Source organism: Alnus glutinosa, chromosome 9 (genome assembly GCF_958979055.1).
Source record: "Alnus glutinosa chromosome 9, dhAlnGlut1.1, whole genome shotgun sequence".
NCBI lineage: Eukaryota > Viridiplantae > Streptophyta > Magnoliopsida > Fagales > Betulaceae > Alnus > Alnus glutinosa.
Genome location: NC_084894.1, coordinates 7,473,378 through 7,616,547, shown reverse-complemented (window position 1 = coordinate 7,616,547; position 143,170 = coordinate 7,473,378). Strand labels below are relative to the sequence as shown.

Below are 143,170 nucleotides of genomic sequence, written 5' to 3'. Positions count from 1 at the left end.
GATTTAAGGTTCATTAGACTTCTTTAATTGATTTAGAATTATAAACATGCCTCAAATATTAATGAATATTTAATCCTATAAATATTCATATTAAATATTAACGAATATTTATTCTTGTAAATATTCATATATTCTTTTGTATGATCATTAGAACTTAAATTCTAATTTAAGACATTATATTTTATATCTTAAAATCTAGGGCGCTACAACTCTTGTACAACTTTAACAATTTTTTTTTTTTTTTTTTTAAAAAAAAAATCAATCATTGGATATGTAGGACCCAAATGTAGAAAATAGATCCAATAGTTAGTTTAAAAAAATATATTAAAATTGTACTAGAATTATACAGGAGTCATAAACGTATCATTTCTCTATCTTCTTATTCCCTACTGTCCACCGTTAGCTTAGAGTTATAGTTGATGTTGGCATGTTGCTTGCTTATTTGGAATGCTTCTCATCCTCATCCACATTGAATTCTTCTACTTAGGGTTCGTTTGAGTTTGCGATTTAAAAAAGTGCAATTTAAAATAACGATTTTAAAATGTGCGATTTGAAAAAATAATTTTTAAAAACACAGTTAAGCGATTGGCAAAATCGCAGTCTTTAAAATCGCAAATTAGTTTTTAAAATTTCCGTTTTAAAAAAAACACAATCTTACCTTCTATTTGAAAATATAGATTTTTTGCGTTTTTAAATCGCAATTTTTAAAAACACAGTTTCCAAACGATTTAATCATACGATTTGATTTAAAATCGTACTTATTGTCTATGAAATCACAAACGCACCCTTAGTACTACTCTGTTGCAAAGAGTTGTTAAGTAAACTTCCACCGCCCTTCGTTTCCCATGTCCTCAAAGGAAAAGAAGCACGTTTAAGAAAAGACCAAATCTTAAATATCATGGATTTTTATTTTTAATTTTTATTTGAGAGAAAAGTTGTAATTCTATTAGGACTCTTTTCAGAAAAATGAATGGAATTTATTCAGAGGAGATCGTTTTGTTATGGGGCATATTATAGAGATTTGTAAATTCATTTTAAAAGCACATGGATTTATTTGTTGAGTAATGATTGAATACCACCCAAAGATACAATTTTTCACCATCTTGTCTATGTGGCAAGGTGGTCCCCTACCTTAATTTATTTTTAAAAAATAAAAAAACTCAAAAAATAGTGGGAGTGGTGAAAAGTTGTATCTTTAGGTGGTATTCAATCATTACTCTTATTTGTTACAAGGTCAAACCATATGAACCAATTTAGTAATTTTCCCTAAAATAATATTACAATTCTGGAATCATTTATACGTTCACATGATAATAAATCTAATATAATCTGTCCAAGCAACTAAGGCTAAAATGTTTCCTAAAGAGGCCAAATAAGCAAATAATAGGAGATGAATGCAAGGTTACCTTTCGAAGATTGCACCGGAAATTTAACTTAACCTAATCTTCTTTTGAAGATTAACAAATTTTCTTTTGAAGCGGACTATCAATTAGCCCTTGAACTAGAAGAGATGTTAGTCTCTTTACCCATTAAGAAGAATATTCGGGATTAGGAAATCCGATATGACAATTTTTTACACGATTTAAGAATTCAATACAAAATTAGTGAGTTAAGATTAAGGGGTCTGATTCGTTTGATTAAATTGATCGAATGACCTATATAGCCTAATATTTATAGCTCGACACGATCCGAAATTAACTCGCGAACTCGAATTGCAATCTTAATTACACAAGTTTAGGTTGATAGTTGTCCAAAAGGGTCTAGCTTGAAGTTTCCAACCTCATTCATGTATGGCTTGTCTTATTCATCGTCATAAGTAAAGTTAGAACTTTCAAAATTTGGATCGAAATTTGCATAAAACTACAGTCAGGGATTGCAATTTCCTTTTTTCCTTCTTAAGAGCATCTTCAATAATAATAGTCAAAGTAGTTATTGAAAAAGTGTAATTCTCTACTTCAACTAATAGTTTTTCTATATTCTCTCTAACAGATTCTCTATTCTACTATTTACTTGCATTTATATATTATTTCTCATTTTTTTGTATTATATTTTTGCCAACACTTAATGAAAGATAAAATATTGATTTTTCACACATTCTTTGAGCTACACCGTATGAATATTGCACCGGTTCAATATTTTAGCAAAATTACACAATTTATGAAAGCAAAGCAACAAAAAACAAAGCAATTGATCATTTTTTTGAAAAAAACAAAAAACAAAAAACAACAATGCAAAAAGGAAAACAAAGCAAATAGAAACATACAATAAGACTAATAATTCTTAAGATTGACCATGCAATTGCAACACGTGCTTGATAAGGTTGGATTGCAACTGAGAATGAATTTGATTGTCTCTAATGTTCACATGCCTTTCAATGAACTCCAGAAATTCAAAGGTATGCTCGTGAAAAATTTGTACATTGAAAGCTTCAAGGATTTGTCCATATTGAATGTCACTAGCATCGTCAGTATTTCGTTCGTCTTCAATAATCATGTTATGCATTATTATACACGCTTTTATAATTAAAAGTGGATGGAAGAGAGTGAGATACATGAATATTATATTATTTTAGTTTTAGTTTTTCTCAATATTTTATTAATTATAGAATGAATAGTAAATATTATTCATTCTTTAAGAAAATAACCAATTTGCTTCATTTGCTGAATTGGAAAAAAATCTTAATAATAATCAAATTCAACTATTTTGAGGCATTTGATTAGCTTGCTGGAGATGCTTTTGCTGGCAGGCAGATTGTGGAATTTGGAACAGCAAAAACGACGACGGTTTCATTATCTTCCGATCAATTTGAAGCTTGGACGAGGTGGCAATCGGGTAATTTGCTTTATCAGTACTGCGCAAGGTTCAAGTAAAACTGTAGACTTCAAATTTCAGGCGCCGACTAACCAAGCCAGCGAGCTTCAGCCTTGAAATCAAAATCTTCAAGTTTCACTTCCAAAGCGCCAATTACTCTTCAAACCCAGCGACGAGAATGGAGGAACCTCAAAACGACGCTGTAGCCTCGGGGGCCGCAGAGACCGAGAACGAGCCCATTGTCGGACCGGGTCCCGCCCCGCGAGCCCGCCCCAAGCGCCCGCTCCAGTTCGAGCAGGCCTACCTCGACGCGCTTCCCTCCGCTAACATGTATGCTTCTTCTACATTTCCGTGGTTTTTAGGGTTTAGGGTTTAGGGTTTGTTGTTTTCGATTTATCTACTTCGGGTTTAGGGTTTATGCTATAGAATTAGGGACAGGTTTTATTTTCTGTCGTTTCTTTTCTGGTTTGGTTTGTTTTGTTTCGCTGCATTTTCGGTGGTCTGGATCCATTTCTGAGCATTGGCTATAATTCTCTGCTTTTTTTTTTTTGTTGGGTCATTGCTATGAATGAAGTTTTAGAATTTGTACAATTAATTGTTACTTTTTCATTACTTTGAGAATCTTGGGTTCATTGCAAGTGCTTGAGAATGCTTACTTATCCTTCAAACCTTGGTTTTTCAGGTACGAGAAAAGTTATATGCACCGCGATGTGGTTACGCATGTAGCTGTCTCTCCAGCAGATTTTTTCATAACTGGAAGCACTGATGGTAAAACCAAAATATCAGATAACTTATACATTTACATGCTATAACTTCCTAACATTCAACCGGACTGATTCCTCATCTAAAACTGTGTTCTTAAGTATCTATATTTTGAGGACCACATATTGTGTTCTATAACTTCTTTCAAAAATTTGTTTGCTTCATAGCTGTAAGTGTTCTTATGGTATTTTGGAAATACATTAATGGATATTTCTTCATGTTTCAATTCTAGTAGGAGATATATTTGTATATAGTTAATGCACAGCCAACTGGTGGCGGTTATCATGAAACCAACTTGTTGAAAATGAGGAGTTGGGGCATAATTAGTAATCCAGTGACATCAGAGTTTTTAGATGTTTCATATTTCACATCCCCTAACTTATTATACCTATGAATTTTGACATTGTACAGTTTCTAAGAATAACTGGTTGAAAGTCATGAACCTGCAAAAAAAGAAGCGAGAAGAGTTTTCTAAGTGGCTGTCATTTGGCATTGTCATCATCACTCATTATCATCCTTTTCTTCTTTACCAAGTCAATTAACTTCATGGAGTTCAAAACGAGCAATTTGATTTGTTAATGTTAGGGTTAAGACAGGGAGAGAGCTTTAGAGAAAGTGTAGGAGAAGCGGATTATTCGTTAACCCTACTTCCTATTCATAAATTTTTGAATATGTAGAGGTATATATATGGAGAGAGAGAGAGAGAGAGGATATGAGTATTGACTGAGACAAGTTGTTACAGCCTATAATCATTCTCTCTCTTCCTCCTCGTCGGGACGTGTAGATGTGTCATGACGGTTCTTTTTTGTTTGTTAGTTCCCTCGTCATCGTCTTCTTCCTAACTTATCATTTTGGCACTTTTCCATGGGGTATTCGAGTTGGTTTTGCATTGAAGCTAAGTCCTTTGAGTTTACGTTTGAGGTTGATGTTTGGGTTCTATTGGTTTTTGAGAGAAATAGGGGCTTTGTTCATTTAGTCCTTCTTGGCAAAGTTACAGTGAGCTGGCTGTTGGACACTATAGAGTCTCTGTCTCAAGCAGAGGGCGCAAAATAGTCCGTGAAGTCCTCTAGGGTGGGGAGCAAAAGCTTTCATCATTCAATGTTGTGTGACCAAATTTGGTCGTTTCTTTGCAGTCATGGAGTATAGAGGAGGGGGACAGAGAGGCTTGGTGGTAATCTTGGAAGGTAGAGGCGGTAGGGGATGGTCGGGCTTTGCTAAAGAATTGCGGAAGTTTCTAGATTTTTTCTAGTCGCCCCACGACGGTGGGAACAAAGCAGTGCAAGCCAAGGAAGCTCTTTAGATCATACTGAGATCAAAGAACACAATGTACAGTTCTATGATAGCTTGTTTATCGAACAATTTAATTGGCAACCTAAGTTGGAAGACCTTTCTTTTGATTCCATTGGCGAGGATGACACCATTTGGTTTGAGAGAACCTTTGAGGAAGGTGAGGTCTTTGAAGTGGTGGAAGATCTAAATAGTGATAAGGCTCCGGGCCTCGACGGTTTATTGTGGCATTCTTCAAAGCTTGTTGGGATGTTCTTAAAGAAGATATTATGAATGTTTTCCATGATTTTTATGCTGGAGGCAGGATTGTAAGAGGTTTTAATGCTACGTCATTGCTTTCATTCTGAAGAAATCATGGGTTGTTGATATTAAGGACTTTTGTCCTATTAGCTTACTGGGCGGAGTCTACAAAATTGTGGCGAAATTTTTAGCTAACAGGATGAAGATGGTTGTGGAAAAGATTATCTCCAAGCCACAAAATGCCTTCATAAGAGGTGGGCAGATTCTAAACTCTGTTCTCATACCTAATGAATGTCGTGATTGCATGATCAGTTTGGAGAGCCAAGTATGCTTTGCAAATTGGATATTGAAAAGGCACTCACGTCAATTGGGATTTTTTGTTGTATTTGCTAAGGAGATGCAGTTTTGGGGAGAAATGGCGTAATTGTTAGCGCATTGTATTTTTTCGGTGTGTTTTTCTATTTTCATGAATGGCACTATGGCATGATTTTTTAGTAGTTCACATGGCTTGAGACATGGAGACCCTTTGCCTCCTTTGCTGTTTGTTATCCTTATGGAGGTTTAAGTAAAATGATCTCAACTATAGTGAACGGGGTTTTTTGTCCTGTGTTTCTATGGGATCTTGGCTTAACATCTCCCACCTTTTGTTTGTGGACGACACCTTGATTTTCTACGATGCAAACCCAAATCACCTTTGTTACTTGTATTGTATGTTCTTATGTTTCGAAGTTGTTTCAGGTTTGATGATTAATTTGTCTAAATTAGAATTGGTCCCTGTTGGCAATGTTAATAATGTTGTTGAGCTGGCTAGTATTATGGGATGCAAGGTCTCTTATTTTCCTATTAAGAATGTAGGTCTTTCATTGGGAGCATCTTTTAAGAACAAATCTATTTGGGATGGTATTGTAGAGAAGATAGAGCCTTGTTTGACTTGTTGGAAAATGATGTACTTGTCAAAGGGTGAAAGGATCACCTTGATTAAGAGTAATCTATCTAATATGCCTACTTACTTTTGTCTCTCTTTTTTCCTCTCCTTGGTGACGTGGTCAATCGCATAGAGAATTTACAACAAGACTTCATATGGGGTGGGGTTGGTGAGGAGTTCAAATTTCACCTGGTAAGCTGGTCTAAGGTCTGTTCGGCGATCTCAGGGCTTGGGGATCCGAAATTTACTTTTGTTCAACTGAGCTCTGTTGGGGAAGTGATTATGGCGCTATGTGCATGAGAGAGAGGCTTTGTGAAGGGTAGTTGTGGATCTTAAATATGGTAGCTCGTGGGGTGGATGTTGATGTCCATGGGTTGTATAGGGTGGGTCTATGGAAAAACATTAAGAGGGGCTGGGGGGAGTTTTCTAGTCATACTAGATTTGAGGTGGACGACGGCTCCAAGATTAGATTTTGGCATGTGTGGTGTGAGGATCAAACCCTTTAGGTAGCTTTTCTGGAATTATTTAGGATTGCTCATTTTAAAGATGTTTACATAGCTGATCATTTGGAATATTTGCAGAGCAGCGCGTGATTGGGAGGTGGATGTCATTACCTCGTTCTTTAATTTGTTGTACTCCTCTAGATTGAGATGGGGTGAAGACAAGCTTTGTTGGGTCCTTTTCAAGAGAGGTTTGTTTGATGTCATATCGTTCTACAATGTTCACGATCTACACTGTTCTAATTCCCCACGATAGTACTCATTTCCATTGGAGGAGTATTTGGTGGAATAAGATTCATTTGAGAGTGCCTTTCTTTGCTTGGACAACAATGTTGTTGTAATTTCCCCAAGTTTTCTTTTCTTTTATATCATATGATTATAGCAGTTTAGTGGAATATCAATGCATGTCAATGATGTAACTTTGCCATCCAGTATAGCCATGCTATCTAGGTTCCTTATCATTATAATTGTATCTAATGGAATAGGAGTACGGAATTACTACAACTTGTCAGTGTGATTGCCTTTTTGCTTACCTTTTCTTTGTTCCTCCCCCCTCCCTCTCTTACCAGGGCATTTGAAGTTCTGGAAGAAAAAGGCTATTGGTATCGAGTTTGCAAAGCATTTTAGGTCCCACCTTGGTCCAATTGAAGGTTTAGCTGTGAGTTATTCCTCCTTATATGACTGCAGGTCTATGCATTCGGAATGTTATTTGTGAATTGATCATTGCTTTGATTCTCAATTTATTTCATATTAGCTATGGATATGCATGAATCGTGTGCTTCTGTTTTTCAGTAGTTTCTTTCTATGCATATATGTGATTATGTGTTTTGTGGAGTTAGCTGCTAGAAGGGCCAGCACATTGATCATTCTTGTTGGATTAACTATTAATTCAAAGCTATGAAACAAGTATTAAGTAGTTTACTTTGGAGTCTGTGCGACATCACAGATTGGCTACCATTGTTAAATGTTGGACAAATTTCATGTGCAACTTTTACCTTCCTGATAAAAGGTGCAAGGTTTATGGATGTGTGAAAACAACCACAATAAGTGCCAGTTGCAATTTGAAAATCCAAGTCATTTATGTACAGCCACATTCCTGACACACACGCCTTTACAACGTGACTGTCAGTACCTTAAACATTGTTCGTCTTGATTAGGAATGTGGATTATGAGCTGTATTTGTTTTTCAACATGAAAAATGCTTGCATAGTGGTTTGCTAGTGATTTTTATTTTTTATTTTTTATTTTTATTTATGAGATTCTTTGGTGGTGTTTTGGAAAACTACAAAACTAGTTCAATCTAGTTGTTAAACAATCTTAAAAGAAAGACTGATTGAACCTTGAACTAGTTTAATTGCGTTTGGCTTTTTATGCTAATATATGCACCAGTTTTGCTTGCAAATGTAGCATATTTAAGTACTATTGATGTTTTAGAAAATTGATGATACTATCACAGTTGGCCCAGATCTATAATTCGCTAAACACCCTCCAAGCTCCTTGCACTGGTTCAGGTCATAATATGCAATGGAGGCATTCACTTAAAGCATTTTTGTTGGATTATGCAGATGTATGCTTTTCATTTAGTGTAATATGTTGTTCACTCCAGTAGAGCATCATACCATTTTGCTTCTTTGTTTGTTCATGATTTTCTGTTTAAATTAACTACTTGTGGAATTCTTGTTTGTTAGTGCTGTCATCAACCATAACTCGTTTCAGCTATGCAGGTTAGCATTGATGGGCTGCTCTGTTCTACAATTTCAAATGATCGATCTGCGAAGATATATGATGTGGTCAACTATGATATGATGGTCATGATTGGCCTAACGTTTGTTCCTGGTGCCGTTGAATGGGTCTACAAACAAGGGGATGTCAAAGCTAGGCTTGCCGTTAGTGATCGAAACTCCACATTTGTGCACATATATGACGCACGAGCTGGTTCAAATGAATCTATCATTTCCAAAGAGGTTCTTAGCAAACCTTGAAAGTAGCACACTTTTCAAAACCTTTTAGTTTATCTTCTTTTAAAGAACATGTTCGTTATTTTTGCCAGGCCCCTTATTTCTTTTGTTTCTATTTCCTCTTCAGATGCATGTGGCACCAGTAAAAGTTATAAAGTACAACCCCGTATTTGATGCTGTGATATCCGCAGATGTAAAGGGAATCATCGAGTATTGGAGCCCTGCTACATTTGAGTTCCCAGAGAACGAGTAAATGCTCTTTCTTTTTTTAAAAAAATTATTTTTACTAATATGAAACAATGTTACGTTTTTCTTTCAAATTATATTCATTTACTTAGATCCATATCATTCAACAGATATAAGGAAGTCCAATAATATATGGAAACCATATCTTAAGTTATAATGATGTGCAGCACTCAACTCTGTTGCTTAGCTTGGTTTGGATCACAAAACGGCATTGTGGTGTTGCTATTGCTTCATGCAAAACAGCAGCAAACCTAACAACTGAGGAAATTAAATAACCAAATATGAGACTAATGATTAAGTACTCAATTCTCCCAAACTGATTCTATGAAATAATTTTTGGACTTACAAGGAACATTGAATAAAAATGGACATGCATTAGTAGTTGGCATACATTAGAGGTTAATGCAATTAAGTACAAAAAGTACTCTAGCCTAAACTAGAGAATAACTATAAAAAAACAGCTAATTACGCACTTGACTCATGAAAACCAACAATTAAAACATTGTAGCACCCAAAAAGTAAAAATAAATAAAAGAAAAAGACTTGCCAATAGTGCCATTGGGCCTTGGCTCTTGGTTAACCGTTGGGGTGGGTTGGAGGTGAAGGTGGTTGTTAGATTTAAATCTTACTAATCTGCACGAATAAAGTCACTGTCAGTGGCATAGAAGCACAATACTCATGTTCAGAACTTAATGAGTAGTAGACAATCACCGTGTATCCAAACAGGTAAAACAGTCACATGTGAGGACAAACATCTGTTTTTAGTGGCTATTGGCTAGATAGTGTGAGAATATAGAAGTTAGTTATGTGTTAAATATGAATACATGAAATACCTCTAAGAGCATTCACAGTATAAAAAAACAGCTAATTACGCACTTTGACTCATGAAAACCAACAATTAAAACATTGTTGCACCCAAAAAGTAAAAATAAATAAAAGAAAAAGATTAGGGAAAAAGACTTGCCAATAGTGCCACTGGGCCTTGGCTCTTGGTTAACTGTTGGGGTGGGTTGGAGGTGAAGGTGGTTGTTAGATTTAAATCTTACTAATCTGCAAGAATGAAGTAACTGTCAGTGGCATAGAAGCACAATACTCATGTTCAGAACTTAATGAGTAGTAAACAATCAACACCAAGTATCCAAACAGGTAAAACAGCCACATGTGAGGACAAACATCTGTTTTTAGTGGCTATTGGGAGGGCGGGGGGAGGGAGAGAAACCTTAGATGTTTCGAAGACATGGAGAATTCCTTGGAGAATATTGTTGCCTCTTTCTTTCGTATGCTGTATTTTTGGACCGTGGCCTTTTTGTCACCCTTGTCGATTAGCTTTTCTGATTTTCTTGTTCGTTTTTCTCTGCCTTCTTAGGCGTTTCCTTGTGTATACTTCCAGTATACTTAGGGGCGCCTTACGCTTTCAATAAAACTTTATTTACTTATAAAAAAAAGTAATGAATAAAAAAACAAAAGAAAAAAATTAAAAAAAATATTTTAATCTTATCGGGAAAGATAAAGGGAACCTATTGTGGAGTGCATTTATTTAGGGAAGCAAAAAGTAATTTTGTTTCTTAAATATAGGGAAAACAATTGGGTGGCTTCTGGGAGTGCTCTAATTCAACATTTCGGTCATGCCTGAACATCTAGCTTTTCTCATTTTAAAATGGGGAGTGGGAAGAGGCAGCATTTTTTGTCATGAAAGTTAGGAAGAACATTTATAACCTCGGATCTTTTATCACTTTTGAAATAAGGTACCAAAACTTTAAAACGTGTTTATTTAGAGTATCCATTTTTCAATTTTTTTTAATCTCAACTCTCAGTTAAATCCTGTAAAAATTTCAAAAATACTAATATTTTTTATGAAATTTTTTTTTGCAAGGATTTAGGTGTTGGTCAGAATTTAATGGAATTAGCAAAAATACTCATGCTTGAATCTTTAATTTTTTTTTAAAAAAAAAACACAAAATTCGAGTATTTTGAGAATTTTGATAGAATTTAACGGAAATTTCTAACAGAGGGTTAAGATTGAAAAAAATTGAAAGATGGATACCCTAAATTGACACGTTTTAAAGTTTGGGTATCTTATTTCAAAAGTGATGAAAGATCAGGGGTTAAAAGTGAAGTTTTCCCTAAATGTTAATAAACATGTATTGTATATCAGTTATATCTTTATAGGCATCATGTTTAAATTCAAAGAGAAATCACACTTGTCTTTTTTTTTTTTTTTGGTATTTTCATTTCTCTCTCTCTCTCTCTTCCCCTGCGGCCCTTTCTCCCTTTTCTTTTCTAGATGTTCTTAGCAGGAGAGCATATCAAGTATTTTTGAGTCATATTTCCATATGAATTTTGTTTGGGGCTCATTCCCTCATGGGTCCTATGGTGTGCAATTATTTATGTAATCAAATAGAGTTGGAAGATATTCTAGATTTATAAGCCCTTAGGATAAATATTGGATTTAGTAGGATTTTAATTAATTTAGACATTTTTTATTTTGTAAATTTTCAGTGGAAGTTTCTGCAAAAGATTCATAAAGAAAATTGGGTCTTGTTTAGAAGATTTTTTTTTCTTCTTGCATATTTCTCACTTGAAAATAACTGTAGGGTCTTCAACTTTTATCAGCGTTCCTTATTAAATTGGGTTTTTTAAATAACAAGTAAACTGGGGTTTGCTTAGATTCTGTGCATGTTTCTTTGGCGTTAAAGGGGATGTCATCTTTCCTGGTATGGTTTTGAATGGGCTGAATCACGACAAAATGAGAGGCTAGGCCAAACATGAGCCACGTCTTTTCACATGTTACAATGCATACATTGTATGTTACAATAATGGCATTAAAGCAAGAAAAACGGATAAATAATTCTTTAGCTTCTAATGAAAGTCATGAAAACTAGCTAGGTCCCGGGAAGTAGGGGTATATATTGATTCGGTTCTCTGCAATGTTTGGCAGATCTGTGCTCAAATCAGATTACATATGCCAGAACATCGATGAATTCTTAAAATATGCATCTGATTGTGCCCAAATAAAAAGTTCAAAAATCTGAATTTGATTCAAATCCAAATGCAGAAAAATTCGTACTTAGTGGAGTAGTGGATTTGACTTATATTTTTGTTATTAATGTTAAGTCATGTTATGGGGGGACTGGGAAGGGTTTTCTGGATTTTTTGACTTTAGTTGAAGAGGGGCAACGTCAAGAGGTCTATGTCTTTGCTCTTGAGCAAAAAGGGAAAAGAGAGCTCAAGAGTCTAGAATGCTCTATCAATTTTGATGCTAGGGGTGTTGGTTCTAGCTGGATTAAAGGCAAGAGGGCCCTTGCCCGTTGTGTAATGTAGCCCTAGTTTATGTGCGGGCTCTGGGTTTCTGTGGTAGGATTGGGGGTTCTTCTGTCTTTTGGGTTTTTGTTGGTGTTTTTCCTTTGTTTTTCTTTTTGTTTTGGTATCCTTCTTGTATACTCCCTGTATACTTAGAGGCGCTTGACGCATTTTAATGCTATTTCTTTGATTACCTATCAAAAAAATAAAACTGGGTTTTATTTAGATTATGCACATGTTTCTTTGGTGTTAATAGAGGATTTCATCCTTCCTGTTATGGCTATCAATTGATTGGATCATGATCACCAACCCGTTTAAGATTTTTTTCAATTATCATACTGGTAAGATCCAACAATTAAAATTTGAAGTCAGTTATTAAAGTTAGATATTTTTTTTTTGAAGTCAGCTATTAAGGTCAGATATTTGTTTTTGTTAAAGTTCTATCAAAGTTGAACTCTGGTAGATTCATTCTGACTAAAATTGTATCAAAAAAAAAAACCAGTTATGACTGATATTTTTTTGTTATATAATCTTTTATGAATGATTTATAGTTTCTACCATAAATATAAGTCATCTCTTATAAAATTTCTCTTATATATAAAAAAAATATATGTCAAATCCATTACTCCACTTTGTTTGTATTATTATACATTTGAATTTGAATCAAATTCAGATTTTTGAACTTTTATTTGGACATAATCAGATGCATTTTTTAAGGATCCATTGATATTCTAGTATATTTTGAACATAAATCTGCCAAATCGACAGTGAACCCAACCCATTTACAGCCGTACTTCCTAGGACCTTGCTAGTGTTCATGATTTTTATTAGAAGCTAAAGAGTTATCTCTCGTTTTTCTTGCTTTGCTGTATCCATGATAACGTGCAATTTATGCATCATGCTATGTGATACGATGTGGCTCATGTTTGGGCCCTAGCCTCATTTTTTATAGTTCCCACTTGGATATTTTGCCCTTAAAAATCAGAAATAATTCTGAAATGTGGATCAAAGTGCTCTCTGTTGGAGGTTTGGGGCAGTTTGATAATGACAATGATGATAAATCTCTTAGACATCGGGGTAGTCTTAGTTTATCAGACAATTTCAATTTAGTTGTTACTAGACGTTCTAGTTATTGTTTGTTTATTATGAACTAGTCACAGCTAGAGGTGCTTTAGGATCGAAAGCTTGTTTAACAATTTCACTTTATGCACTTCTATGTTTCTTGAACAACTTTCTTCCTTATATTGCTCAAATGGACTACTGCAATCTAATTTTGGAATGATTGTATAGAATGCTACATTGGTACATACTTAATTTTGTCCAGTGCCTTGGATGTTTGACTGAGCTTCCACTTTATGGTGCTTGCAGGGTGAACTTTAGATTGAAAAGTGATACTGATCTCTTTGAAATTGCGAAATGCAAAACATCTGTTTCTGCTATTGAGGTACTATATATGTGTCTCTATCTTATTGGATCTTTGGTCTACCAATGAATTTTAATCCAATTTGTGAATGCTTAATCTTCTTATTTCTTCTCTTCAATTGCTTTTATTTATAAAATTCACTGGTAGACTTTTTGTATCAACCTTTAGGTGAGCCCAGATGGTAAGCAATTTTCGATTACATCACCCGATCGTAGGATACGTGTGTTTTGGTTCAGAACAGGTAAACTCAGACGAGTTTATGATGAATCTCTTGAGGTAAGATCAATTTTCATTGGAGTTTTGTTTAGGTTATAGTTGTTTTGAATGTTTTTTTATGAACATATCTCTTTTCTTGTTTAGGTGGCCCAAGATCTTCAGAGAAGTGATGCTCCCTTATACCGGCTGGAAGCTATTGACTTTGGGCGAAGAATGGCTGTTGAGAAGGAAATAGAGAAAACAGAAAGCGCACCACAACCAAATGCAGTTTTTGATGAAAGCTCTAATTTTCTTATATATGCCACCCTCCTTGGGATTAAAGTAAGATATTGTCATGTAATTGGATTGTATAGTAAATTGGCAATATAACTGCTATTTTCATGCATTTTCCCTTAGCAAGAAAAAGTGTATTTTTGTCATATTATCATATTTTAATGCATCACTCTCTCTCTCCCTCCCCCCCACCCCTCCTCTTTCTTTTTCTGTTATACTGATAGGTAGTAAATTTGCACACCAACAAAGTTACTCGAATTCTTGGAAAGGTGGAGAACAATGATAGGTTCTTGAGAATTGCGTTATATCAAGGTGATCGAAGCAGTAAAAAAGTTAGAAAAATTCCTGCAGCTGCCGCAAATGTCAATGAGAGCAAAGAGCCTTTGACGGATCCAACTCTTCTATGTTGCGCTTTCAAGAAGCACAGAATATATCTATTCAGGTACAAGAGTTTGCACTTCTTCGCTGCTTATGTAAAACTTGACTGAATTTAGTCTTTTCTTGAATGTATGCATTGGTAAATTCCAATTATTAGTGGTGTACAATTGTTTACAGTTTCTTACGGATGATCATGAAATTGTGTAGTAATTTTAGCCCCTTTGACTAACGTTAAGTGAAAAGGTTGTAGGAATCATGAATTTATTAAGTTTAGAATCGTCTAGAAGGGGTGTAGTTAGATCACTTTGAGAAGGAGATTGGAGGATGCTTTCACCTTGAGAAGCATGCTTGAGTAGGATAGATTTCTTGAATGCATTGAGAATGCCATTTCATTTAGTTGTATTTCATTATGAAATTTGGGGCAACTATGTTTCCTTTCAGTCTAAATTCTGACTTCTGTTATGATCCTGATAGTCGAAGAGAACCAGAGGAGCCTGAAGATGCAACCAAGGGAAGGGACGTGTTTAATGAAAAGCCTCCCCCTGATGAACTTCTAGCTGCGTCAGATATTGGCAAAGCTGTCACAACTTCCCTTCCTGACAATGTGGTGAGTTTTCTTTCTTTATTTTCCTTCAAACTAGATTAAAACTGTTACTTGTAAATTTTTAAATAAGCCTTGTAGTTCAATTTTGTATATGGGCATATGGAAAATTCTTTTCTTTTCCAATACGTTGTCCTGTTACTAAAAGTGAGAAGCAAAGGGAAACTAAAAAGACGAAAGATAGAGGGAGGGGAAGGGTTAACATATTCGGGACTCGTTTCTTTTATTCTCATAAACAACTTTCTCACTTCAGAGTATGAAGCACTTTTTTATGATTTATATTTTTGAAAAAAATAAATAAATTTGGGGAAACATATAGATATTTAATTTTTTTTTTTTAAAAAGATTATTATTATTATTATTTTTACTCGCCTAAAGCCCTCTTCCTCAACAATATCAAAAAAACAAGTGCTTCTCAAAGGATCTTTTTCTTCCTCCCTACATTCCCAAACACCTCCTCATTCCATCTCAAAACAACTTTCAAAGCCTTGAGCTCACTGGCCACAATAAAGCTCGAAGTGCCTTGGAAGTGGTAAGAATCTCAAAATTGTTTAACCCTTAGACTTAAGCCACACGTTCTCAAATTTGAAGTACCTACTCCCCTTATGAAAGTCACCACAGTCGAGGAGGATCGGAAAATGATCCGAGCAAGTCTAGGAAGCCTTCTTTGGGACACACTCGGAAACTGTGCTTCCCAAGTCGAAGAAACAAGAAATTTGTTAATCCTTGACCAAGAGGGAGCCTCCTAGTTGTTCGACCAAGTATATATTCCACCAACAAGAGGGAGGTTCGTCAGGCCCAGATAAAAAATGAAGTCAGAGAACTCCATCATAGTTGGGCATAAACGGGCATCTTCCCATCTCTCACTGGGGAATCGGGTCGTTCAAATCATTCCCAATGCACCAAGGCAAGTTCCACCAACTGAGCAACAAGCCAACTCCTTCCAAAGCAACCTTATATCCCTATCGAAGTTAGGGCCATAGACACCTGCAAAAGCCCAAGTGATCTTTAACATTTCTGAAGGTAACAGCCTGGATGAACTCCCCCACACATACGTCGATCTTTTCCACCACCCTCTTGTCCCACAATTAAAATGCCACTTGAAGCTCCTTTGGAATCCAAACAACACCAATCCTCATGATGGCAACCCCACAAACTATGTACTACACAACGGACAAAGCCTCTAGCTTAGTTTCTTGAAAACAAACAATATCAACTTTCCACTCTAAGCAAGTTTCTCACCCTTGGGCGTTTATCCCTTTTATTCAATCCCCTAACGAATAAAATTTTAGGCTTCACTAAAAACTGAGAAACCCCTCTCGTTAATAATACCATGACTTGAATTCGCATATTTAGAGTCATAATTTTTTTTTTTGATAAGTAAGAATTCAATAAAAAGCGCAGAGGGACGCAACCCTAATACACAGGAAGTATACAAAAGTGCCCCTAAATAGAAGAAAGGAAAGAACAAGAAAGTAAAAAGTCAGCGAACAATAAACTACCCGGGCTATGCGCCGACACCCAAAGATATAACAAATTAAGCATCTTTCTACAAATAGCCCCAACCGAAACCTCCACATCCTCAAAAAGCCTAGAATTTCTCTCACGCCACAAGCCCCACAAAACACATAAAGGAACCTGCTTCCAAATACGAAAAACAGGACCACGACCTAGCAAAGTGCCCCAACCACTCAATAAATTCACGACACTACTAGGCATAACCCACTCCACCCCGAACAAGCTATAAAAGAAACTCCAAACAACCCGTGCCACATCACAATGAAGAAGTAGGTGATCAACGAACTCCCCATGCTTTTTACACATAATACACCACTCAACCACCACAATACCACGCCTACATAAATTATCATGAGTTAAGATCTTTCCTAAAGCCGCTGTCCAAACAAAGAACGCCACCCGCTTTGGAGCTTTAACACGCCATATACCCTTCCAAGGAAAAGAGGCCGCCTCGTGACAAACTAAAGCTTTGTAGAAAGTCTTCAGTTCAAAATTCCTCCTCTTGGAAAGATTCCACACCACCCTATCAACCTCCCCATGCCGAACCCGAGTAGAGTATAACTGATCAAAGGAGGACATCACTATCTCCACCTCCCAATCCTGAGCATAGCGCGTAAAGAGATTATTCCAATGAACCACGCCTCCTACCACAGACAAATTATCCACTACCCAAGCATCAGGAGAACGCGCAATAGAGTACAAAGCTGGAAAACAGAGCTTGAGAGGCTTGTCCCCACACCAAAGATCATGCCAAAAGCGAATATGAGACCCATCTCCCACCTCAAAACGCAAAAACTTGGCAACACTATCCCACCCCCTTCGAATAAACTTCCAAACACCGACACCATAAGGCCCCGTAACTGGAAAAGAACACCAACCTCCCCTCACACTCCCGTACTTCACCTCAATCACCGATCTCCACAAAGCATCACGCTCCTGAGAAAACCTCCAAATCCACTTCCCCAATAAGGCTTGATTAAAATTAATAACATTACGAACACCCAGTCTACCAGCCTTAATTGGAGTACAGACTCGATGCCAATTGACTAAATGAAATTTAGTCTCATCACCCAAACCACTCCACAAAAACTCCCTTTAAAGCCGCTCCAGTTTCTTAGCTACACTCACAGGAATAGGGAACAGAGATAAATAATAAGTAGGAATGCTAGAAAGAGTACTGTGAATCAAAGTTACCCTACCACCCTTGGACAAATATAGTTTCTTCCAACTAGCCAACCTTCGTTCCACCTTCTCAATAACCCCATTCCAAATAGAAATAGATTTGAACGACGCTGCCAACGGCATACCCAAATAAGCCATCGGCAGAGACTCAATTCTACAACCCAGAATATGAGCCAAAGACTCCCTATTGCCTTTGCTGCCAAATTTAGAAATGGAAATCGGGGCATTTTGAAGATTGGGAACAACCCAAATCGACTGAAGAAAACATTCCACAAGGCACTGACGACCGCACAATGGAGTAGAAGATGGTCTGCGGACTCTCCATTCCTTTTACACATACAACACTTATCAACTACAATGATACGATGTTTCCTAAGATTGTCCATGGTAAGGATCTTTCGTACGGGCTACCGACCAAGCAAAAAAAGCAGCCCTCAATGAAACCTTAGTCCACCAAACACTTTCAAAGGTAAACGGAAGCCAACATTACAACCCAAGACACTATAGAAAGATCTTACATTGAACATTCCTCTATATAAGGGGACCCACCAAAGCTTGTCTTCACTTACCCATGTTAGTGCGTGTAGGTGAAGATGCCACCTTTAGGGTTTTATTGGGAAGGACTTGTGCTGAAATGCGCATAGAATAACCATTCGCTTGTCTTCACAACGACTAGTATTATCCACTTTGAATTTCACGTTTCTTACTCTTTACTCCTTGACTGAACTGAATAACAGAATTATGAAGTTATGGGGCTTTTTTCTTCGACTGCATTTGATAGAAAGGGATACACTTTTCCCTTAAGATTGTTTGTGTAGTTGGAAACCATGAAGTTTTCTAGAAGTCATTTGTTTATGGGATCATTTGAGTTGTCAAATGGCATGCATATTTGACAATGCAAAATTGAGTTTTGTGATTCCTGAAATGGCCTATATCCACAACTTTTTTATGAAGCAGGGTCAAAAAATGTCCTGTTTTTAGAGCCGAAACAGTTATCTTTTAAGCTAATGTGGAAGGCTCTAACACCCTCCCGTCTTTTTCACTTTTCCCTATCAAATTCGCTGTTAGTTTAGACATTGTTTTTAGGTTTTATAGACAAGTTGTATAAAATCTTTTTGGTAATACTAGATGATGGGACAGTTGGGTGTCGAGTTCTCTTCACCAGATCTTGTATTACATCCATCCTAGTCTCTTATTATTTCAATTATGGTGTTGACATCTTGCAAACTGAAATCAGATGAATGAATTTGTGGTTAGGTTTATTATTTGATCCTACTATCTGCCTCTGAAGTAAGCTTTTTCAAGATGGATGAAACTAGTATTTCTTCTTTTCATGCCATGGTGGAAAGGCTTTGTGCACCATTTTAACTCATTTGCATGATTGGTCTCCTTTGTGTGATGTGTTCTCTCACGTTCCTTTCTGTTCCATTTCCTGCGTCCCCAGATTATGCATACCACAATGGGTGATATTCACATGAAATTGTACCCAGAGGAATGTCCAAAAACTGTGGAGAACTTTACGACACACTGTCGGCATGGCTACTATGATAATCTCATTTTTCACCGGGTCATCAAAGGCTTCATGATACAGACAGGAGATCCTTTGGGAGATGGCACTGGCGGGCAATCTATTTGGGGAAGGGAGTTTGAGGATGAGTTTCACAAAAGGTTTGTCATTTTTGTTTTTGACTAGAATTTAGCATGATCCTAGATTGTGATATGCATTGCATTTCTGGTTCAATAGTCTTTTGTGCTCTACTTGAATTCGATATTTTGGATAAGCTTTTAACCATGACCATTGTGTCAATATTTCAAAATAATAGGGGAACAAACGAGAGAATTTACTGTAAAAAGAGCCCATCTTCTGTAACACTGTTAGGGTCTGAACTTTAGGTGCCATTTCTATGATTTTTTCCGCTCTTGTTGAAATATCTTTCTTGCCTTTGCCAACAGAGATAGACTTTGAGCTAAACCACTTGTATGCACTTGTTCTTAGTGTTACTCTGTGTTGATAATCCTATTATTATTATTATTAGTATTTGTTTTTTTGCCATTGAAAACTGTGAGTCTTGGATCAGTGGTTATGCACTCCAGAAAGTTAGTTACACATCGGGAAGATGAATTGCCCACATCAAATGGGTGGATTATAAAGGTGCTCACGGGTGTTAAGTCTCACATTGGTTCCTTACTAGATGAGATTGGGCATTATAAGCGATTTTAAGGAGGTCTAATTGTAACTTAAATAGTCATTTTGGAGTGTTAGCGCAGATGTGGGTAGCATTTTTCCTGGTCGTTACAAATGTTGCACTGAGGCACTGCATGACATGGATCTTGACGAGGATGTTAGGGATTTGAGTGGTAGAGATTGTGACACCCCATAAAGTCAGTTCCACAATGAAAAGATGAATTGCCCACATTGAGTGCGTGGGTTATAAAGATGCTCATGGGTGCTAAATTCCACATTGATTCTTTACAATGTAAGACGGGTTTATAAGCAATTATAGGGAGTTTCAATTGCAATTTGGCTAGTCAATTTGGAGTGATAACACATATGTAGCTAACACTTTTTTTGGGTTGTTACAGTGACAACTTTTACGAGTAAACTGGATGAGTGGCAATAGTTAAGGATGCAACCGGAACCTTAACATGCAATGCTTGGTTTATTTGATCAGAACTGCACTACAAGCTGCACCTCCTTTTGCTTCTGCAAATGAACACTGTTATTTAGTTAATTCTTTGTGTGTGTTAAGTAGAAGTTACCTAAGATGAATCATTTGCATTTCTGCAGTTTACGACATGACAGGCCTTTCACGGTGTCAATGGCAAATGCGGGGCCAAACAGTAATGGATCTCAGTTCTTTATCACCACAGTAGCTACTCCTTGGCTGGACAACAAGCATACAGTTTTTGGTAGAGTTATAAAGGGAATGGATGTTGTACAGGTATAATTGAGTTCGTGTGTTTGTGGCCATTGTTACAGTGTAGTGTATCTTCTAACTCATGCATATACAGACACACGAAGGCACAAAATAAATTTTCCATGATGCACAACTTTTTGTTTTTTGCACAAAACATGATTGTTATGTGTTATACATGGCATGCTATTGGTACCTCTTGCTGCATAGATTTCTTAACTTTGGGCCATTTATTGGATAACCTTCCATACCAAAACAAAACTGTAGAGGGATTCTGTGTTGGATTTGGGAATTTTCCAATAATTCTCTGGGTCAATAAGCTTTTGTTTGAATGATACCACATGAAAGACACAAGGACACCTTACGTGTGTGCATGTATATGATCTATTGTTATGTATGATGTGTGCATTTGTCTGTTTCTGTCTAAGAATCTATTGGTCACGAGTAATGCTATATAACACATTTTCATCCCATAATGCTGATGTGGTAGTCCAAACAAACTATTGGATTTATTTTTTAACAATGAATACAAGGGTTGTTTAGGACACCACGTCAGCATTGTAAGGTAATTGTAGGATAAAAATGTAGTGTCTAGCATCGCTCATGTATCATATATTGACCAACATCTGAAACTGTTTTGTATTATTGACAGGCTTTAGAGAAAGTGAAGACAGATAAGGGTGACACGCCATATCAAGATGTGAAAATTCTAAATGTGACTGTTCCCAAGTCTTAAAGATTTCCCTTCCAATGGTTGATCTATCAAGATATGGTCTGTGGCGTTACTGAGTTACTGGTGAACCTTGGCTCCAAAAGATTAATGTCAGGTAAATGCTTTGTCTATCTTATTAAGGCAGTGACCTAGAATTCATTTGGGACTATATTTGAGGTTCTATGTTCATCGGGGAACAACATTAATTGGAATAAAGAAGATAAGATAAAAGATAGGAAGATAGGAGCTAAAACTGGAGAAGGATTGAATGAAGAATGAGAAAATTGTCCATTGATGATGTCAATGTCCTCAAGGATTAAAGATAAAGTCCCCATTGTATTTTTTAAGGAAAAAATTCGCTGCTATTATGGGATGAGCAATTAAATCTGCTACCAGTAGGACTGCATAAATACTTTATTCCACCGTTTTAGAAATATTTCTGAAAATAAAAAGGGTTCGTACTGCCCAGAATTTTTTGTCTATAGGACACTGGATAACATGTTAGCAATCACCTGCAATTGAAATTATGGGTAACCGTAGATTTTGTTGCTTTGCCAGGTATGTGTGGTTGCATATGAAAGGAGTATAAGAAGATTAACATTGTTGAATTTGTAGTCAGCTGAAAACGTCATCATCAACCTAGTTCCCATGAGATGTGGGGTACCAATAGTTTTTCTAGCTGCAATGTTCGTCTTAATTCTTTCTGAAATCGTGAGGGAAGTTCTGCATGCGATAAAGACTTCATTTTAGTTATCTTTACATCTTTTTAGTCATTTGATTATTGTACGTGTTATTAGTTGTGTGTTTCTTCTTCTTCTTCCTTTTTTTTTGGGCAAAATTGAAGAGGTAGTCGAAATTCATGCATAGATTTCTGTAATGCATCCGAATGATAGTTTCTTTATTTCCCCCTGATTGTCTTGGTGATAATTGACCTATGCTACATAACTGCATTCTCATTTTGTTCATGACTAGTAAAATCAGGTTTCACAACACGTGTTTGGCACGTCACAAAACTGGTTTTTTTTTTTTTTTTTTTTTTTTAATATATATATATATATATATATATATATATATATATATGTAGAAACACTGGTTTCTAGCTTGATACATATTCGTTGTATTCAAAACTTGCATTACATTTGATTCTTTCCAGTTTATATTTCTATCAAAAACAAGTTTTAAAATTTGTTTTTTTTTTTTTCCATACATGTCCACCAAAAACTAAATTCAAGTTTGGAATTTTCACATATATATATTCCCACCAAAAATTACTTGTACAAGTTATTTCTTCTTTTCATCAAAATATTTTGAGTAATTTTTCCCGCCCAAGTATCTTTGGACGTTCATTCCTTATCTTCCATCCCTCTCTTCGACTCTTCCCTAAGGGCTAAGGTTATGCTTGATACTGATTGGTGCGCGGGATAGCTATTTTGTTAAGAAAAATAGTAATTTGTATTGAAAAATAAAAGAATATGGAATAAAATAGTTTTGGAATAGTCGTTCGTTAATGGGCAATGGAAATGACTATTTCAAATGTTTGATGCTTATTATATATTCTTAGGAAAATGCTAGGTGCACAACCAATCACATTAGTGGGACTCATTTGAGTTGGCGAGTCCCACTCATATGAGTAGGTTGTGCAAAAATCAAATCCCATATTCTTAACACCAAGGTTATTTTATTGTCTTTTTCAATTTCTAATAATTTTTTTTCTTCTAATAACATAGTCATTCTACATATCAAACTTGACCTAAGCCTCTTTCAGAAAAGCAACAATTTCTTTTTTTTTTTTTTTTTTTTTTTAATTATTAAAAAATATTAAAATTACGCAAAGGATTCATCAACTTTTTTCTTATCTCGCCTCTCTCACCCGCCTTGCAATAAAATGGTTTCTAAATTAATGTTGAATTGGAGTCGGTCCAAAATATACAGCCTCGCAAACTTCCAGAGTAGTACAATGATGTCACATGAGCGTTATAACTTTCCAGGAGTTTAAGGAAGAAAAGAGAGATGGTAATACTGAATAGACAAGAAAATTTAGAGAGTTTTAAATTTTATTATCAAAGAGATAACGATTGATATTAGTCATTGAGTTTTCCATCTATGTTTGGAGAAAGGAAATAGGAGGCTCTCAATTAGAGCGGAGCTGACCTCTGACAATTTAATTAAGTGTTTCATTTCTTTAAACATAATTAAATAACTTATATCATTTTCTCTTTTACCTGTCTTGACGAAGTCCATTTAGAGCTATTATATAATTATCCCAAGTTATACTGTACATCTACAGTATATCTATAAGCTCGTTTGCTAATGTTTTTTGACCCTTTTTTACTTTTTAGCAAAAACTTAATAAATAAAAACATATAAATAATCAAAATTATTTTTACTTTCATGTCGCATCACAACCAAAAACTAACTAAAAAGCATTATCACTGTTTTTATTTTTTTTTAAAATGAATCTGTAGTAAATATTTGAATATTCTGTTGTATCTATTTGATCGTAAAACAAGTATAGACAATGTGTTAACTTGCTTTGACCAAGTCAAAGACATTTAATGTAGTAACATTTTTAGAACGCTTATCAGCATATAGCTTCCAATTTAAGAGATGAGTTACGTATCATTTGTTAGAAATATAAACGTAGCTGAATAAAATTTACCGTACTTTATGATAACGGTTGGGTGGTTGTGCCCACTGAAAGGTGCTGCCAGTCATGATTACATCATTTTTTAGCTATTTATTTTTTTAATTTTTTTTATACGTGGCATGCTTCCATTTAAAAATGAAAGGAAATAAGAGCTCTCAATTAGAGTGAAGCCGATCCCGGACAATCTCCCTATTGTATTAAGTGTATGTTTCATTTCATTAAACATAATTGAATAACTTATATCATTTTCTCTTTACGCTTTTGACGGAATCCATTTTGAGCTATTATATAATTATCCCGAGTTCCAACGTTCTACATATATAGAATACACCAGCTTATATTGCACATCTGCAGGATCTATAGGCTCGTTTGCTAATGTTTTTTAAGACCTTTTTTGTTTTGTTTTTGTTCTTTTTTGTTCTTTTTTTTGTTCTTTTTTTTTTTTTTTTTTTTAAGATTCTTAACAAAAAACTCAAAATTAAAGTACTTTCACCTTTATATCATATTATAAAAAAAAAAAAAAAAAAAAAAACACTTTCGAAAAAGCATTATCAAACGAGTGTATATCTGTTTTGTTTTGTTTTTTTTTTTGTTTTTTTGTTTTTTTTTTTTTTAAATGAGTCTAGTAAATATTTGAATATTCTGTTGTTTCTATTTCATTCTAAAACAAGTATAGACAATATATATGTTAGCTTGTTTTCACTATGTCAAAGACATTTAAGGTAGTAACATTTTTAAAATGCTTATGGCATCCAATTTAATAGATGAGTTACGTATCTTTTTTATTAGAAATATAAACGTAGCCAAATAAAATTTACGGTACTTTATGATAATGGTTGGGTGGTTGTGCTCACTGAAGGGCGCCACCAACCATAATTACATCATTTTTTTAGTTATTGGATTTTTTTTTTTTAATTTTTAATTTTTTTTATTTTATACCTAGTGTGCTTCCATTTAAAAATGAAAGAAAATAGGAGGCTCCCACTTAGAGTGACACCGATCCCTGACAACTTCCTTACTGTATTAAGTGTTTCCTTTCTTTAAACATAATTCAATAACTCATATCATTTTCTCTCTATTCTCTTGACATAGTCCATTTAAAGCTATTATATAATTATACCAAGTCCCTCGGTTCTACATATATGGAATACATCAACTTATATTGCACATCTGCGGTATCTATAAGGCTTGTTTGCTAATGCTTTTTAGAACTTTTTATTTTATTTTATTTTTTATTTTTTACTTTTTAACAAAAAATAAAATAAAAATAGAAGTATTAACAAAAAAACTCAAAATTAAACTAGTTTCACCCTTATGTCAAACTACAACAAAAAAACAAAACACTTTCTAAAAAGCGCGCGCAAACACACACATATTTAATGAGCTTATAGTAATTATTTGAATATTTTGTTGCATCTATTTGATTGTAAAACAAGTATAGACAATATTTATCTCTCACGAGTCTCACGCGTGCCTCTCTCTTTTTTCTCTCTCTGCGAGTCCCTTTCTTCCTAGAGAGACCCCCTTTCTTCCTAGAGAGACCCTTGTGAGTATAGTTTTCGCTAGAAAGGGGTGGGCCTCACGCCTCCCCCCTCCCAACGCTAATTTTCCCTCTAGCTCCTTATGAGCCAGGGTGGTTTTTTGTTCCCCCTGACTTGTTCTAGTGGGGATAGATATCTCCCAACCAATAGGGTTGTGGAACTTTTGTTCCTCTCGGTTAGATTCGGTGGTGGCTATATTTCTTCTAGCTTTTATAGCTATGGAGTTGGTTTATTTTGTTTTGTCCTCTTGTTTTGGTAGGTCGATAGGCTGGAGTTGTTTTGAGGAGTGACCTTAGCTTGTGTTTCTGACTCTTTCGAGCTAGATCTACAACGTTTTGCCGGAGACCTTGCGACATGACCCGCTCAGCCGTGTTCGCCGTCCGCTTCTGAAGCCGCCACCTTAACCACCGGCGATGTCGGGCCTCCACGTGCTGTGTGTGGCTCTCACTTGCCGAGGGTGGCTCGCGCGTGGAGAGCCACGCTCCTCTCTTCTGGCCGGGTTTTGGGGGTGTTTCAGGATAAAAGGGTGTTCGACGACAGTAGGGGAGGTCCGGGGGTGGCACGTGTTTTACACGCGCTGGCATCTGGGTGCTTTTCTTCCTCCGGCAGCTTCAAGGCTTCTGTTATCTGTATTTTTCTTTTTGTACATCCTTGTCTCTGTTCATAGTTTACCTTTGTACTAGGCTGTAAATTACTTGGGCATATTAGGTGGCTTGTAAGCTAGATCAGGCCCTCTCATTTTAGTTGGGTTGTGCTTCAGTGTAAAGAGATGACCCAATTGTTTGTTCATGTAATTTTAGTTTGTTGTTTTGGTACGTAGCTGTTTTAAGCTAGGTTTGTTCATAGCTTAGTGATTATGGATTCTGTATTTCTATTCACTACCGTAGCTGTTTTAAGCTAGGTTTGTTCCTAGCTATCGGATTGGCTGTTTGCCTTCGAGCTATTGTATTTGCCTTCAAGCTTATTATCAATAGAAGTTCCGAATCCGTTCAAAAAAAAAAAAAAAAAAAAAGTATAGACAATATGTTATCTTGCTTTGACTAAGTCAAAGACATGTAATGTAGTAACATTTTTAGAATGCTTATGGCTTCCAATTTAAGAGATGAGTTACGTATCATTTGGTAGAATTATAAACGTAGCCGAATAAAATTTACTGTACTTTATGATAACGGTTGGGTGGTTATGCCCACTGAAGGGCGCCACCAGCCATAATTACATCGTTTTTTAGCTATTGGATTTTTTCTTTTCTTTTCTTTATATGTTGTATGGTTCCATTAAAAAATGAAAGGAAATAGGAGAATCCCAATTAAAGCATAGTCGACCCTGATAGCTTATTCATTGTATTTAGTGTACGTTTCCTTTCTTTAAACATAATTGAATAACTTATATAATTTTCTCTTTACTCTCTTGATAGAGTCTATTTAGAGCTATTATATAATTATCCCAACGTCCTACATATATAGAACACACCATCTTAGACTTCACATCTGCAGTATATCTATAGGCTCGTTTGCTAATTTTTTTTAGGATTGTATTTTACTTTTTAGCAAAAAAATTAATAATAATTAAAAAACAACTCAACACACAAATACTGTATTTTACTTTTTATCTTTATGTCACATTACAACCAAAAGGCAAAAAATACATTTTAAAAAGCATAGATAATATGTTAGCTTGCTTTGACAAAGTCAAAGACATTTAATGTAGTAACATTTTTAGAATGCTTATGGCTTCCAATTTAAGAGATGTGTTACGTATCATTTATTTGAAATATAAATGTAGTCGAATAAAATTTACGGTACTTTAAGATAACGGTTGGCTGGTTATGCCCACTGAAGGGTGCCACCAACCATAATTATATATTTTTTAGCTATTGGAATTTTTTTTTTCTTTATACGTGGCATGCTTCTATTTAAAAATGAAAGAAAAAATAGGAGGCTTCCAATTAGAGCGGAGCCGATCTCCTACAGCTTAATCATTGTATTTAAGTGTTTGCTTTTTTAAAAATGTAATTGAACAACTTATATCATTTTCTCTTTACATTATTGGCAGAGTCTATTTAGAGTTATTATATAATTATTCTAAGTCCCTACGTTCTACATATATATATAGAATACATCAACTTATATTGCACATCTTAAAAAAAAAAGTTAGAGTTGCGTAAGAGTTGTACAGGAGTTGTGAAAGAAATATTACTCAGCCGAATAAAATTTACGATATTTTAAGATAATGGTTGAGTGGTTGTGCCGACTAAAGGGCGCTACCAGCCATAATTTCATACTTTTTGAACTATTGGATTTTTTTTTTATTTTTTTATTTTTCCTTACACGCGGCGTGCTTCCATTTAAAAATGAAAGGAAATAGAAGGCTTCCAACTAAAGCGGAGCCGATCCCCGACAGCGTAATCATTGTATTAAGTGTATGTTCCATTTCTTTAAACATAACTGAATAACTTATATCATTTTCTCTTTACTCTCTCGATAGAGTCTATTTAGAGTTATTAAATAATTATCTCGGCGTTCTACATATATAGAATACACCAACTTATAATGTGCAACCATATCTAACGCTCGTTAGCTAATACTTAGTAAAAAAAAAGAAAAAAAAAAGTATTAACAAATAACTCAACGCGTACACAAAACACTCAAAATTAAACTATTTTCATCACCTTTATATGTGTTAAGTTACAACCAAAAAGCCAGTAAAAAACTCATTCTAAAAAGCATTATTAATCGAGTCTATAATTATTATTTTTTTCTAATGAATATGTAGGCTAGCTAGTAATTAATTATATGAATATTCTGTGGTATCTTTTCCATTATAAATACATGCAGGAGCCTCCAAAAAAAAAGTACTAGCGCATGCATCATATTTAATTTGAATAGCCACATGAATTCTCCCTCAGAGTTGCCTTCGTAAATGCAGGGAGTAAAAGTATTTCCACGTATGGGAAGCGCAGCTTTAACTGCCAAAGCAGGACGAAACTGCCAGTTTGGAAACATGATGATATAACGACGAGGACGACATGCAACGTTAACACTGCCAACTTAGAACTGATTCAACATTATCTTCTTAGTTCCCCTTTCGCTTAATTACTGTAACACTGACAAGTGGTATAATAAGAGAGTGAAGGGTGGTATATATATATATACATGGAGAGTACTGAAGGCATCTCAACTTACAAGAGATAAGAGTTCTTTCTTTTTCCTTTCGCTTTCCAGTTTTTGTCTCAGAGCAAGAAAATGGAGGGGGCTAATCTCAGACAACAGCTCAAGAACCACATCCAGTCCATGAAAGACCAGGTGATGATCAGCTTAAACCCAGATTTTTTTCTTTTTTTCTTTTTTTAATGACTTGAAACCCCTCAAGGCATCCGGCCACCCTAAGAGGTAAACCCGGGCTCATACTTCGCATGCCCGGAGGCTTGGCCCTAAGAGAGATCGGTTTCAACTCAATAAGAGCTCGAACTTGGAAATGGATAACCTCAAGTGACCCTTTAACCATTGAGTCAACCCCTTAGGGTTATATATGCCTAGCTCCCTCCACTTTGATGTTTTCTTTTTTCTTTGAAGCTTCTTAGTACGATTTTTTGTGAGTTAAGGATATTAGATTGTGGGATTTGTTTTTGTTTTGATCCTTTTCAGTTTTTTGTAAATCCCTAACTCGGCAACCAAATTTCCTTAATTTAATTTGTTAATCCTTGATCTCTTTGGTAGCTTAATTATAACCTTAAAGAACACAAGACAAAAGAAGAAGCTATATATTAATTAAGCTAAATTCGCTAATCTTGTTAATTATAGAGCATTTGATCACCTTGCATGCATATATATCACTTGCAGGGTATATTGGACGACCATTTTGATCATGTCCAGAAGTTGCAAACCGAAGTCAATCCTTGCTTTCTTTTGGATATCGTCACCGTTTTCTGCCAAGACGCAGAAAATAGCATAGCAGAACTGACAAAATATCTGTAAATTTTTCTATTCCCAATCTTCTACTGGTGCATCATTAATTTCATGGGTTTCTTCTTCTTCTTCTTCTTCTTCTTCTCTTTTTTTTTTTTGGCTAATATATAAAGAAATTCGGTTTATTTGATCTAAAATCAGGGATGAGCCCGCTGTAGACTATGCCAAGGTGACTGCTTTTGTTCACCAGCTGAAGGGAAGTAGCTCGAGGTAATCTCTAGCTTCTTGATTATTTTCCTGAATAGTTTTATAATATATTCAGAGTCTCTTTTGTTTGGAAGCAATTATTTAATTAGCAGATCAACTCCATATAGAAATAAATAGAAATGTAAACTCGTTACAAAATGTTCAAATTTAAACGTCTAATTAATTTATTAATTAATAAGTGCATCGATCTCATCTGGTAAAACATGTACAAGCATGGAATATTCAAGAGTTTTTGTGCAGGGCTTGACTTATTATGTGTTGAAATTAAAACTGAATGAATCAATTGCATTATTAGTTTAGATTTTCCACAAACCAGGAGAGATAATTAATTAAGCAAAAATTGGACAAAGTTTTTCGAACTGCGTCAGAAAAATTTATTTCAATTTAGTTTATTAAACTGACATCTGTCCAAAATGCACGTGATCAATCGATCTCTAACCGTTAAGTAATCTTTTTCTAATCTAGCCTATTACATCTTCAAAACATTGGGATCCAATCGTGGGTTAAGCTTTTTCCAATTTGGCATACCTGATCTCCAAAATATCCAAAAGACTTGGAAGTAAATGTAAGTCAAAAATTAAATTGAAATGATCAAACATAACGGTGATCCAACGCGCACATACCCTCGCGTGAAATGTACATAAATAAAATTGAACAGATGTGTCTCTTAACATGTGAGAATCACATGTTTTTTTAATAAAATTTCTTTCAACTCTGTCTATATTATTAGAAAAACATGTGTTTTTTACATGCGCAAGGAACACATGAAAATTTATGATAAAATACCCTAAAAAGCTTTAGTGAATCTTGGTCTTTCTCTAACACTAATTAGGCAGTATTAACATGCTGTGTTTTTTTGTATCTTCAATTTGTGAAGTAGATGTAAAGATTATACTGTAGAAAGAAAGAAAAAAACCATAGGGAAATGTATACTTTAGCTCATTGAAAGCTTGAACCACTGCCATATTTTCATTTACGTATTCAAATTATTAAAAGTGACATCAAGGCCCTTAGTACTACCATCGTGTGTTAAATTAGACATTTTTACATTTTTCTCCCCAAAATGACCTTGAGAGTTACAACTTATAGTCCCATGGAATAATTAATGTAGATGATCATCATTAATATATATATATATATATCATCATGCAATATTACATATTAATTACAAATATTTAATCCCCTTTTTATCCCATTTCTATTACTGGGCAAGTAGATATATGTAGATGCTTATTGTTCCTAAACTATTTATTTTATATTTGATTGAATTAATTAATCTCCTTTTTTTCTTTTTCTTTTTTTTTTTTGATTAAAGCGTCGGTGGTAATCGAATGGCCCTTGCCTGTCGTGAGCTTCGACGTGCTAGCGAGGACAACAAGAAGGAGGAGTAAGAATTCACCTTCTTTCATAATTGCCATACGGTCAAAATCGTTATTTTTTTTTTTGGAAAATAATATTAATTAGTTTTCTATATCATAAGCCCCAATATATATATATAACATGCATTATTTCTCTCTAATCACGATCTGTACATTTTCAGGCAATTAAATTTTAATTCCTGGAGTTCTTTTTCTAGCATATATATATATATATATATATATATATATATATATATATATATATATATATATATATATATATATATATATATATATCCATTAATTACTGCATGAGTAGTACTATATATACAAAGTGCTTTCATTCATCTTAATTAATCTAGCTAGAAATTTCCTTGGTTTGAAATCCTCATTTAAAGGCAAATTTTATGCTTCTAGGTGCCTCCAAGCCTTGGACAAGATCAATCGTGAATACAACACTCTGCGCGACGGTCTCAATGCCATTTCTCAGGTAATCTTAATTTGAACTTTGATCTACTGTGAGAGAGATTTCACATATATACCTCCGTTCATTGAGTATATATATATAAGCTTTCTATCTCTTGCGATATCTCTCCGACCGATGCCTGGCCTGTGTGTGGAGGAAACTAGCTAGTACCTCAACCCTAAAATTTTACCTATAACAGAATGGAGTTTAATATTAATGGGCTAACTTCACTTGAATATAAGATGAAAACCTATAGCAGCCCATACAAAAGGAAATAAATACAAAATAAAAATCTTGTGGAATTAATACAAGGAAAGCTCTGAAAGCTAGATGTCAAAGCACAGATTTGATACTTGAATCCTCCTGTATATATCGACACCACGAGCTAGTTTCCTTTGGGTGATTTGGTCTTTCTCAATTAATGGTTTTTGAATTAAATGGCTTCTCTTTCTTGTAAGAGATGGAAAGTGAAGTCTCAAATTTTATCTCATATATATATATATATCTCGATCCTAAAACAACTTAAATAGGACTTTGTTAAATCCACAATCTTGGACATTTGATTCCTTTTTCAAGGAACCATAAAACGTACCTTATGCCAAAGTAATTAATATTGAGGAAGAGGTACTTGTGAGCTTGAGTTTACTTAAAGTATACTTAAAATTTTACCTATAATATTCATCTATTCTCAAAATTAGAAAAGAAAAAAAATCTATTCTCAAAATTGGATTAGATCTATATTGAGTCCATTTGAGTTTGCGGATTCAAAAAATGCGAATTTAAAATATGCAATTTAAAACTGTAATTTTTTAAAACACAGTTAAACGTTTGGTAAAATTTCATGTTAGTTTTTAAAATAGTGTGTTTTTAAAAACACATATCTTTACGGTAAAGACTTTACCTACGATTTGGAATACACGGTTTTTCATACGTTGTCAAACTGCAATTTTTTTATTTATTTATTTTTTTTAAAACACACTCCCAAATGATATATTTTTTTTGTGATTTGATTTAAAATTACACTTGTAAGCTTCCAGAATCACACTTCCAAAAGCACAGCCCTAGCTACTTGAACAAATCTATTTCTTTTTAATTTTTTTTGTTTATTTATTTTTTTGTCAATAACTGTATTTTTACTATCCATGTATGCATGGTATATTCCTACTTGGGTACAGAAAGTGAGGACAATTCTCACAAATGAGGGGGGGAGAAGGGGGCGACAGTAGAGAGCTGGTCTGCGCGCACTCATTCAGTCGCATCTACCGAAGATGAAGGGTGTCCGTGTAAGGAAATAAAGTTCACGATGATCAGTGAACAACTTGCTTTGTAATCTTTGCTTTTGAACATCAGTACTGCTCGTATCATCTCTTGTATTTTGAATATCCAACTGCTTAATATGTTGTCAATCGTTTGGCAATTACAGAGGGTCTTCATTATTTGACTCACCCTGGTGACCATAATGCATTTGTTATCTAACTGCTTAATATGTTGTTTTTCATATATAATAATGATCGGGCCGTTTTTTAAAGAGTTTTGTTGTAGGATTTTTGTTTCAATAGTAATAAGTAGATGTGATTAGAAGGTGAAAGAATATATATATATATATATATATATATATATATATATATATATATATATATATATATATATATATATTTTGTTTTTTTTTGGAGGAGTGTGTTGCCAAACACACCGGATATACTTTTCTTTTAGTTGTTTCAAAATAGATGAAAATTTATAAGAATAAAAATATTTATTTATTTAGTTTCTCATACAATCCTTCATGCGAATCTATCTTTTACAAATTTGAAAATTTTCACTAAGGGGTCCGTAGGACATTTGACTGCAAATAGAGGTCACTGATTCGAACTTGATGGTTAGACCTAGAATAAAATATTGTTATAATCTGGACTAAAAAAAAAATAGTGTTTTAAAATGAGTAAAATAAGCAATTGAAAAACCCTTGACTAATCAAGATCCCTTATTATTAATTGATGCAGGAATTCCAAATATTTGTAAATCATTGGTTGTCCAGTTCTACTAACTGGGAAGGCTTTCAAATTATAGGCATAAGTACTCTAGAGACGCATAGAGAGCATCTTTGTGCATTCAAATGAAATCCTTCAAATGTGATGAGTAGAACTTACAACCGTCCTACTAAAGATGATGATTACTTAGATTACAAAAAAGACCGGGTAATGTTAGAATCCTTTTTGTGTCACTTCAAAAATGATATTGTTTTTAAAATTATACGTTGATTTACGATAAATCATTATTAAATTTTAATTTAATAGTGATCGTAAAAGTCACATATTTTTCAAGTGACAAAAGAAACCTATAAAATTACTGCCGAGACAAAAAGAAAAGACATCGAACATGTCAACCTCAAATGAACACACAAAGGAGCGCAAATCTTATTTGAAAGGCATTATTATGACTCCAAGATTTGGCTCAAGTAATGTAAAGAAAGATTACATGAGATCTCAGGTAGTTTCTTCAACAGTCCATACTTTGTTTTCTTTCTCTCTCTCTCTCTCCCCCCATGAAAAACTAAAACTTACATCTAAACCGTTAAAAAAACTACTTAAAATCGATCTCTTGTAGGCTTTTTTACGGTACCTAAGCCTACAAAAAATCCCTCGCTGAATTCATGTTAGGCGTCAAAACGCCTGGACTCACTCATCGTACACCAACACAAACTTCAACCAGCATAATAAATTTAGCATAATCGAGAATAAGTCGAAATTAGTTTAGGAAATAAGGAATGGGCCTTGATGAGCAGATATGATATTTGTAATGATAAAATACACACCCAAATATAAAGTAAAAAACCATGCAGCCCACTCCTAACAAAAACATGTTGACAAAAACCTCTTTCCATGTTTTGTTGCAGACTATGCAGAGACATCCCTAATCGGAAAGCATGGGAGAACTTTTATATCCATAGTCATTAACTCAAAAATCCACACCTAAAGTCACATGAACTCGAGTTCTGATTTCTCTACAACCAACAAACTAGCATACATATGCACAGAGCACTTCTAATTAAAAGTTAGCATATTAGAGATTGAAACCATACACATGCGACAACTGACTCAATGAGATGAGTAAAAACTCTCAATTAAAATTTTTCACAAGTGCAGGGGCAGAATGTATGCCTGTAATAACTTCTATGGATGTTATAGCCGTGGTAAGATATTGAAATCAATATAACTATAAATAACTGATCCAAAATTTACCAATCATAATTGAAAATGTCTGATAGAAATCAAAACTTCAAGAATTATAACTAAAATGTCTGACATCTCTCTTATCCAAACAAAAGATTCATAACCCATCAACATCTAAAACCACATTCAACTACAGACTCAAAATCTTGTAACATCTTACTAAAAGTACTAGCTGAAAATAAGAGAGCCTATACAAACAAACGAGCAGGCAACATCTCTTAGTCAAAGAGGCTGAAACCCATATCCTGCAACAAAACAAATTCGTAAGTTAGCAACATAAACAAACCTGTGACTAAATTACAAAAACTAAAAAGAAAGAAAAGGGAGAATAGCAAGGACATAACAATGTGATTTGACACTAGCAAGAGAAAAAGAATCAATATAGGTTTTTATAAGCAAAACATTACATCATCCGACTCCTCTTTCTCTTCCACTTTCTCCTCTTTCTTCGGCTCTGCAGCAGCTGCAGGTGCACCAGCACCGGCAGAAGGTGCACCAACAGCAACAGCGCCACCACCAGCAGGTACTGATGCCAACTTCTCCCTCCCAGCTGCAATCAACTCTGTGATATCTTTTCCCTTGACTTCAGACAAGAGCAACTCAATTCTTTCGTCATCAGCTTCAGCTCCAACTGCAACAATAAATCCATTTCTTTTAGCATGACTTTAAGATTATTATCATCCAAATAGTATTTCCAGTAAGTATCAGTCCAAAATCATGTAGCTTTTATTCACGTAACCCTTATTGTGCTAGTAGGGTTTTTTTTTTTAATCTTTCAATATACAGGATAAAACAGATAGCATACACTAAAATTTGCTTACAAGCACAATCAATGTAATAGCAATCAAATGCATATAAGATTATCTCGAACTCTGATAAAAAAAAAAAATACATAACAGCCAGAGTCTAATAAGTTAACACATCCAACCCTCATGGGCCGAGGGTGCTACACATAGAGCCATTTTATTGCGTGTGATGTAGTCTTATGCTTACGTGTCATAATTTCCGTTAAAAACCTCAATGTCAGGAGTGTGAAGGGAGCGATTAAACCTCAGGGGCTTCTACTGTACTTTTCCAAAAATGTTATTACCAAAGATTTATTCCTATGACATGAGCAAGAAACCCCCAAATAAAGAAATCTTCCAAGAAAACTCACTAATAATTAGAAACTTGAGAGGTAGGCCCGGTTCGTTTTCATTGGTTTTCTTGTTGCAGATCTAGCAACAAGCCAGCCTCAGAAAACCAGGCTGAATATGTTTTGGCTAGGCTCGTCAACCAAACATGAGGATTGAACTCGACTCCCTCTAAAAACCTAGCCGAGTCAACATCAACAGTGTGACTTTCCTTTTTGGATTTTTCAGCCAGGGAGCCCATGCTATACAATTGAACTACATGAACCCCAACAGAACGGCCACAGACTTGCAACAGACTCGGAGCATAAGAACACGTAATAGTACTGACCATACACCCAAACCCCGTAATATGCATTAGACAAACTCAGTGTAACCAGAAACATTAACTCAAACAACCATCACATAATCGAAATACATAGAAGTACATATATGAACCTCTTGTGCCATTTTTATCAGAATTACGTCTATTTTTTTGATAAGTAAAAATGAAGGTACAGAATTACGTCTATACAACTATAAGAACCAAAAGGTTTGTAAGCAAAACAATAACAGTCCTCAATTCAACAGAAATCAAACAACAACAACCCAATTTTTTCATAATCTACATAACCGAAAAATCCCTCGTAAAATGGGTACCTGATCCGAGGATCTCCTTCAAATCTTCGGCGGAAGGGCAGGTGTTGCCTCCCAACACGGCCAACAAGTACGCAGCGACAACCTTCATTTCTGGTCAATCACACGAGAGATATCCCAGTCAATCGGTATTACACCTGCGCCTACGGCTTGTATGAAAGGAGGGGGGAGGGTTGGCAGGGGGTGAGGACTATATATAACTAGGGTTTTGAGCTGGTTGTGATGTGGGTGGGTTTGATAGGATCGTGTCCGTTCAAATTTTTACTTTACAATATTGGTCCTCCTTTAGCTTTTCAAGGAGGATATAAATCATTTTATTTTATTTTATTTTTATTATTATTGTTATTTATTTTTTTATTTTTTATTTTTACCCTAAATCAAGTGAGACCGGAATTTCCCAATGAAGAGAGGGACATTTGTGTCATTAGAGCCCAATCATGGCCTAAAACAAGCGCGGGAAAATGCTGTTAGCCCTCCTCAGTCCCTTGGCCTCTGCCTTCCAGATCACAACTTCAGAAGGGCTTCGAAACCCTCCCTCTCTCTCTCTCTCTCTCTCTTTGCCCTCGGGGAGATCTTCGGTGACTTAGCGAGCAATGAATGGCGAAGGTCGATGGCGCGACCGCCGAGACCTGCGGAGCTCGAAGAAGCAGAAGCTAATACGCAACGCCGAGGAGGAGCTAGAGTCGAAGTTAGGTTTCGATCTTTTCACCGAAGGCGACAAACGGCTCGGATGGTTGCTCAGCTTCGCGCCCGTAAGTCAAGTTTACAAGTTTTTCTTTTTTGCATAATTATGTATATCTGTTTTAATTCGGTTCATATCCTTAGCTGTTTTCATCTTTCTGGTCGGTTTGTTCATGGGAAGCGGACAGGAAAAGAGCTGAAATGGAAAATTTGATTTTTTTGGAATGTTTTTTGAATTTTACAATTTTATACAGTTACCTCCTCTAGCACCTGCAGCGACCTTTATATTAAAGTCAACTAATGGTTCCAAATATTTTCTCACTATTGTTGATACATAGTCGTTTCACTTGGGCTTTTTGGATGCAAACCAAGTCTCAAGCACGTAATCTTCTTCGAAGTTTTTTTTTCTTATGTTGAAACTCAATTTCAATGTAAAATCAAATTTTTACGAACTGACAATGGTGTTGAGTTTTCAATGGATGAATTTTATGAATCTAAAGGAACAATTCACCAATGTAGCTGTGTTGAGACACCTCCGTAGAATGCCATTATGGAACGTAAGCACCAGCATTTGTTAATTGTAGCTCGTTCTCTACGTTTTCAGGCACATCTTCCACTTTTGTTTTGGGGAGAATGTGTTCTTATTGCCACCCATTTAATCAATAGAATTCCTACACCTCATATGTCAAACAAATCTCCTTTTGAAATTTTATTTACAAAACCCCCAACATACTCTCATTTACGTGTGTTTGGTACTCTTTGTTATGCATCAACACTCACTCATTCTCGGACAAAATTTGATCCTTGAGCTAAATCCTGTTTATTCTTAGGATATCCTTTGGGTGTTAAAGGATATATTATTTTTGATTTACATACTAAATCTCTTTTCATTTCTGGAGATGTAATTTTCCACGAAAGTATATTTCCATATGCTTTCAATTTATTACATCCTACTTCTGATGGTTGTTTTGTTCTTCCTAACCCATCTTCGGATTCTGAATTTTTTTCAAATTCCTTTCCTGTTGATTCACCTCCTGATATAGAAACAGACAATTCAAATTCTCCTAATGGTTCAATACCTAACTCTGCATCTATTGCTCCTTCTCTTCCTGTTCGAAAGTCATCAAGAGTAAAACGTCCACCTGGTTACTTGCAAGATTTTCATTGTAACATTGCTATTTCTTCTCATTCCCATCCATCAATCCATTTGGCCAGTACTACTATATCTTCAGGTAATCAGTATCCTCTTTCCTCTGTACTTACTTATGATAAGCTCTCCAATTCTCATGAACATTTCAGTTTATTTGTGTCTACAAATTTTGAACCACAATTTTACCACCAAGCTGTCAAATACCCTCATTGAAGAGCAGTTATGCAGACTGAGATTGAGGCTCTTGAACAAAACCAAACTTGGATTCTTGTTGATTTACCGCATAACAAGAAAGCCATAGGTTGTAAGTGGGTTTACAAAGTTAAATACAAATCTGATGGACATATTGAAAGATATAAAGCTTGTCTCGTAGCAAAGGGCTTTACACAGTGTGAAGGTTTAGATTACCATGAGACATTTTCTCCAGTGGCCAAATTGACCACTATTTGGCTTTTTCTTTCAATTGCTGTTGCTAAAGGCTGTCACCTACAACAACTAGACGTCAATAATGCATTTCTACATGGTTCCTTAGATGAAGAGGTGTACATGTCTGTTCCACCTGGTTTTGACACTAGAGGGGAGAAGATAGTATGCAAGTTAGTTAAGTCCCTTTATGGCTTAAAATAGGCATCACATCAACGATTCTCAAAATTCTCCAATACCCTTTTGGATCACGGTTTTGAACAGTCCAAGTCAGATTATTCTCTTTTCACTCGTCTCCAAGGGAGTTCTTATATATTGCATTACTAGTTTACATAGATGATATTATCATTTCTGGTAATGATGCTAATGCCATTGCTCATCTTTCTGCTTATTTGAACTCTCAATTTCGTCTTAAGGACTTAGGGACAACAAAGTATTTTTTGGGTCTTGAGATTGCTCGCACAGCTGCTGGTTTTTCTATTTGTCAACAGAAATTTACACTTGAGATTCTTGAGGATAGTGGGCTACTTGCTGCTAAACCTGTCCTGTTTCCAATGGAGTCCAATTTGAAGCTATGCAAGGATGAAGGTGTTTTGCTTGATGATGCTACTCAGTATAGAAGACTTATTGGCAGATTGATCTATTTAACAATCACTAGACTTGACATCAAGGAGCACTACAACATGGAAGATGGTGCCTATCTGCATTTTTTGGTGTATTTGGAGAGAAAGAAACCTTAGGTGTTTTGAGAACCTAGAGAGCTTCCTAGAGGAGGTGTTAGAGTTGTTTCTCCATACACTGTATCTCTAGTCGATGGCTTTTTTGTACCCTCATTCCGCCAGCTTTGCTGATTTTCTTGTTTCTTTTTCCTATTCTTGTTAGGTGTTTCCTGTTGTATACTTCCAGTGTACATAGGGACGCCTTACGTTTTCAATAAAACTAAATTTACTTATAAAAAAAAAACAATCACTAGACCAGACATTGCTTATTCTGTTCAGATTCTTGGTCAGTTTATGGCTTGCCCATGTCAACCACATTTGGATGCAGCTCATTGTGTCCTTCGCTATCTTAAAAATGGTCCTGGTCAAGGTCTTTTCTTCTCTTCAAAATCTGATCTTAAAGTAAAAGTATTATGTGATAGTGACTGGGCTGGATGCCCTGATTTGTTACTGGTTTTTGCATCTTCCTTGGCGATTCATTAATTTCTTGGAAGTCTAAAAAGCAGCACATGGTTTCTTGTTCATCTGTCAAAGCAGAGTACAGATCAATGGCTTCTACAACATGTGGATTAATTTGGTTGTTTTCCTTATTGAAAGATTGTTATTTAGTTAGCGTCATTTCCGTGTAAATCAGTTAGCTTAGTTAAGTTTGTTATCAGTGCTTGTAAGCATTTTTTAAAATCAGTGTAACAGTGTAGATACTATATATACTTTTTTTTTTTTGGATGAATTAAAACTTTATAACCAACACCAAAACAGTACAACTCTCCAGTAAAAACTGGAACTCTTCCAAAAGGAAACACTGACTCAACTACTGATAACAGCAGCAAAATCAAAACAACAAAACACTTACAATCTGCAACAAGAAGCTACTGCAAACTGCAGCTAAACCTCAACAACTAACTACATACAAGCTGCAACAAGCAGCAACCAAAAACTGGAACCAGAAACAACAAATAGCGAAATCCTACTCACTATAAAACCCACCAGAATATACACTTGTTTCAAAGAGAAAGTGAATATACACGAATCATTTTTTTCATTCCAAGATTAATTTTCTCAAACTCTCTCTGAGTTCTCTGAGTTTCTTCATTGATTTCCGCTTCATATTCAGTTGTTAGCTCACGTGATCGCATAATAATCTCTTGCAATGTGAGATTCACATAGTTCAATTTTGTTTCATATGCCTAAGTTTTCTTAGTGAGACAATTATAGATGCCTTTTTGTATTTTTGCAGTCATCTTGGGAGGATCCAGACACCCGGCAAGTCTATAGCTGTGTTGATCTTTATTTTGTTTCACAGGTAAAATTTTCAAATGAAGATATATATCTTTTTGGGAGGGGATTGTGGTTGCTTACTGCACTTAGTTGATACGTGTTTTCTTGCATTGATATTTAATTGACTTGGTTGATTATATAACTGTTTTTATTTTGATTCTAGGATGGTTCTGCTTTCAAGTCAAAATACAAATTTCGACCTTATTTCTATGCAGCCACAAAGGTATGCGTGTTATAGTTGAAGATTTAATATCAGTCAATAGTTGCTATGATGGCGTTTGCATTGATGATTGTAACATTATAGGGAAAAATGGAAGTAGAGGTTGAAGCATATTTGAGACGACGCTATGAAAGGCAAATTGCTGATATTGAAATCATGGAGAAAGAAGACCTTGACCTCGTAAGCAATTATGCATCAATAAGCCTAATAATTTCTCGTTTTCTTAAAAATCTAGAGCACTCCTACAGTTCTACTGTATTGTTTCTATTCTTACTGTATAACTTATCTAGTTTCTACCCATTTTTAAATGCTTATCCAACAACTTTGGACATCTGCCAAAGAAGTCAAGTTGTTTGAATTTGGGGGTGAGAGTGATCCAGTGATTCCATTAGGTGCTCAAGTTGTCTTTGGACAAAGCTAGAGCTAGTTTCATTCTTAAACATAACCATCATGCAAGTAAATGAATTAAATTAGTTTTGGAATTACATATGTTATGCTCAGCCTTTCAGAATTAGTTGCTTGGGGAGGAAAATACACCTACAAAAGTTTGACGTTAGGGAAGGATGGTGGATTAGACATCAGAATGGGACCAAAAACATGCAATATTCCCTAATTCTTTTGATTACCTGTCAACCTACTCCATGAAATTGAACACAATGCTTGATTGATGTCATGGCATGGATTGCATAAAATTTTCTAAAGAAGTATTGCTTAGAAAATTCATGAATTTTAATATGTAATTTTATGTTGTGTTTAAGCTGTCCTCAACAAATACTATGATGTTTTAGTTCTTTTTGGAAAAGTCCACATACCCCCCCCCCCTCCCCCTCCTCAAACTACCACCCAATTGACAATATCCCCCCCTAAACTTTCAATTGGGACCATGTCTGTCCCAAACTATCAAAAAATTGTCAATGTCCTCTCAATGACAAAAATGCCCTTAATAAAATAAAAATAAAAATTCTAAAAAACCGAAAATTAAAAAAAAGAAGCGCAAAAACCGAGGGGTGGCCGAACCAACGCCATGGCCTTGCTTATCTTTTGCTTGCTCTACTGTTACCCATGAAGATCTATAATATTTTCTCTCCTTAACCAAAATCCCACCGTCCACGAGGATCTATCAACGAGAAGAATAAGCCTTCAAAGCAATGGTAAAGATGTCAGCAGCTTGTATGCCTTCTCTTTCTTTTACTGATGTTGGGGTCATAAAGATCTCCATAAAAGCTGCAGGAATAGTTTTTTTTTTTTTTTTTTAATAAAAAATAAAAAATAATTTTTTTTTGGCTTTGTATGTGGGTGAAGCGGCTGTAGGCTTGTACCACTGGATGTAGTATTGGAAAATAGTGGGTTTATTATACATGGAGGATATGGATGTAGCATTCCTGTTATTTTAAAATTGTTATTTGTATCTGTGGAGGCCATGCGAATTGTGACATCGCTTGGTTTTTTTGTTCATAGGAAGAATCTTTTGAATCAAAGGAATTTTTTTGTACCCTCAATGAAATGGTTAAGTTCATTTTAATTGACTTGTAGTTCGTGGTTCACCCCCTGTTTTTTCGTTTTTTATTTTTTTTTTCCTTCGAATTTATAAGGGTATTTTTGTCGTATTTAAAAAAATTAGGTTTTTTTTTTTTTTAAAAAAAAAATGTTTTTCTCTCTTTTTGCTAGCCTTAAGGGGGACATTGACAATTTTTTAGTAGTTTGAAAGGGACATTGTCCCAATTAAAAGTTTTTTTTGCGGTGGGGTGGGGGGGGGGGGGGAGTGTTAAATTTGTAATGGTATATGGTTTTCTCGATATAGTTTCCATAGCCATCAAACCTTTTTACTTGAATTCTCCAAGAGGAAAAGTTTATTATTTGGTTTCCTTTAGTTTATCAGAGGTACATATGTTGTGGAACAAAAGTGTATATAAGGAGCATGTGTAGTCATGGCGCCAAAAAATAGAGCTTCAATTAAAATTATACCTTTTGAATTGGGAGTAACTTGAGGAAATGGGTATATCTTTGTTAGTCTGCCAGGTAAATGCAAATAGCTAACAATATGGGGAAATTGGGGAGGGCACCAACGGGAAGGATATTGGCTGTGTTTGAGACTAAGGGAGGAGAAAATTGGTCTTGTTCTTATTGGATTGACCATTGTTAGAGAAAGTCTTGCAATAATGAAATATGCCTGGTTATGTATTAGCATAAATTATATTTTTTTTTGATAAGTAAGAAGATTTTATTAAAAAAGCGTAAAGCGCCCTAAGTACATAGGAAGTATACAAAGGAACAACTCAGCTAGCCCACAAAAACAAAGGAAAACCCAAAAACAAAGAAAAGCCCCAAAAACCCAAAGGTAAGCCCCCAACAAACACCCATGAATCAAAAGAAGCAACCCAAACACCCAACAAACACCCAACAAACAAAAGAAGCTCCCCAAATACAAAAACAACCCCTACCAAGCACCCAAACCTACCTCGAAAGCCCCCAAACTAAGAATCCCTACATCATGAGAGCTTTTCCTTTCCCACGCTTGGAGGAAGTGTTAGCATCGCCATAATTGATAGAGCTCTTCAAATTCAGGAGCTCCCTCTTGCCTTTTGTCTTTTGGCGAGCAATCATTTTGTCCCAATGGATATCTTCTTCCAAGGCATCCAAAATAGCCAAAGACTCCTCATCTTGAACACCATCCATCTCCCAGTCCAATGGCAACCCCTCCCAAAAATCATCGTCCTTCTCCCAAACAACAAGCTCCCCATTTAGATCAAAGCCAACAGGCCAATTCCGAGAAAGAGAAAATCCATTGCCCTCTACGGGTGGAGGACAACTTGGGGGGGAGGGAAGACTTCCCACTCCAACATCCTTGACCACCCGAGGCGGAGGGTTGAGGAACCCCTTCCGAAGGAAGCTTTTCTTCTCTGAACCCACAGACTTCTTCACTGGAGGCTCTGTAACTGAACCCTTCCATACAGACGTCTTCGAAGCTTCCAGTGAGTCAGCTAGCAACACCTCGTTCCATTTCACAGAATGGCCTACCCTGAGTTCTCTAGCCTTTCTGTAGTATCTCTGGAAGGGCTTAGAAGGTTGCAAAACAGGAAGAGAACGGATCTTCTCTCCCAACACAACCGCGCCTGATGGAGAAGGAAAATCGGCCATCCCAGTACTTGCCCCGACTGAAGAGTATGGTAGAGAGGCGTGAACAAAATTCATTTTAGACCTAACCGGAATCGGTGCGACGTCCATGGACGCCGGAGGTAGCAAATCCAGAGCCGGCGAAGGGGGGAAAACGAAAGGGGAGGGAGACATGACGGGAACGACCGCCGAAAACGACCCACATCCAGAGCTTGACACCTCTTGACCCACCCCATATTCTGCCGCCGTCGATATCTTTGGCTGAAGAAAACTCCCACAAACGGCCGTTGAAGTCGCACCCAACAGACCTTTCGGCTGCTGCAAAACTTTAGGTTTAGGTCTTGGTCTCGGAGTGAACTGACCCAAACGAAGGCCTTTACGAAAAAGGCCCTTCCTAGACCCAGAGGACCGCCCCAACCTTCTCCCAAAAACTCGGCCCAAAGCCAAATATAAACTAACGAGCAAGTTTCTCCACGTGTGCAAGTTCAAATTCAAAAAAAACCCCCTATCTGGAAATGCCCCACCTCGTGCAGAGAAACTAGGATGACGAAGCTGCTTACCCATCGGACAAAGAGGTTTGTCCAAATCCAACGGACCATCCGGAGGGATCACCTTCACAGGGAGAGTGTCACCTTTGCTGCCGGCACCGGAGCCGAACTCACCACTGTCGCATATGAAGGCCCCGACCTATCGACAGAAAAGCCCAGCGTTTCCCCTACCTTCTTCCCACCCAGACTGTCCGTCGCAACCGAGGACCAACTCCCACAACCCACCGCAGCAGAGAGAAAGGCAGAAATCTTACTCAACTCCCCGGAAAACTTGCGCCAGCCCCAACCTCCGCGACCCTCCGGGATCAGAACGAACCCTCTCCGACCGCCCAACCCAAACACCGCCGCCTCTAAGAACTGGCCGTCTTTGTTGCCACCTCTCCGAGCAATCAACAACTTCGGACCTTCCCTGTAAGACTTGATAAACTCTTGTTCTCCAGGAAAGCCCAAAAGTGTTTCCATCGTCGAAGCAAGCCATGCAGAACAATGGGAGCTTAGAACGACCGCTCCATGGAAGCCCTGACGCTTCTCCTCCACCCGCACCACCGACGCCCCCTCCAAGACCGAAAGGACAAAGGATTTTGACTCCACAAGGAATCTCCTCTCCATTACGAGGCACACCCAAGCTCAGAAAACCAACCCAGAACGGAAACGCATACTCGCCAGAGAAAACAGAATCCCACCAGCTAAGCACCCTTGATGATAAGCTTTTTATTAGCATAAATTATATGCAACGTTAACATCGCATATGCAGTGTGAAAACTTGAAAACTATTGAATGTCTATGTGGCAATATCATGTTTACAATTACTTATAAAAAAAAAATCGGGTTTACAATGAAAATTAAGATAATATGGTGATGGTTGTTAAAAGGCACAGAGTAACTATTTTGATCAGATGCCTACAAATGGCACAAGAAAAATTACAAATTTGTTGCTATCTTGCAATTCTCATGATTCTTGTTCTTCAATGAATATGCATCACAGAAATTTGGGATGCATCGTTGAATCCCTAGTATTTACTACTGAAATATTCCTTAACAGCTCTATGTAATTTTAGACCTTAAACATGGCTACAGAAATTTTTAATGTAACAACCAAGATGCCCAGAAGGTCAGACTGTTCCAGCATTTAACCGGACCATACCATCTTTTAGAATCATGTAAAATTACCTGAATATAGTGAACAAGGGCAGAATTCTCTTCTGCGCTTTTTAATGAATTTTTACTTATAAAAAAAAAAATGAATATGCATCAAGTTAATTTGGAAAAGCTTGAGTGTTGGCGAAAAATCGAAACTTTGACTAGGAAAGTTGATCACCTCGTATGTTATCCTACTTTATGAAGAAAAACTCCTAGCTCCCACCAAACTACTTTGATCACCTTTTGTGTTATCCTACTTTATGAAGACTTTCACTGTGGCTTTCTTGGCAATGCTATTGAGATGCTTTAAATGTTGAGTGGAGTACTGTCACATGATGACTGGTAGTCAGGTTCTTCTTATTGTAGAATAGGTTGAAATTACGTTTCAAAAAAAAAAAAGAGAGATGTCTTCCTAAAGGGTCTCTTACCATGCTAAATGTCCCTTTACATTAGCTTAAAGTGGATCTAGTAGTGTTCTGACATAATGGGCTTGTTTGGCAAAGACTTGTACAGAACAGAACATAACAGAATAGTGGGTTGTTAATTTTGGAATTAGTAAAAAGTGATGATGAGATATAAAAATTTAAAAAAATGTATAGAAAAGTGAAAAAGTTTTGGATTGTAGTGAATAAAAAATTATTGATGTGATATAAAAAGTGAAATGGTGGGAATGTTTTGATGTTGATTGGTGGTGAAAAATATAAAAAAATGAAAAAAAAAAACGCATGAACAGTATTGTATTGTTTTGTATTCTATCAAACAAGGCCAATAAGCCGGTTGTCATACCCTGGTGCATTGCTACCCTTTGTTTTAGTTAGACTGCAAAACTGTGCAATTTACATTAATCCAGCCACTTTTGGAGTCAAGAAACCACAATGTGGATGTTCCTGCCTTCACCTTTGTCCTATTCATAAATTTATGCTGTGCAACTGAGGCAATTGCATAGGGCATAGGTTCTATTTTGGTATCTTTCTTTGTATGGGATTCTCACCATAGGGTCTTTGGTTGTCTATTCTACTATTCCTTGCTAATCATATATTCTGAAGTATTTAGATTTTACCATGCTTAAATATATTGTTCGAGATATTTTTATACTCTATATCTTTGACCTGCTTTGTTTAACATGGTGGCTTGTTATGATTGGTGATTAAAAAATTATATCCCTAGCATATTGATGTCATTATTTGTTCTTGTGGAATTTTTTTGTATATATTTCTCCTACAAAATGCATTCTGATATCTTTGTATGCTCCTGTACAGAAAAACCATTTGTCTGGCTTGCGCAAATCTTATTTAAAGCTATCTTTTGAAACTGTTCAACAATTAATGAATGTGAAGAGCGATCTATTGCATGTTGTTGAAAGAAACCAGGCAAAATTTGATGCTGCAGAAGCATATGAGTCCATAATAACAGGAAAAAGGTAAGGCTTTATTCTCTAGATTCAGGTTCCATTTGCATTGGACCGGCCATTATACCATGCAATCTTATTAGTTTCTCTTTTAGTGGAAAAGGTTACTGTTTTTCTTTCTGCAGTTCTAGTTTATAGCTGACCTTTTGCCTCTCATCACAAGTATTATCTCTTTACGTTATACGTTATATATTTGGATAGCGTCCCATCATAGCTTGAATCTTTTTACTTATGTAGTCTTTTTAGAATTATTCTTTGTTTGTCCCTTTTAGGGGTTCTCTTGTATACTTTCCGTGTATAAGGATTGCGCCCTCTGCGCTTATTTTTATAAATTGCAATTACTTATCAAAAGAAAGAAAGAAAGTATTATCTCTTTCCTAATCTAAAACTATTTTGGTGCTTGATTTGCAGAGAGCAAAGACCTCAAGATTTTCTAGATTGTATTGTTGATCTCCGCGAGTATGATGTTCCCTACCATGTTCGCTTTGCCATTGACAATGGTGATTCTTGTTTCTTTCTATTTGTTTTGAATTCACTAAAGCTTGATATTAATTAAGAAACTATGTTTTATTTTCCTTCTCTTTTTGAGATAATTAGAATTTCATGTGACTCAGATGTACGAAGTGGGCAGTGGTATGACGTTAGTGTATCCAGCACTGGTCTTATGCTTGAGAAGAGGACAGATCTTTTGCAACGAGCTGAAGTGCATGTTTGTGCATTTGATATTGAGACCACAAAGCTTCCTTTGAAATTTCCTGATGCTGAATATGATTTAATAATGATGATCTCATACATGGTTGATGGACAAGGGTACTTGATTATTAACAGAGAGGTACACATGACAGGCTTAAGCTTAATGCTTCTTCAGTAATTTCTTCACTTGTTCTAGAACAAGATTTTGTGATTCCTCGTCTGTGGCATATGTTCAGACATAAGAGTTGCACAACTTTTTAACTAGTTAGTTGCATTTGATGGATTTTTTGGTTTATATGCTTCAACTTAATCTTGCTCTTTGTTCTCAGATAACTGTGAATTATCAGCTTAAAATGTATTAAATGAATATAATCTGGGTTTTGATTCTGAATTCTGGAAAATATTGGTAAAAGTTAAAGTCTCTCAGAAATGCATGTTTAAGATCTGTTGGGGGTGGGTGGGTGATGCATTCAGAAGAGTTATTATAAATTTTTTTGATAGGTAAAATGAAAGGATACATGGAGGTGCGGGGAATCGAACCCCGTGCCTAGAAGAGTTATTATAAATACATAGACTTCAATTCTTAGAAAGTTATTTTCTGGTTTTACTACTGATTTTTGGTCAGGTGATGTTATACAAAGCATTCTCTGTAAAGCTCTTGTATGGCCGTTTCTAGTCAATGATAGCCAGAGCTCTTTTGTGTCTTTTGAAAAATTAAGCACCCTTAAGAATATTGGTTCGGTGGTGGGGCTTTCGTGTGAAGGGTATGAGGATCAGGCTGTGGCTCTCCTGACAGCCATTGAAGAGGACCATTCTTGGGAGGTTAAGGGTGCTTGTTCCAGAGGTAGAATGGAGCTTTTGAACTTAGAATGCTCCATTAACTATGAAGGCGCGTCCTCAAGGCGGGGGAGAGGCAAGGCTCACGTTTGTTTGTGTTGAGCCCTACGTGTGGGTCTCGAGATTGAGGGTTTTTGGTATTTTGTGGGTTTTTGTTGCTTTGCGGGTTTTTCTTTTCTCGCTCTAGTTATGTGCTTTTCTTTGTATACTGCCGGTGTAGCCAGGGGCGCCTTATGCTTTTTGTAAAAGTGTTCCTTTATAAAAAAAAAAAAAGTAACATTTCAGTTTGTTATCAAGTATCGTAGATTGTCTCCTGAGAGCATCTAAGATTTACTATCTTAGTTATGACATTAAATATTTTAGATATTTCTAATACTATGGAACCTTTGTATTTGCATAGCCAAATCGATAACAGATAAAATTATGGCCAGTATGTGGTTGTTGCAAGTTCTTTTTGGGAATGAATTACTCCTTTTTATTATTTGTGCGATAATTGATTAGGCTTAATTATTATTCATTTTTTTTGCATCTTGGTAAGTCTCATTATTTCGATTGCCTGCTATCCATTGATCCTCTAGTTGTGATGTCATTGTAATTGTTGATAAGCTCAATTTCTTCATCGGCGATTGTTAATGAATATTCACCATTTTTGTGTTTATCTTCAGTGTGTTGGAGATGATATAGAGGACTTGGAGTACACTCCAAAACCAGAATTTGAAGGGTTTTTTAAAGTGACAAATGTGCAAAATGAGGTAATGATATGCATGCACACCCAACCACACCTACTTGTATTTGTATACACACGTATGTGTATCTATAAATGTATGTATCTGTGTATCTTTGCATATATTTATGTATGTAGGCATGCCTATATATGGTTGCACGAGTGTTTTTGTGTGTGCATGTCTGTGTGCATGCTTTGTCCATATACACGTGCATATTTACAAAGATAATTTTTGGTAAGTTATCTGGTCATTCTTGCAGGTAGAGCTTCTTAGACATTGGTTTGCCCATATGCGAGAGGTGAAGCCTGGTATTTATGTCACATACAATGGTGATTTTTTTGACTGGCCATTCTTGGAAAGCAGAGCAGCCTATCATGGGTTAAAAATGAGTGAAGTACGTTTTTTTTATTTATTTATTATTATTTCTGTTGGTTGAATTACGACATTCTCATAATAGAATTCTAGCTTTTAGACACTGAGAAGGAAAAGATGTAAATATCATTAGCTACATGCATAAGTTTTCCTTTCTCTACGGTACTCTATAAAATTCGTTTATTCGTAGCTAATTAACTTGATCAATGGTTGTAAATACTATTATTATAGTTAATCATTGATCTACCATTTGCTAATGCTTGCGGCTTCTGGCAAAAGACTTAAGAAATTACACCACTACAGGCTTCAACTGGACTCCAAATTCCTGAGTCTATGTTTTTGCTTGTAACATGTTGTGTCACATTAATTGTGTCTAGATTCACTCAAGCTTTACGAATGAGGTGCTTTACACACTTTGAGTTTTCTATGTCTAGGTTCAACTGTGGCTTTACACAACATTTAGTTTTCTGATCTTTAGCTTTATCAGCATTCAACGGCACCTATTACACATTCATGTATTTTTTTGGCCTTTCTGTTGGTATCTCAGATGGCATGCACTTTACTTGGAACTTCCATGTTTTGTCCTTTTGTATTCATCATATGAAAAATTACACTATCAATAATTGAGGAAAGTTACACATTTCAATTTCTTTTAAATGTTTCTTTGGACCTTGATACTATCGTTGGCTTGATGTGTGTTTGACATTATTATTCTAGTAAGTCTGTTAATCGTGTTCTGATATATTCGTGATCTTGGAGATATTCTCATTTCAGTTCTCATTGGGAGTTCTTGGTTTAAGCATATGCTACATATGAAAAATAATTACTTTTTTCCCCTTCTCTGTATGGACTTTTGTTTTTCTTTTTTTGGGCTTGTAGGAGGTAGGATTTCAATGTGACAAGAATCAGGGGGAATGTCGTGCTAAATTTGCTTGCCATCTAGATTGTTTTGCTTGGGTCAAACGTGATAGTTATCTCCCTCAAGGAAGCCAAGGCCTAAAGGTACCACTCCCAACTTGGTTTCAACTTCTTTGTACTTATTTTAACTTATGTCTGTTAAAAGTTCTCTTATCTTTCGTTTTCCCTGAAAAATTCTCTTATAGTATATATATCTTGAGGGTTAATCATGGTTTCTCATGGTTAATGAGCTTTTAGTTGTTTGAGATATTAACCTTTTCATTTTTTTTATTACTTTTTACCTATAAATGAAGCAATAAATGAAGCAATAAATTTTCATAATATTTCTGTATTATTTCTCTTCAAGGTCTTTTTCATATTGTTTCCAGCCTTTATCATTTCATTTCAAAAATCTATTTGAAAATTATTAAATTATTTTTTTTTAGTAAATTTTGCTAATTCTACTTGTAATTTTAAGTAATATGAGATAAGTTGTCTTAATTCTCTTGTTCTTTTCCCCTACTAGTTAAGTGGCTTCTCTTATATATTTCCTGTGTACATGGGGACGTTCTACGCTTTTTATAATATCTCAATTACTTAAAAAAAAAAATACCTTGACCCTCTCACTTTTTCGGTTTTCTCAAGAGTCTTGTTTTAAAACCATCGACTCCTTGTTGATTAATGGCACAATTTCTACCAACCGTTCGGAGATCAGTGAGCATATTGTCTAGTTTTATAGGGAGTTATTCACCAAGCAGTGCACTTGGAGGCCTAGGGTGGACGGTCTTTGTTACAACCCAACCCAACGACACAATATTGTTTGCTTTTGGCTACTCCAAACAAGACTTCGCAAGAGGTCATCTATCCTGGTACTACTCTCTCAGAAGCATGCTTAACTACAACGTTCTGATAGGTTCATGACCGTTGCAGCTTTAAAACTCGTGTCAAGAATGGTGCTAATATACACATAAGCACATACCCATTCCCATTCCCATACCCAGGCGATATGAGACTCACAATCACCCCCTCTTGAGACCCATCGTTCCCGCTAGTGACTCTCATGGGATCACCCCATTCTTGGCATCCCAGTGAATGCCCGCTAGTGATCCTCATAGATTTGTGCACGCTCTCTCCATCTCAGGCTGAGCAATGGCTCTGATACCATTTGTAACGACCCACTCCAACGACAATATTGCTCGCTTTTGGCTTCCTCGAACCAGACTTTCCAGAAGATCACTCATCTTGGTACTACTCTCCCAAAAGCACGCTTAACTGCGGAGTTCTGATAGGTTCATTGCCATCACAGCTTTAAAATGCGTTGTGTCAAGAATGGTGCGAATATGCATATAAGCACATACCCATTCTCATACCCAGGCGATGTGAGACGTCACAGTCTTCCCTTTGATTTTATTGATGAGGTTGAGGCTAGTTGGTTGGAGAGAGTTTGAGGAAAGGGAGGTGTGGAAGGTTGTGAAAGCTATGAATGGTGACAATGCACTGGGCCTTGATAGTTACTCTATGGCGTTCTTTCAAGCTTGTTGGGTTATGCTAAAAGAGGACATCATGAAGGTCTTTTATGATTTCCATGCTAGTGGGAAGCTTGAGAGAAGCCTTAATGCTACTTTTATCGCCCTCATTCCATAGATCCATGGGGCTGATGATCTCAAGTATTTTCGCCCAATCAGTTTGTTGGCTAACATTTATAAGATTATTGCTAAGGTTCTAGCTAACATGATTAAGAGGGTGTTGGAAAAGATCATCTCTAAGTCACAAAGTGCATTCATCTGAGGTAGGCAAATTTTAGATCCTATTCTTATTGCCAATGAATGCCTTGATAGCAGATTGAGATCTGGAGAGCCAAGAGTTATTTGTAGAATGGACTTAGAAAAAGCTTATTATCATGTTAATTGGGATTTTCTGTTGTACTTGTTGAGAAGATGTGGGTTTGGTGAGAAGTGGTGCTCTTGGATATCTCATTGTATTTCTTCGATGCGTTTTTCGGTTTTTTGGTGAATGGCTCCTCTACAGGCTTCTTTAGCAGCTCTTGTGGCTTAAGGCAAGGGGACTCTCTGTCCCCTTTGCTGTTTGTTCTAGTGATGGAGGCGTTGGGTAGGATGATTTCAGTTGCGGTAAGTGGAGGTTTGTTGTCTGGTTTCTTTGTTGGAACAAAGGTTGATATTTCTCATCTTCTGTTTGCTGACGATGCTTTGATCTTCTGTGGGGTTGACCTAAATCAGCTTGGCAATTTACGTAGCTTCTTCTTATTATTTGAAGCTGTGTTGGGTTTAAAGACAAACTTAGCCAAGTCGGAATTGGTTCCGGTGGGAAGTGTTGACAATGTGGCCGGGTTGGCTTGGATTTTGGGATGTGGGGTTGGATCCTTGCCTTTGAAGTATCTTGGTCTTCGTTTGGGGGCTTCCTTTAAGGCCAAGCATATATGGGACGACGTGATCGAGAAGATAGAACGTGGGTTGGCTAGTTGGAAACGGTTGTAGTTGTCCAAGGGTGGTAGGTTTACCCTAATCAAGAGCACCATTTCCAATCTTCTTACGTACTTCATGTCCCTCTTTCCTCTCCTTTCGAGTGTTGCAAATCGTATTTAGAAGCTCCATCGTGATCTCTTATGGGGCGAACTTGGGGACGAATTCAAATATCACTTAGTGAGTTGGCAGAAGGTGTGTACACCGATCTTTGAGGGAGGGTTAGGGATTAGGAATCTTTTGAGGTTCCATCTTGCTCTCTTGGGTAAATGGCTTTGGCGTTATGGGATAAAGAGGGAGGCTTGGTGGAGAGTAGTGGTGGATTCTAAATATGGAAGTTCATGGGGAGGGTGTTGTTCTAGTGAGCCCGTTGGGACGTATGGTGTGGGTTTATGGAAGAATATTAGGAAATGTTGGGGGAAGATCCGTAGTCACATCAGATTTGAAGTGGGTGATGGCTCCAAGGTTTGTTTTTGGCATGACTTGTGTTGCGGGGATATGACCTTGAATGATGCCTTCCCAGTTTTATTTGGCATTGCTTGTGCAAAGGATGCCCTTGTTGAGGCTCATTTGGAATTTTCAGGAGGTATCATTTAGTGGAATGTGAGCTTTGCTAGATCGGCTCAGAATTGGGAGGTGGATACCTTTGTCTCGTTTGATAGGTTGTTGTATTCAGGAAGATTGAGATGTGAAGTGATTGACAGGCTATGGTGGATTCCTTCCAAAAGAGGGTTGTTTGGCGTCAAATCTTTCTACAATGTCTTGGGTTGTCTTGATGGTATTCAGTTTCCTTGGAAGAGTGTTTGGAGGACTAAGGTCTTGTTGAGGGTGGCTTTTTTTGGGTGGTTGGCGGCCCTAGGGAAGATCCTTACCTTTGACAATCTCCTTAAGCGGAACGCCATTGTGATGGATTGGTGTGTTAGGTGCAAAAAGAATGGAGAGTCTGCGGATCACCTTTTTCTTTTTCTTCATTGTGAGGTTGCTTGTGCCATGTGGAATGCTTTCTTCAAACGTTTCGGGTTGTTTTGGGTTATGCCAAGACGAGTTGTTGCCTTGTTTGGTTGTTGGTGGACTGCTGGTAGCACTCGTAGGGCCATTGTTTAGAAGATGATGCCCTTGTGCCTTTTGTGGTGTCTATGTCCAAAGAGGAATGATAGGTGTTTTGAGGATTGTGAGAGATCTTTGGAGGAGTTGAAAGCTCTTTTCTTAAACACCTTATACCTTTGGACAACTGCTTATGTTTCTCCTTTAATGATTAGTTTTTATAATTTCCTTGTTCTTTTTGCCCCTTCTACCTAGGTGGCTTTTCTTGTATACTTCCTGTGTACATGGGGCCACCTTACGCTTTTAATGATATTTCAATTACTTATAAAATAGAAAAGAAAAGCCATGCTCTACATGCCACCACATTTATATAGATTCTTTAAGTGGCAAGTGATGCTTTTACTGTTAATTGGTATGGTCATTTTTAGTCCTGTTTCTCATACTTTTATCATGTCCATAGCTAAGTGGAAGGCCAATTGTAAGCTTTCACTACAATGCACAATATCGAAATTCCTATTCATTATCTATAGCTTTTCCGCATTTCTCAAGAAATGCATGCCATAGTCAAAGAGTGAATCCTTTGCATATTGATGACCACTGCATGTGGTTATCTTATAATTTATATTTTTAGCGAACAGTGGTTAGTGCATGGTTCATTTCTCAAGAGTGGCCATTTCAAGCACAGGCTGTCTCAGTTTAGATCTCCCCTCCCAGACCTGTTTTGGTTGGACCAGCATGAATTTACAAGTGTTGCCATCTTTGAAAGATAGATACTTCTATTTGCAGAATCCAGCTTGGAAATATTTATTTTCTGAACCAGACCTAATAATTAATAGCCACCAGATGCTCTGCCTTGCCTTTGCTTGAGTTACTTTAAATCAATATGTTGGCTTTGTTAAAAGATTAAATTTCAGTTTTCATGAATTGATGATGGACAAATTTTTTGAATGGATGCTTTTACGTTTAGATACACGGCAGGGTAACCTCAGTAAAATTGCCAAAGCTGTCACAAGACATTAGGGAATTTGATTTTTCGCCTGTTTGGTGTAGAATGGGTTATGCCTAGAAAGGTAATAGAATTGTTAGATTGTTGGCGAGGTCAGTTGGGAAGTCGTTTGGTTTTAGCTGTTTGGAGAATGTCCCCTTTGTGCTTAATGTGGAGCATATGTAAAGAGCGGAATGCAAGATGTTTGAAGATCGTGAGATGGCGGTGGAAGAGCTCAAGTACATCTTAGTCAAAACACTTTGTTTATGGACAATGGCATAAAATTTCTTTTCTATTTTTTCTGAATTTGTGGATTTCTGTTTTTTTCACAATTAGTGGGGTTATCTCTTGTATATATCTTTTGTGTTAGGGTTGCGCCCCTCTACGCTTATTAATAGATTACATTACTTTATCAAAAGAAAATATTTCTCTCAGAGAAAAAAAGATGAACTTCATGCTCCTTAAATATTGTTGTCATTATGGCAGAATATCAATTCCTTGTTTCAATACTTTTAGTGTCAATGTTCTTTCCTTTCCTAATATGTATTGTTCTATGATAAGAAAGCTCATTTGTATGCATTTTCTTGATCTTATGTCAGGCTGTTACTAAAGCAAAGTTGGGTTATGATCCCCTGGAGGTGAATCCTGAGGACATGGTTTGCTTTGCGAAAGAAAAGCCTCAGGTATGGAGTGACAGGAAATAGTGTTTCTGATGTAGCACAGTTTATTTGGCATGGTGTATGATAATTATTGCATTAGACAATGCTATATGATAATGATGACGTGATGTAAGGATAAAAGGATCACTATACAAAGTCCTGGAGAAGTGTTTATCAATTGCCTTTTTTTTTTTTTTTTTTTTTTTTTTTTTTTTTTTGGGAGGTTTTCTTGAGTGAAATGCAAGTAGGGAACTAGTCATATGCTGAGTTTTATTACAAACCCTTATATGGCATTCAGGGAATGAGGGAGAGAGTAGTTCAGCAATAAACTACCCTTCTTGCACTTTGTGTTGAGGCACCAGACAGGTCTGTCTATATGGTGATTTATAAGCCAGCAAATGCAAGAAAGCTCACCGCCTGCTCTGTCTTTCTTAACTACACACACATATATAGAAAGACATTAAATATATGGAACCAGCACACGCGCGCGCGCGCACACACACACACCCACACCTATATATATTGTATCTGTGTATGGAAGTTGCTGGTTCCCAACACCTCAGACACCCGTAACCCAAGTGCTAATGTCATTGTCTCAGGTTTGATGTGCCTAGGAATGGTATATGCCTTACTTCTTTTTCTTGGCAGTCAGCACTGTCAAAATATTTTTCCCTTGTTATGCCATTGCCTGTTATTACCTGTTAGTAGATTGTTTAGTTGAAACTTCTGTTTGATTTTTGCCTCTTTTTCTTTATTTACCTTTTTTGTTTGTACATTACCTTCTTGAGAACTTTACTAATACTTTTACTTTCTGTTGTTGAAAATGTTGTCACAGATGATGGCCTCCTATTCTGTTTCTGATGCTGTTGCAACTTACTACTTGTATATGACCTATGTTCATCCCTTCATTTTCTCTCTTGCTACTATTATACCCATGTCGCCAGATGAGGTTTTACGTAAAGGTAGTGGGACCCTTTGTGAAATGCTTCTTATGGTTCAGGTGGGTTCTTGTGCACATGCATTCTGAAGCTTTTAAACTTCTTTGTAAAGTAAGTTCTTCCACCATTAAGCTATTAAGTTTCTCCCAGTTTCACGTGTACTTTTTCTACCTTTACAGGCATACAAGGCTAATGTTATCTGCCCTAACAAACACCAATCTGACCCAGAGAAGTTTTACAATAGTCACCTTCTTGAGAGTGAGACGTATATAGGTGGCCATGTGGAATGCCTTGAAAGTGGGGTTTTTAGATCTGATATTCCTACTAGTTTCAACCTTGATCCATCTGCCTATGAGGTATAGCATTTTTTCTTCTGTTTCATGTACTGCTGTTATTGAGCAGACATTCAGTTTAAGTAGTTTTAAAATGACTTACACTTCTGGTTTGATTTAGTGCTCATCCTATACCTCTACATCATCTGCCATTATGGTTTCATTGAAGCTAGTCTTTACTAGAACTTGATAAACTCTGGTAAACTATCTCTGTTTATACAAGCATCGCATCTGACCAGACACTCATGCTTTTTTGTTTGTTTTGCTCTGTATAAAATTCATTGGTCACTATCTAGCGAGTTATTCTATTTTGCGTGACTCTTTTGTCCAAAAAAATGTGTAAACCTCTCCGCTCATTTGAAGTAAATGTATCATATACAGTTTTTTGGACAGGAGTCACAGAAAATTGTATCATGGAATGTCTAGCGAAACTTAAGATTGTATCATGGAATGTGAGAGGGCTGAATGAGAGGGATAAAAGGTTGAGGATTAGAGGTCTTATTAGAGAACGGAAGACAGATATTGTTTGTTTACAAGAGATTAAATTGGAGTCTATTTCTAAGGATGTAGTGCGTAGTTTATGGGGTTGTCAACATGTGGATTGGTCATACTTGGGGTCGAGAGGGGCTTCTGGAGGGATATTGTTAATATGGGATAGGTGGGTGGTGGAGAAGATTGCGGATTGTGTGGGGAATTTTATGGTTGCGTGTTCTTTTAGAAGTGTTGGTGATAGTTTTGAATGGCCTTTTGTGGGTGTGTATGGTCCAAATGATGATGTTGAAAGGAAATTACTTTGGGACGAGTTGGTTGACCTTATGAGTTGGTGGGAGGTGCCATGGTATTGGAGGTGATTTTATTGTTGTTCGTTATCCGTGTAAGAGATCAAATGACTCCAGACTACCTCCAACTAAGATGGATTTTTCAGAAATCATTTTTGATCAAGGTCTCATGGACATCCCTCTTGTAGATGAGAGTTTTACGTGGTCTAATAATCGTGATTCTCAAGTTTGGTCTAGAATTGATAGGTTTCTTCTCTCTCCAAAATGGGAAGAACAATTTCCTGATGTCTCTTAGAGAAGACTCCTTAGAATCAGGTCGGATCATTTTCCTTTGATGTTGGATTGTGGTGTGTCGGGTAGAGGTAGTCGGTATTTCAAGTTTGGGAATATGTGGCTGAAGTAGAGGGCTTTGTAGAGCAGGTGAAAACATGGTGGATGTCCTATAGTTTCTCAGGGATCTCCTAGTTATGTGCTAGCGCGCAGGTTGAAAGCCTTGAAGACGAATTTGAAGTGGAATGATGAGGTTTTTGGTAATGTAGGGAAGCAAAAAAAGGTTCTTTTGGATGGACTCCGTGAGCTAGATTTTATTATAGAGGGAAGATCTTTAATTGAGGATGAAAGGTTGATGTAGGAAAAAATGTCTAGGGAGTTGGAGAGGCTTATTCCTTGAAGAGGTGAGTTGGAGGCAAAAGTCAAGGGCTCTTTGGTTGAGAGAGGGGGACAAAAACACTAATTTTTCTATCGTGTGGCAAATTCGCATAGAAGAAATAATATCGTGGATTCTTTAGTTGTTAACATATCTATGTGGTCTGACTCTACAAAAATAAGGGAGCATATTGAGCAATTTTTTTTTTGATAAGTAAAATATATTGAAAAGGCGCAAAGCATATTGAGCAATTTTATAATAGGTTGTATTACAAACAGTTTAGTTGGTGGCCAAAGTTAGATGGCCTTTCTTTCCATGTCATTGATGCGGTTGAGAGGCTTGGTTGGAAAGAAATTTTGAGAGTGAAGTGTTGGAGGTGGTGAGAAAATGAATGGTGACAAGGCCCCAAGTCCTGATGGATTCGCTATGGCTTTTTTCCATAAGTGTTGGGAGATATTGAAAGATGACATTATAAATATTTTTCTTAAATCACCAGTTATCCCAAAAGTTTAAGTTAATAGAAAATAATGAATTTAGTCATTTAATTAATATTCTAACAGTCCCTCTCACGTGTGGGCTCAAACTTTCTATCAATAAGTGAGGCCCAACATGTGAAATGTTTAACTGAAATTGTAGTGAATTGTGGAGTCGGGGATCAAACTCATGACCTTTACTCTGATACCAAGTTAGAAGAGAAGAAAAAATGGAGGAAGAACGGCAAAATACTCTTATTTCCCTTGATGATCACTTGACATTGTTATATCGTTTATATAGAAAATTGAGAGAATCTAATATGGAAATGTAATCAATGAGAAATAAATTCAGATCAACCGTTTTGGGAAATTTCCTTCTTCAATAGTTTTCAAGGAGTTTGATGGCCGAGGAAAATTTGAGAAGAGCATTCATGCAGCTTTTATTTTCCTTATCCCTACAAAAGCCGGTGCTGTGGACACGAACAGGCTGAAAATGGTATTGGATAAGATTATTTATAGTTCACAGAATGCATTCATCTAAGGTAGACAAATTATGGATTTAGTTTTGGTAGCTAATGAATGTCTAGATAGTCAGATTTTACCTGGGGAACCTTGCGTGTTGTGTAAATTGGATTTGGAGAAGGCTTATGATCATGTTAATTGGAAGTTTTTGATACACTTGTTGAAGAGGTATGGCTTTGGGGAGAAATGGAGAGCTGGGATAGCACATCGTGTTTTTATGGTGCATTTCTCCATTCTTATAAAGGTTCTCCTTCTGGACTTTTTAGTAGTTCTTGTGGATTGAAACAGGGGATCCTTTGTTGCCTTTATTGTTTGTGGTTGTTATGGAGGCTTTGAATATGATGTTTTCTACAGTAGATAGGGGACTCTTATTAGGTATTTCGGTGGGGTCAAGGAATAACGAAGAGCTTATAATGTTTTACTATTGCTTGTGGATGATACTTTAATTTTTTGTGAGGCAAATTGTGAACAACTACATCATTGTTGTTGTTTTTTTTTTTTTTTAAATAATGGCAAATTTTATTAAAAAAGGTGATGCCAAATTTTGAATCTTAGTAATGTCATTTTTTTGTGAACAACTCCATCATTAGCGATGTCTATTCTTATGTTTTGAAACAATTTCAGGGTTGAAGATTAATCTAGCTAAATCAGAGTTGGTTCCCCCTTTGGAGATGTGAGTGATGTCAAAGGTTTGGCTCGTATTCTTGGTTGTAGAGTGGCATCTTTGTCGATGAAGTATTTGGGGAGGGGCCCCATATCATGATTGCCAATAGCTAGATAGTCATATAATGAGATAACATCCTCAGTCTCTTCCCTTGAGAGCTTCCTATAAGGCTACAAATATTTGGGATGGTATTGTTGAAAAAATGGAAAGTTGTTTGGCTGGTTGGAAGAGGTTGTATTTATCTAAGGGAGGTAGGTTGACTTGATAAAAAGCACTCTTTCCAACTTGCCTACTTATTACTTGTCTCTCTTCCCTATTCTTGTAGGCGTGACTAAGTGGCTTGAAAAGCTTTTGAAGGGTTTTTTATGGGGTGGAATTGGTGATGAGTTTAAGTTCCATTTAGTTAAATGGTCGAGAATTTGTACTCCAATAAATTCCAGTGGTTTGGGTGTAAGAAACTTGAGTTTGTTTAATTGAGCTCTTATGGGAAAATGGTTATGGCATTATGCTACGAAGAGGGAGGCTTTGTGGCGATTTGTGGTGGAAACTAAATATGATAGTTTGAGAGGAGGTTGGGGTTCCAAGAAGGTAGTGGGGCCCCTCGGAATTGGAGTGTGGACAAATATGAGGGGTGGGGAGTTTTCCCGAGTTTTGTTAGATACGAGGTGGGACATAGGTCCAAGATCAGGTTTTGGCGTAATTTGTGGTGTGGGGACCAACCCTAAAGACATCTTTTCCAGACTTGTTTAATAATGCATGTTGTAAGGATGTGTGAGTGGGGGATCATATACTGTTCTGAAATGGAACTCTTCAATGGAATTTATTTTCACTAGACTAGTGTAGGATTGGGAGGTGAATTCAGTCTCTTCTTTCTTTCACCTGTTGTATTCTATCATATTAAGGAAAGGAGGTGAGGATAAAATATGTTGGAAACCTTGCAAAAGGCGGAAGTTTGAAGTGAGGTCCTTTAATCATGTGTTATTCATTCCTACTAGTTCCTCTTTTCCTTAGAATATTGTTTGGAGAGTTAAGGCTTCTTCGAGAATGTCGTTCTTTGTGTGGACGACGGCATTAAGGAAAATATTGACTTTGGATAACCTAAGGAAGAGGAACGCCATAGTTGTGGATTGATGTTCTATGTACAAGAAGAGTGGGAAGTCCATGATCACCTTTTTTTTTCATTGTGAAGTGGCAAGAGAATTATGAAGTTCTCTTTCCATCCTTTTGGTGTTGATTGGGTTATGCCTAGAAGGGAAAGATAGTTGTTGGCTTGTTGGTGAGCTCAAGTAAGTAGTCGTAACATTTTGGAAGTTTGGAGGTTGGCTCCTTTGTGCTTAATGGGGTGTATTTGGAGGGAGTGGAATCCAAGGAGAATTGAAAATCGAGAGATTTCGCTAGTTGAGCTAAAAAATATTATGTTCAAATCCCATTATATATGGATAGTGGCATATAGTACTCTGCAACTTTCTAGTTTTTTCTAATTTTTTGGACTTTTGTTCATTTTCTCTCTAATAGGGGGTTTCTCTTGTATACTTCATGTGTACTAGGATTGCACCCTGTGCGTTTTCTAATGAGATTGAATTACTTATAAAAAAATATATTCTAAGTAGAAATATTTGGATATACACCAAAAGCAATTTGTATGTGCTTGTATGGGTACAAACATACTATATGTTCTGTAACCTTCTTTGTGTGGTATTACTGTGGCGCACACCAGTTGAATTTGTTAACTTGTCATATCACTTGTCTCGTAATGCTTTACTTTTTCTTCCTAGATATTTCAATGTAACAACTTCATTCATAGTTGATTCATTCCTTTTGTAAGATTTCCTGGAAGTTGCTTTACTGAATTAGTTATTTTTTTTAAAAAGAAAAAGCTCTTTACGTGCCTAATCAAATGCTACTCAATTAAGATTTCCTAATACTTATTTAGTTTTTTATTTATGCTTTGCGAATGTGCTTGATTCACACTGTGAGTATTTTGAATTACAGCAACTGATCAACAACCTTGACCGGGATTTGCAATATGCTGTAATAGTAGAGGGTAAGATGGACTTGGAATCGGTGTCCAATTATGATGAAGTGAAGAATGCTATAATGGAAAAGGTGCTGAGTCTTGTTTTTTTTTTTTTTGATGAATAGTTCTGAGTCTTGCTATTTCAGGCATATGATTTATGTTCTGATTATAGGGCTTACCCCCATGTCCAAAGTACGTTCAGCAGATTTCTTTTAAATAATATATTATTGTCCAATTTAAAAATCCTATTGCTTCTACAAAGCCTGCAATATTTTCTTAATATTATTCTTTACCATATAGTTTTTCGCCTAAGTGATGTTAATATCTAAATCTTTAAAGAGATATGCTTGAAGAATTGTTTTTGGATAATTCCCTCCCTCTGCAGCTTGTCAGATTGCGAGATGAACCTATACGCGAAGAATGCCCCCTTATTTATCATCTTGACGTAGCTGCAATGTATCCAAACATTATTTTAACAAACAGGCTTCAGGTATGCTGGTATAAATGCTTTAAGCTTTTGTGGATAACAATCAATTTTTTTTTTCTTTGTATTTTTTTGTATTTTTGGTTTGCTTTTGCCATTTGCTTATAAAATATATTGCAAGGGTGCAATGCGTTTCACTTTAATTTGAGGTGTATGACATCATGACATAAGAATTTCCACAAGCCAATTTTTTTGATAAAGTAAAGAATAAATTCATAAATCAACGGAGAAAGCTCAAATAAACAGGAAATGTACAAGAAAATCTTCTAAAATATTGTATTTTAAGTTCAAAAGCTCAAGGAATTCTAAAAAAGAAATTGAAACGGATGCTGTCTGTAATATTCATCTAATGTGTACAAAAATTTCAAGAATAATGATTTAATCATATTAAGAGTGAGCTCAAAACCATCAAATGCCAGACTATGTTTCTCTACCTCTCCAGATTGTCCATATAAGGTGTAGTGGAATAGTCTTCCATATTTCTCGTCTACTCCTATGTCAACCATACTACAAGCAACTGGATCACATTCCTTGGCGTCACTTGTATAACTCTAGAAAGAGAAAAAGGCAAGTGGCTGGAACTCTCTTGCCCAAACAATGAAGTAATAGGTGATCAACTGACTCTATTGATTTGACACATGGAACACCAATCAACTATGATACTTTCCCTCTTATGAAGCTTGTCCACCATCAAGATCTTCCCCGATGCAGCTATCCAAATGGAAAATGCAACATTCTGAGTAACCTCTGTACTTGATTTGCAATTCCCAGGGAACAAAAAACCAGCCTTCTTTGGGCATCGTAAAAAGAACGAACATCAAACTTTATGGACCCCTTTAACCTCCAACACATTCTTTCTTCCTCTCCCCCGCAAGGAAAAATTAGAGTATAAAGATCAGAAATACAGCAAATAATTCTTATTCCTAATCTTGGAATGTGCACACAAAGCAAGGATTGATCATTGGCATAATCCCCTTCTGAAATTCCCAAATATGAGGCAGCAGAAGTATTCTTGCCCACAAAGTCAGGAAACAAGATCTTTCAGAGTAGAATTACCACACCACAGATCATCCCAAAACCAAACCCGCTTCTCATACCTAACCACAAATTTAATGAACACGAAACATATCCCAACCACCTCTAATGCTTTTCACCAGATGTCCTTGCCAACAATTATGGTAATGGAAACTGCAGGCTGTGGGTGGTGTCCAGCCTGGCAGATTGCGGTGATTTTGAGTCATCTCACTTCTCTACTTCATTGCTTGATATTCCTTCGGTGCTGGATGGTTGTTTCAGGGAAAGATTGGTCAAGTTTGTGGGTGGTGTCCAGCCTTTCTATCCTTTGGAGTGGTCTCTGCCATGTTCCATGGTGGGGTTCGGGTCCAAGGGGCAACAGGATAAGACTTTGGCTTTCCTTTCTGCCCTTGATGAAGAGCATATTCGAAAGGATAAGCTTGTGGGTTGAGAGCTTTAGGGGCTTAGGGGTTTGGTTTGTTTTGTGGGATGTTGTTTGGGGTGGTCGGTGTTGAGGTGTTTGTTTCTTGTATACTTCTTGTGTACTAGGGGCGCCTTACGCTGTTATTTATAAAACTTGCATTTACTTATCAAAAAAAAAATTATGGACACTGCAGGCTCACTTTACTTCACATTTTAAAATGACTTTCCTATCCTTAGAAAGGAAACGGTTCTGTTTCTTTTCCCAAATTTCAGTCAATCTCTTTGCGTTGCAATAGGAAGGTTGTGTTCATTAACAAGGTTTGTTGGCTGCTTATAACTAACTTGTTTCTTTGAGAGTTATCTCCCAATTAGTGTATTACAGTTTCTTCCTGTCCAATCTTTGCTGATATATTTGTAGTTTCAAAAAAAATTATTTGTTTTTGCCCATTAGCATTTTCAAATTGTTGTTATTGTCTTCCCCTCTCCCTGAAGACATACCGTTGCTATCAATATATACTCAGGTTTCTTTTTACTTTATGTCAGCCACCATCAATAGTTACAGATGAGGTCTGCACTGCATGTGATTTCAACCGTCCAGGCAAAACTTGTCTACGAAAGCTTGAATGGGTTTGGCGTGGAGAGACATTCATGGCAAAGAAAAGGTGTTTATTTCTGTTTTTAGCCTTCCTATATTTCCATGGATGTATCGATAAAAGACTAACTAATGATTGTGTCTGGATATCACCTTGAATAATTTCAGTGACTATTATCATTTGAAGAAGCAAATTGAGTCAGAGTTTGTTGATCGTACCGATGGTCAGTTGTCAAAATCTTTTCTTGACCTACCAAAGACAGAGCAACAGTCAAGGCTAAAGGAGCGTCTAAAGAAATACTGTCAGAAGGTATATTTCTCAACGTCTTAGTAGACATGTTTGCTTAAGTAATGCCTAAGAGACTAAAGTTTGCTGTCTGTTGCAGGCTTATAAACGGGTACTTGACAAGCCAGTCACCGAACTCCGAGAAGCAGGGATCTGCATGCGAGAAAACCCGTTTTATGTTGACACTGTTCGTAGGTGAGCAGTTAAAATTTTCTATGTTATAGGTTTTGCATGCTAAATATTCAAGAACGATAGTCCTTTCCTTTGCAAGCGTGGAAAATAATAACAAAGTCCTTGGAAATGAATTGTTTTTTTTTTTTTTTTGATTAGTAATTTTCAAATTCATCAATAAAGCGCAGAGGGGCGCAACCTTAATACACGTGAAGTATATAAGAGCGCCCCTAAAAGGGAGGAACAGGTAATAAATTTGGAAAGTCTACAAAAGTAAAAACACCTAGGTGGCAAAGACTGGACGCTAACCAAAGAAATAGCATGTTAAGCGCACGCTTCCTTAACACTACCATTACAGTCTCTACATCTTCAAAAAGCCTCGCATTCCGCTCCCGCCAAATGCTCCACAAAACACAGTGAGGAACTAACCGCCAAGCTTTTTTAGCTAGGCCATGCCCAAAAGACGCACCCCAAGTAGTCAACAAATCCAGCACCGTTTGTGGCATGACCCACTCAACTCCAAATAAAGAAAACATAAAGCTCCAAAGCTCACGGGCGGTGTCGCAGTGAAGTAACAGATAATCAATAGCCTCCCCCTTCTTTTTACACATACAACACCACTCAATAACCACAATATTCCTCTTTCGCAGATTGTCATGGGTCAGTATTTTTCCTAAAGCTGCAGACCATACAAAGAACGCCACCCTTGTCGGAGCCTTAGCACACCATATATTCTTCCACGGAAATGAAGGGCCTTCTTTCCTACTAAGCACTTCATAATAGGACCTTACTTCAAATAAGCCTCTTGTAGAGGGATTCCAAACTAACCTGTCACCCTCTCCTTGTCGAATCGAAGTGGAGTACAACCGCTCGAAGAAGGAAAGCACCATCTCCATCTCCCAGTCTTGGAGTTGCCGCGTAAAGAGAACATTCCAATGAATATTTCCATTATGAACTGCCAAGTTATCCACCACCATTGCAGCTTTGTTCCTCACAATACTATACAGAACTGGATAACAGTGCTTCAAAGATCTCTCTCCACACCACCAATCATGCCAAAAACTGATATGTGACCCATCCCCTACTGCAAACTGAACAGAATTGCAAAACTTCTCCCATCCTTTCCTGATATATTTCCAAACCCCCACTCCATAGGAACCTGAGACCTCAATAGAACACCACCCACCCTTTAGGCTCCCAAATTTGGCGTCAATCACCAAACGCCATAAAGCCTCTCTCTCCCTACCATATCTCCACAACCATTTATCCAGAAGTGCTTGATTAAACTGGATGAGATTGTTACTAGGCCATGCATTCTAGAAATGTGAGATTGATAGATAAGATGAATCTTTTGTATGCATCTCTATTCCTGATTTTTTTTTCTTCACTTAGTCTTATTTTCTTTTGATCCTGTTCAGCTTCCGGGACAGAAGGTACGAGTACAAAGGACTTAACAAGGTTTGGAAAGGGAAGTTGTCAGAAGCCAAGGCTAGTGGAAATTCTATAAAAATCCAGGAAGCACAAGTACAGCTATTATGCTTAATCTTATTGGATGATTGGAACATAGTCAATATGTGATGATGAGTGACAAGTCTCGTATTATTGTTGCAGGATTTGGTAGTGCTTTATGATTCATTACAACTTGCTCATAAGTGTATTCTTAATTCCTTCTATGGATATGTCATGCGCAAGTGAGTTTGTGACTTCCATTTGGTTTTAAATTCTTATTATGTGCAGTCTGCTTTTACAGTGGCATCCATGTTTGTGTTATCTTTCAAGTGATGCTATTACATGTTTTTCTTCCAGGGGTGCAAGATGGTACTCCATGGAAATGGCTGGAGTAGTGACATATACAGGAGCAAAAATAATTCAGAATGCTCGCTTATTGGTTGAAAAAATCGGAAAGCCACTTGAATTAGACACAGATGGTATCTGGTGTGTGCTCCCTGGATCTTTTCCGGAGAACTTTACTTTCAAAACCAAGTATGGTCTGGCTCTTCATGGTTTACATATTTATTGTACTTATTAAATACAGCAGGCGTCAACATCGTCATCAATTACACGGCATTCATTTTATTTGTGCCACTTGCTTGCTGCCAAATTTAACGGCATTATCCAAGTTTTCATTCTGATTTTTGAGAATATGGTTGTTGAGTATCAAAAGACGTTGACTGCCATATGTGAAATGTATATTTCAGAGACTTGAAGAAGAAGCTGACAATCTCATATCCGTGTGTTATGCTTAACGTTGATGTGGCTAGAAACAATACAAATGATCAATACCAGGTCAGCTTGGAACCTTTTTCTTGATTGTTTACTTCCTGGTGTATTTTGTGCCATTCTGTTTATGCTTAGTATATTGTGTATAACTATGGTTGCCTGTGTTAACTATAGCATTTCTTGAAGTTCTAACGACTATGTTTTACAGACGCTATCAGATCCTATCAATAAAATATATAAAACTCATAGTGAATGCTCAATTGAATTTGAAGTGGATGGACCATACAAGGTATGTTGAATATGGATTTTAACTATGAATTTGTTCTTCATTATATTTGCGTTAATCATCTGCTAAATCTTCCACGTAGGCAATGATTCTTCCTGCGTCTAAGGAAGAAGGAATCCTAATTAAGAAGCGATATGCTGTTTTTAATGATGATGGAACCCTTGCTGAGCTTAAAGGTTTTGAGATCAAGCGTAGAGGTGAGCTGAAGCTCATCAAAGTTTTCCAGGTAATCTCTTGTTTTAATATGCCCCCACTTGTTACCTGCTATAGAGTGGGGCTTGTTTCTTCTTCACTGTGGTATATCATGAGAGACCTTTGTTGATGCTATATGGAGCCACCTTTTTCTACTGACAGAAAAGAAAAAAGAACCAACTTTATGTTCATTTTAGTAGTCACTTTAGATCCATCTGACATAACTTTTTCCAGATTGTCTTCTTCTATATGTAAAATACTTTCTTAATTGCAGGCTGAGCTCTTCGATAAGTTTCTCCATGGATCCACCTTAGAGGAATGCTATTCAGCTGTAGCTTCTGTCGCAAACCGCTGGCTTGATCTTCTTGATGTACGCAAACAGTTTGATGTATTGCATTTTAGTATCACATGCTGCTGTGTTTAAAGTATAGCTCTGGGGTTACTTGTAGAACCCTTTTTTCTCTCTTTTTATTTTATTGGTAATTGAGGATGTTCATAGTTGTATGATTATTTCAGGTTTCAGTCGGGGATTGCTCAGTTTTTATTTTTTATTTTTATCTTTTCCTTTATTTCCTTTTGTTTCTTCTCTCAGAATCAAGGAAAGGATATTGTGGACAGTGAGCTGCTTGATTACATATCAGAATCAAGCACTATGAGCAAGTCGTTAGTTGACTATGGTGGACAAAAGTCATGTGCAGTGACCACCGCAAGACGCCTTGCTGATTTTCTTGGTGATGCAATGGTTAAAGATAAGGGACTCCGCTGCCAGTATATAGTTGCATGTGAACCTAAAGTATGTTCTTGATTTTAGCATTGGGAATGGATGCATTATGGATCCTTTCATGTGTGTACTTAGCCTATGAACTTTCTTGTCTTCTGATATCATAGGGACATTCTCTATGCAAAGGCAAGTGAACAATCAGCAATAGGTTTCAGTATGGGTAATATGGATCCAGACATAATAACCTTTTCTCAAGTTAGTATACTTGAGAAAAGGTTATAGTAGCCAACATTATCTGGTTGGATTTAGGGTTTTGTTGAGATGAGTATCATTGCAAATAAAGCCTCTCAGAATTTATTGCTGTAGTAAAGTCAATATAATAGCAGTACAGAGTCTATATTGTCCCCAAAATTGATTATGTTGCTTGACAGTGCATAACTAAACAGTCCTCACTAGAAGTAAAACAATGAGGGAAGGTTACTTGTCGCTTCCATCTTTCTGTAGTGTTTAGGTAAAATACCACGGGCTATGTTATGGCAGCTCTAGAAGGGTATCATGATACACCTGGCATATTTATCAAAAAATAAAATTATTTTTAATTTTTCAAGTTTCTGTTTTTTTTTTTTTTTTTTAATCTTTTTTTTTTTTTTTTTGGTGGAGGTTATTTTAATTGGAAGATTGTTTTTATGTTATTTGAGTAGGGAACACCTGTAAGTGAGCGTGCTGTTCCTGTTGCAATATTTGAAACTGATGCCGGTAAAGATCTGCCATTGTTTTCTTGAATTTCATTCCTTCTTGTTTATTTACTAAAGAAAGCAGGTATATCTTCAAACTTGCAGAAATAATGAAGTTTTATGTACGGAAATGGTGCAAGATGTCATCAGATGTTGGCATTCGATCCATTATTGACTGGTCTTATTACAAGCAGAGGCTTAGTTCATCAATTCAGAAAATTATTACCATTCCTGCAGCAATGCAAAAGGTTTTGTTGGTTGTTCTTTGTTATTCATCAAAGTTATCTACCTTCCTTTCTCTTTTGTGTGCCTTCTGTTAGATGATTTCAATTCTTCAGGTTACGAATCCTGTTCCCAGGGTAGTCCATCCTGATTGGCTGCATAAAAAGGTTCGTGAGAAGGAGGACAAGTTTCGACAACGCAAATTAGTTGATATCTTCAACTCATTGAACAGGAATGGTTTGTTAAAAAAGAATGTTGATGCTGTTGACACCAATAGTTTGATGAATGAAAAAATTGTCGAAGATTTGGAAGACTTCCGAAACAAAAGCAGCAGTTCTGTAAATGGACCTAGACCGATTGTTCGTAGCTATGAAGTTAATAATGGACAACATTTGGCCAAGACAAATGGCCAAGTAGGCTCCCTTCATCAACAAACTGATCATATTGAAAATGTGCTTCAAGAGTCTCTACCGTTGCAAGAAAATGCTTGCTCTACTGAAAATATTGACAGAAATGTAGATTATCAAGGGTGGCTTGAACTGAAGAAAAGAAAGTGGAAAGATACTTTGGAGAGGAGGAAGAGGCAAAGGTATGTTGTTCTTTGTTACCATTTTGAATTTTCTTCCTTACAATAGATCAAATAAACAACATTCAAGTAACCAGAGTTTTAGATAGAATTATTTATGTAATGTTATTGAATTTTCATTTGCGTTTGGCATATAATAATTTAACTAAAAGGTCAAACTTATTTATTCTCCATCTGGAGGTTCTTAGCGGGATCGATCCTGATCAGTTTTTTGGAGGTTGTCAGAGGGAGCACAAGCCCTGGAGATGACCTAAAGATTAGGCTGACCAAAACAATGCAAAATTAGGGCCTTTTTTCATTTTTTTCGTAGGGTGGCCAGCTCACATCGAAGAAATAATCATGTGGAATCTTTGAGTATCAATGGTTCTATGTCCAATAATCCTATGGAGATAAACAAGCATATAATACATTTTTTCAACAAATTGTATTATGAGCAGTGTACTTGGCGGCCAAGGATGGATGGTCTCTCGTTCCAATCCATTGTGTTAAGGATATAATAGTCAACTCACATCACATACCAGCAGCCGCATCTACCATCTCAAGCTCACTCATGGACAGCACACAAACCCTAGCAGCCGCCACACAAACCCTAGATCAATTAGCCGTAAATCAATGCAACCTTCCCCAACAATCACACTCGGATACTCTCTCCATATAAAACCTACAGCTAGCATTATTCTCTCGCAACTTTCCTCTTGTACCTCAACGGCAATATTGCCATATTTACCTTCCTAGAATAGAATAATTCTTACCTTATGTAATCTATGACAGTGTACACGGTATAATATACTCCTGCAAATCCTTATAAATATACATCAATACAAAACCCTAAGCATCAAGTGCTTAAGGTCTTTTACACTAGCTTTGTATTTAGTTTACATGGTATCAGAGCCTACCAACAGCCAACGCTCATCTATGGCCACTGTCACTCCTCCTACCGCCGCCTCTAAAACTTCAGATCTTATACCCAATGTCACCCAACTTGGAAGCATCAAATTGGAAGGTCCTGACTATCTCGGATGGGTTGCTCAATTTCAACCTATCTTGTGTGGTTATGAACTCCAAGGCCTACTGGATGGATCAGACCCATGCCCTCCTAAACTCATTGCCAATGCAGCTAGTAATGGTGAAATTCCGAATCCAGCCTATGTTTCATGGCTGCGAAGAGATCAGCAATTGCTGAATCTTATTATCTTGCTTGGAGCAGTTTGGCAACACGGTTTGCAGCACAATCAAAGTCTAGAATTTCCCATCTCAAGCATCAGTTACAATGCTTGCAGCAAGGGAACAAAACCTGCACTGAATACCTCAGCCAAGCCAAATCTTGGGCTGATGAACTCTCAGCCGTGGGGAAACCCGTTGAAGATAATGATCTCATCTCCTATGTTATCAATGGTATTAATCCTACCTACAACTCTTTTGTTATTGCTTTTACTTTGCGTGACCGTGAAACCACTTTTCATGACTTCCAATCTGAATTATTGAGCCATGAAATTCTCCTTCAAAATCAGCAGCAAACCCTTAACCCTGAAGCAGGATCCTTTGCCCTTCATGTCAACCGTTTTAGACCACCTCATCAACCCAACAACAACAATTTCCATAGTCCTACCAACTTTCGTCCCAGCCCCAATAACTTCAGGAAACCAAAACCCTTCCCTCGTCCCCCTGGTCAATTCCGCTAGTCAGCCCCTCATAATTCTTACTCCCCAAGACATCCAACTCCACCCTCACCAAATACTTCCTTTGGCAATCACCCCACCAATGGTGCTACTCAGCCCCCGCGCCAGTACTCTCCTTGCCAAATCTATGGCAAAACCAGTCACCGTGCCCTAGACTGTTATCATTGCATGGACTACGCCTACCAACGCTGTCACCCACCAATGCAACTTGCTGCCATGACTGCTTAGACTAATGAAGAATTCACTCATCAGGAATGGGTTGCTGACTCCGGTGCCAACACACATGTCACAACCGACTCATCTCTCCTTACCGAATCTCAACCGTTTGATGGCTCAGAAACTGTTGGTGTCGGTAATGGCACAGGTTTGCTTATTCACAACACCGGTTCTTCCATTGTTCAATCCCCTAATTCTGCATCCTCTAAACTTCTCTCACAAATTTTACATTGCCCGGCTGCTTCTGCAAACTTACTTTCTATTAATAAATTCTATAAAGACAACAAATACTGGTTTGCTCTAACTGACATTGATTTCACTGTGAAGGACAATTTGACAGGGAAAATTTTGCTCCACAGACCCAGTGAAAATGGGTTGCACCCCATCAGGTTGCACCCTCACTCCTTGAATAAGACACCCGGGTTCACTGCTCTCCTTGGTGTCAAAACCACTGACATGGTTTGGCATCAGTGACTGGGACACCCGTCTACCTCTATTTTACAGCATTTGTTTCGTCATCAGCACCTTCCCCTTCTCGGTTCAGTCAGTTAGTCCACTGTGTGTGAATGTTGTCAACTTGGCAAGTCCAAACAACTTCCTTTTTCAAAGTCCATTAGAAGTTCCTCGAGTCCTTTAGAAGTGATCCACTCAAATGTATGGACCTCTCCGGTTCCATCACTGAGTAGGTACAAATTTTATGTTTTGTTTATTGATGAATACAACCAGTTTACTTGGTTGTACCCTATTATGAATAAAAGTGAAGTTTTTCAGTGCTTTATTAAGTTTAAATTACTTGTTGAAAATCTATTCTCCACTACTATTAAATACTTTCAAACTAATAATGGTGGAGAATACACCTCCACCACCTTCAAACAATTTTTGAATCAAAATGGCATTTTTCACCGACTTACATGCCCACACACCTCTCAGCAAAATGGTATTGCTGAGAGAAAACATAGACACATAGTTGAAACCGGCTTGACCCTCCTTGCTCAATCCGGTTTACCCCCTAAATACTGGGTAGACTCCTTCCTTACCTCCATTTTTCTTATCAATCGCCTACCCTCACTAGTCACACACAATACTTCCCCTTTCTTCAAACTTTTCAAGAAAGAACCTGACTACACATTGCTCCGTGCTTTTGGTTGCCTTTGTTACCCCCTTCTTCGTCCCTATGCTGCTCATAAGCTATCCTTCCGTAGTAAGCCTTGCATATTTATCGGCTATGGTGCCAACCAACGTGGCTACCGGTGTCTTGATCCTCACTCTCACAAAATCTACCTTTCCCGCAATGTTGTCTTCGATGAAACCAAATTTCCAGCCAAAACACCATCTCTCTCCCAAGGGTCCTGTAAAATCACTATAGCCCCCCATACTCCCATCTTCTTCCAACCTGCCACTCTTTTCCCCTACCCTCTCCCCAACTTTCGTCCCCTGTCTCCTCCTCTCCACTTTCCTCCTCATCCCCACTCATTTCCACCTCTCTCCCTCCTCCTACATCCTCACCTCCTGACCCTACCAACTCCACTGGCTCCCTCTGCATCTCCATCCCAAGTACCCACTGTATTTCCTACGTCTCTGCCTCTTCCTTCTTCCCCCACCCCCCCTGCCCCTCTCCCCTCCCTACCCACCTAGTAGCCCCTAGCAATCGTCCTATCACCAAATCCCAAACCGGGTCCTCCAAACCTAGAACTTATCCTAACTTCACCACCTTTCATGCTACCAAACATCCCGTAGTCACCTATAACTCTGTCGTCCTTCCACTCGAACCTTCCACATACCGTCAGGTTGCATCCCAACCCGAATGGGTTGCTGCTATGACTTCTGAATTCCAAGCACTACTCTCCAACAACACTTGGTCTCTTTGTCCCCGTCCTTCCCACCAACATGTTGTCCAAGGGGTCTACATGCTCAAACAGAAACCAGATGGCAGCATTGACTGTTACAAAGCCCGTCTCTTCGCCAAAGGCTTTGATCAACTCTCTGGAATTGACTACCATGACACCTTTAGCCGAGTCATCCCCCCACCATTCGGTTACTCATTGCCTTTGCCGTTCAGTTTGATTGGAACATCAAACAACTGGATGTTTTCAATGCTTTCCTTCACGGTTTCCTTGATGAAGATGTTTATATGGAACAGCCTCAAGGGTTTTTAGACCCTTAGTTCCCCACTTATGTATGCAAATTGTATAAAGCTCTCTATGGGCTCAAACAAGCTCCCCGGGCTTGGTTCACCCAGCTCTCTACTTCTCTATTAGAAATTGGATTTTCTAGTTCTCAAGTTGATCCTTCTCTTTTTACTTTTCACACTAACGGATCTCACATCTTTCTCTTAGTGTATGTCGTTGAAATTATTGTCACAAGTAACAATGACGCCTCCATGCAATCGGTTATTGGCAAACTCCAACTTGGCTTTGCCATGAAGGACCTTGGCCCCCTTTCCTACTTCCTTGGCATTCAAACCACCTAGGACTCTACTGGCATACACCTCCGACAATCCAAATACAGTCAGGATCTTCTCCACCGTGCTGGCATGATTGACTCCAAGCCATACTGCAGCCCCTGCATTTCTGGTTCCAAGATGTCCAAGCATGATGGTGACCTCCTTCCCAGCCCTTCTGATTATCAACAACTCGTTGGGGCCCTCTAATATGCTACTCTCACGCGCCCGGACATTGCCTATTCAGTGAATCAACTCTGCTAGCACATGCAAGCTCCCACCTCAGTGCACTGGACAGCAGCTAAAAGGGTTCTTCGTTACCTCAAAGGCACCCTCGATTTTGGCCTTCATTATACCAAAGGCTCCTTCACCCTCCACGGCTTCTGTGACTCCGATTGGGCCGGCAACCCAGACGATCGCCGCTCCACCACTGGATATGGTATCTTTTTCGGTTCCAACCTCATCTCCTGGTCAGCTAAGAAACAAACTTTCGTCTCCAAATCCAGCACCGAAGTCGAGTATCGTGCCATGGCTATCACTACTGCTGACCTCTACTGGCTCCGCATGCTCTTCAAAGAATTACAGCTTCCCTTGTCCTCTCCTCCAACAATTTGGTGTGATAACTCCGGCGCTCTTGCCGTTACCTCCAATCCGGTCTCTCATTCCCGCACCAAGCACATCGAAGTTGACGTCCACTTTATCCGGGAAAAGGTTCTCAACAAAGATATTTAGCTCCGCTACCTCTCCACCATCGACCAATTTGCTGCCATCTTCACCAAAGGCCTCCCCGCCGATTGCTTCTGCTTCTTGCGTGACAAACTTCCGGTCGTCTCTCCCCTCAGTTTGCGGGGGGGTGTTAAGGATATAATAGTCAACTCACATCACATACCAGCAGCCGCATCTACCATCTTAAGCTCACTCATGGACAGCACACAAACCCTAGCAGCCGCCACACAAACCCTAGATCAATCGGCCGTAAATCAAGGCAACCTTCCCCAACAATCACACACTCGGATACTCTCTCCATATAAAACCTACAGCTAGCATTATTCTCTCGCAACTTTCCTCTTGTACCTCAACGGCTATATTGCCATATTTACCTTCCTAGAATAGAATAATTCTTACCTTATGTAATCTATGACAGTGTAAATGGTATAATATACTCCTGTAAATCCTTATAAATATACATCATCAAGTGCTTAAGGTCTTTTACCCTAATTTTGTATTTAGTTTACACATTGATTCGGATGAGAGTACTTGGTTAGAAAGGGAGTTTGAGGAGTAGGAGATGTGGGAGGTGGTGAGGGGATTGAATAGTGGTAAGGCGCTGGGATCGGATGGCTTCACCATTGCACTTTTTCAAAAGTTTTGGGAAGTACTAAAAGAGAATATTATGGCCATGTTTTCAGAATTTCATAGTCGACGACAGTTTTAGAAGAGTTTTAATGCAACATTTGTTTCTCTGATTCCAGAGAAGACAGTTGTTGTGGATGTGAAGGATTTCCAGCCTATTAGTCTAGTGGGCAAGGTGTATAAAATTATCTCCAAGGTTCTCGCTAACGAGCTAAAGTTAGTGTTGGGCAAGATTATTTCCAACTCATAGAATGCCTTCATTAGAGATCAACAAATTTTGGATTCAGTGCTTATTGCTAATGAATACTTGGATAGTCAACTTAGATCGGGGAAATCTGAGGTGCTGTGCAAATTGGATTTGGAGAAGGCGTATGATCATGTAAACTCAGAAGTTTTGCTTTATTTGCTTAATAGATGTTTTGGGGAGATATGGAGGGTAGGGGTGGGCAAGGGTCAGGGTGGGGTGGGGCGGTTTATTTTCTTATGCTTTGAGGCCGCATTAGGGTTGAGGATCAATTTAGGAAAATCAGAACTTGTTCCCATAGGTGAGGTGGAAAATGTTGATAAGTTGGTTCACATCCTTGGGTGTTGAGTTGCATCTTTGCCGATGACTTATTTGGGTTTGCTGTTGGGAGCCTCTTTTAAAGCTACTTCTATTTGGAATGGAGTCATTGAGAAAGTGGAACGTCGGTTAGCTAGTTGGAAGAAATTATATTTGTCTAAGGGTGGTCGGTTGACTCTAATTAAAAGTATTCTCTCCAACATTCCTACGTGTTTTTTGTTGTTCCCCATTCCTGTGAGCATGGCTCAAAGACTTGAGAGACTACAACGAGATTTCTTATGGAGTGGCATTGGGGATGAGGTAAAATTTCATTTATTAGTAAATTGGCACACAATTTGTACTCCAACTAAGGAAGGTGGTTTGGGAGTTCGAAATTTGATTCAATTTAATCGAGCTTTATTAGGGAAGTGGTTGTGGAAATTTGCTAAGGAGTGGGAGGCTTTATGGAGATTGGTGATTGAAGTTAAATATGGGAGTTTTGAGGGGTGGGTGGTGTTCATCAAAGGTTGTGGGGTCTTATGGTGTGAGTGTTGAGAAATATATTCGAAGGGGGTGGGATAATTTTTATAAGTTTGTGCGCTTGGAATTGCACATTGGAATGTTGTCTTTACACGCCTTGCACAAGATTGGGAGGTGGAGATGGTCCTTTCCTTATATGAGCAGTTGTATTCTTATTGGATTCGGCATGGAGCAGTTGACAGGTTAGTTTGGAGTCTCTCTAAGAGGGGACATTTTGAAGTGAAGTCTTTTTATAAAGCTTTAGCTAGTTAAGAGGTTTTCTCTTTTCCTTGGAAGAGTATTGGCGTGTTAAGGCTCCGTCGCGGGTGTCGTTTCTTGTGTGGACAGCAGCCTTAGAAAAGATCTTGATGCATGACAATCTCCGTAGGCGTCATATAGTGATGGTTGAATGGTGCTGTATGTGCAAGAAGAGTGGAGAATCCATTGACCACCTGTTACTTCACTGTGATGTTGCACGGGATATATGGAGCTTTTTTTATAATTTGTTTGGGGTGGAGTGGGTCATGCCGCAACGGGTGTTGAATTTGTGAAGTAGTTGGGGCAATTCGTTGGGTCGTGGTCAAGTTAAGCAAATTTGGAAGCAAGTTCCCTTACGTGTCATGTGGGGTCTTTGGCGTGAGAGGAATGTTTGGCATTTTGAAGATGTAGAAATTCAGGTGTTGGAGTTGCGTCAAAACGTGCTTAATACTTTATTTGTATGTGCCTTGGCTCATCATAGGCTCATCAAATGTCAAATCGTGTTACGTTTGTAGAGTTTTTAATTTCTTGCTCTTAAGTTTCCTCTTTTTAGGGGCACTTTTTGTATACTTCTTGTGTACGAGGGTTGCGCCCCTCTGCGCTTTTTATTGATATGACATTATTTATCAAAAAAAAAAAAGATCTCCTAGTGGACCACTATGATATGTATGTGGGTGTCTCCTTATATAAGCTTAGATATATTTTACCTGATGGCGTTAATATCTACTATTTAGTTAAATGGCTGCGACCTTGACAGATTGAGCAATTCAAGGACTCCACTCCGGGGTAACGGTGTTTCTGAACTGCTGGGTGGTGTGATAAATCAGAAAGATACTCAGGGCAGATCTGGTGTCAGTTCATACTTTAGGAGGCCTGAAGTAGCCCTGACACGCTGCCACTGGCAGGTAATGTGGTTTAAGTTCATTTTGAACACTTGGATGGAATGATTGGTGTTTGAAAGCTTAAGCTCATCTTTCTCTTGTTCAGATTATACAGCTAGTTCCGAGTTCAGAGAATGGCCAATTTTTTGCTTGGGTTGCTGTAGAAGGAATCATGCTTAAGATTCCTATAACTGTTTCTAGAGTATTTTACCTCAACTCAAAAGTACCTGTAACAGAAGAATTTCTGGGAAGGCGTGTAAACAAGATTCTTCCTCATGGAAGGCATAGCTATAACTTGTACGAGGTATGTCTAGTGTTATGGGTTTTTAAGTTATAATGATGGTCCTTTTACCTGATTTTTTCATTTGCAGGGTATTTGAGGTTTAATTTTCTTCCTCTTTGATGAATTTTAATAGGTTATCATCAAAGAAGATCAATTTAGAAAATATAGCAAAAAGCTTGCAGCCCTCCTTGCAGACCCTGAAGTTGAGGTCAGCATACGCTAACCCATGTATACTTATCATTTCAGAAATAAAAAAGAAAATAATCATATATGGTTCTTGTTTGTGTACCCTGTGCATGATTTGTTATATTACTAGTCGTCATCTATGGTAAATGTCAAGAGTTTCTCAAACTTCTGTTTCATGGTAATTATGCTTGCATTATCATGTTGGCTACAAATCAATAGACATTTATTAGGAAATCTCCCATATGGTTTGCAGTTTAATGTTTTCTGATTGTGCATTAACAGCAATGTGGGGTGTTTTGTTTGTAGATGGCAAACTAACGTTACTAGATTTCTATATATAATGTACTCCAGAAACTTTAAATTTATTAGCACTTAACACTGTCCTTGAGCTGGCAAAAGAAAAAACAAGGTACAACTTATGAGTACAACTTATGACTTTATTATCCATTATGCAAGTTGCAATCCGTAATGAGGCACCAAGAAGTCCTGCAAGTTCCACCTACTTTTGTTTAAGATGACCTTAAGAACTATTTAAGGCGTGATAGAGGCATCATATGCAAAAAAAAATATAAAATAAAAAAACAAAAAAATTGGTTTCTTTGTTTAAGATATTTTATAGTTTTAGAAATCTCAGGGACATAATAGGATAAACTTATACAAAAGATCTTCTAACTGTGCTAAACTTGTAAGTTTTTGTTATTGTATGTTGTGTAATTTTATATAACTTATTACTCTTGTCCCCCACAATGCTAGTTTCTAAGGATTCCATGAATATCCATCTTTGTTATGAAATGTGAATACGGAAATTAGAACCTCTAGTGAACTTATTGGTCGAAACTAGGGCTGTAAATGAACGGAGTCGCTCATGAATGTATGTCTCTCTGTGTGTGTGTAATGAATGTATATATATACTATAACACAAACATATAGATTCAAGATTAGATTGTCTAAGATTCGAGTTAATTTGTCTAATTACTCAAATAATAAAATCTTAACACTAATTAATCAACTAATAATTAGTATGGATTTACGAGAAATAAAAATTAAACAAACATGACATTTACTTTATATATGGAATAATAAGGTAATTGAATAGCACGCGAACAAGCTCGAGTATGTTTAAAAAATAAATAAATTGAACTTGACCAGATTATCTGGCTTGATGATAAGCTCAAGTTTGGCTCGTGTTTGAAAATTAAACGAACTGAGGTTGAACATTCGATCCTCGGCTCGATTACAGCCTTAGTTGAAACGTTTTTCCAAGCATCCTAAGTTACCCTAAACTATGTGGATTTCCATGTTGTGGTATTCTTTACTGTAACAAATTCGAGATGGGATGAACCCTTAGATGAATGATCCTACTAACACATTTGGAAATGTGAGGACACGTGTGCTCGTAAGACGACACTGCTATAGTTCTTTGTTTATTTATGTGTATTTAAAAATAGTTACTTTATTGCTTAAAATTGTTTAACTTTTATACCTGCAATAGTTTTATGAAACTTTCACATATGCTTGTAAAAAAAATTGTATTTCTGCCCTTAAAGCTTCCCCATATCCTTGTTTTTTGTCCTTTTTTTTTAACGTTTGAATGGATGCTTACATGTTCATTTCATAATTTTCAATCTTTTTTTTTAAAATGCAAATTTTTATGACAAAGGAAATAAAGTTCTTAAGAAGTTCCAACACTAAGGGTTAAAATAGAAAAGTTCAGAACTCATTTGAAAGTGGGGCTGGAGTTGCTCATATGCTACCGATTTCAGTTTTCATTTGAAATATCTACTTAAGTGGGTTGATTAAAATGCAATCCTTTGATCAGGGGATATATGAAACAAAGGTGCCAATGGAGTTTAATGCTATCCTCCAGATTGGTTGTGTCTGTAAGGTGGACAAAACAGCTAAGAAACGAAATGTTCAGGATGGCTGGAGTCTGAGTGAACTTCACATGAAAACTACAACAGAATGTTCTTATCTGGAACAATCTGTCTCTTTCTTTTACTTGTATCACAGCATCTCTGAAGGACGAGCTATCTATATTGGGTATTTTCCTGCATCAAGAATAATATCTGTTGTGGTGGTTAATCCATATCAAAATAAAGATTTATCACCGTCATTTCTTGAGAAACAATTTCGTGAAGCTTGCCAAGCTGTTTCTGTTGAACCACCTCCTCCCAGTAATGGTGTCATTGTCAAGGTGGACTATGTTGGCTATGTTAAGGATGCTGAAAAGATTTTGCAAAGAGCAATAAATGAGCACAAACATGAACATCATGGGCCTACAATTGCTGTTATTGAATGCCCAAATGCTCAATCAATGAAGTTAGGTGTACGAGCTCTAGATGATTTCCCATGTGTGAACATTCCTTCCAATGCTCGTGATAGTCACTATCAGGTTCTTGGGTGGCAACAAGTGGCTGCAAAAATTGGAATGCAACGGTGTGCTGCATCCTCCCTGTGGTTGAATGAGAGAATCTCTCTCTCAAGATATGCTCATGTACCAGTAGGGAATTTCGAACTTGACTGGCTCATTTTTACAGCAGATAGCTTCTTTTCAAGAGCATTACGTGAGCAGCAACAGTTACTTTGGATATCTGATGATGGTGTTCCAGATCTGGGAGGCATAAATGAAGAAGATACCTGTTTTGCTGATGAAGTCCATCAACCTGTACTTACATACCCTGGTGCATATAGAAAAATAACTGTGGAGCTAAAGATTCATCACCTAGCTGTAAATGGTCTTTTGAAAAGCAACCAAGTGAATGAAATGGAAGGTGGTGCTTTGTTAGGATATGACCAGGAGATGAATTCTGGAGCACATGTTCTGAATGAACAGGGTGGCATTGATGAGGATACCTCATGTGCACCTGCATTCCGTGTTCTGAAAAAATTGATCCAAAGGTGCCTTGCTGATGCAGTCACATTTGGAAATGTATACGCTGATGCAATATTGCAACATCTATATCGATGGCTTTGCAGGTTGCACAATCTTAATCTTGATTTGCATGCCTCTTATTTTTGGCACAAATAATTACTGATTTTCCTTTTATATTTCAGCCCACAATCAAAACTTCATGACCCAGCTCTTCACCGCATACTTCACAAGGTAAATACTTGTTGGATCACATCTAGGATGCAAATAGAGCTAGAGGTTGCTCTAATACATTCTTGTGTCTTAATTTTCTTCCTTCTCTTATCAAGCTGTCTTATATTCCTCTTACAGAAAGTAATGAGAAATTTTTTGATAATGATTTAGATTCTTTTCTACTTATAATTAAAGAGGGAAAAAAATGATTTCACAGTTAAGTGACCTCATAATTGTTGTACCTTTTAGGTTGCGGTGATTCATTTAATATGTGAATTTATATCTGAAAGCAGGCATGATCAACTGATTTATGACTTCTTTTGATTGTTCTTAAATTCTGCAGGTGATGGTAAAGGTGTTTGCACTATTATTGGCAGAGTTTCGGAAATTGGGTGCCACAATTATTTTTGCAAACTTCTCAAAGGTTATTATAGACACAGGCAAATCTGATCTCTCTGCTGCCAAAGCTTACTGTGATAGCTTGCTTAAAACTCTACAAACCAGGTTGGTTTCAACCAAGAATTTTCAATTAGATTTATTGCTTGTCTTCCATCCTGTAATTCTGTCTTTGCTGATTTGTAGAGACCTTTTCGAGTGGATTGAGCTTGAGCCACTGAACTTCTGGCATTCCCTGCTTTTCATGGATCAGGTTTGGTCACTTGCCTCTTTCTTGTAACATAATTTGCACTACTTATGATCTTTATGGCTTTTTCTTTGGTAAGTTCAAAGTATTAGACCTTACAATGCATATTAACCCCCCCCCCCAAAGTGGTGGCCCTTCCCTTTCTCAAAATAGGTAGAAGAGTATTTCTAATATCTTATGTAAGTGTCCATGTCACTGGCGAGTTCACATTATATTTTGCTATTCATAATTTTGGAACACCATCAATAATTTGCATAAAGTAGTCATATTAGGAGCCATTTAAGGCACAGATACAGAAATTGGTAAAGCTACAACTGAGTTAAATTGGTAGGCTTGGCTAGGCGGTTGGGTGAGCCTGAGTTAAATACAAGCATTTACAGTCTTCCGTTGATGTTCGTATCTGTTTGGGGATGGCTGAGTCCTGTTTCTAGACTTAAATTTGAAGATCCTTATGCTGGAGTAAACATTTTAATAATAAATAGTTACATGTTTCTTCTTTCAGTAGAAAATAAAAAATCACAAAATTATAAGAATATGAAAGAGAAAAAAAAAAGTCTCTGTCATCTCATTGAATCTCTCATAATTCAGTGGATACAATCTTGAACTTTTTGAGAATTTGAGGTTCTGCCGTATCTACTATGTTACTAAAGTTTACAAACCGATGACAGAACCTGATAAGAAGACGAAGCCGTCTAGGGTACTATAAGCGTCAAGCCACTTCTAATCTTGAAATTTTTTATGGTGGCATTGAACATATTGCTATCCCTCTGTTGACATGCCTTGACGCCTTGCATTATAAAAAATCTTCCAAGTTAATGCGAACATTGAGTTGAGAACTGATTAATGAAAAAGCATAAGGATATTTGGGACTTGGAGATGTTATGGTGCTTTGGCATTTAAGATCATTTGTTTACATAAATGTTGTTCATTAGGAAACTCTATTCCTATTAACCCATGTTGCTTTAATCTTTAATAGTATAATTATGGAGGAATTCCTGCCAAAGCTGATGATATCATACGCGAGGAATCTGAAGTGGATATTGTGTCGAGCTGGAATATTGCTGAATACTTACCCAAGAAAATTCAGGCAAGTTTCTCAGTAATGTTTTTGCTGTCCAAAGGCAAGCTAGAGGAACATCAGTACTAGTAGCTTAATAAACTAATGCTTTAGTTCCATTAGTTCAATGTGTCACTATCATACAAATTTATACTTCTAGGGGATTCATCTTCCAAATGCTGAGTAGTTCAGTCATCTTCTGTGCTCCCTGCAGGACCATTTTGTTTTTATTGCCTCTCAGTTTATGTATATTCCCTGGATCTATGCACGAAAGCAAGCTGCAACAAGAACCTCTTTGCCGGATGGCAACTTGTGCACCCCATCAGTAACCGTTGCAGCTGCTGAGAGTTTCGAATCACATATGACGGAATATCTTAAAGGGCAGGTATGAATGACAATGCTAATAGCCTAAGGTTGTATGACTTTTTGATTCCTCATTGTAGGTAAATACTAATTTGGTTTTTGTATTTTTATTGACATTCTACAGATCAGCTCTTACTTCACAGACAAACTCCTGGGTATTGTTCACGATACCATTCTTCATATGAAGGAGGTGAACAGAACTGAAAATTACCAGCATATATCTTCCGAGCTCCCACAATTCACTGATAAAATCAACAAAGGGGATGCTGCGCTCGAGTTCATTAAGCATGTCTGTGCTGTTCTGGCCCTAGACCAAAATGTTCAACATGATGTTCTGGTAATACTTGTTCATTAGGCATCATATTTTGTAAATCATTTTCTGACTCAAAGTATCATACTAAATATGATGCATCTGAACATTTCTGCAGTATGCTTGACATCTTCGTATTTTCAAAGAAACCTAGTAATTAGATGGTTCATCTAGTGGTTTGTGGGTTTACCTGTTCTCTATTTCTTTTACCCTTTTAAATCTTGGTAGTTTTCCTGTTGGAGTGCTCTCCAATTTCTAGGAGTAATTGGTATTAAGTCGCACCTTTTTTTTTTCTTTTTTCTTTTTTTTTTTTCTTTTTTATCAAAGCTGTTTTAGTTGTCTCATATAATAATTTGACCCCAATATCTTGTCTTGAAGTCTTGACAACTATTGCATCACTTAAAAGCTCTAATGGTAAAATTTGATATATTTTCATCAGTTTTGTCATGACAGCCTATTTCATAATGGGATTGCTGTGAAGTATCTAAGTTATATAAATTAAAACGTCAGACAGATGAACTAATGGTCACAGCCACGTGTCATGAAAGTAAATAATTCTAACTTAGGCATTTGTCATGTAGTCGATGCAATTCCTCATACTGCCTCATATTATAATTATTTTAATAACAATTTGCATGCTCGCTTTTGCTGGCTGACTGGTTGACAATTGAATGAAGGACAGCTCTAGATGTTAAAATTTGAGGAATCTGATTCCAATAATCTCTTCTGATTAGTTGGTATATACAAACAAGAAAACAGTAATCATATATCAATATGCATGCATATGATGTTGAAACTATTAGAATTTGCTTTTCTCATTCAAGTTTCAGATTTTGCCTGTTTATCTTCTAAACTTTATATCATTTGCAACTGAACTCTTCTGCACTTCCTTATCTTCAGAAGATCAACTCTTTCTGAAAAGTGAAAGGTGGAACAGGTAGAAATGTCCTATATGGGTTTGCTTGGTCAGTGAAGTAATATTTTGTTCATGTGCTCCTATTCTACAGGTGATGAGAAAGAATCTGTTAAAATATGTGCATGTGAGGGAGTTTGCTCCAGAAGCTGAGTTTCATGATCCTTGCCCATCCTTCATCTTACCAAATGTCATTTGCAGGTAAGAGGTTTTCTTATAAGGTTCCAAAAAATAATTTTAAATACTGGAATAATATCAATGTTAATATGTTAAATACAGTAGGAGCTGTAGATGGCTGGATTATGTGAATTGTGTTAAATATATTTGGTGGCTTGTTGAATTTAAGCTCATGCATGCTTGACCCTTGTTTGATACACTCAAAAAGTAATCAGTTGAACCCTTTTTTTTTTTTTTCCACTCTTTTAATTCCTTGGATCCAATTATCACATTTAACCTTTTTCTCGGTTCAAACAATTCACCGACTATTTATCATTTTTCTGGACAGCTACTGCAACGACTGCAGAGACCTGGACTTATGCCGCGACTCAGCTTTGCTGGCTCAGGAGTGGCGCTGTGCTGTGCCACAATGTGGCCAACCTTATGATCGCGAGGTCATGCAGAATGCTCTTCTTCAAATCGTACGTCAGAGAGAACGTCTCTACCACTTGCAGGATCTGGTGTGTCTTCGGTGCCAACAGGTGAAAGCTGCACATCTAGCTGAGCAATGTGCATGCGCTGGCTCATTTAGGTGCAAAGAAGATTTGACTGAGTTCCGGAGTAAGATGCAGGTTTTTTTGAACATTGCTATTCATCAGAAATTTCAACTTCTCCAAGAGTGTACCTCATGGATTTTAGAACTTCGATAACTGTTCTCCTTTGCTTTTCTATAAACTCGTTTAGATGAGTGACCAATGATCATGCCAAGGAGCTAGAGGCTCTTAATTAAGTTCTTAACCCCACTCTTTCCTTCTGGGTTTCCAGAGAAAGAGGGAGAGGGGTGGGTAGAGGAGATCCTGGTTAAAGGATGTATTATTATTTTTTATTTGTTTATCTGTATAGTGTTTTGGTTTAAGATATCAGAAAGCTGTATATAACTTTGAAATGATTCATTCAATCAATGAAATAATCAGTTCCTAGCGTTGAGGCAAATAATTAGTTTTAAATTAAGACATACATTTGCCTGTTATTAGTGCATATTGAGGTGGACGTTATGACCAGTTAAGTAGAAAAAGTATATGAAAATGACCAAATAAGAGCTTTTTCGGTGATTAGGCGTGACGAAAATGGTTGCAGGAGACAAAGCTGCTAGAAAAAACTAATGAAAAAAAAAAAATAAATAAAGCTGAGGGATGTGGTGCAGTATAGCATTGAAATTTAGGTACGTACAGTACTTAGCTCTTATGATTATTGAATTTTGGCTCTAATAGGGGGAAAAAAAAAAAAAAAAAAGAAGAAAAAAGAAAGAAAGTCTTAACAATTATTCTTTCTAGTAGAGACATGGGTCCTATAGTACAAAAAGGTTCATGGAAAGGTTAATGTAGTAAACTATAATTACAAATCACTTTTTAAACCTGTTTTTTGTCTATCAAATTAACAGAATCTTTTAGTTTGTCATGTCATACTCAATAGGAAATCGACACGTGTCCTTACAATAAAAAATATAAATATATTTAAAATATAATAAATAAAGCTTAAAAATTATTTTAAAAAAAAATAGAAAATAGTGAAATGGTGCCACTCCACTATTCTTTTTTTTTTCTAAAAAAAAAAAAAATTACTTTTAAATTTTATTTATTTATATTTTTAATATATTAATATTTTTTATTATAATGAACACGTGTCGATTTCTTATTAAGTATGACTTGGCAAACCAACGGAATCTGTTAACTTGGTAGACGAAAAATGCGTTCAGGAAGTGATTCGTAATTATAATTTACCATAAGGACTTTTCATTAACTTTTTGTACCATAGGGTAGGAGTGTAATTCCAGGCCGGTTATAACTGACCAAGAAAACTTAACCGGCCACCAACCGGCTTCGGGTAACCGAAAAATTGGGAAACCGGTTTGATACCCAGTTATTTCTAATCGGGTAACCGAGCACCCGGAGCTGAAGCTGGTTATTCATTTCTTAGAAACCCGGTTATAACCGGGTAACCGACTCCGGGTATATATATATTCACTGCAACACCTTGCTCTCCATCTTGTTGTTCCTTCTTAAGCTCAGCTGGAGGCAGAAAGCATTCCATGGACAAGCCACAAATATTGAAATCAACCTCCTCAATCTTCCGCTTGTGATTGTACGCCTCTCCATACAGCGTTGTGGCAGTCCAACCGCGATGCGCAATGTTAATCAATAATCCCATCAATGTATTTAACTATTTATGGTCCTGGATCACCGTTTCCATGCTTGTTTCCCAAAACACGTTGTCACTCCCTTTCATGGGCTTCATCCGCACTAGCTTTGTGTCCTCAAATTGGACCAAGCCCTGTGCGTTGGCTGAAATAGCCCCACACTGTGTGATGGACGATTTCTGTGTTGGGTGTGCTTTGTCCATTGAGGACTTGGGGGGACTGTCTCAAGCTTGAGTATGAAACAATCTTCATTGTTGATGGTTTTCTAATTTCTCTCCAATGCAGACCGCATCTAGGAACAGGTTAGCGGGCACCTTGGATCCAATCCCTATTGAGATCACACAGCAAAAAGAACACCTGTTAAATGCAAGGATCGACAACATTTTGTGTAACCAGGTACTAATCAGGCAGTTAACCAAGGTCCCAACTCCGGAGCCGGTTAGAATTTTTTAATAACCGGGGACCTCGAAGCCGGTTCCCAGTTTCGGCCAATAACCGGAAACCGGCTCCGGGTTTACCACTGGGAGTGATATGTAATTTAGGCCAACCCCATAGACCAATAGTGTAATTATCCAAAAAAAAAAATTAAGACGAGATTATATATTATTTTGAGGATGTCTCAAACAAAGTTGACAAAGTGAACTTGCCAAAACAAAAATAAAGACAGAATACACCAATATACTCCAACAAAATTGAACAAACAAATAAAAATTTACAATCTTTTCCTATCTTATCGTCACCTACAGCAAAACAGAGTTTTGGTTCCCTGTTTTGATCAAAATATTTTGCTTGAACTCATTGTAATCTCTTTAACGTGGTCCTCAACACATGTATGTTGAACAGAAAATCATAGAAGGCATCAAATAGGTTTTCCCGAACTAGGTAAATAAAGTACCAAAGTCAGCATCACATGGGTACCATGTGGTAGATGTCCATCCTCTTGGGAAGGCAGTAGTGATAGATAACCATATGAAGTATAAAACTCATACATAGAATCATCATTACTGTCTGGTAGACGTACAGCTCATGAAGGTATTCAAAGCAAACTCAGAATCAAAGTTATCAGTCGCTGGTAGACAGCCTATATGGATATGGGTTTCCAAATCAGTAGTTTGTGTATTATACTTGATGTGGTCGTTTTCAAATTTCAATAATAATACCACTCGTAATAGCACGAATCACTATAGGAAAGTGTCTATATTGAGGGTGTCGATTCACATGGATTGTATTGGTTGTATTTATTAAGCTTCAATAAAATCAATTCTAATTTTTCCCTAGAAAAAAATGTTTTTGTGATTTTTGACAGTTTTGAATATCGATTAAGATTAAGTTGTTAGATTTTGTGTCATTTTTCTATTATTTGATTCTTTTCCATCATTTTGGTGTTACTAAATTTGAATGGATCCTGTAATGATGCAAGGAACTAGTACTATCTTTTGTACTTGTTCTTTTTTAGTTAAGTAACTACGATGTTTTTGTTTATAATTGGAACTACTAACTCACTTTGATTTTTATGTAAGCCTTGTTCTGCCCCTTGAATTACTGTGAGTAACTGGGTTTGGTTCAAAATTGGTTTGATTTTTTTGCTGATGTATTTAGTCTTTAAACAATATAAGATTTCCAAGAAAGAAGCAGAGATCAATTAATAGCTGTCTATGAATTTCATGGAATTCAGTTAAGTAGCTCACATTCTATAACACACTTTAGTGAAACCCCACCGGCAGCATCGCTTGTATCGACTCCATCAAACCCTAGTTTCTTTTCTCTTGTACAATAACGATAATGAGTGTATAATTTGGAAATCATGTCCAAACCCTATATATAATTGTAAGCCCTGCACCGACATAGCTAAAAATAAATAAATAAAAGTAACCGCCTTTTCCATACGGGAGTAAGGTGGTGCAGGCCTAAGCCTACCATTGTATGGTCGCTATTAAAATTGAATTTATATTTTACCCCTAGGTTTGGATAGAGGATGTGTTGTATTCCACAGTCCTTTGAATGAATCATGAACAACAGGTTGTAGTTAGCCACCATTTCATTGATGCTGCTTGAATCCAGTGACAGACTCAACAACTAGGTCATTGGCAGAAACTTTGCTGGAGGGGTCACCGGCAAAGAAACAATAGAGTTTTAGCGCAGGAGGCCTCAAATACCGTCGTATGACTCGGCCGAGTGCTTCATGTCTTTGTTGTTGTTGTTATTCGCTGCCTTGTTTCATAGATGCCCTGTGTGTTTATGGTGATTTGGGTATTTTGTAGAAGATGGTTTCGCAGAAGAAAAAGAAGAAGGAGAAGACTGGAGGTGGTTTAGGTGCATTGGGAAGGGAGAAAGACTTTAAAGAGGGATATCTATAGTTTTAGTATACGTTGGGAAGGGTGTTGGAAAGTGGGAAATATCAGAGATAATTGAATGTAGTTCACATGAATCCCCATTCAAAGACTTTCTCCCTTCCCAACGCACAGATGCCTGTAGTATTACTCACGTCGAGAAGGGATTAGGATAATGGGAAACTAGAGCTTGTGTTGGAAAGTGAGAAATGTTAGCAAAACAGAGTTTTGGTTCCCTGTTTTGATCATAACATTTTGCTTGAACTCATTGTAGTCTCTTTAACGTGGTCCTCAACACATGTATGTTGAACAAAAAATCATAGAAGGCATCAGATAGGTTGTCCCGAACTAGGTAAATAAAGTACCAAAGTTAGCATCACAAAAATCCACCCATGTACCAAGCAGCGGATGTCCATCCTCTTGGCAAGGTAGCAGCAATAGATAACCATATGAAGCATAAAATTCAGACACGGATTCATTATTGTCTAGTAGACAACTCTTAAAGATATCCAAATCAAACTTAGAATCAGAGTTATCAGTAGCTAGTAGACAACCCATACGGATATGGTTTTCCAAATTAGTAGTCTGCGTATAATACTCTTCCAAATTCTGTGATGGTGTAAATTCAGACTCAGGCTTCCAAATTCAAATGGACATTTAGACGAAGTCTTAGTGGCTTGAGGCCCATCACATTCAACAATATCACAGCGCATCCTCTTTCTCTGCTGGGATCCATCCTCAAGTAACAGCACGTTTGTAATAATCCAAGGTTGCAGAGCTTCAATTTCAATAGGGGCGACGGTGGCAAGAACCTGATCACAAATACAAGACTGATCTTCAAAGCATCTTTTGAGCCCACTTTTTGATTTTGATTCTTTCTTTTGAACAGTGCACAAAACCTAGTTGCTCTCCCCAATGAGTAAGAACTCGTCCATAATCCAATTGGATTTCTTCGTGAACAAGCCCTCTTTCACCTTGAAACATAACAGGTTGCTTGCCCCAGTAACATCACCCTGATTATCATATATATTGTCAGAAGAATTCTCATGCCAAACCCCACAACTGGCTATTTGTGCCACTCGATTTCTGTATATTTTCTTCAGCCTTGTGAAAAAGTAAAGCATCTCCTCCTGATTACAAAGATCGCTGGATGCCATCCTAGGGAAGCTCCTCACCCTTAACCTTCTTCAACAAGTAGTTGCTTATGAGCTCTTCATCGTTGGGCCTAAAGCAAAACCCCACCAGTAGCTTCGCTTGTATCGACTCCATCAAACCTTAGTTTCTTTTATCCTTGTACAATAACAATAAGGACTGCGCAATTTGGAAATCATGTCCAAACCCCATATGTAATTATGAGCCCTGCACCGACATAGCTAAAAATAAATAAATAAAAGTAGCCGCCTTTTCCATACGGGAGTAAGGCAGTGCAAGCCTAAGCCTACTGTTTTATGCTTTCTATTAAAATTAAATTTAAATTTTACTGTTGGGCCTGGATAGATGACGTACCATATTCCACTATCTATTAAATGAATCATGAACGACAGGTCGTAGCTAGCCACCTTTTCATTGATGCCGCTTGAATCCAGTGACCGATTCAATGATTGGTTCATCTGCAGAGACTCTGCCGTAGGTGTTACCGGCCAAGAAACAGTAGAGTTTTAGTCTAGGAGGCCTCGAATACCGTCGTACGATTCGGCCAAGTTCTTCATGTCTTTGTCGTTGTTGTTTGCTGCCCTGTTTCATAGTTGCCTTGTGTTATAGGTCAACCGGGGTATGGAAGAATAAAAGTGTTTATGGTGATTTGGGTATTTTGCAGCAAATGGTTTCGCAGAAGAAAAAGAAAAAGGAGAAGTCTAGAGTCGCAGTGCATCCTCTTTCTCTGTTGGGATTCATTCTCAAGTAACAACACGTTTGTATTAATCCAGGGTTTGGGAGATTCAATTTCAACAAGGATGACGGTGGCAGGAACCTGATCATCAGTACAAGACTAATCTTCAAAGCGTCTATTGAGCCAACTTTTTAATTTTGATCCTTTCTTTTGAATAGTGCACAGAACCCAATTGGTCTACCCAACGAGTGAGAACTTGTGCATAATCCAGTTTGATTTCTTTGTGGACAAGCCCTCTTTCTCATTGTAATAGAACAGTTTCCTGACCCAAAAAACATCACCCTAATTATCATATATTGTCAGAAGAATTCTCATGTCAAACCCCACAACCAGCTGTTCGTGCCACTCGATTTCTGGATAGTTTCTTCAGCCTAGTGAAATTGTAAAGCTTCTCCTCTTGATCACAAAAATCGCCACAGATTTGCCAGGGGGTTTTCACCATACATATCATACACACGGATGCCATCCCAAGGAATCTTCTCAGTCTTAACCTTCTTCAACAAGTAGTTGCTTATGAGCTCTTCATCGCTGGGCGTAAAGCGAAACCCCACTAGCATCATCGCTTATATCGACTCCATCAAACCCTAGTTTCTTTTCTACTTGTACAATAATAATAAGGAGTGCGTAATTTGAAAATTACGTCCAAACCCGATATGTATTTGTAAGCCCTGCACTGACGTAGCAAAAAATAAATAAATAAAAGTAACTACCTTTTCCATACGGAAGTAATGCAATGAAAGCCTAAGCCTACCGTTGTATGCTCGCTATTAAAATTGAATTTAAAATTTACCGTTGGGTTTGGATAGATGACTTGCCGTATTCCATTGTTTGTTAAATGAATCATGAACGACAGGTCGTTACTAGCCACCATTTCGAGGTAATTACCTTTTTACCCAATCAACTACCAGCCATTTTCAACATGCCCCCATGAACTGACACCTCGACCAAAAGAGAGTATCCAACTACCAACTTTACATACTTTGCCCCCTTCCGTCAGGGAATCCCATTAACTTGGACGGAATATTTCATTTTTGGGCGTTAATTTTGGTTTAAAGACCAAAATGCCCTCCAATAATAATTAATAAAAAAATATTAAAATTAATATATTAAAAAAATTTGAGGGCATTTATGTCATTTTTGAATTTGAGTTAGGGTATTTAAGTCTTTTCACGAATTAGATTGACGGAAGGGGGCAAAAGATGTAAAGTTGGTAGTTGGATACTCTCTTTTGGTCAATGTATCAGTTCATAGGGACATGTTGACAATGGCTGGTAGTTGATTGGGGGAAAAGGTAATTACCCCCACCATTTCTTTGATGCTGCTTGAATCCAGTGACCGACTTAGAGACTAAGTCATCGGCAGAGACTCTGCCGGAGGGGTCACTGGCCGAGAAACGGTAGAGTTTTAGCGTAGGAGGCCTCGAATACCCTCGTACGACTCGGCCGAGTTCTTCGTGTCTTTATCCTTCTTGTTGTTTGCTGCCCTGTTTCATAGCTACCTTATGTCATCGGTCAACCAGGGTATGGAGAATAAGAGTGTTTATGGTGATTTGGTTATTTTGCAGAAGATGGTTTCACAGAAGAAAAAGAAGATGGAGAAGTCTGGAGTTGTAACGCATCCTCTTTCTTTGCTGGGATCCATCCTCAAGTAACATCACATTTGTACTAATTCAGGGTTGGGGGGCTTCAATTTCAACAGGGACGACAGTGGCAGGAACCTGATCACCAATGCAAGACTGATCTTTAAAGCATATTTTTAGCCCACTTTTTTTATTCTGATCCTTTCTTCTGAACAGTGCACAGAACTCAGTTGGTCTCCCCAACGAGTGAGAACTCGTGCATAATCCAGTTGGATTTCTTCGTGGACAAGCCCTCTTTCACATTGAAACATAACAGTTTCCTAGCCCCAGCAACATCACAATGAATATCATATATATTGTAAGAAGAATTCTCATGCCAAACCCCACAACTAGGTGTTCGTGCCATTCGATTTCTGGATAGTTTCTTCAGCCTTGTGAAATAGTAAAGCTTTACCTCCTGATCACAAAGATTATCACCAATTTGCCAGGGGGGCTTTTCACCATACATATCATACTCACGGATGCCATCTCAGGAAAGCTCCTCACTATTAACCGTCTTCAACAAGTAGTTTCTTATGAGCTCTTCATCGCCAGGCCTAAAACGAAACCCTACCGGCAGCTTTGCTTGTATTGACTTCATCAAACTGTAGTCTTTTTTCTTCTTATACAATAACAATAAGGAGTGAGTAATTTGGAAATTATGTTCAAACCCTATATATTGTAAGCCTTACACTGACGTAGCTAAAACTAAATAAATAAAAGCAACCATTTTTTCGATACGAGAGTAAGGCAGTGCAAGCCTAAGCCTACTGTTATACGTTCGCTATTAAAATTGAATTTAAATTTTACCGGTGGGTATGGATAGACGACATGCCGTATTCCACTATCTGTTGAATGAATCATGAACGATAGGTCGTTACTAGGCACCATTATATTGATGCCACTTGAATCCAATGACCGACTCAACGACTGGGTCATCAGCAAAGACTCTGTCGGAGGGGTCACCGTCCGAGAAACAGTAGAGTTTTAGAGCAGGAGGCCTCGAATACCACCGTATGACTCGGCCGCGTTCCTCCTATCTTTGTCATTGTTGTTGTTCTTTACCCTGTTTCATTGCTGCTATGTGTTATGGGTCAACCGGGGTATGGAAGAATAAGAATGTTTTATGGTGATTTGGGTATTTTGCAGAAGATGGTTTCGCAGAAGAAAAAGAAGGAGAAGTCTGGGGGTAGCTTAGGTGAGTTGGGTAGGGAGAAAGTCTTTAAAGGGGGATATCTGTGGTTTTAGTATACATTGCGAAGGGTAATGGGAAACTTTAGCTAGTGTTGGAAAGTTGGAAATGTCAACAAAAATTGGAGGTAGTTCACGTATATCCCCATTCAAAGACTTTCTCCCTTCCGAACGCACAAATGTCCTTAGCATTAGTCACGTTGCGAAGGGATTAGGGTAATGGGGATGTGTAGCTCGTGTTGGAAATGTCAGCAAAAAGAGTTTTGGTTCTCTGTTTTGATCATAACATTTTGCTTGAACTCATTGTAGTCTTTTTAACGTGGTCCTCAACACATGTATGTTGAACAAAAAATCATAGAAGGCATGAGATAGGCTGTCCCGAACTAGGTAAATAAAGTATCAAGGTCAACATCACAAAAATCCACACATGTAACAAGTGTCAGATGTCCATCCTATTGGCAAGGCAGCGGCGGTAGATAACCATATGAAGCATAAAACTCAGATACAGAGTCATCATTACTGTCTGGTAGATAGTTCATGAAGGTATCCAAATCAAACTCAGAACCAAAGTTATCTGTAGCTGGTAGACAGCTCATACGGATATGGGTTTCTAAATCAGTAGTCTGCGTATTATACTCTTTTGAATTCTATGATGGTGTATATTCAGACTCGGGCATTCCAAATTTAGTTGGACATTCAGATGGCATTTCAATGGCTTTAGGCCCATCACATTCAACAATATCGTAGAGTATCCTCTTTCTTTGCTGGGATCCATCCTCAAGTAATAGCATGTTTGTATTGATCCAGGGTTGGGGGGCTTCAATTTCAACAAGGATGACAGTGGCAGGAACCTAATTACTAATACTAGACTGATCTTCAAAGAGTCTTTTGAGCCCACTTTTTGATTCTGATCATTTCTTTTGAATGGTGCACAGAACCTTGTTGGTCTCCCCAGCGAGTGAGAACTCGTACATAATCCAGTTGGATTTCTTCGTGAATGAGCCCTCTTTCACATTGAAATAGAACAGTTTCCTGGCCGAAATAACATCACCCTGATTATAATATATATTGTCAGAAGAATTCTCATGCCAAACCCCACAACCAGCTGTTCGTGCCATTCGATTTTTGGATAGTTTCTTCAGCCTTTTGAAAAAAGTAAAGCTTCTCCTCCTGATCACAAAGATCGTTGCAGATTTGCCAGTGGAGCTTTTCACCATACATATCATACTCACGGATGCCATCCCAGGGAAGTTCCTCACCCTTAACCTTCTTCAATAAATAATTGTTTATGAGCTCTTCATCACCGTGCCTAAAGCAAAACTCCACCGGCAACTTCGCTTGTATCGACTCCATCAAACCCTAATTTCTTTACTCCTTGTACAATAACAATAAGGAGTGCGTAATTTGGAAATCATGTCCAAACCCTATATGCAATTGTAAGCCCTACACCGATGTAGCTAAAAATAAATGAATAAAAGTAACCGCCTTTTCGATACGGGGGTAAGGCGGTGCAAGTCTAAGCCTATCGTTGTATGCTCGCTATTAAAATTAAATTTAAATTTTACAGCTAGATCTGGATAGACGACATGCTGTATTCCACTATCCGTTTAATGAATCATGAACGACAGGTCGTTGCTAGGCACCATTTCATTGATGCCACTTGAATCCAATGACTAACTCAACGACTGGGTCATCGGTAGAGACTCTGTCGAAGGCGTCACCGTCCGAGAAACAGTAGAATTTTAGTGCAGGAGGCCTCGAATATTGTTGTACAACTCGGCCACATTCTTTTTATCTTTGTCAGTATTGTTGTTTGCTGTCCTGTTTTATAGCTGCCTTGTGTTGTGGGTCAACAAGGGTATGGAAGAATAAGAGTGTTTTTTGTAATTTAAGCATTTTGCAGAAGATGGTTTCGTAGAAGAAATAGAAGGAGAAGTCTGGAGGTGGTTTAGGTACATTGGGAAGGGAGAAAGAATTTGAAATGGGATATATGTAGTTTTAGAATACGTTGGGAAGGGTAATGGGAAATTGTAGCTAGTGTTGGAAAGTGGGAAATGTCCGAGATAATTGAAGGTAGTTCACATATATCCCCATTTAAATACTTTCTCCCTTCCCAACGCACTAATGTCGGTGGCATTAGTCACGTCGGAAAGGGATTAGGGTAATGGGAAAGTGTAGCTAGTGTTGGAAAGTTGGAAATGTCAGAGATATAATTGATAGTAGTTCAAATAGCCGAATTAGGTGGGGAAAATGGATGATGAATCTTTGATTAAAATGGGCTCTGTTATTTCATGTTTTTGGGCTCTGTTATTTCAGCATAAAGACAGGTAGTAGTAAAAGATTTAGTATGATCCACCTAAATTCTCCCTGAATCGAACCAAACCCAGACGAGTAATCCAGTAGACATTGAAATAACTTCAATCAAACTAGTGTGTGTATCTCTACTCTTTTTTAAGTGTCAATTTTGTGCAACTTCTTTGAAAATCACAGGAGAAGAGGGAGGAGTCCGCACAAATGTTGAAATTATGTAAAACTATCATAATAGACTCTTTAAATTTTATTTCTATCTTTAAACGTAAAAAAAAAAAAAAAAAAAAAAAAAAAAAAAAAAAAAAAACTCTTAAAAAATATGAAATTTAAAAATAGTTACTGCTGGTGCTATGAAAGAGATGTTTGAAAGATTAACGGTTAAACTTTACCATTATAAACTAATGGCTCATAACCTGCGCGATGCGCAGAATTATTCATTATAATTTAATTTTAAAACTTAAAAATATCTCCATTGCACAAAGAACATTGCATGAATATATAAATCATATAAAATTTTACTATCAAAAGAACCATAATTTTAGTTTCAATCCATATAAGTTAAAATATTTAAAATATTCCCATATGTGTAGTTTAAAATGGAAAAAAATGTAAAGAAAAAAAATAGCAAGAGAAAAACCTGAATTTTAATTATCAAAGCATTAATAATAGTATGATTAATAATGGAATTGTCAGTGTGATAACTATTATGTTTCAATAAAAATAAAATCTATATAAATCTAAACATTAAAAAAAAGAAGCATTAATAATAGTATGATTAATAGTAGGATTAGTGTGATATCTATTATATTTCAATAGAAATAAAATTTATATAATTCTGAACATTAAAAATAAAAAAAGCATTAATAATAGTATGATTAATATTAGGATAGTTAGTGTGATACCTATTATGTTTCAATAAAAAAAAAAATCTAAATAATTCTGAACTTTATTATTATTTTTTTTTAAAAAGCCATCTCTAAGTTGGAACTCGGCTTATACATATATTTTATGATTGTTATTATGATTGGACTTGGATCCTTGTGAAATTACCAAAATACCCCTCAACATAAAGGACCGGCTCCTCTCCTGATGAAGTACAACTGGAGAGGATCCTAATTCGTTATGATTAAGTCCTGTCCTTCAACGGAACACGATTGATGTTCATCCACACGTTGCTAATGAGAGGCAAAGTGCTACTCAGGCTTCTCGTTACCCCAGTGAAGAAATTTTGAAGTTCACACTGACAATTCCACATGGAGAAACAAAGGAAAGAACAACTGAAACAACGGAAAATCTCCATTTTCTTCAAAAAGATATACACTGTCTATTCACATATCCATCTTACTAACCCTTTTCATAGACTCAGTAATAAAACGGAACTTTATTCATATTTCATGCGCTATTTAGCACCAAAACACGTCCGACTCAAATGTTCTAAATGGGGGTCGTTCAAAGGCTTTGAAAATGATGGCTAATTATGACATAATAAACTCCGACTCTAACCACTCAGCTTACCAAGAGCTTGGTGTATGTTTCTGTTCCATGCTGCTGAGCATGTCCATCAATAATCATGCCGAAGATAAGCCTCTTGAACACTTCACCAAAAAGACCATCTTTTGGCAGTCGAACCTCCAACAGGCTCATCCTTTTTTCTATTCTCCATTCCCTGTTTTAAGGACTCCAACCTTCTCCTGCACAGAATCCAATAAGCTAAAGGATTGCAGGCAATTACTACAATATGAAAACACAAGTTCAGGAGTACAAAAATTAAAGTAAACAGCTGATACATCAAGAATAGGGAAAATCGTCAGGATAATTCCTTTTTCGCAACTCAGGAAGAAATGCAAGAGAAATAAATAATCCTTGACCCATTCATTGCTATGCATGTATAGCAGCATTGAATGTGGGGTTGAGACCATTTAATTATCTGGTACACTACAGTAATCTATAAAAATTGCTTCAACAAAATGTTAGAATATTAATTAAATGGTTAAAGTAATTATTTCCTATCAGGTTAAACTTTTAGGATAGTCGATAATTTAATATGGTATCAGAGCACAGGTATTGAGTTCAAACCTTAACTTTATAGTTTACCCCCAATTTCAGTTAAGTATTCCATGTGTTGGGTCTCGTTCATTGAGGGAGAGTGTTAAAATATTAATTAAATAATTAAAAATTCACAATTTTCTATCAACTTAAACTTTTGGTATAACTGATGATTTAATACAAATATAAAGCTACTGCCGCGGATTTTCATTGTACTTCACCACTTCTCACCTCTAAGCGAAATTCATCAACTCCTTGCCTATACTAGTAAACTAAAAACAAACAGGCCTTAACCTAACTAATTGGGCTTGGATTTCCTGCAAATCATTTATCCACTAATTGAGGCAAACTACATGTGTCCTTTCCATCCCATCTGTAGCCGTATATTCGTCAACTTGCCATTTATCACATCCTTCTTCACGAAGTCCACTATGTTATTTTAAGTCTCCTTTTATCTCTTCACTCTTACTCATCGGAGCTACCATTGGTTTCCATTGCACCATGGCTAACCCATCTCAGGCAATTCCCCTTTGTCTTTACCCCCACCTTTGAACAGAAGTCTTCATACCTTATTTCTCAAACGCCCCTTAATTTGTGGGAAATCAAACAAGTGGCCTATCACTAAAATCGTTGATAGCAAATCACCTAGAAGAATTAAGAGCTAAAAGATGCCTTTCATGCATGCTCCATGAAAATATAAGGATGTGTATGATAAAAATTACTTGGTATCTGTGAAGCGACCATGCAAGCTCCATCTCTGGCGAAATCCTTCCATGCCTTCGACTCCAGTAGCAAGAATCAAACGCCTACAAATGTAGGAGCAATGGCGTCTTAGAATTACTTTCAAAGATAGCTGCACGATTCAACATCAGAAAGCCATATATCTAGCAAGAAGCATATGACCAGAAATGAAAAGCAAAGTGTATAGGAATATGATTTCAATAGACTGCATGGAATAGTATACTATAGGCTCACCAAAAGGCTTTTCTGGGTGGGTAATGTAATTAGAAGAACAGAACTTAGGTAGGTAAATAAGATTGGCAAGGCACTCCACTTGTTGCTTTTAGGGCATTATCATTCCACCAAGCCAGTCAAAAGTTTGGAGAAAGGTAAATACTTTGGGTTGACAGCCAGTGTACAACTTCTGGTCACAATCATATTAATCCTCAGAAGTTCTTATCGTGCTTATATCAAAGTAAATATAATGGTGAAAAGGATTTGGGTGCTCGAACCCAGATGCAAGTGATTGGAAATAAATTTTGTTTTTGCTTTTGGATAAGTGTACTTTGGAGAAGACTTTCGCAAAGTAAAATTTATTGCCACGTGTACGAGTTCAGGTTTCCTGTAAAATGTGATCATAAGAGTAGCAGTAACAGCAGTAAGTGATAAAACTACTCCATATCACTGGCTATAACCCTATTAATATGCGCACAAAAGCCGATCCTGGTGAACTCTTATAGTTTGAGGCATATAGAGACTACACTGTAGTAAAATAGATATCAACGGTATGCCTAAGGATTGAAAGATGCCCTTTGCAATTTATTCTACTTTATTATGACAAGTTAAAAATTTCCTTTTGCATGCATCTACATTATACTTAGCAGACACGAAGGAGTTTCATTTCTAATTTAGGTTACACTATGCTAAGGAACTCTATATAGTTAATGGGAAAGATAGGAAGATAAATTCAATGCCAGAAAGGTTGATGGTGGTCTAATTTTAGCATAGGAGAAGACACAAGCATGGAACAATCTCTACAGCCCATTGCTGAATCAGTATTACTTGCTTTTCACATCATTATTAACAAGAAAAAAAAAATTTGAGATAATAATCACTTGAAGAAACACACCCCATCATCTAGAAAAATACCTCTCCAGTGATGTAACTTCTGATTCAAGTTGAGCAGCTCTCTCTTTTGCTTCATCTAAAGGCATTGATAAACCCAATTTTCTCTCACTATCTTGAAGTCGTTGTCTTAGTTCCTTATCCTGCTAACAAGAAACATGAAATAGTTGATAGGGTTTAGGTTTGGGTTCAATATTCTGTAGAATACCGAATTATAGTTCCAAAAACTCATTTACAAAACAAACATTGAAATCGGAAAACAAGAGAAGCAGAAGAACAATATTCTCACCCTTTTTTCAGTGCATTGTCGATACAAAGCAATCTCATCTTGACAGAAAGGCTCAATGTCATTGATTTGCAAGCCTGCATTACAGTGTTAAAAATTGCTCTTATAAAGCCTCATTCAAATGACTGCATTAAAGCAAAAATCCAAGATCCAAGCATCCAAAGCCATACATGTCATACACACATGGTAGTTTCTAACTAGATGCGCTGACATAAATATCTAATCTGTCGCTTTCCTTTCTCCATCAGGAAAGTAATCCAGGCAATAGCCCCCCTCCCCATCCTGGCCCTGGTCAACTTTTAATATATACAATCTTGTAAGAGGCTCCACAAAGTCAAGATTTTGCATAGATTCTCAAGGCCTAATTAAGACGAACAAAGTTTTATTCAAGAGTAATAAGGCAATGACCTGCAGACTTTTTCCCTTTTTTCTTTTGGGGCGGGGGTAATTTAAAGGAAAATACCAATGAAAACTGTGGCTCTTGCCAATAAGTAGGTGCCATGTGAAAGGGCTCTACAATGTGGATTCATTGCACAAAGTGCAAAGTCAATGCACCCCGCATGTTGATGTGGCACATAGTGGTGACAGCTGTGATTGCATTAAGTAAAGCATTGCATAAAGACACGAAAGAAATGGGGTTCAAATAGGGCTGTAAAATGAGCTCAAGCTACTTGAGTTTGAAAATCAATTGCAAGCTCATTATAGAGGCAAGCAAAGATCGATCATTGCCTGCATGATTCCTAATGCTCATGGACAGGGCATAATGCAATTTGCTACAGATCTTGAGGTTCTTTTAAAAAGATGAAATCGTAATAATATAAATTCTTAGTGCTTAGTAAATTATAATGTCTATTTTATATTCTGACAATGCAACACATGGTCCGTTACATTACAACCACTTTTTTGAAACATTGACAGGTAGCATTAATTGTCTACTTTCTAGCATTTTGTGCTTCTAGACATTTCGTCCAACATGAGTAGGACGCATGCCAAAACTTATCTCATTTCAACTGAGCCATGTGGCTTGAGGCTTGTTAAATGCCCCTGCACCAAGTTCAAACGTAGCCTTCCATAAATTACTCGAGCTCAAGCCAAGACAACATGCCCCTGCATATCCGAGCTGAGCTTGAAAATTTGAATACTTGGTTCAGCTGTGATTGTTTTCACCCTTAGGCTCCTAGAATTCTATTTTTTTACAGGTATTCTATCCTAGAATTATAAAAAATATAAAACAATGACAGAAACTAGGCTTTTCCAAAGCAAGAGTAAATCCAATTAAATAAATAAAAATGCAAAACTTACACAAAAATAGATTCCTCAGAATCCCATCACATAAATCAACTCCTTCAAGCACATGAGAGGCAATTTCTGGTGGAATGAGAGGTGATGGTGGCCCCATCATCAGATCGTCACCAACCAAAATAGTCTCCTCCATAGTTGGCTGCGAATCAACTGAAGCTCACAAAACACCACAACAGATTCATGAGAATAACATAGTTATATGCTCAAAAGTGATTTTTCCTTTAGGTTGAACAAGCTGTGTCATTCTAACCGGTATTCTTAATACGCAAAAGAAATGAGGCAAGACATTTAGATCTCAATAGATTCAGGAGTCAACCTCAAAGCATTGGCTTAAGCCAAGAAATTTAGGCAAATATTATTAAGCCAAGTATATGCTAAACTAACGCCATAACATCACTTTCCTGGGTAATCATTTATGCTGAAGAATTGGGATTGATAAGTTTCTATGGTTGGTGTTTGTGGCAGTTAATTTGTTTATGGATTAGCAAACTCAATAGAAAAGTAGTGCATGAGATTTAATGAACTATCTGACCATGCAGATTCTCTTCTAACAACTTGCTTGGTGGAGCATTGAAGCTTAAGGAAATCCAAAATGGTTGAAAAGCCCCTTTCCCTTGATGATGTTAATAGGGAAGCTGTTGATATGGTTTGTGCTTAAAATCACTAAACTGTATCATCATTTTATGGCATGCCCAACTTTACCATGATAAAAGCTCGTAGTGATGAAGATGTGTGGCTGCTTGATATTGTTTTGATTTTTCTTTTTTGCTTCTTTCTGAAGATGGAAAATAATATAGCCAAATGTTGTAGCCTTCAAAGTTAGATGAACAACTTGATTGCTCAATTTTGTTTTATGTAGAATAAACTTTGTTGGGGAAACTTCACTTACCCCCCTAATGTTTCATCACTTTTTTGCAATCTTACCCTCAAACTTTAAAAGGTTGCAATGTCGGGTTGCCATGTTTGATTGTATTTGTTTGGATACAACAAACTTGAGGAGAAAAAGGTTAGAAAAGCAATGTTCAGTTTGCATAATTTTGTCTTTCCTCTTATTTTTCCATCATTCCTTGCTCTGTCTCCCTCATTGATTGGTTCTTTTCTACATTTCTATCCTGCTCCAGGAAAAAAAATACTGAAGTTTCTAGGCCTTTATGTAGAATCCTTTATCATGGGTCATGGAAGCAGCACCTATCATGGCCATTGCTCTTGCACATGGAGGGGTAAAGCTATATGACTCTTCAACTTCTCTTTCTTATTTACTTATTTTTACAGTATGGTTAGCTATATGACACTGACCCAAAGACCTGAAAAAATGTATTAATGAATATGACTACTCTTACTTTTTCTTGAAGATGCTAGTTTAATTATGGGTAGTAACGCTGAAATCCTGACTTCGTTAATTTGATTTTGCGATAGTAATTCCTCAGTTTAAGTTGAAATGACATGCTGAAATTTCAGTTGGTCAAATTTGTTCTTCAGTCAATTAGTTTGGAGACAATATTGACAAAACCTTATTTATGCAGATTATCATGACTTCTATGGCATCCTGCTCTTACTAATTATCAACTCTACCATCAGTTTCATAGAGGAAATATTATTGGACAAATGGTGGAAAAGAACAAATAATAAGTGGCAGCACTAAAGAACAAATATCAACTCTACCATCAGTTTCATAGAGGAAATATTATTGGACAAATGGTGGAAAAGAACAAATAATAAGTGGCAGCACTAAAGAACAAATATCAACTCTACCATCAGTTTTTTGTTGTTTAATGTTGGTTTAATTCAATTCTCCCAATTGTCACCATAAGGCAGAAATCAACATTTGTTTGAATTTAATGAACTCCTTTATAACATTTCTTTTCTTCCTTTCTTTTTTCTTTTTCATCATTATTATTTATATTTTTTGTTATTCTTTTCTAAGACATTTTCACAAAATAAAATTAAATTATAATGAAAAACCTGCACCATAGTGAAAATAAGTTGCCAACTCTATAACATCACAACACCATTGACGAGCGAAATAACCATAAAAAAATGACTTTGGAAAGTAGTTAGCTGTATATCAATACTTAATTCATTGAAGGACACATGAGAAAACAATCAGGTAAGTAAGTGGTAGGTTTCCCTTACCATCCATGATTGCTGCCTTGTCGCCCTTCCACTACCAAAACCCAATGATCAAATAAATTACAAGCAGGGCAGTTGAACCTGTAAACCATCAGACACAAAACACAGAATAAGAAGAAACTTCAAGAAAATACCAGAGGAATGTTAGGAAACCTGAGATTCTCTCCCAAATATCAGCATAATATGTTCTGATTTTCTTTCCTAAATAAGCTATAACAGCTTGAGGTTATTTTCTTTCCTGAAAAAGCTGCGATTGTGACTTGCTTTCCTGAATAAGTTGCAAACTTCCTCTATAAAATTGATGTAGATGCCGTATGGCAATGTCTTGAAGAAGAAATACAGTCAATTGCTAGAAAATTGTTTCTCTTTTTGATTTTCTGATTTTAGCTTGACAAGAACCCTAGGTTCTTAACAAGGAAGAATGAACTTTAAAAGCAACAACTTCATAGTAAGGATTTCAATAAGTTAGCTAAATAATTTTGAAACAAGCAGCACATAAAAAAAGTTGACCATTTTCTGACACAGGACTATATCTGTATTAAAGCAAAAAGAAACACAGTTTTTTGTTTTTCTGATAAACACATAAACAAACACGGAGATTATTGGAGCATTTCATCGAACAGATAAACGGCATAGCTTAGACCCATTTTTTAGTATTGCATTATGATTCAAGAAAATAAAGCCATAAAATTTTGATCCAATTTGCTAGGAAACGAAGTGATTTCTTGAGATTATCAATACGACTGCTGATCAGACCAACTCATATGAAGACCCCATGGCGCAGAGAGAGAGAGAGAGAGAGAGAGCGTACCAGCGGAAATGTCTGCGGAGCGTATGAGAGTGAGCAAACTTCAGTAATCAGTTGAGTTTTTCAGTTTATTTCCTATTGTTTGGACGTAGTGATATTTATTTATTTCCTAATGTAGAGGTGTAAGGTTTAATCAACGTATTCATAAGATTTCTTTATTTTTATTTAAATAAAATTCAATTTGCTAAATTAGTAATATATATCATCTAAAAAAGTTCTATTTTTTTATTTAGATTTTTGGTGGACCAAAACTTATTACTCTTCTAAAATCTACAAGATTCAACTTTTTTCAATAAGACTCTTCAACTTCAAATTGAACCTTCACAATTTTTGGCCTGTTAATTGATTGAAGCATCAACTCTCTGTACATTTGGAGATTTTCGAGTTTCCATTCCATAGAAGCAATGATATTTCTGTTACCGTTGGTTTTCATGTAAGGTAAGCCATGGTACACCAGAAAAAAAAGAAAAAAACACACACACACATACAAAAAGGAAAAACAAGGAAAAAAGAAAAGGGAGGGGCCGGCTGCACCTCCTTTTGTTGGGGGTGGGATTTCTTTTCATTCTTTTTCTCTTTTTTGTTTTTTGTTTTTTGTTTTTTTTCAGTTTTTTTTTTTTTTATTATTATTATTATTATTATTATTTATTTTTGGGTTTTTTTTTTCTTCTGTTTTCTCGGGGCTCACGTGATCGTACACTTTGGTGTCGCAATTTTTGTTAAAAAAACACAAACGACAAGCGTACAAAGGGAGCGATTTGACAACATAATATTTTTTAAGAGGTGATTTGATAAATTTTAAACCCTAGAAAATAATTTGATAAAAGTTTAAGAGGAATGCTAAAGCTTGTTTTAGTGTTTTTTTAGAGTTCTTCTATGCTGATATGACACCATATTTTTAATAATAATAATAAATTACAGCTTGATTTCTCTCTCATTTTTTATTAAAAAAAAAAAAAAACAGAGTGTCATGTTAGCATAGAAGGACCCCAGAATGACACTAAAAAGAACTCTAGCATTTCTCAAAGTTTAAACCCCATGAACTTCTACAGTATTTTTCACAAATCTTAAAAAGTCATTTTCTTTTAGATGGCATAGAGAATAATGTTTAAACAACGTATATGCTTAGATTTTAAAATTTTGAAACTAATCTTCATTTGTCAGGACTCAGGAGTACAGCAACACATTACTGTATACCCTTCCCCCCTCTCCTTTTAGAAAAAAAAATAAAAAAATTATTAACTCACTCATGTAAGATATATAACATATATTACTAAAACAAAATGAGCTAAGTATTTTTTACTCAAGTAAAAAAAACAATTGAAAATGAGAAGATCATGCAAGTCCAACTCTCATGCACGCCTATATTCATCTCCGCAGTCACCAATCACTTTAAGGAGATCTTTCCCTTTTCTGGAGACTTCTTGTATGCTGTTTACGTCATCCTCGTCGAGAACAAGAGAAAACACAGCATTGGAATCTTGAATATGTTCTGCCAGCCCAAGTCTAACACCAACCATTGATCCTGCCACTGCTGGCTGCAGTTTTGCAAACCAAACCAAACAATAACACATAGGGTATTTCTCAATGTATCTAATTGGAAGTCAAAATAGAATCTGACCTATTGTCAAGTGGGGAAATCGATTTTACCTGATCTAGTATGTATTTCACAGCAACGGTTGGGATTGAAACCCCATGTTTAGAAGCTACTTTTTTAAGTGTTTGAAGCAGAGCTTGGAACAGGCTCCATCCTCCCCAGGCATCAACCATCTGCCACATATTGCAAAATAATTTTAAAACAGAAGATTTAACTTTGTCAACAGCATGCATAAAATTCATATCCGGTAAATTACACTTTACTCTCCAAAACTACCACCCCAATTGCATTTACACCTCTATACTACGCTATTACTCACTGTAGCTCAGAACTACAAACTATCAAAATATTTTGAGTTACACCATGAGTCAGATTTAACTATTAGTTTGGATGGAAATTTGAATAGATGTGCATGAACTGTTTACTTTACCAAAAATACACTCAGTTTGAGGGATACAATTATGAAACTACCCTTGGGGAGGCAAGCTGAGGCTTGGGCTTGGTGGCTATGTTGTCTTCTTCTGGGTGGCCGAGTTCCCATCACCAAGAGAAAATTGGAGATGGCCGCGTGGGCAACAACTATTTTCTCTTAGGGTAGGTTGTGCAACCACCCACTGTCCTCTCCTAGGGTGGCTGCGTGTTCGCCCACTGGTTTCTCTTAGGCTAACTCTAGGGTGGCCGCATGGAATTTCTCTTGAGGATGGCTGCGACCACCCCTTCTCTTCTCCCGGGTGGTCGTGCAGTCACCCCTGTTTTCTTTTGAGACGGCTGCAATCAACCCCCCCAACCACTAAGAGAGGGATAGTTTTGTAATTTTCTCTTTCTTTCTAACCAAGGTATTTTTCGTAGAATAAAGGGTTCATGTGCACGTGAATGGGCAAGTGTTAAAGTACATCCAAACTAATAGTCAAATTTGTCTCAGGCTTAACTCAAAAAAATTTGATAGTTTATAGGTCTGAGTGACAGTAAGTCGTAATTTGGAGGTACAAGTGCAATTAAGCTAGTAGTTTATGGGGATAAAGTGTAATTTATCAAACAACCCACCCTTCTTCCCACCCCCCAACTAAAAAAAAAAAAAAAAAACACAACTTCTCAAATAATTATACAAATTTTGCATTAACTAGCAAGGTTTTACAAGATAACTATCGATGGGGTAGTTCTATTCAAGGACTTCATACCCTTTTGTACTTCTGGAGGGAGGGCGTGTTTAATGGAGGACCAGCAAAAGGAATGGCTAAGTTGGTGTCGAGGAACTTCTCAGATAATAGACCACCCATTACTGTTCCATACCTGCATTAGAAATAATTATATTCAAAAAAGAGGAAAACATAAAAGTGGTTAGATTTGAATATGAACATCTACCAGAGACTATAAAATGTTTTATCATTATGAACATCTAAGATTGTTAGATTATCTACTGATAGTGTGTCTTTATGGCCAATTTGAAGTGCCAAAAACTAAAAGAACCAAACTGTTCTTGTGTTGTTAGATAAACAACTCATGTTTAAGATGGTCCAATTATAGGATTGTCCTAACTGGATCCTACTGCAGAGGGGGATGACCGGCTAGATAATATTACTGTCTGTGTGCATGTGCATTTGTGTGTGTATGAGAGAGAGAGAGAGAGAGAGAGAGAGAGAGAGAGAGAGAGAGAGAGAGAGAGAGAGAGAGAGAGAGAGAGAGAGAGAGAGAGAGAGATTACGTTATAAGTTTGACTCCTGTAAGCTGGCAAAGCTCTGCCATTTTCTTTTGAGGACGCATGTCAACAATTGAATGTTGCACCTAATAAGATTACATTATCAATTTGTATTAGAACATGATCGTTTTCATATTTAGGCTTAAAAACATACAATATATCTAGCATATACCTGATTGCTTACAACAGGAATCTCGTTTTCTAGGATTATTTGCAATCTTTCTGTGTCGAAATTTGTTAAAGCAACCGTCTTAATTTTACCTGCAAACCACTTGCTGTAATAATCTGATCAAATCGAGAAATGCGGTCTCAGATATCAATTGTAATTTAATAAGAGAAATGATACTCACCTTCTTCTTTCAGATCTGTAAGGTGTTTTAGTGCATCAAGGTAACCAGGATTTGAATAGTCCCACCTTTTCAAGTAGAAATAGAGAAAAATGCCATCAGAGAATAATAACTTCAAAGAGATCAGTTTAATAAGTTAATGCCTCTTATTTCAGATAAGATGGGCCTAATACAATTAAAGAGCCATAAATTGAATTTTTGAGTTAATAAAATAGTAAAATAGTAAAATATACATAAACTATAATATATGGAATAATAGCAAGCAATAAAGAAAACAACAAATTAGCATACGACAGAGTTTTCCTTTAAACTAGGTTGGAATAATTTTTTCCAACACAGTCTATTAAAAAGTCACGTGCTTCTCACATGGTCCAGGGACACATGACAATTTTACAGATTGGGTTAGAGGATTCTCCAACCTAGTTTGAAGGAAAACTCTGTACACTAGCATATATCAGAACCTGCTTGTTTATTGGGTGCGTGACATGGTAATAATTTATACTGGATTTTCCTTGTTATACGAATTAAGTGTGTGAAAGTGCAGTATTTGTTAAACTTCGTGTCTTATGAACCTAATCAAGACTTGAACAGGGTTTCATGCCAAATGGGATAATGTGTGGTTGATAGCATGCCACGGAGAACAACTCGACCACCTCAACCCAACCCACGTTACACAGTATTGGAGGCTATACCCATGAACAACCTTGGGGGCAGGGGAGATCGTGTTATGGACGAATAGCTACGTGGAGTCACTTTGATATGTCATGTGTGTGTGGAGATGCAGGGGACATCCAAGTGGAGTCGTGATATGCAGCCTTAGTGGGTAGTTAAGTCACTTATGCAGTAAGTTAGTGGATAGTTAGTTATGCAAAATGTTAGTGGGTAGTTACTTTATCAGTAGTGGTAGCTGTAGTATAAAAAGGGTTGTAGAATGTGGGTATGAATTAATTGATTATTGTATTGGCATTTTGTCATTTGTGGTTTGTATCCAGCCCTAAGTGGATTCATTATCAATCAATTATCTTCATTTCTGTTCAAAACACCGAGAGTTCCTATCAATTTGGTATCAGAGCCAGGTTGATGGCTACCAACAAGGATCGCATCGAGAGGTTGGAACTCGAAATCCAGGAGATAAAGGAAGGAATGCAGAAGATGAACACTGATTCACAAGTCAGCCTTGCCGAGATTAAGGAATTGCTCTCCAAGAGCCTTGATCAAGGTGAATCATCTACAACCAAAGACAGAGGAACGTTTCAGGGTCACGGCCATCAAAACGCTGGACACTTAAATGGTTCTAAAGGAGCGGGCGGTTTCACTAAGTTGGAATTTCCCCGATACTCGGGGGATGATCCCAACGTGTGGCTCAACCGGGTAGTTCAATACTTCGATTACAAACAAATTCCAGAGGAGCAGAAAGTCTCATTAGCAGCATTTCATTTGGAAAATGAGGCTAATCAGTGGTGGCAATGGGTGCAACGGCTGTACAGGGAAGAACACGTGCCCATTTCATGGGAAGTTTTCGAGCGAGAGTTGTTGGTTCGATTTGGCCCTACTGAAGTGGAAGACTATGATGAAGCTCTCACCAAGATACAGCAAACCGGCACGTTACGAGAATATCAACAGGAGTTTGAGCGCCTAGCAAATCGCGTGGAAGGCTGGCGCCAAAAAGCGTTAGTTGGAGCATTCCTTGGAGGGTTGAATTCAGACATCGTTTCTGCCGTACGCATGTTCAAGCCCAAGACCCTTCGTGACGCCATCGAGTTGGCTCGCATGAGGGACGAAAACAACTCCAAAACCAAAAAGAATCAAAGAAGTGATGGTTCCCGGCAGCAGAACACCAGTTTTATGCAGAAAACAACTGGGCATACAGCAACTTCCTCTGGGCAATCAACCACGACGTCCGCTGTTCCTACCACCAGAACGTATTCTTCTGGGGCTGCCAAGAAGTTATCTTGGGAGGAAATGCAGAAGCGTAGGGAGAAGGGATTGTGTTTTGGGTGTAATGAGAAATTCACACCTGGACACCGGTGCCAAAAGCCGCAAGCTTTTTTCATTTCAGCCTACACCACCGAAAATGAGGAGCTTCTGGACTTCACTGAGGCACTTGAAGAAGACAAATATGCAGAGGAAGAAGAACCACTCATTTCATTACATGCCATTGCAGGATGTAATGGACCAAAAACCATGAGGATCAAGGCAACCATTGGAAAGAGGGTCTTGGTGATTTTGATTGACAGTGGCTCTACTCATAACTTTGTGGATCAACAAATAGCCCAAGCTCTTCAACTGGCAGTAACACCAACAGAGGCGTTCACAGTCAAGGTGGCAAATGGAGAGAAGCTTCGGTGCACCGAAAGGTATGCAAATGTATTGATTTCTATACAAGGCTTTCAGTTTTCCACAACTTTGTATTCTTTACCATTACATGGGATAGACGTAGTGTTGGGAATCCAGTGGTTGGAAATTCTTGGTCCCGTACTATGTGACTGGAAGAACATGACCATGAGCTTCCAATGGGAGCACCAGACCATCAAGTTGGCAGCACAAACCGGGCAGCCTACGCGAGAAATATTAATCCAAGCCATGAACCGGGAAGTGCAAGGAGGGGGAGAGTTGTTTGCTGTGGTACCCCTGGCCAACCCAGAGGCAGAGGCAGGCCGAATGTCACCAGAAATCCAGCGTCTACTCAAGGAATTCCAGCACTTACTCGAAGAACCAGAAGGCATTCCCCCGTCAAGAGGCTGTGATCACAAGATTCCATTGAAAGAAGGGCAGTCGTCAGTCAATGTCAGGCCATATCGGTATGCTCATTGTCAAAAAAATGAGGTAGAGAGGCAAGTGACCGAAATGCTGAACACAGGGCTCATCCGGCCGAGCACAAGTCCATTCTCTTCACCTATACTCTTGGTGAAAAAGAAAGACGGATCGTGGCGATTTTGTACAGATTATCGGGCCCTTAATGCAGTCACAATTAAAGATCGATTTCCGATACCTACAGTGGACGACATGCTAGATGAGCTACATGGGGCTATCTTCTTCACCAAGTTAGATTTGAGGGCCGGCTATCACCAAATCCGGGTCCATCCCGAGGATATACACAAGACGGCATTCCGCACTCATAGTGGGCACTATGAATACGTCGTGATGCCATTTGGCCTATGCAATGCTCCTTCCACGTTCCAAGCCGCCATGAATGAGGTATTTCGACCTTACCTACGGAAATTTTTATTGGTATTCTTTGATGACATTCTTGTGTATAGCAAACATTGGGACGAACATATTCAGCATCTCAGACAGGTATTCAACGTCTTGAGTATCCAAAAATTCTATGTCAAGCCCTCAAAATGCCTATTTGGAGCTCGCGAGGTGGATTACTTGGGACACATTGTTTCTCAAGATGGGGTACGGGTTGATAACCGAAAGATTGACGCCATGCAATCTTGGCCATCACCCAAGACGATAACAGAGCTGCGGGGTTTCCTCGGTCTAACCGGGTATTACCGAAAATTCGTACGAAATTATGGGCTGATCGCCGCTCCCTTGACGAACCTACTAAAAAAGGGAAATTTCAGGTGGACTCCGGCAGCTGCAGCAGCATTTGACCAGTTAAAAAATGCTATGGTCACGACACCTGTCTTGGCTCTACCAGATTTTACAGCCCTATTCATCGTGGAGACAGATGCATCTGAATTCGGAATTGGGGCAATTTTGAGCCAGCAAGGGCGGCCCATCGCATTCTTGAGCAAGGCGCTTGGTCCTGCCAAACGAGCATGGGCAATCTACTCCAAAGAAATGTTGGCTGTCATGGAGGCCATTAAAGCTTGGCGACCACAGACTGCAGGGTACTGAATTGAAGATGAGCTCGGCCTATCACCCACAGACGGACGGCCAAACCGAAGTGGTCAATCGCTGCCTTGAACAATATCTACGTTGTTTCACCAGCCAGCACCCCCGGAGTTGGGAATCCTTCTTGGCTTGGGCTGAATACTGGTACAATACTAGTTTCCATCAGTCAACCGGAACAACGCCTTTCCAAGCATTATATGGGCGAGCCCCACCTCGGTTGATTAATTACTTGGTTGGCGCATCACCGGTAAGTGAGGTCGACCACTCCTTACATGCCCGGGATGAAGTGCTACGTGAACTGAAATCCCACTTAATTCGATCCAACAACCGAATGAAGCAGTTTGCGGATGCCAAACGTCGCGAGGTGAAATTCCAGGTGGATGACTGGGTCTATTTAAAACTTCAACCATACCGGCAGCACAGTATCTTCCGCAGAGCCCACCAGAAGTTGGCCAACAAATTTTTCGGGCCATTCCAGATCACGGAGGAGGTCGGTCCAGTCGCGTATCGACTTGCACTGCCAGTGGAATCAAGGGTGCATCCTGTGTTCCATGTCTCCCTTCTCAAGAAAAAAATTGGAGATGGCTCTTCTAGTTCCCCCACCCTACCCCCCTTCTCTGAAGATTCTGGTCCTCTGATTGAGCCCCTCCAAATCCTCGACTATCGCTGGATCAAGAAAGGCTCCAAGTTTTCCGCCGAAGCCTTGGTTCAGTGGAAGAACCTTGCTGTTGAAGATGCCACTTGGGAAGACGTGGACCAACTCAAACAACAGTTCTCGTCTATTAACCTTGTGGACAAGGTTCCTCTTCAAGGGGGGGCAAATGATAGCATGCCACGGAGAACAACTCGACCACCTCAACCCAACCCACGTTACACAGTATTGGAGGCTATACCCATGAACAACCTTGGGGGCAGGGGAGATCGTGTTATGGACGAATAGCTACGTGGAGTCACTTTGATATGTCATGTGTGTGTGGAGATGCAGGGGACATCCAAGTGGAGTCGTGATATGCAGCCTTAGTGGGTAGTTAAGTCACTTATGCAGTAAGTTAGTGGATAGTTAGTTATGCAGAATGTTAGTGGGTAGTTACTTTATCAGTAGTGGTAGCTGTAGTATAAAAAGGGTTGTAGAATGTGGGTATGAATTAATTGATTATTGTATTGGCATTTTGTCATTTGTGGTTTGTATCCAGCCCTAAGTGGATTCATTATCAATCAATTATCTTCATTTCTGTTCAAAACACCGAGAGTTCCTATCAGTGGTACATAGAAGTTAACATCGCTCTGATACATTGACATGTCTCAACAAACGTCATTACTAGATAAAATCGTAACCGTTTTATTTGCTTTCAAGAGAAATGGAGCTTTTTCTTTGCTGAGAAATTGAATCAGATCAAACAAAATATTTCATCAAGTTTCTAACTCCATCCAATATTCAAACACACCATTACCATTTATAGCATTGAAATTAACAAACACTAACATATAATGATATTAGATGTTCGCATCACTAGAAAAGTTATGCAGCCACGTCCATCAAATTACCACAATAAGTCAGCAGACAAGCAAAAAACATACCAATGAAACTGAAGCATATCCAAGGAAGCCACATCCATTCTCTTCCGCGAAACATTGATGCTCTCCCTGACATAGCTACTTGTCATCTTAACCGGTGGTGGCACCCATTTCGTAAGCCTGCATCACATAATAGAACAAACATACAATAAAGTTTCCTTTCTATATTGTCCCCAACACTTGGAATAATCTTTAGTTTTATTTCTTTTCCTAGGTAACCCAAAGACACAAACCGGATTTGGGTTGCAATTAATAGCTGGCCGGCACTCTCATTTCCAATATGCTGTTAGTAACTCACCCTCTGATGTTATCCACGAATTCTGACGGGCGCTCTCGACGAACTCGATTTATAAAGATGCCATATAGGTCTTCGGCAGGCCCATCTACAACATCAAGGATATACTATGAATATTTATGCAACAACCCGTCAGAGAAGGTTTGTAACCGCCCAATGAAAATCTTCCACGCAAATAAGAAAGAAGATTTAAAAAAGAAAAAGAAAAGAAAAGAGCACTTACAGTGATCGGCCATGTCGAAGGTGGAGAGGCCGGCGTCGGCGTAGCGGAGCATGGCCTCTACGGCGTCGTCTCGATCGATTCGGCCCCAACCGCCACTAGTCTGCCACATCCCGTTCAGGACTCGGCATATGTCCAGGGAATCGTTCCCCTTCCTGAGCGTCACTCGCTGGGTCTGCTCGGCGATTCCCTGGCAGCACCTCACCGAGTTCAGTCTCGAGTGGCGCCGAGTCAGGGCTTTCGTCCTTGAGGATTTGATATGGGGAATGTTTGCAAAGACGGAGTGTACAGTCGCTGCCATTGCCATAGACATGAGTGAAGATACCAGAAGAGAATTGGAGGGTAGGGGGAGGATAAGGCGTTTTGGCGCCTTGGTTGTATGTCATGCCCTTCCGGAGTTGTAAAAGACAATTATACCCCATGTCAAAAAAGAAAAGAAAAAAAACAAAAACAAAAACAAAAGTAGAAACAAATCACAAAACACACAAATCTTTCGGCTCATAAGGTAAAGCGTGCGCTTCAAACTGACGAGTGTCACAAAATAAGAGGTCTGAGAAACCCTAATTTGGTCACCTTGGAGGCTCGCTGTTCTCTCAGGTTACCTTTCTCTCCCTCCCCTTTCATATTTCTTGTTTGTATTTGTCATTCTTTTTTGGCAATAAAAACAGAGCCGTGTGCTCCATTTGATAGCCGAGAGAAAGCACAAGAGATGAACGAAATTGACGGGATCCTGTGAAATGGAATGTGCTACTGCACAAATTCTCGGGAATCAAATGGAGAGCTGAAGGAGGAGAACCGCACAAAGGTATAAAAATCCTCTCTTTCTCTCTTTGTTTGCTGTGGTTCAATGTCGATGACCATATGAAAATTGAAATTTCAAGCAAGAATGAAAAAACAATGATGTCCTTGGAATTCATGAAGTGTTGTTGATTTTGTGTTGGTTTCCAATTTCACTAAAGGAATCTCACGGTGCATGTGTTGATCGAGGGGAAAATCGTTGTTCTAAGTTTTATGTTCTATTTTGTTGAATTACTTATCAAAAAGGGAAAGAAAAAAAATTGTTGTGGTGTTGCAGAAGAAGTAAATAATGGGGGAAGCGATGAAGGATGATCTTCTTGCGACTGTGCGTTCCACGGTGTTCAAAGAATCAGAAAGTCTGGAGGGGAACTGTGTTAAGATTGAGGGTTACGATTTCAATCAAGGAGTAAACTACTCTCAGCTTCTCAAGTCCATGGTCTCCACAGGGTTTCAAGCCTCCAATTTGGGAGATGCCATCAAAGTCGTTAATCAAATGGTTAGTTTTTGTTTGAAAAAGCTCGGATATTGTGTGTGTGGGTACGTGTGTTGTTTTCCATGTTTTCTGGAGCTGCTTGTGTTTGATATAAAATATCAAAAAAGTTTTTATTTTTTAAAAGATATATTGAATTGGACTGAAGCTAGATTGGAGGCTCTCTGACGAGAGTATAACAGAAGATTGCAGTGAGGAGGAGAGGGATCCAGCCTACAGAAAGTCTGTGAGATGCAAAGTTTTCCTGGGTTTTACTTCAAATCTAATATCTTCTGGTGTTAGGGATGTGGTTCGGTATCTTGTTGAGCATCATATGGTGAGTAATGTTGGAAGCCTCTGTGTTATATAATCAGCAAGTTGAATTATTTTGATCACTTAGGTTGCGAGTTATAAAAGGATTAGAGCAGTATTTTTTTTTTCTATGATTAAAAGGATTGGACCAGTCTTATCATCATTATTGTGTTGTACTTGCCCATGTTAGCTTTATCAATATGTGTTACTTATCTTTTGGCTGCAGGTTGATGTAGTGGTTACAACAACTGGTGGTATCGAAGAAGATCTTATAAAATGCCTTGCACCCACATATAAAGGCGACTTTTCTCTACCTGGAGCCTATTTACGCTCAAAAGGACTGAACCGCATTGGTAACTTGCTGGTTCCTAATGAGAACTACTGCAAATTCGAGGACTGGATAATTCCAATTTTTGACCAGATGTTGAAGGAACAAATCAAAGAGGTATTCCTTTTATGCTGTTGTAGTACACGTCTAGGATTGCAAATCTAAGCTTGTTCCCGAGTCGTGATTTTTTTCACCATCTACTGAGCTTTTTTAGTTGCATACTGTTAACATATCTGTGTCTAAATCCATCATATTTGAATCTGGGCTAGTGGATTTACTTCAAATCTGGTATAGTCATAAAGTTTTTGATGAATTAGATTCTAAAACCTGATAAGTGATTCAAGAAACATCCCTTTGGCAGTCAGGCACCAGAAAAACAGCCACAAGATTATTGAAATGGTTGATGTTTTGTGGATCATTACAAATTATGTAGGATTTTATTATTTTGCTCAGACAAAGCCCCCCCCCCCCCCCCCCCCCCTTTCAAAGAGAAAAAAAGAAGTGATTAGTTTTTATTTTCTAATTTATGAGTGCTAATACATATCTTAGGTTTTGGTCTTCCAGCCTGTGTATGCTCTGTACAAAGCATTGATGAACTTTGAAGAGGACATTTCCAATATTTATTTTCTTCTCTTCTTGCCCCATTGATGGAAAATCCTTTCTGAAACCCACTCTCTTGTTAATTATACACTGCTCTTTGTGAATGCTATCATAGCTTCCTCAACCTTTTTGTTTTTGGTTCCGTAGAATGCATTGTGGACGCCTTCTAGGTTGATTGCTCGCTTGGGAAAAGAAATTAATAACAAGAGTTCATACCTCTACTGGGCGTACAAGGCAAGTACTCGTGGCTTAATATTTTGGAAGCAGGCCTTCTTTTTTCCCCATCTTAGAGTGCCGTTTAATGCCTGCTTATTTTTCAATTCTTCTCATTTTTATGTTTAATATTATTCAATGTTTTACTTTTCTTTCACATGTAAAATTTATTGTATTTAATTAGCAGCTTCATTGTTTGCTTTGAGAATCTAATATTATTAGGCAACACTACTAATAACACCTATGATTCCAACCGCCCAAGTAAAAATGTTTGTTTCTTAGATTTTCTTAGTACCTTGTGTAGCAAGTTTGTAAGACTTCTGGTTCTCTTGTAACATATCTCACATTTATTTACACAATTTTGAGTTCTCAAGCAACTCATATATGCTTATCCACGAGTGTTCTACATTTAGGGAAAGAGAAAGAGAAAAATGAAATTGTAACTGTAAAATATGGCAGGAGAGAGTTATAGAAAAGATAAAACATTATTGTTTATGCTTAACTATTTAATTTTACAAAACAGAGCTGAATTTAGATTTTCTTCATCTAGACTTTTCAGAGGCCTCTCTATTGATACTAAGATTCTAGCTACAGCAGAGCTTTAATTATCATATGAGTGCATATTAGTCATTTTCAACATGCTCGAGACCCTAGAAGAAACTTGCAGCATTAGAAATGTGTTTGATATCATTGAGTTCTAATTCATTGATTTGAAATTTTGGATTTGATCGCGGAAGTTTGAAGTACAATCCTTTCATAAAAGGTTAGCCACCCTGCTAATTCATCATTTCCATGGAAGACTATTTGGAGAGTCGATGTTCCATTGAGAGTGAGTTTCTTTACACGGATAGCGGCTCTCGGGAAGATTCTAACTTTGGATAACCTGAGAAAGAGAAAAATCATAGTGGTGGATTGGTGTAGCATGTGTAAAAAGAGTGGGGAATCCATAGATCATTTTCTTCTCCATTGTGAAGTGGCAAGAGAATTATGTGGACTTTGATTTTTAGCCTCTTCAAAGTAGAATGGGTCATGCCTAAAATGGTGATAGAATAGTTGGATTATTGGAGAAGTCAGTTGGGAAGTCGTCGTTCCATTTTAGACTTATGGAGGATGTACGCTTTGAGCTTAATGTGGTGTATACGGAGAGAGCGGAATGCAAGGTGTTTTGACAATCACGAGGTTTCGGTGGTAGAGCTAAAGAATATCTTGGTCAAATCACTTTATACATAGACAGGGGCGTATAATATCTCACAATTTTTTAACTTTTCTAATATTGTAGTGTTTTTTTTTTTTTTTTTTTTTTTTTTTTTTCATTAAAGAGGTTTTCTCTTGTATACTTTATGTGTACTTGGATTGCACCCTTATGCTCTTTTAATGAAATGCTATACTCATTGAATTTATTTATATTTTATTTTTTTTATAAGTCACCTAACAAGTTTATCAAATTTAGCTGTGGCAAATATTTATGGAGAAAAAACATCAACATTAACGTCTCCCGGAATAATGCTTTGATGGGTAGGCTCACTTTCATGTGTTACACAAATTGCAATCCCACTAGGAATGAGAAGTCAAATAAAGAAAACAGAGGATATCTATAGATGATTTTTGGCTGTTGTAGTGTATTAGATAGGCAGTCTTTTTTGGTAGTCTAGTAGGATTTAGAACTCTGGTTGGTCATGGAGCATTGTGCACTTGCCACTCTGAAGGGGCTGCTTAGCTTAATGCTACAATATTGACATTCGCTGAGATTTGATGTTCTTTGTTGATCTTTTCCAGAACAACATTTCAGTTTACTGTCCAGGCCTAACAGATGGCTCACTAGGGGACATGTTGTACTTCCATTCCTTCCGCAACCCGGGTTTGATCATCGACATAGTGCAAGGTATGGATATCCTTTTCCAACTCTCTTGTATGCTTGTACTTAACAAGTTGAGAAATGAAACTACAATGGTTAGCTCGTTGAACAGACATTAGAGCCATGAATGGTGAAGCTGTCCATGCAAGCCCTAGGAAGACTGGTATGATAATTCTTGGAGGAGGGCTTCCCAAGCATCACATTTGCAATGCCAATATGATGCGTAACGGTGCAGATTATGCGGTGTTCATCAATACTGCACAAGAGTTTGACGGGAGCGACTCTGGAGCTCGCCCCGATGAGGCTGTATCATGGGGGAAAATACGAAGTTCTGCTAAGACCGTCAAGGTATATCTCGTTTATGTCTCATCATTGTTTTGCTTGTTACCTTTAAGCTATTCTTCTCACTTTGTATTATAAGTTTTTTTTTTTAACAAACAGAAACCTTTAGCCTTTTGTTCTCTTTACTTTTTCCGAATAAGCTTTGTTTTCTTCATCTCAGTTATTTGCTGATCTATTAGAAGTGCTACTAAATTTGATTCTGATTGTTCTCCTTTTGATTGAACTGATCAGATACATTGCGATGCAACCATTGCTTTCCCTCTACTGGTTGCAGAAACATTCGCCTCAAAGGAGAGAGAATTCCATCAGGACTAAGCCTCGATACTATTTTTGGCCAAGTGCAGATTCATTTAATTGTCCAGTTACTGAACTTGACAAAGCTCTCAAATCACCTGAAAAAAATATAAAAGCCAAGCCAGCCAACAAACTCTAAAATATGTAGATTCCGTGAGGGGGGCAATGAGTGTTAAAATCTTTAAATGTTTTCCCCCCAAATTATTTTAAAATTTTTAAATATCTAAAACTAAGAAGGCAAGGGGTGAGGTTGCTTGAAACAATTGTATTGAGTCTATTGTTTTTACTGGACTCTAGATTAGAACCACATGTTTGTGTTTTTTTTTCCAAATTTTCCACGTTTTCTCTCTCTAAGCAAATGGAGAAAGGGGGATACAAGTAGGCTTGGCAATTTTGACATGATCTGCAAATCCGACACGAACACGACATGAATATATATGGTTTGGGTTTAGGCTATAATCCGTTAACCTATTTATGATACGTTTATGACTCATTAATGATCCGTGTATGACTCACTAACTTGTTTATGACTCGTTTATAATCCATCAATCTGTTTATTACATATTTATAATGCGTTAATGACACATTTTTTATTAAATTAACTAAACACGACAACTCGAATTGCCAAGCCTAGATACAAGGATGTGTTTAGTAGTGCAAAGTACTGTGGTATAAGTTATAACAATTGGAAGAGGATTGGTATTCCAATTGTTATAACGCTCGGGTGGTTTTTTTTTCTCGATTCTCCATTTTCGTCAATTTCTTGTGCTTTCTCGGCTATCAAATGGATTGGCGAAAAAGTATGAGAGGGAGAAGGTAACATGGGAGAAGCAAATGTCATGTTTTGCGACACTCGCTGGTATGAGATCATGCTTTACAATTTGAAGTTTTAATGAATTGCTTCTACCAATTACAGCTGAAGTCCAATTACTATTATAAATGTTTTGCCTCAGAAATAGTCTTTTCAGTCGGTTAAGCCATCTCAAAGCTACTGTAAGAGAAATTATGTTGGTTTAAAAATTCTCCTCATAATTCTCCAGCATGATAAACAATTTCAATTAACTTTATGAAGTGCAGGGAAGCCAGGGTAACAATAGCTTGAGATTTCTTAACTCCACCCGAATCTCTAGTCGGCATGGGAAGTATGATAAACATGCCAAAGTTCGTATCGTGCTATATATTACCAAGTGAAATTCACAGCAACCGGGGGATGGAGCACAATTATATATTTCGATTTCTGAGAGAGAGAGAGAGAGGATGCTGGTCGGTGGCCGAATGGTACACACTAGAAATCACCATAAATTCAGTAATAAAGCGCCCAAAATCCCAATTTTTTCAACCCTCCTTGAATTTTCTAGATAAAAATCGACCATATAACTTCCCCCCCCCCCCCCCCCCCCCCCCCCCCCCGCCGCCCAAAAAAAAAAGAAAAAAAAAAAGAAAAAAAAGACGCCCTAATTAACCATGCTCCACCAACAAAATAATTTGAAACGAATTGAAAAAAACAATACAAAACAAAACAATCTGAATAGGTGTTGTGCTCTCTTCAAGTTAAAATGGCTAGGAGATGGGGTTTGTAGAATAGAGATGATCAAGTGTGTACGGCCATATACATTTTGGTGTTCCAAGCTGACGTGGCTGTAAAGGACCAGGTTTACACCAGGTCCTTATTGAAGTTATTATCAATCTAAATTCAAAATTTTAACTTAACAGACGCCTCTAACACACGCTTACATGAACTGCACATTACAGTTAAGGCCTAATAGGGTTCTTGACTGGTTGGTTTATCCACCAAAGGAAACTAGCAATTAAGCAACGTAGGCCAATTGTATTAAGCAACTTCCAGCAGCTAACAGTTGCACGCCCAAGCAATCAAAACAAGGAACTTCATGAATTTTCAATTCTCGATGTGATGTCATGCTAGTAAAGGCCCAGAGCAGTGCTTATGATGCTGCTGTATGTAATGGCCGAGTAGATTTGTTTTTGGAAACTAAGATGAAGAACAATCATCATCATCATCATCATCATCATTAACAGCAAAAGCTTAATTGCAGATAAAGCTTCTGTTTATAGCATCCCTTGAGAACACATGCAACCATGTAGATGAATCAGCGATTATCAAAAACTTAATATAAAGTATTTCAAACCTTACATCCACAAGGAAATAGAACTCTCTCTCATAAAACTTGGAGAATTTGATGGCACACAATATCAGTTTTGTTGTCTGCTCTTGAGTCTGATAATCCTCCGCTCCATCTGCTCCCAAATGTGTTAAGGATAATTTAAATTTAGAAAAATAAAAAAGAAAAAGACGAGTTATTATTTTTCAAACATAATACCAATGGTCTATTAACTATGCCTTCTTCAGAGTTTCATAATCATACACATTTTAAAACAAAATAAAAAATTTATTTATCATTGGATTACTTTGATTAGAAAGCTCATGGGGATATAGCTTTGCCAGTACCAAATTACCAATGATCATTTTCTCTCCAAAGAAGACTTGTGAAGGTCAAGGAAAAGTCAAATATCCAAAAGAACATGGAAATATGTAGAATGCCTCTTAAACCATATTTTGAAAGTCCAAAAGACAGTAATGAATATTGTGCAATACCTGAATATAGGCCTCCAGCTTGTTTCGGGTGTTAGAAAATTCATTCTTTATCCAAATTAAGGCTTTTGAGAAACTGTAAAGGTAAAATTTTCAATAAAAAGGGGGCAGGGCGTTAATAATTAAGATGAAAATATAGACAATTTCAATTAAGAAAGATTAAAACGGGAAAGAGCGTAAGGAAGATCTTAACGTAAAAGAAATGTATTTAGTTCCTGCAGAACTGAGTAGTATTGGCAGATCCATTCATCGATAGCAATGAAAAAACAACTGAAAGATAAACTTAGTGATTGAGTAAATAAAATCAACTACCCTTAATTGGAAATGTAGGTTTACAATACAGGGGGCATACTAAAACTGCTCATCAGATTCATTGAGCTTCTAGGTCGAATGTGGCACAAAACATAAATAAAAAAGCATAATATCAGTTGAAAATCAATGCCATACGTACAAATTGCAAGTAACAAGAATGTAGCAAATCTGAAATGCACAAAAATAATCAATGCGGTTAAGAAAGAGGGTGAGATTCTACATGACCAATTTTTTGTATACAGAACAAAGCCAGGTAATGGGTATTCATGTGCCTGTGAACATTGTAATGGAGAAGGTAATACCCAATATAGGATTAGTATGTTCGCCATAAAACTTTTGCTCAGATAACTGCACTTTATCCCCCTGGGTGCCATTATTTGTCTAACCAAGTTGGCTACCCTATTGTTAATGTCACTAAGAAAGTTCTGTTCCAGATTGGTGAATGGACTAGAGAGTTTTACACTTCTACTCAAATTTGGGTTTACAGTTAAATTGATGGGAAAAGAAAAATGAAAGAGAAATAAAATATTGTAGTAAATGCCTCCAGCTGGATATGCCTATTTTTAATGAAGGAAATTATCTATTTCATTGTCATTTATCAGGGACAATATTAACTACTCAGCAGAAATTTGAGAGCAAAATCATTTTGTGGACAAAAATAAGTTACCTTCTGGGATACATGTCAGAGCACATTACCAGCCTTTGCAGCCAAGCTGGTATCTCTTCCCTTTTAAGAAAAGGGACGTCTTGGGGTTCAACCCAAAGAAGAGAGAGGACTACCTCCATTGTGTAACAAAGATGCATATATATGTATGTTACACAATGTAGCCAAGTTAGTATCCTGCCCCTTTAAGAAAAGAGATGTCTCGGGTTCAACGAGAGAGAGAGAGAGAGAGAGAGAGAGAGAGAGAGAGAGAGAGAGAGAGAGAGAGAGAGAGAGAGAGAGAGAGAGAGAGAGAGAGAGAGAGAGAGAGAGAGAGAGAGAGAGACCTTCATTGTGTAACATGCATGTTAAATTACCACTTATCTCAAAAGCTTAAACTGATAGGAAGATGTAAATTTAATCATGTATTGAAATACTTTAACACTTCTCCTTACGTGTGGGCTCAACTCTCTTTTAATAGATGAAACCCAACACGTAAAATATTTAATTGAAATTGGAGGTAAATGAATGGGACAAGGTTCGGACTCAAAACCTCTGATCTGACACTATATTAAATTAACATTTGTGTTAAAAGTTTAAGCTGATAGAAAGAGGTAAATTTAATCATTTAATCAATACTTTAACACTCCCTCTCAAGTATGGGCTCAAACTCCATTTTTAATAGGCACGGCCCAACATGTAGAATAGTTAATTGAAATGGGAGGTAAATGATGAAGTCAAGGTTTGAACTCAAAACTTTTGGCTTTGATACCATATTAAATCACCACTTATCCCAAAAGCTTAAGCTGATAGGAAGATGTAAATTTAATCATTACTTTAACAAAGCATTCGTATATACGTATGTATGTAGGTAGTAGGTAGTAGGTAGTGTATGTGTGTGTACGTATGACAAAGCATTCCTCTAACTCGACATATGCTATAAATGTTGATGTGAAAGCAAGAAAAAGAAGATGAGTAGGTAACTCACACCGTAACTATCCACAAATATGTAATAAAGTACCTTAATTTACCAATTAGTATTTTCCAGTTCATAAAATAAAATCAATTGAAATACATGATAATAAGAATTTAACCTCAGATAAGTATAATAGATACATAAAAATCAGACCTGAGGTTGAACTAGAAATGAATTTAACAAAGGCGATTTAGGAAGGAAATAACAAAAATAAATTACTGGAAAAATGTGTTGAAAGCTAAAATCATCAGACAAACAATATTTTGCAATTTGTTTGGATGAGTGATTATTATTTTCTTGATATGGACGAAAAGGGCTAAGCCCATGAAAACAACATGTATACAGCAAGAACCGCACAAGAGCAATTGTACAGCGAAATAGTTTGGAAAGGGAAAAGGAAAAAGCATAGTCACAATTACAAGACTTCAAAGACTTCACGGAGTAATCACATGTAAACTTTACACAGACAAGGAGGACAAGAACTGTCATCTGATATCCCTCTATTACACTCCTTCCAAATTTCCAATTGCTTATCCAAACGGAAGGATTAGACAAAGTAGTGACATAGATCACTGAACAAACAACTTAATATTACAAGCACAGTCACAAGCATTCACTTCTTTTGCAACAGATAGTCTTGTAGCATATACAGGGACCATTGAACAGAGCCATTGACTGGTCCCATCAGGGTTAAATTTGATATTTCAGGGGTCAAAACAATAATCCAGGAATATAGCAAGTGAAAATGCAAGGTTTATGCAGGTATATCTAATTTTCAAAAGTTATTAGCAACTTCTCTTCAAAAAGATATGGAACTTAATTTCTTCTTCCCTATAAGGCAAAATTAATTTTTAGTCTGTGTGAATAACAGGAAGCCCTCTTACTTTTCCTTGTTCATCTGATTACAAGCCAGAATGAGATCAGCACATGCAAGTCTCACATGCTCAGCACCAATGCTGTAAAACCAAATAAAAAGTAAGTTCCAGTTTTTACTCACTAAGAAATGGAAGGAAAAGATTAATTTTCCATGTATTCCTTGGAAAAATATAAATCATATTGGAAATTTTGCAACAAATTCATGATAAGTCAAAAGCTACTTTAAAAATGACACAAAAATTTAACTTTTCACACGAGTATCATGTTGAACAGCTGATAATGTTGATAAGATGATCACAATAACAAAAGGAAAGATATTTAATTTGAGGATATCAATTTTGTAGATTGCACACTTTCCATTTAAGCTAAAAGTAGAACACATTTAGCTTCACATGATTCATATCTTAAAAGTTCAAACTACAAATCAATGAAGATTTTTCATATTCCCTACAAGTATGGTACTCTATACTTTGTGGAATCCAATTATATTAGATTGATCATTACCAGTAGCACTAAAAATTTCTTGCATTCAAAGTTGTAAAATCTATAAACATAAGTAAGGAAGTTCAGCTTCTGATATTAACTTTGGACCAAAACGCAGCACGTGCAGGGGTGAGATGATTTCCTTCTGCCTATACATGCACTCAGGTGCACATCAAGAACGAGATGTATCTGCATGTCAATCACATTTTCCTTAAAACTTAAAGCATAAAGGGTACATCTAAGGTATTTAAGTGTTCAACTATAATTGATACCTCTCTTTGGGTAAAACAAAGATACTATGCAGCATATCATATCTGTAATGTGAATATTCACTATTCACTTATACACAAGTATCCATGTATAAAAAGGGACACTTAGAAAGGCCACCTGTTAGGAGTCTCTGCCCAGGACCAGACACATCATGAACATATACCTTATACCCATGTGAATTGCAAACAGCAAAGGGGTGTTTGGTACATTTTGACTAAAGCTCATCATGGGGACCTCATAGAATGCCTAAGATGGCATTGGACAAGCCACAGCTTTAAACAAGCTGAAAAAAGGGTTTTACCAACTGCAAGAGAATGTTATAGGTACCAAACTGCCTGGACAGATCATGGAAAACTAGGGTGCCCTCTTAGCATCCAGACTACCTATGGATACAGTAAATTATTTATTAGTAAAATAAATAACAAGAAGAACGGCAATATAACAAGCTCGCAAAAACTATTACAAGAAGAAGAAAGAAGAAATAAGATATAAATACTATAAAAAAATTCTTTCAAATAATAGAAAGGAAATGAGAACATATTAAACCAGTGGATTGTAGAGCTAAAAGGATAGGCCAGGATGAAACAGAAAGGAATTTGCTGATAAAATTTGAGAAAGGCATGTCTTTGCACTGCCTTGGCCGCTTTACTAAGTTGGACGTCAAGTCCCAAACCATTGATCGCAGGCACCTGGTCTTGAACAAGGCAAGACATTTTGCAAAAACCAGCTATCATTTAAACAATATTACAAGCAGCTTTTAAATATGCCCTAATAGACCTCAACTGCCTTTCCATAACAGCAGCCTGTAAATATGCATACCATCTTTAACCTTCATAGACTTTCTCCCCTTATCAAACATAAGTAAACATCATTAAAAACAATGTAATCAAATAAATCAATCTATCGTACTACCTCAAGCTTCTCTCCTCTATTTTGTGAGCCAGTGCAGCCAACTTAGAGAAATCGAAATCAGGATAATCACTGCAGATAATGGAAGCATAAAAGAGAAATAAACAAGTATAGAACTAGCATCTGTAACTGAAACAATGTAAAGTTAATTGAATATGGAGGTACATGTAGATTGTAAGCTCTGATAAGATTGTTTCAACATCAGTGAAGTATGTATCAATCAACTGCACAACATGCTCGGGTTCCTCCACACTTTTCAAAGTCTGAATCTGAGAAAACTGATCATTTAATATCCCCTGCAAGCCATGACATGAATACACATTGACAACCACCTGACCATTCCTTTCCAAACAAATGATAAAGCCAGAATATGTGCTGCATCTCATTCAAAATTAAATCTAACTTGTACTAAAATTCAAAGATTCAAAAACAGGTGTATTAATGCATTATGAGGTGTTACTATCCAAACCCCATAACAGGAAGAGAAATCTAAGAATTCAGCAGTAAGAATTCAAAGCCTAGACAACTGAGAGAAGATAAATTGGCATTCATTTTACAGAAGTCCCTGAAATCAGTTTAATACACAAATCCTACATAACTGCCAACAAAGTAGAGAAAAAGGAACCATTGGCAAAGAAGATATCACAGAATAAAATAAAAAAACCAGATGAAAAGGAATCTGTCACCTCATCAAACAATGACTGTACATATTCTTGGAGCAGTCCTTTAAGAATAGACAAAGCCATTTCTAGATAAAATAGTGGAGAAAACCTTAAGCTGTGGTGAGGAAGAAACTGCTCCATACCTGCTTCAGTTTGAGGCTTAAACGGCAGAATGAATTGCAGATGACAACAAGGGGCGTCAGGCTGTCATGAGTTAAGCATGATACCCTGTAGATATAACACCTAGAAATTGAAAATTATCATCTATGCCATTATCGATGACAAATGCTAAGTCAACTCTTTTACCTTATGTCCTTCAACTCATCATCTTGGAATTGCATTACATATATAGATAAATTTAAAGGAGTTATAACGATAGAGAAAGTCATACAAGCAATCTTGGAATAATGTGGTAAGGGCGAACAACTGCCCGTAGTGGCAGAGCTGCTCCCCCTTGCCAGCAGCTCCCTTCGGATAATCCAAATGTTGGACATTTATGACAATAGTTAATCAATAATAAACCATTAGAGTAGTTTAAAGTCACAATCAGTAAATTAAAACTTTAGTTTCTAATAATCAGCCAACATATTAATACATGACAACAAACTGCCCTAGTGCAAAGTATAAAAAAGAATGTTAATCTTTTCTTGATAGGAAATGACAAAATATATTAACCTTTCCCAAAATGGCTTCACCAATAGATAGCTATGTGGCAAAACTTTATTGGAACTGCAAATTAAAAGATTTAGCAGAAACCTATGTGAAGCCCTGCCCAGTTGGATCCAAATATGTGCTTTTAAATGTTTAGGTTCTAGAGAATCTAAATTAAAATAACATGGTAACAAATTTGAACGAATTCACTGCTATCAACCAATGAATTAAATGATTAAGGTAAGTGCAGATCTATCATTCCTTCAAAAAGTTTAATGATAGTACTAAGTAACAACATTTTTGGTATGTAAGGCACTTAAGTTATATGTTCTTTCAATTACGTCCACTCCCTCTTCTAGTTAACATGATTAGAGTTTGTTAGTGTTAGTGTGTTGGTGAGCATGACATACATTATTGACCAACTTCTTAATAGCTTAACCTTTATGGATTAAGTGGTAAGTTATTATTGTATCATAGGAAAGAGGTCCTCTATTTGAATCCTATATTATCGTTATTCCTCCCATTTAAGTTTGTAAGTGCACATGTTTTACCTCCACATGAGAGGGTTCTTCAACCCAGATCTCAGGGAAGGTGTTGAGGAGAGAAAAAAAAAATAGAAAAGGGATTTTGAAAAGAAAGAATCACACTTATATTTGTACCTATAACCGCATAGCCAATATTGATGGATGCAACACCATAACTAAATTTATCTAGTCACTTCGACAAAAGGCTAATTACATTAATTAGGATAAGGTTTAAGAAAATCTCAAATTTATCTTTCCTGTCTTTTGAGCAATCAGACTCCAATATAGTAAAAAATTATTTGCAAACACAAAAGACATTCGTTTGTCATCCTCATTAATAATGATAACCGAATCGCATTCCTTATTGTCCCACATTGGTTTAAAGCAACTTCTTTATTGAGAAATCTCTTTACAGATATTCATTCACTGCTTATGTAACAGCATACGATTTTAATTGTTTGCTTCTTTTAGCTTAGAATTTATTTACTTGCTTCATTAGAGATGTCATCAAATAAGGCAAGCTTTTGAATTGCATCCCTATAATGAATCTAATCTCCTACATTTAAGAATGATGAAAAATGACAAATATTTGGGGTTAGAGAATATGTGCTTGTCTGAGAGAAGGTTTTTTTAAGAGAGTTTTTGTCAACTTTGCAAATGTAGTATAATCTTTCCCTACTATTTAACTTCACCAATTTACACGAGATCAGGAGCACCTCCCCTTCCAGCATCATTGGCATCATTGCGATAGTAGAGTTATTTGTCTTAATCGTTGTGAGCACAGGGAATTAAAAGTGAAGGTTACAACTTTGGTACATAAACACTCAGGATACTTTTGCTCCAAGGTTCAGTTTGTGAAAGAAGCTGTTTTTTTTTCTCATAATGAGCAAGAGAAATTAAAATTCCAACTATACAAAAACAAATAGAATTTATGGAATCTATAGAGATGACACGGCATTCATAACTCACATGAAAGGAACTTCCAAGTTCCAACAGTTAAGTATGATCTTATTGTTTATTTCTAGACGCCCAAAATCTGTAATAGCTGATCAAACTCGAGGCCTCTTGCGTGATAAGGAAAGAACTGGATTATGATCATCAATGATGGAAGCTGCAAGAATACAAAGTTGTCAAGTCAATGTTTCATAATAAATTGAAAAAAGAACTACATCTCACACCATATTGAATTACTTTTACTTGAAGAATGTTAGAAGAGCTTCTTAGGGTTAAAAGAATATGTTGGTGGCAGGAGCATGTTACAGGGGTATTTTGGTCTTTGTCTTGAATGTTACAATGTGTGTGTGTGTGCCCTTCCTCTATTTTCTTCCCATGCAAACCCTGCAACAAAGAATATTTAACAACAATGCATTTTTAGTTTCTTCAACTAGTCTGACTATGTAAAAACTTATGTAGTCTAAATAGATTCTCCATTTTGAGGTCAGATTACTTTCATTGTTATTTGATGGTGAACATTATGTTTCCTCAAAAAAAAAAAGAGAGATTTCTCTTTTATCTTTTACTTGGTTCAGTTATAATGACGAACTACTTTCTTTTCCTTCTGATGATGCCTAGTAGTTCGACTAAATCATTTATTTAAGCATAAGGGAAAAAAGAGGTAATAGGAAAGTCATTAAATATAATATCATCATGGCAACATTGTAGATATTTAGTTACTATAAATGTCATTTATTATTGTGCTCAACTAAGATGTGTTGCACCATAACTAAACCATCAGATACGAATCTCTTACTTACACCTCCATCAACTCAGATTTTCATTTAAAAATAGAAGCTAAACACAAATTGCACGTAACATGTTATGCCGTTAAAAAAGAACAGCATGAAGGGAGTGGTATTCCACTAGCAATAATTTTTTTCTTCAAATAAGTACTTCGAAATAGAGACATCAAGGAGAAGCCCGCCAAGTACACAGAGGTATACACAAGGCCACTATTTAATTCATGACTTAAGAAGGGAATAGAGAATGGAAAACGGCATAAAAATGTAAAGAATCTATAAAATCTAACTCAAGTTGATTAAAGTATCCCTGGAGTGCACTTGAAAGAGTGAGAGAGGGAGAGAAAGTAATGCACAGATGAATAAGCAGTGAAAACGACAACCGTCATCTTTATGGGTTTTTGCTCTTTCCTTCTTCTCCACCTTATTTTTCCTTTCTCTCTGTCTTTACTTCTTTTGCCTCTTTATTCTTTCCTTTCAAAAGTTCCCTTTTTGAAAGGTTTTGTTATCAAACATGTCTTCTCCAGGGTCCATCCTCACATATCAAAATTGAAGCCAATTAAAACTGGAAACAAACTAGAACTGAATAATTTTTTTTTGATAAGTAACCAAAGATCAATCAAAGACAATTGGAACTGAAACTGATCATAGACAGCTGGCTACAAATATTGCTTCCAGGGATTTACTCACAATGCCAATAACTATAGGACAAAAGAGTGATGTCACAAAGGTAATAGAGTTCAATCCAGAGACATGCACTTAAGACCAAAAACTTCAATAAAAACTTAAAGGAAAAGGAAAAGGAAAAATAAATCTTACATAAAAATAAGACTAAAAACAATTCCTTTATAATATTATGAGTTTCGTATTTAATAAGATCAGGGAGTGAACAAATGGGCATTCTATGAGGACAAAGATAATGAGATACAAGGATAAAGGAGAGCACTGGTTTTTTTTTTTTTTTTTTGTCAAACTAAAGCCATTTAGCAATAGAAGGCCTGGGATCTTTTCTTCAGTTATAAGAATCAAACCAGGCCCCACCCAACCCTAAAATTCTTATAATCATTTTTTTTATCTGGTCCATGGCCACTTGGGCCAATGGTCTCAATAACAGGAGGCAACTCCCTATCTCCAGTAAAGGTCGGATTTGATTCGGGTCTCTAGAGACAACCTGGAGACTTGACTAACTTGGTTACCATGTAGTGGTAAAGTGCAAGGACAGCATCAGCAAACACCTTAGATCAGACACATTTGGTATCAAGTTGGAAAAAGCGGTTTGTCATAAGATAGAAATCTTGATTATGATGAACCCCTGTGGTTGGTTTTGGTTATATTGAAATATTGGAATGTCAAAAAGGCCAGCAATTTTACAGAAATGTAATAATTTGAAAATGTTTGGATTGTGTGAAAAATTGCTCAGCCCTATGGGAGAGTGCAAGCTTATCAAGTTCATTTTTCAACACCTTCCTGTAAATTATACCCCTAAACCCCCCCCCCCCCCCCCCCCCCCAACCAAAAAAATAGTGAATATGAACTCATAGGAAGCACAACATTTTTACTTTCTATTAATCCTTATATTTGAATAAATGGAGCTCAAGGAGTGTTGATGTAGGAAAGATTACCCTTGGGTTTGGAAGCAAGCAAGGAATCATCGACGGGTCAAAGGAAATAAGGTTTACCGCCGGATCAATGGTGTACGGGATACCATCGGGTCCTTTCAGTATTGACGGGATTAATTAGTTGATTTATGGCATGAGCAACAAGATAGATAACCAAGAAGGAAAGAGACTAATTGGCAGATTGTGATTTGGAAATATCTCGCATAATAGCTTTCAATAATTTCTCTGATTTCTCATCTAGAAGATTCCCATCTTTAGATTTCCTTGAAGGTTAAGTCTTTCCATAATTACTATATTTTCACTTCTGTTTTATTTCCATTTGTAGGAGATTTTCTTACCTTTTGAAGCTTTAGAATTTCACTATAAGTTTGGAACAATTATATTGAAACAATCAGTTTTGGCCATCAATAATATTCTAAGTTTTCTTTATCAACGTGTGTGTTGATTTGTGTAATGAGAACACAACTTCTCTTTCACGTTTATCACTTCTACTATGTCAAGTGTTTTGCTTAAACATGGCAATTCCGTTCTAAAGTGAACCTATATCAAAAGAAAACCAATAAAACTTATCCAAAAGAAAGAAAGATGGCACTGCCCCAACATCCATAATAAGCTGGAAAGACCCCACCAGAGAGGAAACAAGAAGGCAAAGGTCCATGTCTATGGCCAAGAACTTCTACAAGGTTTAGAAAAGAAAGGAAAACATGAATTCTTCTTTTCCACTGTGGACAACCCAGAATGTTAGCTCCACATTGGGAAGATGAATTGCCCACATGGAGTGGGTGGATTATAAAGAAGCTCATGGGTACTAAGTCCCACATTGATTCCTTACTAGCTGAAATTGGGCTTTATAAAAAGTTATAGGGAGCTCCAACTGTAACTTGACTAATCATTTTGGAGTGATAGCGTAAATGTAACTAGCACTTTCCCTAGGCCGTTATAGGTAGAATCAGAGTCAAGTTAGTAACATCATGTGGCATTAAGGCACTGCATGGTGTGAACCCTAACAAAGACGCCAGGAATTTGAGTGGAGTAGATTATGGCACCCCATAAAGTTAGTCTCACATTGGAAAGATGAATTGCTCATATGAAGTGGGTGGATTATAAAGGAGCTCATGTGTGCTAAGTTCCACATTGGTTCTTTACTAGCTGAGTGGGTTCTATAAACAATTCTAGGGAGCTCCAATTGTAACTTAACCGATTCTCTTAGAGTGATAGCGCAAATGACGCTAACACTTCTCTAGGTCATTATTGATAAAGTCCATTGAGCCTTACTTTTTCACAAAAGACACCTTAAGGGAAGAGGTTTACTCAAGACTTATAAAACCCACAACCTAGGTATACCTTGGCAATGTGGGACTCTCAACACGCCCCCTGGCGTGTGGCACTATTGTTCAAACACGTGTACAACGGGAGGGAAGGCCTAACATTGTCCAAGGCCCGAAAGCTCTGATACCATGATAAAGTCCATTGAACCTTACTCTTTTACAAAAGGCACCTTAAGGAAAAATGTTTACTCAAGGCTTATAAAGCCCACAACATAGGTATACCTTGGCAATGTGGGACTCTGAACAATTATACCCTCCTCCCTTCTCCCTCTCTCCTGACAAAGACACACACAACAAATGTCCTTCTGATCAGGATCATTGGAGCATGAAATGAAGTATCAAAGAAACCTCATAACTCTAATTTCTTTTACCCACTTCCCCTACCATCACTATTTAGAACAATATCAGCATACACTTCTTCAGTTTTTTGTTAATCTTGGATATTAGCTCAAAGCAGAACCAAAGAACAATGCCTAACTCAGCTGGTTTCAAGGATTAGTGATCCATAAATCCATCATAAAAACAAGCTGCAACTTTTTTTACCCTATAAGTCAAATGTTTCATGACGGAAAAAACTGAATTGAAGATAAATATTTACCATATCTAAGCAAGGAAATCCAAGGCAACAAACTTTCTAAAATTAGAAAGTGAACAACTTTTTGAGCATTGATTGCTCCGTGGACCTATGCTACACATATTAGTAGACACCTAAAAAAAGCATTTAGAGCCAAAATTTAAAAACAAAAAGAAGCAGTTTCTAGGGCATACTCAGCAAGTTATTCTGTAGCTAGAGATAACAAACATTTCTGTGTTTATGTGGTACAGTTCAAAACTTGAGAAACACCTTTCTTGGATACTAAGGGGATATTTAACTCTTATGAAATTATATTATATAGGATACTCAAGTAGGCTACTTCTTTAGATGATCTATGATGCCATCACACAGAGTATTTCATGGATTTACTCCTTGGAATTAAAGCATAACTCTCATGCTCTTACTGAAATAACCAACGAGCAAATCAAGACAAAACAACTACAGCTCAGTAACATTACAAAGTTAGGGCCTGATATCCACGAACATTTCTGTTTCTAGCATTTTAAGGGAATTCTAGAATAGTTTAGTTCAAACTATCCAAATAAATTCTCCATGGACTTGGCACATTTGAGAACAATACCATTTATATGAGCAATTCATAGTAGATGCAATTAGATTTCAGCTTACTCCACAAACATTATATCAAGTTAACATATAGATACAGATAGATCATACACAAGAAAGCTGATCTATCAATCACATTGTCCTGTTCCAAACCTGACTACATTTCAGATTTTCAAAGATAGTATTTAGCTGGGGAGATCATATGGGACCCATTTAGTGATAGGTTTCGGATTCCTTTCAATGTGCACACTGAAGGTCAATGATCTTTCTCTCCATCTGCATATAAAATTGGCCCAGAGAAGAAAGTAATTAAAATGCATACACTTGAAAAGGCTCTTACTCTTGAATAGTTTTCAGCCAAAGAGAGTAAAATAAAGACCGGGAAGATATAAGGAATGTAGGAGGCGTCATAGTTGAGACAAAAAGCAGAAGCTTTGAGGACAAATTAATTGATAAACACAAATACTAAGATTTTTTCTTCTCTGAGCATATATAGTCAATTGCACCATCAAACACTTTTAATTAACTTGAATTGACCACAACATTAGTTAATAAAATAAATAAATAAAGCCAGACACTTCAACAAAGGAATGCGCTCAAAATAGGAAATACATCTCTGAATAGATCCCACCTCTTCTGCTATGGAATTAAATTAACCAGCCTTAAAAGGAAAACATGAAGCATAAGGCTAGAAAAGTTCAGGGCAAGTAAAATAACTCCAAGAAAAATTGTCATATGTAAGTAATTATAACTTGCTCTGAACTTTTCTAGCCTTATGCTTATTGTCATATGAAAGTAGTTATAACTTGAAAGTCAATAGTTACACAACAAAATACTCAATAAGAAGTAATATTTCTGTGCTAGTTAACATTAATGGTTACTTAAAGAATGTTTCTTTTTTTTTTGGTAAGTTATATGCACACCTAGTGGATTTTAAACCCACAACCTTACCCTTCATCCCGTTCTTTTGAGGGAAGAAAGTGCAATTAAGATAGAGCTCATTGGCAATAGTTACTGAGGAATGTAAGCATACCATCTTCCTTTTTTAAGGGAAATGTTCACATTTTATAATTTTCGTTCAGTGTATATTTCATGCCTATCTTAAATAACATGTATATTACAATAACAAGCTACCATACTGTTGTGACAAAATAATCTTTGGATCTCAAAGAAGCAGAAAAAGACAATAAAATTAATCCAATCACACAAGACACCAAGATTTAATGTGATTTGACTTAACTCGACTTAACAAGCCTACATTTACAGGCGGAGAAGACTAGAAGGAAATTCACTCTCAAAAGCTGGAGTACAAAGAGTAGTAGAGAGAAAACCACTCAAAACCCAATGCCCCAATACACCCAAAACCCCACACTAAAACAAGAGAATTATTCAACAAAAGAGAAAACAACAACAAACTCTCTCTAATTCCTTCTATGGGTGACGGCTTCACAAAGGAAAAATCCTTTGTGCTATGCGGCTGTTGCTACCTTTGCTCACATTCTCTCTAAGTGTTTCTCACTGTGCAACTCCTTTTATAAGACCTTAAGTCAGTCAACTGGCAGCTAGAGACAAATCAAAAACGTAAAAGAATTTCACTTAGGCAAGGTGAAGGAATGCGTGTGAGACTCCAAAACAAATTAGAAGTTGAAATTGATTTGGGCCCCACGTGAAAAACATGACTTGATTGAAGTCAAGTCACACACCTCTGGCTAGTTCTTTCACATACAAGATTTAGTACAAAAAATATAAGAGCTTTTGTTGTTTTTTACACCATCAAGATTTTACAGCTCCACAAGGCTCTATCTAATTGACATAAAGTTAGATCATGCAAATTGCATTGATATAAGCTCCACTGATTGGAAGCAGAGCTTTCATGCTTGCTTTACAATTATTTGACAACGTTAAATAAAAAAAATATATATTGCAATGTTTCCTGTTTGAAGTAATTATTCTTATATATAAGTTGTGATAGTTGTACACAACAGAAAATACACACAATTATGAAGGTTTCTATTTTTATTTTTATTGAAACAAATAGAGGTCCTATAACAAATAGTACACTACCAAAAAAAAAATCTCTCCAAACTTTTTCAATCACAAAGAAGTCCTATAAAAAATAACGTAACGCTCAGGCCTGTCATTATGTCAGGTAGAGATTTCTAAAGTCTTACCTCATGCCTTTGCCTTTTATAACACATTTTATAATCATATTCACTGAATCAAGGAAGACTATCCAGTCTGCAATTCTCACTTGATAACCAATCAAAGGGAACTAACAATTCAACTAGTCACTGTAACACAGATCCTACATTATAGTAAATGATCGATATATAAGAAAGCGTTGATAGAACATGTAAGCAGAAAAAATGGAGGAAGAAACCAACATAAATCTTTAAAGGGCTTCTAGCCTTTAAGGCAATGAAGGGCATGTCTATGATTTGAATGTAAGGAATGTCTATAGTATGGACGTGAGGATAGAAAGGCTCGAGTGGGGCAATTCATGGACTAAAGCAAATTCCTTTCTTCGGGTTTTTTTTTTTTTTTTTTTTTTTTTTTCCCAAATAAGCTCATCAGCTCTTTATATTTCATATTCTGGCTATGAAGCCCAGAAACTACAAATTCCAAAAAATCTGGCAACAAGTTTTAAAACTTATGCAACTTCACCATTATCATACAGCAACCATTTCTAAAGGACCAATGTGTATGCAATCTTACATTTTCTACCTATATTCATGCACAATACTCTGAATATTATTCAAAGTTGGGTGATTCATCACTGAATTAGGTTTAAGCATACCATAACTTCCATATTTATGGCCACCGAAAAACTCAAACCTTAAACCATTAATAAAGATGGGTATTTTCTTAAAAGGCTTGCATGACCAGTCTGAGCTCCACCATGGCTGCCACATGTAAGAAGATCACTTTTGACCACAGCTTAGTTCGGTTAACTAGTTTTGACATCTTTATTTGGAAAATCTGAAAATTACTTTTTCAGGGTATTTTGATAAATATGCTTTTAGTAGCTATGCTTATAATTTTATCAATTTTATTCTTGTTTTGGTTTTAATCTGGGCGTTTTTTAGTTATTATGATATCCTTTCCATGCTTGATTAGGAGTTTCTAAATTAACATGTTTCTACTTTCAGACTATTGTATTTCTTTATGAGCAAATATTTTTGCAGGCAATTGAGTAAATTGAATGTGTATTCCCCACAGAATACTACACTTCTTTCAATGGTAAAAGCTCCAGTGTTTCTTCTAAAGTAGACTCCTGGAAGGCCTTAGTGAAGCTCTAGAGTTTCTAAGTTTGTCTCACAATTCTCTTTTCTTTTGTTAGTCATTCTTTTATTTCCTCACTGCTGTACTGACCTTGTAGCCAGAACCGCCCCCTCTTTAAGTACTATTGCATCCCCAAATACTAACCCTCTTCTCCACTGACTATAAGATTTTAAAACTTATATCTCGGGTGAGCTCTATGAGTATCCAAACGAAATTCCCAAACCAATGTCATGCTCAAATGCCAGAATGGAGAATATTTTCATTAAGTTTCTACCAACTTTTCTTTATAAGAGAAAATAAAATTATGAAGGTCAGGTATAATGTGTTGTTCCAATTGAGAAAAGAAGCAGGTATAAAAGATCTATATATTCCCAAAAGGCTGAGAGAGAATCATTATTAAAAGCCTAGAACCTAAACCAATGACGAGATAGTACCTGCACAAGAGTCTCAAATTTTCTTCTCAGGTGGGAAAATTCATTCTTAGTCCAATACAGAGACTTGGAGCAACTGAAAATATCACAATTTAGACAACAATGAATACACTTTAACAATTCATATATGTAGATTAAAAAAAAAAAAAAAGGGATTAAGACAAATGCCCACTGTCATAGAGTGAAAATATCATAAGTTTACATAAAAAAAGAAAGAAAATTGGAAGAAAATGAGTTTGTTTACAGGCTTTCATGGTGGATTTTTTGGTTATGAAATTAAACATCCATTGACACGGTTCGATGTCACCATTACACATCCAATAAATAGAGGCATTAGAGAAATTTTGAACTTTCTCATTAAAAGGTCAAATTATTATTAGCATATCCCATTTTTTTTTTTTTTTTTTTTTTTTGAAGAAATGATAATAGATATTAGCATGTCCCAATTAGTTGACCATATCAACATTGTTCTCAACATACTTGATCTAATGGGGGTATAATACTTTGCTTATCAACATATTAAGATATTTTTCAATAACTTGATCACTGGTTCAATGCATTTTTTATTTTAAAAAAAAAACAATTTATAAATGTAACAAAACATGGTTACAAAACTATTTTTCTTTTGAATTTTCTTGTATAAGTAAAAGGAGTTTAAGAGACATTCTCAAAGAGGCTTGGAACCATAGTAGGCAGGTGGCATAGAGCCAAAAAAAAAAAAAAAAAGAGGATAAAGAAAAAGAACAAAAAAACAAAGACAACTAATTCCCAAAATTTCAAAGACTAGATTCTAAAAAAGAGAAGAGAAAGCAAAAATGACTGATTGCTGCCCTCCGCTTGTAAAGCAACCTCAAAAACTAATGCTTCAACTCTAGCAGAGAGGAATCTCTTCAGAATCAAATTTATGAGAATGGTGCTTTCTCCAAATGCACCACTTAACATAATTTATATCGTCCAAAGCTTCTTTCTTCAAGATTAACAAAGACTGATATAAGTGAAGATAATATCTGGACACCATTTGGTAGTATAATGTGTGTCCTACATATGATATACCTGCTATGATACATACAAAAAATGGATGTCTTTTACTCCCCAAACTTGCATTATAGAGTTAAAATTCTGAATGTTTGACAAACTTTGATTGAGAATAAACAAATATATATATATATATATATATATATATATATATATATATATATCTGTGTGTGCGCGCGCGCGCGTGTGTGTGCGCGCGCGCGTGTGTGTATATGAATAAATAGAAAGCTCATCAACTGATAAGCAAATCATTTTTAAGGATTTGTCAAATTCGTTAATGCCTGAAAGATTCAATAAAACTCATAGTAAACATTGAAATATTTTTACATTAATTTTATGATATGTAAAAGTATTATAAATAACCCCAAAACTAGTTAAATACAGCTTAGCTCAAAAAAGCTAGCATATTAATGGTACTTTTCAGTTAAAAATTACAGCTGAAGTCCCACTGCTAATACAGCTTTCATTTTACTATACAATATAAAGTAAGAAAAAGCATAGAAAAATAAGTCATTTCAAGACTTAATGTCATAAAAGAAAGATGCAAATTAAATACAAATCTAATTCGCCAAAAAAAGGAAAGGAGATAAATCTATGAGATCAATTACATAAGGATAAGCTTTCAATCTAAATGAACATTGATATCGATAATTCATAACTTTCCAAAAAAAAGTATTAAAATTTACTTTTAAGGGGGTCTATGAGTAATATATCTCATGAAGATCAATATTCCATTGAAGGTGATAGTAGTTCTTGTGACAACCAAATTGAGAATCTATCATTCAGTGCCTTTTGTTTTTTGAGGAAACTATACGTCTTAGCTTAAATTAGCAACTTTTTTTTTTTTGATAAGTAGCTTAAATCAGCAACTTTAGATTCTAACTTCAAAAGATGGACCACAGATAGGACTTACAAGGAGTTATTAGTTTACGCTTAAAAGCCAAAGCTCTCAACTTCGTGATCGGTGCCCAGAAATTGCAAGATATTATGCCTCAGTTATCACTAAATTGTCAAATGGCTTAATCAACTCATCCACTACGCATGAGATATCTTAGTCAATTATACATGTGTACTAGAACTCACACAACACCGGGGAAGAAAACAAAGGAGGTGAGAAAACTGTCCACAACCACACATGTATGTCTCTATCTATGTATACATGAATGGACTAAATAGAGAAATTGGAATTTAGGAGCCAGTCCCATCATCTATCAATCATAAACAAGAAAATAAATTTTGATCAGTCAACACCAAATACAAAGCAAGCCTCCAAAAAAAAAAAATTAAAATAAAATTGCTTCCATAATATCAAAGACCCAAACTAATGGATGTATTTCATTGCTAAAGGTAATTGAAATAAGACTCCAATACTTTTTTTGTGTTTTATTTTTCTTAGAGATTTTTTTTTTTTTGATAAGTATAAGTATTCCTCTAATACATTTTTGCACAGTTTGATATTTTTTAAAAACACAAGTAGAGAGCAAATGAAACCATACACCTTATGCATTCTAAATAATATGTACGTCGATCACTCATTTAGTTAATAAGCATACTAAGGCATAAACAATAAAATCATCATTCATAAAATGTAACTACATTCTTTGCAAATCCTGGAGAAAACTAGAATTGACAAAGGCCCGCAACATGCACATACAAATTCTACAAGATCTACTTAACTGGTTGATTGACAGCATTTTTCAGGGACAATATAACAATTTAGTCATGACCTATGTACTACAGTCCTTGCACCACATGAGTACAACTTCCTCAAGCAAGCAGATATAGATAATTGATAGCTAAGTACATAAATGAATGTGTATTCTTACTAATCCTTATCATGCTCTGTAGAAGCACGAAGAAGTTCGGCACATGAAAGCTTAACAGTCTCTGCACCAACACTGTACCAATCAAGAAAGAGAAGATATAATTATGTTTTATGACAATCGCGGAAAGATATGACAAATAATCATCTTACCTTATGATTGTAGACGTGTTCTATTACTACCACCAGTAGTAATCTAATGAAGAAAAAAGACAATCTGTGTAGACAATTTTTGCATGTAATACAAGGCTCTGGAAATGGTAGTACTGCCAAACTCAAGAGGACACAATCATCTGAACCCCAGCCCCCACCCACCCTGATCGTCAAAGAGGATGCATCCTCTATGACAAAATCATTACAAACAATGAAGCTATCAAGGACGGGACCAGGGGGAGGGGGCCAAGGGCGGCCCCCAGTTTTGAAATTTGTCCTTAAAATATCTATATATAAAGGCTTGACCCCTAATAAAATTACGCTTGGCCCCTCATTCGTGCTCTGGTCCTCCGATGAAAAATCCTGGTTTTGTCCCTATAAGTTATGGTTGGCAAAACTCAAACTAAAAGCAAAAAAAAAAAAAAAAAAAAAAAAGAAACAAAACCTCCTAGCTGCTTGGGGCTGGCCGATCATAGTAAAAAATTGAAAAAACATCACAACATAATAATTTGTATTACTTGTATGCGTGCAAGGGCTTAGACTCGTCTAAAATGCAAAGAACAAAAAGCAAAGATCAAAATGCATTACATGCATGCATGCAAGGGCATAGACTCATTAAAGAAACAGAGAACAAAAAGCAAAAATTAAATGCTACATAAAATAACATTTCCTTAGAACATGCAAGTCCAATTATCACCATAAGTTAAACCCATCAACTATATCACATACTCCCTGACCAGTTCCAGTTTCTAATAAAACCACTTACAACCAAAATATAAATAAATGCCTCTATTACTATTATAACATAAAACCCAAAAGTCACCTGCTCGATTTCTCATACAGTTCACGAGCAGAAACATTGACCTGATGAAAATTAACAGTCCTCTGCTCGCTGCAGGGACGCACGGATAATAGATCATAAATTCAAAATCAACTTTTCTTTTTTCTTTAACTAATCATAATCGATTAATTAACTGCCAAACAAAAAGTTAACGAGTTGATAATTACATGAGACTGGTCAACTGAGAGAACACATTTTGCGCAGATACGCAGTAGCTGGTGATCGCTCTCACTACGTAATCCGGTTGATTAACGTGCTTCATAGCTTGTAGTTGCCAGAATTGGTCATTAATAATTCCCTGAAAAGGAAATTACACCAAAACGCTTTTCCCAAAAACTAAGCATTTTCTTTCCCAACAGCTATTAATAAGCCATTTCAACATGCAAGCTCATGTCTCTCACAGATTACATAACACGCATTTTCCAAAGACAAAAAGATAAATATACACATCATTTAAAAAAAGAAAAATAATAATAATAATTTGAAAAAAATTTGGTTTCCAAATAAATTTTTTTTTTTTGGAAGACTGATATACAAGAACTACTTTCATGAAATTGCGAAAATGGAAAAAATAAATGAATAAATAAAAACTAGAGAAACACGTCGATGGAACAGAGAACAGAAAAGATAGCAAAAACAGAGAGTGTTTTCTTTTGAAATCAAAAGATTGATAAGAAGCTGCGAGGCTGAGGCGGAGAGAATCTGGTTACCTCGTCATACATGTTCTGGATGAAGCCGCGATGCAGACCTTCGTGAATAGCCAAAGACATTTTCACACAAACACGCAGAGCGAGAGAGAGAGAGAGAAAGAGAGAGAAGGGCTTTATATAAGCGGAGGAGCTTCTGGTTTTGAAGGGAAGCTGTTTGTGATTCGTTCTTTTGTTGTCGCTTAGCAGGAAGAGTAACGGGCGAGAGGGAAAGCGCTTGGGTCTCCTTTACCCCTGGAGTTCAAATAAATAACGACTACACCATAAGTGGAGTTTTTTTTTTTTAAAAAAAAAAAAAAAAAAATTCTCTATTAAAAAAAAAAATCCATTAGAAAAACAAATAAAACTTGAATTTCTCTTCTTATTTGTCCTTCTCCCAATATTTGAATGTGGAACTCAACACATTGCATGTTTCCAATG

At 36.9% G+C, this 143,170-nt stretch overlaps 9 protein-coding genes across 13 annotated transcripts; 4 read left to right on the top strand and 5 right to left on the bottom strand.

Moving 5' to 3' along the window:
* Window positions 1-2,647: 2,647 nt before the first annotated feature.
* Window positions 2,648-22,239, top strand: LOC133878021 (peptidyl-prolyl cis-trans isomerase CYP71). Of its 3 annotated transcripts, XM_062316498.1 has the most exons (14): window positions 2,655-3,141; window positions 3,494-3,579; window positions 7,095-7,183; window positions 8,250-8,489; window positions 8,611-8,732; window positions 13,398-13,473; window positions 13,621-13,728; window positions 13,813-13,989; window positions 14,166-14,383; window positions 14,794-14,926; window positions 19,065-19,288; window positions 20,409-20,562; window positions 21,188-21,362; window positions 21,806-22,239. In XM_062316498.1, exons 1-13 carry the CDS (start codon window positions 2,990-2,992, stop codon window positions 21,269-21,271), a joined length of 1,863 nt encoding a protein of 620 aa, XP_062172482.1. In that variant the 5' UTR covers window positions 2,655-2,989; the 3' UTR covers window positions 21,272-21,362; window positions 21,806-22,239. The 3 variants fall into 3 exon arrangements, with proteins under 3 accessions (XP_062172483.1, XP_062172482.1, XP_062172484.1); XM_062316499.1 differs by lacking the exons at window positions 20,409-20,562; window positions 21,188-21,362; window positions 21,806-22,239 and adding an exon at window positions 20,204-20,384 and having other exon boundaries at window positions 2,648-3,141; XM_062316500.1 differs by lacking the exons at window positions 2,655-3,141; window positions 3,494-3,579 and having other exon boundaries at window positions 8,242-8,489.
* A 6,308-nt stretch (window positions 22,240-28,547) lies between these two features.
* Window positions 28,548-32,880, top strand: LOC133877123 (histidine-containing phosphotransfer protein 1-like). Its single transcript, XM_062315364.1, has 6 exons — window positions 28,548-28,737; window positions 29,275-29,405; window positions 29,542-29,610; window positions 30,923-30,994; window positions 31,383-31,455; window positions 32,607-32,880. The coding sequence occupies exons 1-6, from the start codon at window positions 28,678-28,680 to the stop codon at window positions 32,655-32,657; spliced, it is 456 nt and encodes a 151-aa protein (XP_062171348.1). The 5' UTR covers window positions 28,548-28,677; the 3' UTR covers window positions 32,658-32,880.
* Window positions 32,881-34,665: 1,785 nt separating this feature from the next.
* Window positions 34,666-36,652, bottom strand: LOC133876659 (large ribosomal subunit protein P2B-like). The gene is made up of 3 exons (XM_062314914.1): window positions 36,431-36,652; window positions 35,069-35,292; window positions 34,666-34,906 (listed from the first exon to the last, which is right to left on the bottom strand). Exons 1-3 carry the CDS (start codon window positions 36,516-36,518, stop codon window positions 34,880-34,882), a joined length of 339 nt encoding a protein of 112 aa, XP_062170898.1. The 5' UTR covers window positions 36,519-36,652; the 3' UTR covers window positions 34,666-34,879.
* A 252-nt stretch (window positions 36,653-36,904) lies between these two features.
* LOC133878041 (DNA polymerase epsilon catalytic subunit A-like) lies at window positions 36,905-85,962 on the top strand. Its single transcript, XM_062316526.1, has 41 exons — window positions 36,905-37,179; window positions 40,638-40,703; window positions 40,842-40,901; window positions 40,983-41,078; window positions 46,960-47,120; window positions 47,520-47,608; window positions 47,723-47,940; window positions 49,304-49,390; window positions 49,623-49,757; window positions 50,615-50,737; window positions 55,741-55,824; window positions 56,636-56,800; window positions 56,918-57,094; window positions 62,147-62,260; window positions 62,557-62,661; window positions 64,636-64,754; window positions 64,853-64,994; window positions 65,071-65,165; window positions 66,560-66,665; window positions 66,753-66,832; window positions 66,948-67,124; window positions 67,340-67,427; window positions 67,570-67,650; window positions 67,730-67,873; window positions 68,114-68,209; window positions 68,432-68,632; window positions 69,262-69,316; window positions 69,400-69,542; window positions 69,633-70,105; window positions 77,866-78,013; window positions 78,096-78,293; window positions 78,406-78,480; window positions 80,278-81,434; window positions 81,513-81,561; window positions 81,884-82,044; window positions 82,123-82,189; window positions 83,160-83,270; window positions 83,455-83,625; window positions 83,728-83,940; window positions 84,921-85,027; window positions 85,332-85,962. Exons 1-41 carry the CDS (start codon window positions 37,021-37,023, stop codon window positions 85,690-85,692), a joined length of 6,657 nt encoding a protein of 2,218 aa, XP_062172510.1. The 5' UTR covers window positions 36,905-37,020; the 3' UTR covers window positions 85,693-85,962.
* Window positions 85,963-97,788: 11,826 nt separating this feature from the next.
* LOC133878008 (uncharacterized) lies at window positions 97,789-105,047 on the bottom strand. Its single transcript, XM_062316488.1, has 7 exons — window positions 104,937-105,047; window positions 104,129-104,206; window positions 101,996-102,145; window positions 100,697-100,770; window positions 100,432-100,550; window positions 99,285-99,368; window positions 97,789-98,207 (listed from the first exon to the last, which is right to left on the bottom strand). The coding sequence occupies exons 2-7, from the start codon at window positions 104,133-104,135 to the stop codon at window positions 98,114-98,116; spliced, it is 528 nt and encodes a 175-aa protein (XP_062172472.1). The 5' UTR covers window positions 104,136-104,206; window positions 104,937-105,047; the 3' UTR covers window positions 97,789-98,113.
* A 1,107-nt stretch (window positions 105,048-106,154) lies between these two features.
* Window positions 106,155-114,886, bottom strand: LOC133877330 (flagellar radial spoke protein 5). The gene is made up of 9 exons (XM_062315588.1): window positions 114,513-114,886; window positions 114,293-114,377; window positions 113,998-114,114; window positions 108,577-108,641; window positions 108,399-108,487; window positions 108,233-108,312; window positions 107,709-107,820; window positions 106,584-106,703; window positions 106,155-106,471 (listed from the first exon to the last, which is right to left on the bottom strand). Exons 1-9 carry the CDS (start codon window positions 114,820-114,822, stop codon window positions 106,286-106,288), a joined length of 1,164 nt encoding a protein of 387 aa, XP_062171572.1. The 5' UTR covers window positions 114,823-114,886; the 3' UTR covers window positions 106,155-106,285.
* An 83-nt stretch (window positions 114,887-114,969) lies between these two features.
* On the top strand, window positions 114,970-120,027 carry LOC133877331 (deoxyhypusine synthase). 3 transcript variants are annotated; one of them, XM_062315590.1, is made up of 9 exons: window positions 114,970-115,106; window positions 115,200-115,314; window positions 115,585-115,803; window positions 115,946-116,113; window positions 116,315-116,533; window positions 117,164-117,250; window positions 119,006-119,111; window positions 119,197-119,432; window positions 119,658-120,027. In XM_062315590.1, exons 3-9 carry the CDS (start codon window positions 115,597-115,599, stop codon window positions 119,739-119,741), a joined length of 1,107 nt encoding a protein of 368 aa, XP_062171574.1. In that variant the 5' UTR covers window positions 114,970-115,106; window positions 115,200-115,314; window positions 115,585-115,596; the 3' UTR covers window positions 119,742-120,027. The 3 variants fall into 3 exon arrangements, with proteins under 3 accessions (XP_062171574.1, XP_062171575.1, XP_062171576.1); XM_062315591.1 differs by lacking the exon at window positions 115,200-115,314 and having other exon boundaries at window positions 114,986-115,106; XM_062315592.1 differs by lacking the exons at window positions 114,970-115,106; window positions 115,200-115,314 and having other exon boundaries at window positions 115,667-115,803; window positions 115,950-116,113.
* Window positions 120,028-121,183: 1,156 nt separating this feature from the next.
* On the bottom strand, window positions 121,184-131,089 carry LOC133876721 (histidine-containing phosphotransfer protein 1-like). The gene is made up of 8 exons (XM_062314972.1): window positions 130,757-131,089; window positions 129,607-129,748; window positions 127,606-127,690; window positions 126,966-127,096; window positions 126,804-126,872; window positions 125,147-125,218; window positions 122,335-122,407; window positions 121,184-121,976 (listed from the first exon to the last, which is right to left on the bottom strand). Coding segments are annotated over exons 2-8 (477 nt in total). The 5' UTR covers window positions 129,609-129,748; window positions 130,757-131,089; the 3' UTR covers window positions 121,184-121,931.
* Window positions 131,090-134,500: 3,411 nt separating this feature from the next.
* On the bottom strand, window positions 134,501-142,874 carry LOC133877136 (histidine-containing phosphotransfer protein 1-like). Its single transcript, XM_062315384.1, has 6 exons — window positions 142,754-142,874; window positions 142,211-142,341; window positions 142,026-142,094; window positions 141,054-141,125; window positions 138,196-138,268; window positions 134,501-134,755 (listed from the first exon to the last, which is right to left on the bottom strand). The coding sequence occupies exons 1-6, from the start codon at window positions 142,811-142,813 to the stop codon at window positions 134,717-134,719; spliced, it is 444 nt and encodes a 147-aa protein (XP_062171368.1). The 5' UTR covers window positions 142,814-142,874; the 3' UTR covers window positions 134,501-134,716.
* Window positions 142,875-143,170: the final 296 nt, after the last annotated feature.

Coding starts and splice junctions, on each gene's coding strand:
- LOC133878021 (XM_062316498.1), top strand. CDS start 2,990: ATGGAGGAACCTCAAAACGACGCTGTAGCCTCGGGGGCCGCAGAGACC. Junction 8,490..8,610: donor AATCTATCATTTCCAAAGAG/GTTCTTAGCAAA, acceptor TTTCCTCTTCAG/ATGCATGTGGCACCAGTAAA. Junction 14,384..14,793: donor CACAGAATATATCTATTCAG/GTACAAGAGTTT, acceptor TGATCCTGATAG/TCGAAGAGAACCAGAGGAGC.
- LOC133877123 (XM_062315364.1), top strand. CDS start 28,678: ATGGAGGGGGCTAATCTCAGACAACAGCTCAAGAACCACATCCAGTCC. Junction 28,738..29,274: donor TCCAGTCCATGAAAGACCAG/GTGATGATCAGC, acceptor TATCACTTGCAG/GGTATATTGGACGACCATTT. Junction 31,456..32,606: donor GTCTCAATGCCATTTCTCAG/GTAATCTTAATT, acceptor ACTTGGGTACAG/AAAGTGAGGACAATTCTCAC.
- LOC133876659 (XM_062314914.1), bottom strand. CDS start 36,518: ATGAAGGTTGTCGCTGCGTACTTGTTGGCCGTGTTGGGAGGCAACACC. Junction 35,293..36,430: donor GAAGGAGATCCTCGGATCAG/GTACCCATTTTA, acceptor TTATTGTTGCAG/TTGGAGCTGAAGCTGATGAC. Junction 34,907..35,068: donor AGAAAGAGGAGTCGGATGAT/GTAATGTTTTGC, acceptor GTTTTGTTGCAG/GATATGGGTTTCAGCCTCTT.
- LOC133878041 (XM_062316526.1), top strand. CDS start 37,021: ATGAATGGCGAAGGTCGATGGCGCGACCGCCGAGACCTGCGGAGCTCG. Junction 37,180..40,637: donor GGTTGCTCAGCTTCGCGCCC/GTAAGTCAAGTT, acceptor GTATTTTTGCAG/TCATCTTGGGAGGATCCAGA. Junction 83,941..84,920: donor ATGTTCAACATGATGTTCTG/GTAATACTTGTT, acceptor CCTATTCTACAG/GTGATGAGAAAGAATCTGTT.
- LOC133878008 (XM_062316488.1), bottom strand. Junction 100,771..101,995: donor TCTGAGGAATCTATTTTTGT/GTAAGTTTTGCA, acceptor ACTGTAATGCAG/GCTTGCAAATCAATGACATT. Junction 98,208..99,284: donor GGTCGCTTCACAGATACCAA/GTAATTTTTATC, acceptor GATTCTGTGCAG/GAGAAGGTTGGAGTCCTTAA.
- LOC133877330 (XM_062315588.1), bottom strand. CDS start 114,822: ATGTCTATGGCAATGGCAGCGACTGTACACTCCGTCTTTGCAAACATT. Junction 108,642..113,997: donor GATATGCTTCAGTTTCATTG/GTATGTTTTTTG, acceptor CTACTTGAAAAG/GTGGGACTATTCAAATCCTG. Junction 108,488..108,576: donor TACAGATCTGAAAGAAGAAG/GTGAGTATCATT, acceptor AGTGGTTTGCAG/GTAAAATTAAGACGGTTGCT.
- LOC133877331 (XM_062315590.1), top strand. CDS start 115,597: ATGGGGGAAGCGATGAAGGATGATCTTCTTGCGACTGTGCGTTCCACG. Junction 116,114..116,314: donor ATCTTGTTGAGCATCATATG/GTGAGTAATGTT, acceptor TTTTGGCTGCAG/GTTGATGTAGTGGTTACAAC. Junction 116,534..117,163: donor TGAAGGAACAAATCAAAGAG/GTATTCCTTTTA, acceptor TTGGTTCCGTAG/AATGCATTGTGGACGCCTTC.
- LOC133876721 (XM_062314972.1), bottom strand. Junction 127,097..127,605: donor TAAGCCTCAAACTGAAGCAG/GTATGGAGCAGT, acceptor CATGGCTTGCAG/GGGATATTAAATGATCAGTT. Junction 122,408..125,146: donor AATCAGATGAACAAGGAAAA/GTAAGAGGGCTT, acceptor TTACCTTTACAG/TTTCTCAAAAGCCTTAATTT.
- LOC133877136 (XM_062315384.1), bottom strand. CDS start 142,813: ATGTCTTTGGCTATTCACGAAGGTCTGCATCGCGGCTTCATCCAGAAC. Junction 142,095..142,210: donor TCTCAGTTGACCAGTCTCAT/GTAATTATCAAC, acceptor GCGTCCCTGCAG/CGAGCAGAGGACTGTTAATT. Junction 134,756..138,195: donor AATTTGAGACTCTTGTGCAG/GTACTATCTCGT, acceptor TTTTATATGCAG/ATGGAGAGAAAGATCATTGA.